Raw genomic sequence first — 144,179 nt, 5'->3', positions numbered from 1 at the left:
GACAAATTCTCATGAAACAAACTTTGTTGGAAAGCTGTTGGCACACAGATTCCACAAATAATAAAGGTTTTCACTGTAATTCAATATTTATGACCTTTAACTATGATTTGATTTTTCTCCACAAACTGTGTTCAGGGGGAACCAACTGCTTGTTAAGGTTTATTTGTATACTATTTTGGGGGCAAAGGTTCTCAAATTGGTAAACTGCATATTAAAGTACAATAAAATGAAGAATGTACATCAAATATAGAATACTTTAGGATTATGCTTATCAGAAATTATTAAATAATATCCCTCCTCATCTAAACCACTGATAATTTTACTGCTATTATACTATCTATGGATCCTATAGTAAATTTCCTTTTACACACAATTATCAGTCCAATGAGGAATTCCTGGTCTCATATTTCCATTGAATATACACCGAACCCTCTTCTGTCTGGTTTCATTTCCAACAACGCTCATTTCTTATTTTTTATTCGAGTTCCAGTTCTTAGGTAGCAAAAAGAATGTGCATAAGCAAGAGGTATCAGCTGGTATTGGAGAGCCCCAAAGTTTGCACAAGTACAAAAAATACTGGGAAAGGGAGGAGACCCCAAAACAGCTCACTGAAGACTTAGCATGCTCAGAAGCCACTGCATAATTACTGAGTATAGTGGGAAAGTGGGAAACTGAATGGGAGGGTGGATGGAATGGATTATCCTGAGTAGGAGCACTCCAGAGTACAACATTTTGTTGTAGGTACCACTTGCATTATACAATTTGAAAATCCTTGCTTGTATAACCAGCTGAATGCACAGTATCATGTCTACAGAGCTTTCTCTGTTGTGGCACCCTGACTGTTGGAGGCTTGACTGGTGCCAACGCTGATTTTATTCCAGTGCCAAGTGAAAACATGCCTCTTTAACAAAGCCTTTAATGGTTAAATTCACTAAGATGGCACATTGTTTTAACTGTTTTAATTGTTTTACAGCATTTAAATTATATATTGTTTTATCTTGGTTCACGGTTTAATTTGTTTTTAGCTATGTATATTTATTTATTTATTTATTTATTTATTTATTTATTTATTTAGAATATTTATATACCGCTCCTCATTGAAAAAAATTCTATGTTTTATACTCTTTGCTTTTATCTGTATGCTACCGTGAGATCTTAATGATATAGGGTGGGGTATAAATGTTTTAAATAAATAATGGATTGAGTTAGAGAAAGGCATACTGTGGCTCCAATTGGTTCCAGCACTAAAGAAGAATGTAATGTGCTTGTTGTGAGTGCAGGTGAGTTACTTGTGATGGAGAGTGTGCCCATCACATTGTTGGTACAGGTGCAGGGCATTCCTTTCATTCCTATGCTCTCTGGCAACAATGACCAGGACAGCACAGGCGTGCACAGCTCATTTCATCTGAGTGTGCCCCTTAAAGGTCCTGATTGGAGTGGAGGATGGGAAAGCACACTTTCTCACCCTTCACCACTGCTCCAAACAGGGCCTTAACGTCCCAATTGGTGCAGTGGCGGGGAGAGAAAGTGTGCTTCCCTCTCCTCCACTCCCGATTAGAACAGTGGAGTGGGCAGGAAAGCTCATTTTCCAGGGCCACTAGAAGGTGCATAGTTCCCCCAGGGCTGCCAATGGTGCTTTTCCATCCTCCTTAAAAGCAGTGGGTGCAGGAAAGCAGAGACAGTCCCAGGAAATTAGGGTGTGCCTGGGCACACCCAGAACATCCTGTCTGCGTGCCTATGTAAGACAGCCTTTCTTAAGTTGCAGCTGATGTGCCAACTGAGCCCTCTTGTAGAGAATCAACATCTTGGTACATTTAAGTTTTTCTAATTTTAATCTCAAGGATTAACTCCTCCAATGTGCTGTGCAAGGAGCTGCTCCTGGAAATGCTTAAGATAAACCCTGCAATTCATATTTTCATGGGTGTTAAGAAGAACTGACATAAACTTACTCCTCCAGACTCATAGCAAGGTTCTGGTGCTACTTTAGACCTTTTAGAGTCTTTCACTGCCTTGGTCCGCTATAGATGGGTTTATGTCTCTTTATGATCAAATATTTCCATATTATATTAAACCTGTTGTTCCAGTTGTTTCATTCCTGGACGCCTCAGGATATCTCTTGAATATTTCTGCCTTTGTACAATGGTGGCACTGTACCTCCACTATCAGAATTATTTGTATTAGGTCTGCATGGACTGAGATGCAGATGCTGTACATACGTATTGTGATATTTGAGAGACTCTCTTTCTCCACTACCCCATATACTTAAGACAGCTCAGTTTATTCAACTGAATTCAGCAAATCCGTCGCCAGATGCAATCAGCAGTGTGATCTTATGCATGTCCGGTCAGAATAACCTGCACTGTGTTCAGAGGGACTTATTCCCACTGAAGTGTTTCAAGGACTGAAGCGTAATAATATCAAGTATTTAAAACACACACACATTTGATTGTACAAACATAGTAAAATTAATAATAAATTTAAATATCACTGTGTTATCTTAATAAACATAAAGTTGTTGTTGCCCAAACTTTATGAAGACGCTTGTTATGGTCCAACACACCTTTATTTAATATAGAAAGTCATATCTTGTAATTAGAAATACACTTAAAATCTCTAAGTATGGTAGTAAAAAATACACAATTTCTACTTAAGAAAAGATCAATAATGTGTGTTTGTGTGGGACTCACAAAATTCAGATTCAAATGCACTAGAAGCAGGTAATGGCTTAGCCAAAAAGTAAAAAAGTAAATACTACAGTGAGATAGATAGATAGATAGATAGATAGATAGATATAGTTATAGTTATATAATGTTCAGATGTCCCTCTGTGGGCTTCAGATTTTGCAAGCACCGACTTGTGTATTAAAAAAGGAAGAAAGAAATGTAGCTGCTTGTTTAAACACTAGACATACTGAAGATTGTGCTTTCTCCAGAGAAGGAATCTGAAAAACATAGTTGAGAAATTGAATAGGACCTGCTTGGGAGGAAAAGCACTAACAGACTAAAATGCCACCTATTAAATTTTGCATGTAATTGGAGAAAATTTCCCAATCTTAATTGGGATATATTTTCTTTTAGTAAAGTGGTGTAATGTACCATTTTAAGGATAATGTCCCATCTTTTCTCTAAAGCTTCCAGCATAGGCTGACCATATTTTGGAAACCAAAAAGGAGGACAATATGGCTGCCCTCAGGGAGGCATGCCCACCTCAACATGCCCACCTCAAGGGGGGGCATCTTGAGATGTCCATCCCCCAAGGGGTCATGGCCTTCGTCATATGTCTAATGCTGGAAGCATTGTTTGTAGGTGAAAACTCAGGAGGTCTATTTCCAACAAAGTGACACTTTGGCTTGGTTCAGATGATACTCTGGGCTTTGTGGTTTGCTTAACCATGTTTAGCTGTGGTTAATGCTAACCACATGCGGAATGCTTGCAGACAACACTTTTAAACCTTTTCTGGTTAAGTTTTCCTTAACCAATGTGGTTAGTGGAGCACCTGATTCCTCCAACTGATCCCCCCTATATCCCAGCAGCCCTAGCGCTAGGAGCCTTGGCAGTTACAGCCATCATTGTAGAGCAGGCACCAATGAAATCAGCAATTACATGCATGCATCACCCCATGAAGGGCCTTGCTAGATGGCAGGTTAGCCCGGTGCTCACCCCGGGCTCGCCCCTGTGTATCCAGAAGTGAAACCTCCCTGGCCCCGGGCTAACTGACACTGCTTTTGGCCCGGTATTTCCCGCAGTCTTGGGCTCAGCCCGAGACCGCAGTTGTGTAGACCATTCCGCCACTTTTCCCGGCTACCGCATTTACAAGCAAGTAGCTGGGCAAAGCGGCGGATGGGCCGCAGCGCTCCCACCACCACTGAGTCCCCTGGCCTGTGTTGGCCTCCGCCGCCAAGTCCCCTGACCTGCGATCCCGCCCCCCAATGTCCCCTGGCCTGCGATCCCGCTCCCCAATGTCCCCTGGCCTGCGATCCCGCCGCTGCCACGTCCCTGGCATGTGATGCCCAACACTGCCATGTCCCCCGGCCGGGCATCACAGGCCGGGGACATGGCAGCATTGGGCATCACAGGCCGGGGACTCAGCAGCGCCGGGCATCACAGGCCAGGGACTCGGCGGCGGAGGCCAACACAGGCCGGGGACTTGGTGGCGGCAGAATCGCAGGCCAGGGGACATGGGGGGTTGGGAAACGGAGGCTGGGGAGATTGGGGTGCATGAGAAATGGAGGCCAGGGGACATGCGGGGGTGGGAAATGGAGGCTGGGGACATGGGGGTGGGAAACAGAGGACATCGGGAGATCGGGGGATTGGAGGCAAGGGGAGATTAGGGGAGGAAATCGGGGGAAGGGGGAGCAGGGGACCCATTTTTTTTTTTAAAAAAAGCCACCTACCTTTTCCGGTGCTGTGCTCCTGCGCACGAGGGCCCTTTAAACTTAAACTTAAAAAGAATTGGATGCAACGGGTCATTCCAGCAGCCCGTCGCGTCTTACATGTAGATAGAATCCTCCTCCAACACGGATTCCCCAGTAGGTCTAGCAAGGCCCTTAGGGAGCCGTTCCTTTGCTCTCTGCATCGCCCTGCCTGCTTTACCTCTACAGTCACCACATGGGAAGGCAGAAGCTTTGTGGGATGGCTGCGCCACCACAGGAATAAAAACCTGAGGGGTTTAATGGCACTTCAATGAGTTAGGAGAATTGAATGTTTCGTATGGGGACATTGCAAGTGGGTATTTAAAAAGCTCAACTGTAAGCACGCTCTGGTTAGAAGAGCAAAAATCGCTCCAAAAATCTAATGCGAAACACAAAATGGCAGTCGTAGCAAGCGTATCAATTGGCAGTCCAGAGCAGCCATAGAGCCTGCTGGCTAGAGCAGCCCTGCCTAGTAGTTAGTCCATTCTGTACTGGAAGCTCTATGCCTTAACCTCTTAACCATGACCCCTTAACTCCAGACACATGTCAGATGACACTTTTAGCCATGGTTAGTGCCGCTAACCACGTTGTACAATAATTAGGGAAAGTGTGTGTCAGATGACACTGTTAACCATGGTTAAGCATTCTGTTAACAATTTTGTGGTTAAGCAGCAAGGTTTAGCATTTCATCTAAACAGAGTCCCTGGCCCGGTTCAGATGACACTTTGGGCTTTGTGATTAACGTAACCATGGCCAGCTGTGGTTACGCCAACCACATGCAAAATGTGTGCAGACAACACCGTTAACCCTTCTGTGGTTAAGTTTTCCTTAACCACAAAGTGGTTAGTGCAGCACCTGAGTCCTCCAATTCTTTTGCCCCGTATCCCAGCATCCTGTGCAGAAGGAGCCCATGCAGTAGCAGATGCCACTGTATGAGCTGCATTCTACATCGGGAATGGATGTAGAATTCTACTTTAAAAAAAAAGTAGTTATAATTGTGCTCGAGTGCTCCTGAGGTCCTTTGCGTTTTTTAAAAAATTCAAAATGGTGGCCTTGATATGCTCCATCCTCCACATAGGGCTTCTGCAGCCTTAGCAGTTGTGGAGAATAGGGAATTTCAACAGGTGCCCTTTGTATGCATGTAGCACCTAGTGAAAGTCCCTTTTCATGACAACAGTTAAAGCTGCAGGAGTCCTGCCTAGTGTGACAAGATGCAAAAGAGGCCAGGGTTCCTGCATCTTTAACTGCTGAAATTCTCTCTTCAATACTACTGTTAAAGATACAGGGCCCTGTTCTCCTTTTCACATGGTCATATTACATTAAAGCAGCAGATTTAGAGATCTTGAATGGGGGACATACTAAACCAAAGGACACTGAATGGCCATTGAAATGCATTGGTTCATTCCGAAAGGCCACAGGAAATCATTGTAGAAATTCAGGGATCATCTACAAATCAAAATACCTAAAGGGGATAAACATGTATATTTCATAGAAAACCACACAGAATCAAAATATAAACTAACAAAGTGCTTTTGGGAAACAATTCTTTTTTATTATTATTATTGAAAATATACAAGAGATACAATGATAACAATCAACAAAACAACAACATGAGAAACAAAAAGAGAAAGAAAAAAGAAAAAAAAAACCAAAAAATCGGGGAAAGGAAAAAAGAAAACAATATTCCACTATAATTCAGACAACATATGGAGATTTAATATAGAATATGGTCATAAGTTAAAGTAAAAGACTCTGAGGTATATTACAAAAGAGGTGTGTGCACGGACCCCCCGATCCGCTTCTCTTCCAGATCCGCAATTTGCGGATCGGGCCGCTTCTCTCCACCCTGCTCCACCTATAGTCTGCTCCGCTCCGCTGCAGAGCTCCGGATCCGGATCGGAGCTCTGCTTTTCCCCCCCCATAGGCTTGCATTGAAATCCAAAAAACCCCAAGTTTAGCACCATGACACCTCATGGACATATACACATGCATGCGAAGCCTCAAGCTAATCCAAGAGTCGCCAGATTTTTGGGGAATTTATGAAAATCGAACACCCCATTTTCAGACATGGACTGTTCTCTGACATTTTGACAGATATTTTTTTTTGAATTTGGCACCCTCACAGATGCCATCTAGATCCACATTCATGCCAAGTTTCAAGCAAATCCCACCATCCCCTGATTTTTGGCGGGGCTTTAACCTCTAACGCACCACCCATAACCCCAATTCACACCCCTTTAGTTATCTCTGTCAATTTTCATGTTAGAAACCTCAAACATGGCACCATGATAGATTATCCATGGATACACATGCATGCCAAGACTCAAGCCAATCACATCATCCCCAGATTTTTGGGGAATTTATGAAAATCGGGCACCCCATTTTCAGACATGGACTGTTCTCTGACATTTTGACAGATAAAAAAATTGGAAGTGGGCACCCTCACAGATGCCATCTAGATCTACATTCATGCCAAGTTTCAAGCAAATCCCACCATCCCCTGATTTTTGGCGGGGCTTTAACCTCTAACACACCACCAATAACCCCAATTCACACCCCTTTCGATATCTCCGTAAATTTTCACGTTAGAAACCTCAAGCTCGGCGCTGTGGTAGATTATCCATGGGTACACACGCATGTCAAGAGTCAAGCCAATCCCATCATCCCCTGATTTTTTGGGAATTTATTAAATCAGACACCCCATTTTCAGACATGGACTGTTCTCCGACATTTTGAAAGATTTTTTTTTGAAGTGGGTAACCTCACAGATGCCATCTAGATCCACATTCATGCCAAGTTTCAAGCAAATCCCACCATCCCCTGATTTTTGGCGGGGCTTTAACCTCTAACGCACCACCCATAACCCCAATTCACACCCCTTTCGTTATCTCTGTCAATTTTCACGTTAGAAACCTCAAACATGGCACCATGATAGATTATCCATGGATACACATGCATGCCAAGATTCAAGCCAATCCCATCATCCCCTGATTTTTGGGGAATTTATGAAAATTGGACACCCCATTTTCAGACATGGACTGTTCTCCGACATTTTGACAGATAAAAAAATTGGAAGTGGGCACCCTCACAGATGCCATCTAGATCCACATTCATGCCAAGTTTCAAGCAAATCCCACCATCCCCTGATTTTTGGCGGGGCTTTAACCTCTAATGCACAACCCATAACCCCAATTCACACCCCTTTTGATATCTCCGTCAATTTTCATGTTAGAAACCTCAAACTCAGCACCATGATAGATTATCCATGGATACACATGCATGCCAAGAATCAAGCTAATCCCATCATTTCCTGATTTTTGGGGAATTTATGAAAATCGGGCACCCCATTTTCAGACATGGACTGTTCTCTGACATTTTGACAGATAATTTTTTTTAAAGTGGGCACCCTCACAGATGCCATCTAGATCCACATTCATGCCAAGACTCAAGCCAATCCAAGCATCCCCTGATTTTTGGGGAATTTTTGAAAATCGGACACCCCAGTATCTCAGGGATTTAAAGCTGCAGACAGCTCAATGGGGCCATTTCAAAGGAAATCCCAGCTTGCCATGAATTGGGGAGTAGAGATAAACCTATATGAATCTTCTTCCACACTTGAAAGATTGATTTGGAACTTCAAAAAGTCTAAGTAAGCACAGGAAGGACTTATCCCCTGAGACAAAGCAAGACACACACAAATCATCCCTGTGAGGTGGGCAGGGGAGGAGGGAGGGAAGGCAGGCAGGCACCAGACATTTCTGGGGGCATTAGGAAGTGAGCCAAGGATAGTTTCAAAGCCAGTAATGCAAACCATCCCTTTGAGGTGGGAGCAGCACAGAGGGATGCCTTTTCTTTTGCATCCCATAACCAGCTGCCTTTTTCGTGTTCCTTATGGAACTGTCGCTCTGTTGCTTCTAAGGCCCCTGTCATTCAGGATTTGTTTATCTCTAGGTCCCTTCACCTCCTTGCTCTTACTGAAACATGGCTTCCTGCCCATGATTCCGCCATCTCGGCTGCCCTCTCTCTTGGAGGACTTTCTTTCTCTCACTCGAGTCGCCCAGAGGGTCGGGGTGGTGGTGTGGGTCTTTTATTATCTAGTTGGTGCCAGTTCCAGCCTCTTTCCATTCCACCATCACACTGTTTCTCCTCCTTTGAGGCACATGTGGTGAGGCTCTTCGCTCCATTGCGACTGCGGGTTGCAGTTCTGTACCGCCCCCCAGGCTCATCCTCAAAATTTCTCTCTGATTTTGATTCGTGACTGTCCTTTTTCCTCTCTGATAACTGTCCTACTCTTATCTTGGGTGACTTCAATATCCATGTGGATGACCCTCAAGACGCTGCAGCTCTACGATTTCGCTCCTTATCTTCCTCTTATGATCTTAAGCTTTGGTCTGAAGTACCCACACATTCCCTTGGACACTGCCTGGATCTTATTCTCACTTGGAATTGCTCTGTTTTGGACTTTTCTACTGCTGACTTATCTTTATCAGATCATCATCTAGTTTCTTTCAATATTACTCACAATCCTCCTCCTTCACGTCCCGCTTCTTGCTCTTGTCGTGACTTGCATTCTATCAACTATGAGGCTTTCTCTCAGTCTCTAGCCTCCTCTCTTCCTTCTGTCTTTTCAGCTGTCTCCTTGGACTCAGCTGTCTCCTCCTTTAATTCCTCCTTATCTTCAACTCTTGATAATCTTGCTCCATCTACAACTCGGATAGCTCGCCCCTCTCAACCCCAACCGTGGCTCACCTCTTTCCTCCGCTACCTTCGCTCTTGTTCCTGGGCAGCTGAACGCCTTTGGCGTAAGACCAGGGACTGGGCGGACTTTGTCCATTACAAATTTGTACTCTCCTCTTTCTCTTCTGCCATTTCACTGGCCAAACAGCAGTACTATTCAACGCTGATCCAGTCAAATGCTAGGCATCCTCAGCGGCTCTTTGCGTCCTTCAATTCTCTCCTGAAGCCTAATCCACCATCTCTCCCCGCCTCTGTGACTGCTAATAATTTTGCCTCTTTTTTCAATGCTAAAATCCAAACTATTCGCTCTGATCTGGCCAGCTCTGCTCCTCTTCCAGTTCCTGTTCCTCATCTGTCAGTTCCTCCTGCAAATTTCTCTGCGTTTCCTTCCGTCTCAGCTGATGAACTGTCTACAATACTACACTCCTCGAAGCCTTCCACTTGCTCCCGTGATCCGATTGCCTCGCGCGTCTTTATAAATCTTATTCCCGCTATCCTCCCTTCCTTGCTTCATATTATTAATTTTTCTCTGTCCTCTGGTTCATTTCCTTCTGCTTTTAAACATGCTACAGTCTCTCCCATTCTCAAGAAACCTACTCTTGATAGGCTATCTCTGTCTAACTACCGACCTGTTTCTTTGTTGCCTTTTGTTTCAAAGATCCTGGAGCGTGTGGTCTACTCTCGCTGTCTTGACTTTCTTACTAGTAACTCTGCTCTGGATCCTTTTCAATCTGGATTCCGTCCTTTGCATTCCACTGAAACAGCCCTTACTAAGATCACCAATGATCTTCTTACTGCCAAGTCTAAAGGCCTTTATTCCATTCTTATTCTCCTTGATCTAACTGCAGCCTTTGACACGGTTGATCATGATCTTCTCTTAGATTCCCTTCATGACCTTGGACTTCGTGGCTCTGTCTATAACTGGTTTGCCTCCTATCTAGCGGGTCGCTCTTTCAGCGTGTTGGCTAATGGCAGCTCGTCTTCCTCTTTTCCCCTTTCAGTAAGGGTTCCGCAAGGCTCGGTGCTTGGCCCGTTGCTGTTTCCTTTATACATGTTGCCCTTGGGTAAGCTTATTCAATCTCATGGCCTCCAATATCATCTGTATGGCGATGATACACAATTATATCTTTCATCTCCGGAACTTTCTCCTGATGTTCACGATCATATCTCGGCATGTCTCTCAGATATCTCATCCTGGCTGCTTCATCGTCATCTGAAACTTTATATGGCAAAGACTGAATTCCTTGTTTCTCCTCCTAAACCTTCTCCTCATCTTTCATTCTCTCTCACTGTCAATGATGTTACGCTTACTCCGGTCAAGGAAGCTCGTAGTCTTGGCTTCATATTTGACTCATCGCTCTCCTTTATTCCTCATATTGAGGCAGTAGCTAAATCCTGTCGTTTTTTCCTGTATAATATTGCCAGGATTCGATCATTTCTGTCTATCTCTTCTGCCAAGACGCTTGTTCATGCACTGGTTATTTCTCGGTTGGACTACTGCAACCTTCTTCTCTCTGGCCTTCCTTCTTCTCACATCAGTCCATTGGTTTCTGTCCACCACTCTGCCGCTAAGATCATCTTCCTGGCTCGCCACTCTGACCATGTTACTCCACTTCTGAAATCTCTTCATTGGCTCCCAATTCACTTCAGAATCCAATATAAACTTCTCCTGTCGACCTTCAAAGCTTTTCACGGTCTAGCTCCTTCCTATCTCTCCTCTCTCATCTCACACTATTGCCCCGCTTGTGCTCTTCGCTCCTCTGATGCCATGTTTCTCGCCTGCCCAAGGGTCTCTACTTCCCTTGCTCGGCTTCGTCCATTTTCCTCTGCTGCCCCTTACGCCTGGAACGCTCTTCCAGAACATCTGAGATCCACAAGTTCAATCGCAGCTTTTAAAGCTCAGCTAAAAACTTTTATTTTTCCTAAAGCTTTTAAAACTTGATGTTGTTTGGACTTTACACTGTTAGTTTTACCCTACCCTGTGCCTGTTTACCCTACCCAGTGCTTGTTTGCATTCTCTTCCCCTCCTTATTGCTTTACTATGATTTTATTAGATTGTTAGCCTATGTGGCAGGGTCTTGCGATTTACTGTTTTACTCTGTACAGCACCATGTACATTGATAGTGCTATATAAATAAATATTAATAATAATAATAATAATAATAATAATAATAATAATAATAATAATAAATAATAATAATAGGAGGCTAGGAGGATAAGAGTAAAGCTTTGTGATCCTTGCTTCAGAGTTGATTGATTGCACTGTGATCACAGCCATTACTAAACAACAACAACAACAACAACAATAGTAACGTTAATAATAGCAGTACTAATTAATATTAATAGAAATAATAATAACAACAACAACAACAATAAGGAGTTGAACCACAATGAAAGCCTGCCTGACTTCACTGAAGAGGAAAAGCCAGGAGAGCTTGGGCTATGGGGTGTAAATATAAAAAGGAATAAATAAATAATAAATAAACAAAGGAGGGGTAGCAGTGTTGCTGAATAAACAACAGGAAGATTTTTTTTTTAAAAAAGACAATATCTGTCTTTTACCAGTAAGAGGGAAGTGGACGTGCCCAGGGGGAGGGGGAACTGTTCCAATTTGACTGGCCCTGTCTAGGGACCAGTCTTTAAGAAGCAAACTAACACTTCAACTCATGATAGGCATTAGCTTGTTTCTCCACTGGTTAACCTTTGGAGGGCTCTGATGACCCTCCAAGAGCAGGAGTGTGTGCACTGGGCACATCCACATGCCCTAGGGGACCTCATCCCCTTGCACCACATCTATTCAGTTGTTCACCAAGGTTAGGGTGGGTAGCAGTGCTGTGTTTCCTATCTGTTATTTATTTGCTTAGTATTTGAGAACTACAAGTTCAATCGCAGCTTTTAAAGCTCAGCTAAAAACTTTTCTTTTTTCTAAAGCTTTTAAAACTTGATTTTGTTCTGACTTTTATACTGTTCGTTTTACTCTCCCCTGTGCCTGTTTGGTTCATTCTCTTCCCCTTCTTATTGTTTTATTATGATTTTATTAGAATGTAAGCCTATGCGGCAGGGTTTTGCTATTTTATTGTTTTACTCTGTACAGCACCATGTACATTGATGGTGCTATATAAATAATAATAATAATAATAATAATAATAATAATAATAATAATAATAAATGATTCCAGGTTGTGTTTGTGCATTTGGTGGGGCTACTGTTTTAAAAAACACTGGGAAAAGTCTGTTCAGACTAAGAAAGAGAAGTTTCCCAGTATCCCAAGTTACTAGTATCCCGTTTTGCCTATCCCCCTCCTCCAACTTTGGGATCATGTGATCATGACTCTGCCTCTCAGCACTTCAAAAAGGTACCTCTCCCAGTTTTTTTACATATATTTTTCCAAAAATTATAGCAAGTGAACCGCACCATGCAGAGAGCTGAGAGTAGGCTCAAAATGACCCCCAGCCACGACTCTCTAAGCACAAGAAGTTTCAGAAAGATAGCTTTAAAAACAACACAGTTATCCCCTATTCTTTTCTGCAATGCAATCCTATGGGCGAAATTTTCCAAAATGGCGATCAGAGCGCTCCGCAAAAAGAGAAGAGCTCCGCCTCTGGGCAAGACGGAGGAGGCCAATTCGCTTCTGATTCTCCGATTCTAATTGGAGCGGAGCACACCTCTATTACAAATACAAATGTAACCATAGACATTACATTAAAAGGAATGATTATGTTTTATGTAGACCAAATATTCCTAAAAGCTTTCGGAACTGGATGTGTATTACTATCTTTATTCATATATGTAATAGAATCATAGAATCATAGAATCATAGAATAGCAGAGTTGGAAGGGGCCTACAAGGCCATCGAGTCCAACCCCCTGCTCAGTGCAGGAATCCACCTTAAAGCATCCCCGACAGATGCTTGTCCAGCTGCCACCATTTGGTTGCAAATGTATCTGATTTTTTGTCCTTTTGCTATACATAGCTTTTGAGTTAATTTTTCTATTAGTGCTATTTCCCATACCTTATTATACCATTTAGTTATTGAGATTCCTTGTAGATCCTTCCAATATCTGGCTATAAGCACTCATGCTGTTATTAGAAGGTATCCCACCAATTTCTTTTATAATAGGTCTTTATGCTGTCCATGGAATTAAGTTTAAAAGTGCCTGTTCTGGAGATTTAATTATAGTTGTTCCTATTATTTTTGAAATTTCCAGAAAGACTTGGTCCCAAAAAACTGAGACCTTTTTACAGTCCCACCACATATGTGTGGAAGACCCCACCATATAACATCCCCGCCAACATTTAGAAGAACTGTTCTTATACATGTATGAAATCCTCAGAGGGGTGAGATACCATTTTTGAGCTATTTTTATTTATGTTTCTCGAAACATGGCTGATGTGGACTTACAGGGAAATTGCATCCAAAGAGAAGACCATTCTTCCTCTTTGATTTCAATGTTCCAGTCTCTTTCCCATACTTTTTTCAGATTATTCATAAAGCCTGTATCTAAAATAATATTGATAAAATAATATAAATCAAGGAGATTAATCCCTTTTCTGTATCTGTAGAGCTTACTATCAACCTTTCAAACTGCGTAAGGGGTCTGATTCCTTGTTTCCTATCTGTGTTTTTGAGCTCAGGATGAATATGGATCGGAGTCAGGGGTGATATTCCTGGAATCAATTGTTCTTTACGACATTTCCAGATCCTAAAAATTTCGAGCATGCTTGAATTTTGGTTCATTAAGCTTTTTTAAAGTTCCTTTTTAACAAATGGAATGTGACGGATCATGCTCCAGTAACACTACAATTTAAATTTAAATTTAAAAACAAATCATTTCCAGAATGGAAATTTCATCCGTATCTACTAACCAAACCAAAATCTAGGGAGCAGATCAGAGAAGGGATACGGAATTATTTTCTTGATAATTCATCAGATGAAATTAAGGAGGAAGTTAGATGGGAAGCTATGAAGGCTGTGATTCAAGGAATTTGTATTAAAGAAATGAGTTATATCAGAAAACAGAAGAGAATGCAAGAACAAATACCTGAACAGGAAATAGAGAAATTAACTGCAGATTATCGAATTTCAGGTTCACAAAAAATCAGGAGGGAGATGGAGAAAGCCCGAACAGAACTGAATGTACTCAACATAGATAAAACAATGATTAGCATGCTTCATATGAAACAAAAATATTATGAATTTGATGGGAAGGGGTCTAAATTACTAGCCAACAGGGTAAAGAGAAGATGGCACAAAAATATAATTAGAAATCTATGTATGGATTCAGGAAAAAGAACATTTGATGAAGCAGAAATGGAAGAGATTTTAGCCAGATATTATGAATACTTATACAGAGATAAACAGCTAGATAAGGAGAAAATGATGGAATACCAAAGAACTGCTGGCATCTCCCCTATTTCAGAGGAACACAGAACATTACTAGAACAACCAATCTCAATACAAGAAATTGAATTAGCTCTAAAAAAGACAAAACCAAACAAATCTCCTGGACTTGATGGTTATGCAACTGAATTTTACAAATCGTACAAAGACCTGTTGTTGCCTCATATAAATAAACCAATGAAATTCTGGATGGGTCCGGATTGCAACCCACATGGACACAGTCCAAAATTGTTCTTCTTTTGAAACCAAATAAAGATCCTTTTCTTCCAGACTCCTATCACCCTATTTTGCTCCTAAATGTTGACTATAAACTATTTACAACCATTTTGGCAGTGAGATTAAACATTAGGGGTGTGCACGGACCCCCCGCTCCGCTTCACTTGCAGATCCGCCATTTTTCGGAGCGGGTCGCTCCGCCCCGCCCCCGCTCCGCCCACTTCCGCTCCGCTCCGCTCGGAGCTCCGGATCCGGATCCGGAGCTCCGTTTTTGCCCCCCCATAGGGTTGCATTGAAAGCTAAAAAAGTAAACAACTTTTTTTCCGTTGAAGTTAGAAACCTCACGTTTGGCACCATGACACCTCATGGGCGTATACACACACACGCCAAGTTTCAAGGCAATCCCATCATCCCCTGATTTTTGGCGAATTTTTGAAAATCGGGCACCCCACACACAACATCCCTGCGAGGTGGGCAGGGGAGGAGGGAGGGAAGGCAGGCAGGCATGCAGCTGGCATTTCTGGGGGCATAAGGAAGGGAGCCAAGGATAAGCCAGTAATGCATATAAAATGGAATAAATCAATCAATAAACAAAGGAGGGGTGGAATTAAAAGCAGCAGTGTTGCTCAATAAACAGCAAGAAGAATTAAAAAAAAAAGGCTATATCTGTCTTTTACCAGCAATAGGGGGACGTGCCCGGGGGAGGGGGAAGTAGCTGCCAGTTCAAGACAGCCACCAACAGCTCTGAGAAGAAGTAAAACGCTCACTTCAACTCATAACAGGCATTGCTCCACCACTGAAAAGTGACCATTCACTTCAACTCATGATAGGCATTGCTCCACCGTTTTACTCTCTTTGGAAGGCTCTATGGCCTTCCAGTGCAGGAGAGAGTGGGGGCACGTCCACGATGAGATGCCCTAGGGGAGCTCATCCCCTTGCACCACATCGATTCAGTTGTTCACCAAGGTTAGGGTGGGGAGCAGTGCTGTGTTTTCTATCTCTTATTCTTGGCTTAGTATATGATTTCAGGTTGTGTTTGTGCATTTGGTGGGGCTACTGTGTTAAAAAACACGGGGAAAAGCCCGTTCAGATGAAGAAAGAGAAGTTTCCCAGAATCCCAAGTTACCTGTTTTGCCTATGCCCTCCTCCAACTTTGGGATCATCATGACCGGGAGCTGACTCTGCCCCTCAGCCCTTTGAAAAAGGTATTTTTCCCGCCGATTTTTAAAAAACTTCTAGCCCGCGACCCGTACGATGCAGAAAGTTGAGAGTGGTCTCAAAATGACCCCCATCCACGACTCTCTGTGCACAAGAATTTTCAGAACGATAGCTTAAACCCCCCCCCAGTTATCCCCGATTCTTTCCCTCAATGCAATCCTATGGGCGAAAAGCCGAAACGCCGTTTGAGCCCCGCGGTTGACCCGATTTTTAAAAAAATATTGCACGTGAACCACAGCACGCAGAAAGTTGAGAGTGGTCTCAAAATGACCCCCATCCACGACTCTCTGTGCACAAGAATTTTCAGAACGATAGCTTAACCCCCCCCCCAGTTATCCCCGATTCTTTCCCTCAATGCAATCCTATGGGCGAAAAGCCGAAACACCGTTTGAGCCCCGCGGTTGACCCGATTTTTAAAAAATTATTGCACGTGAACCACAGCACGCAGAGAGGTGAGAGTGGTCTCAAAATGACCCCCATCCACGACTCTCTGTGCACAAGAATTTCCAGAACGATAGCTTCAAAAACAATGTAGTTATGCGCGATTATTTGCCGCAATGCAATCCTATGGCGAAATGTTTTCAAGATGGCGACCGGAGCGCTCCGACTGAACTCGGAGCTCCGAAAAATGGTCGCTTCTCTTCGCCTTGCTTCTAGGGGGTCCGCGGTCCGCTCCTACTCCGCCTCTGGGTAAGGCGGAGCAGGCCAATCCGCTACTGCTTCTACGCTCCTAATCGGAGCGGAGCACATCCCTATTAAACATGATTATTGGAATGATAATCCACCCAGAGCAGTTTGGCTTTATGCCAAAAAGGTACATAGCAGATCCTGTCAGACGATTATTTAGCGTTATTAACTATTGCAAAATACATAAATCCCCTTTAGCTATCATTGCTTTAGACCTATATAAAGCTTTCGATAACGTGAATTGGACCTTTTTATTAAATTCCTCTCTTTATCATAAATTTGGGCCTAAATTTTCAATGATATTAAACACAATTTATGCCCCAACAACAACTAAAATTTAAATTAATAACTCCCTTTCCCGAACTAATAATCTATATTCTAGAACAAAGCAAGGTGGTCCCCTCTCTCCTTTACTTTTCACATTAGTAATAGAATTCTTAGCGAATAAACTACGGCAACATCCCAATATTATAGGAATACAAATTAAAGAACAGTACCATCTATTAAGCATGTATGCTGATGACACAATTCTAATGCTTAGTGATCCATCTCAGGCCATCCCATATTTACTTGCAGAATTGCAGTCTTTTCAAGAAGTAGCAGGACTAAAAGTGAACTACAATAAATCTGATTTATTATGTTTCAATTAGGGGTGTGCTCCGCTCCGATTAGAATCAGAGAATCAGAAGCGAATTGGCCTGCTCCGCCTTGCCCAGAGGCAGAGTTGAAGCAGACCACGGACCCTTAGAAGCAAGGCGAAGAGAAGCGCCCATAGTCGGAGTGCTTCTCTTTCCACGGAGCGCTCCGATTGCCATTTTGAAAAATTTCACCCATAGGATTGCATTGCGGAAAAGAATAGGGGATAACTGTGTTGTTTTTTAAGCTATCTTTCTGAAACTTCTTGTGCTTAGAGAGTCATGGCTGGGGGTCATTTTGAGCCTTCTCTCAGCTCTCTGCATGGTGCGGTTCGCTTGCTATAATTTTTTGGAAAAATTGGGTAAAAAAACTGGGACAGCGGGTAAAACGGCAGTTTTTTCTGGGTTGTTTTGTTTTTTTGTAGTGACTCCCAATCCTGATGAGAATTGATCACCTCATGAAGCATCCTCCAATCCCAGCGTTGGAGGGGGGGACTAAGGCAGAGCCACCCTGAGAGCTTTCAGCTTTCAGCGTCTTTGTGGGTTGTCGTTTGTGGGGAGAGGAGTTAGTTAGGTGCTGCTGCTGTGTTTGTTGGAGGAGATAGATTAGGATTTAGTGTGTCTGACTTTGTTTGCTTCTTTCTTACTTTTTGCTTAGTTTGCTCTGTATTTTTCCCTTACTTTGATTTAATATAAACTTTATTTTTAAATTTTGGAGTGTTTGTTTGTTTGGTTCCCCCCCTTCCCCCTCTTAAAGCCTGACTGTGTTTCATTTTCCTTCTTTCTTCTATATACAAAAAAATAAAAAAAATAAAAAAAATATTCTCTATTTCTTCTCTCTCTCTCTCTCTCTCCCTCTCCCTCTCTCTGTTTGTGTGTATGTGTGTGTGTGTTACTTGGACTGTGTGTGTGACTGTGTTATTGTGTGAGTGTGCTGTGTGCACTGCTTGTGAAGTGCAAAACAGCCACAGATTGAGCATTTCAAATCCTGTTTGGGCAAACAAATCCTGTTTGTTTCCTGACTTGGAGCTGAGCAGAAGCAGGGAAGAGCAGCTGGCCCAGATCAAGTAGAAGCTACAAAAGTAAGCCAGTTCCCAGAGAGAGAGCAAACAGAGAGAGAGCTAACACGAAGAGCAAACAGGAGTTTGACAGAGGGAGTTCAGCAGGGGAGGCCAAGGGGGAGGCCTCTAAGAAAAAAAGAGGGGGGGAAACAAAGAAAAACATAAAGAGAAACCCATCCACCCACAACCCCCCCAAAAAAACCAACCAAAAAATCTTATTTTCCCTTAAGACATACTTATATAGTTTTGTACCTTCAGAGAGGACAGGACAAAGTAAAGGCAATTTCACTTTAAACAGAAAGGAATAAACAAAGCAGAAATAGACAATATGGATGGAAAGGAGCCCCTCGAAGTGGTGACCTGCAAAGGGTATGCAATGTTCGTGTTTCTGCCTGAGCTCAACATGGTGTACACCTGCAACAAGTGCAAGCTGGTGTCACTTTTGGAAGAAAAAGTGAGAGGACTTGAGCGGCGAGTGTCCACCCTCCAAAAGAATAAGAGAAGATGAGGAGTTCTTAGACCGAATGGTGGAACTGCAAAAGCAACAAGAAGCACACGAGATTGAAGAGCAACAGCCAGCTGAAGCAGAAGTGGAGTATGCTGATGGGAGGAAAGCCAATGAAGAGGAAACTCTCTGGAAAAGAGTGACAGTTAGGAGCAGAAGAACTATTATTATTATTATTATTATTATTATTTATTTATTTATTTATTTATATAGCACCATCTGCACCAGTGGAACCATTAGAGCAAAGCAACCGCTTTCAGTTTCTGGAGGATGGGTCTGAAGGACAGTTTGCAGAGGAAGAAGTACAGGAGACACCATGCAACAATGAACAAGAGGCAGAAGGTAGGTCAACCAAGAAGAAGAGAAGAGTAGTTGTTGTGGGAAACTCCCTGCTGCGTGGGATTGACACCCAAGTATGTCGTGAAGACCCATGGACTCGCCAGGTGTGCTGTCTCCCTGGAGCACAGATTAGAGATGTGACCCCTTTCTTCTCATCCATGTGGGAACAAATGATGTCGCCAAGCAGAGCTACGAAGAAATCATTTCAGACTTTGAAGTTCTGGGAAAGAAACTGAAGAACTTTGGGGCCCAGGTAGTTTTCTCATCCATCCTCCCGGTTCTTGGAAGAGGATTAGAAAGGGAAAGAAAAATACTCCGGATGAACGACTGGCTATGAAGGTGGTGCCGATGTGAGAATTTTGGATTCTGAGACCACGGGCTACGCTACTTGGAACATGGACTGCTGGCAAGGGATGGGTTGCACCTCACAAGGGCTGGAAAGAATGTGTTCGGCCACAGCATGAAGAACTTCATCAGGAGGGCTTTCAACTGAATCTTACGGGGGTGGGAGACGTAAACCTCGAGGCAACAATGGATGAAGGCCAAGGCACTACAGTACAGAGAACAGCTCCAATAGTGTCCCAAAATAGTGTCCGCAACAATGTAGGAACAAAGCCAGACTATAAAACACATGGTCTTCGATGTCTATATACTAATGCCCAGAGCATGGGAAACAAACAGAATGAACTTGAACTCTTATTACATGAAGGCAAATACGACTTGATAGGTATAACTGAAACTTGGTTGGATGACTCCCATGACTGGAATATAGCAATTGAAGGATATAACTTGTTCAAAAAGAACAGAAGAAATAGAAAGGGAGGTGGAGTTGCACTATATGTTAAAAATACCTATCCCTGCACAGAAATACAGGCGGATCAGACAGGGAGCCCCATCGAGAGCATCTGGATTAAAATAAATGGGGCAAGGAATAAAAAGAACATGATAATTGGAGTCTACTACCAACCACCCAATCAAGGAGAAGACAAGGATGAAACTTTTGAGAAACAAATTGCCAGTGTTTCAAGGAAGTGTGATGTAGTAGTGATGGGGGACTTCAATTACCCTGATATCTGTTGGGAGACCAATACTGGCAAAAGTGGCCCTTCCAAGAAATTCCTGACATGTGTGGGTGATAACTTTCTCCTACAGAAAGTGGAAGAAGGAACTAGAGGATCGGCAATCCTTGACTTGATATTGACCAATAGAGATGACATAGTGGATAAAGTGGCAGTTACGGGAACTCTGGGGGAAAGTGACCACATCATACTTGAATTCTTGATTATGAAGGAGACAAAAGTTGAGTGTAGCCATACATGTACTCTGGATTTTAGGAAAGCTGATTTTAATAAACTCAGAACTATGATAAGTAAGGTCCCATAGCAAATGAGCCTAATGAGAAAAGGAGTGCAGGATGGGTGGGAGTATTTAAAAAAGGAAATTTTAAAGGCACAGTTACAAATAATTCCAACAAGGAGAAAAGATAGAAGACAACAGAGGATACCAATGTGGCTCCACAAAAAGCTTAGAGACGACCTGAAAACAAAAAGGGATACATATAGGAAGTGGAAGGAAGGTCAAGCTACCAAAGAAGAGTACAGACAAGTGGCGCAGAAGTGCCAAAATGGCGTCAGGAAGGCTAAAGCTGTGAATGAGCTGAGATTAGCGAGGGATGCTAAAAGCAATAAAAAGGCTTTCTTCAGATACGTGAGTAGTAAAAGACAGAGGAAAGAAATGGTGGTTCAACTGCTTAATGAGGATGGCAAATTGATAACAGATGACAAAGAAAAGGCTGAAGAGCTCAATTCCTACTTTACCTCAGTCTTCTCCTAAAAGCAGGTCTATGACCCCCCCTGGACTGGTTAGGCCTCATCTAGAGTATTGCGTCCAGTTCTGGGCTCCACAATTCAAGAAGGATGCAGACAAGCTGGAGCATGTTCAGAGGAGGGCAACCAGGATGATCAGGGGTCTGGAAACAAAGCCCTATGAAGAGAGACTGAAAGAACTGGGCATGTTTAGCCTGGAGAAGAGAAGATTGAGGGGAGACATGATAGCACTCTTCAAATATTGGGAAAGGTTGTCACACAGAGGAGGGCCAGGATCTCTTCTCGATCCTCCCAGAGTGCAGGACACGGAATAACGGGCTCAAGTTAAAGGAAGCCAGATTCCAGCTGGACATCAGGAAAAACTTCCTGACTGTTAGAGCAGTGCAATAATGGAATCAGTTTCCTAGGGAGGTTGTGGGCAGAACAGTCCATGTCTGAAAATGGGGTGTCCGATTTTCATAAATTCCCCAAACATCAGAGGATGATGGGATTGGCTTGAGTCTTGGCAAGCATTTGTATCCATGGATGATCTATTATGTTGCTGAGTTTGAGGTTTCTAACGTAAAAATTGATGTAGTTCTAGCATGGGACTTTATTTGGGGTGAGTTAAAAGGTTTAAGCCCCGCCAAAAATCAGGGGATGATGGGATTTGCTTGAAACTTGGCATGAATGTGCATCTAGATGGCATCTGTGAGTGTGCCTACTTCAAATTTTTTTATCTGTCAAAATGTCAGAGAACAATCCATGTCTGAAAATGGGGTTTCCGATTTTCATAAATTCCCCAAAAATCAGGGGATGGTGGGATTTGCTTGAAACTTGGCATGAATGTGGATCTCAATGGCATCTGTAAGGGTGCCCACTTCAAAAAAATTATCTGTCAAAATGTCGGAGAACAGTCCATATCTGAAAATGGGGTGTCCGACTTTCAAAAATTACCCAAAAAGCAGGGGACACTTGTATTGGCTTGAGGCTTGGCATGCATGTGTATACATCCATGAGGTGTCATGGTGCTGAACTTGAGGTTTCTAACTTTAACAGAAAAAAAGTTGTATACTTTTTTGGATTTCAATGCAAGCCTATGGGGGAAAAGCAGAGCTCCGATCCGGATCCGGAGCTCCGCAGTGGAGCGGAGCGGACTATAGGCAGAGCCGGGCGGAGCGAAATGGCCTGATCCGCAAATTGTGGATCTGGAAGAGAAGCGGATCAGGGAGTCTGTGCACACCCCTAGTTTCAATATCTCTCCCAATACTCATTTGAGTATATCTAAACAATCAAAAATACCATTGGTACATTCCTCTTTTAGATACCTTGGTGTGCATATACCTAGAAATATAAACAAGCTCTATAAGGTTAATTATGGGATGCTGTGGGAGAAAAATATTGTCGATATAAAAAGATGGGAGCGTTTAAATTTATCTCTCTCAAGCCGCATCTCAGTAGTTAGAATGATGATCCTCCCTATACTTACATATCTTTTTTATGTTCTCCCTTTGGAAATACCAATTGGATGTTTTAAAAAATTGCAAGCCAGGATTGAAAAAATTATCTTCAAAAGTAAGAAACATCGGTCGTCAAAGACATTTCGATATAGACCTATGACAGAGTTGTGGAGTATCCCACAACTACGACTGTACTATGAAGTTTAATAGCATCGACACTTGTTGACATTTATGGCTGATAATCAAAATAACTATAGGTCAAATATTGAAGCGGCTTTATTAAACCGGGAAACAATTCTTATGACCCCCCTAACACAGTGTTTCTAGGGATCATTTCCAAACACAAAAAGAAAACAGAATATAATAAAGAGAAGGTGAGTACAGCTTCATACAATGCTTTACAGTAGGGGTGTGCACGGACCCCCCGCTCCGCTTCACTTGCAGATCCACCATTTTCTGGATCGGGCCGCTCCACCCCGCCCCGCTCCGCCCACTTCCGCTCCACTCCGCCCGGAGCTCCGGATCCAGATCTGGAGCTCCGTTTCCCCCCCCCCATAGGCTTGCATTGAAAGCTAAAAAATTATACAACTTTTTTTTTGTTCAAGTTAGAAACCTCATGTTTGGCACCATGACACCTCATGGGGATATACACACGCACGCCAAGTTTCAAAGCAATCCCATCATCCCCTGATTTTTGGCGAATTTTTGAAAATCGGGCACCCCACACACAACATCCCTGCGAGGTGGGCAGGGGAGGAGGGAGGGAAGGCAGGCAGGCATGCAGCTGGCATTTCTGGGGGCATAAGGAAGTGAGCCAAGGATAAGCCAGTAATGCATATAAAATGGAATCAATCAATCAATAAACAAAGGAGGGGTGGAATTAAAAGCAGCAGTGTTGCTCAATAAACAGCAAGAAGAATTTTTTTAAAAAGGCTATATCTGTCTTTTACCAGCAATAGGGGGACGTGCCCAGGGGAGGGGGAAGTAGCTGCCAGTTCAAGACACTGACAGCCACCAACAGCTCTGAGAAGAAGTAAAACGCTCACTTCGACTCATAACAGGCATTGCTCCACCACTGAAAAGTGACCATTCACTTCAACTCATGATAGGCATTGCTCCACCGTTTTACTCTCTTTGGAAGGCTCTAATGGCCTTCCAGTGCAGGAGAGAGTGGGGGCACGTCCACGATGAGACGCCCTAGGGGAGCTCATCCCCTTGCACCACATCGATTCAGTTGTTCACCAAGGTTAGGGTGGGGAGCAGTGCTGTGTTTCTATCTCTTATTCTTGGCTTAGTATATGATTTCAGGTTGTGTTTGTGCATTTGGTGGGGCTACTGTGTTAAAAAACACGGGGAAAAGCCCGTTCAGATGAAGAAAGAGAAGTTTCCCAGAATCCCAAGTTACCTGTTTTGCCTATGCCCTCCTCCAACTTTGGGATCATCATGACCGGGAGCTGACTCTGCCCCTCAGCCCTTTGAAAAAGGTATTTTTCCCGCCGATTTTTTAAAAACGTCTAGCCCGCGACCCGTACGATGCAGAAAGTTGAGAGTGGTCTCAAAATGACCCCCATCCACGACTCTCTGTGCACAAGAATTTTCAGAATGATAGCTTAAACCCCCCCCCCCAGTTATCCCTGATTCTTTCCCTCAATGCAATCCTATGGGCGAAAAGCCGAAAACGCAGTTTGAGCTGCGCGGTTGACCCGATTTTCACAAAAACATAGCACGCGACCCAGACAACGCAGAGAGGTGAGAGTGGTCTCAAAATGACCCCCATCCACGACTCTCTGTGCACAAGAATTTTCAGAATGATAGCTTCAAAAACAACGTAGTTATGCGCGATTATTTGCCGCAATGCAATCCTATGGCGAAATGTTTTCAAGATGGTGACCGGAGCGCTCCGCCTGAACTCGGAGCTCCGAAAAATGGGCGCTTCTCTTCGCCTTGCTTCTAGGGGGTCCGCGGTCCGCTCCTACTCCGCCTCTGGGTAAGGCGGAGCAGGCCAATCCGCTACTGCTTCTACGCTCCTAATCGGAGCGGAGCACATCCCTACTTTATAGGCACCAGTTTTAAAAGACCCAGATATGTGGAGAGGGGTTTGCCAAAAACTGCCCAAGATTATTTCCATGTTTACATGTGCCCCCCTCTAGCACCCACTCCTTACAAGAGGCCTGGATTTCAAAATGGCCATAGGAATACATGGGAATGATGCCACAAGCCCCTCAAGAAACAGAGGAAGCTGAAAATGCTTGAGGGGGTTCAAATTAGCACCCCAAGCATCCTAAGAGTCTGTGCTTGAAACATGTTGCACCAAACTGCCGCCCTTCTTGTGCACAACCATAATTTATTAGATTGTAAGCCTGAGGGCAGGGACTGTCTTTTTTCCTAAGTGTAAGCCGCTCTGAGAGCCTTTTTTAGCTGAGGAGCGGGGTATAAGTATGATAAATAAATAAATAAATAAATAAATAAATAAATAAATAAATAAATATTAGGTATCCTTCAGAATGGCCATAGGAAAGAATTAGGCTGTGACAGGCAGACCCACAGAAAAGAGGGGGATCCCCCAAACTACTCATGGAGGTTCAAATTTGCACCCTAAGCATCTTAAGACTGTGTGCTGGATGAAAGCACCTTCAGACTGGCCCCTTCTTGCACACAGCCATACTATTAGGTGTCCTTCCAAACGGCCATACGAAAGCATTGGGCTGTGACAGGCAGCCCCACAAAAAAGAGGGGGAGACCCAATAGTGCTGGTGGAAGCTTGAGATAAGTTCCTAAGCAGCCTAAGAATCTCTTCTGGAGGCATGCTCCATTGGAATGGCCCCACATTGCGCACGGCCACATTAGGTTCCTCCAACTATCAAAATGATAAAGTACTAAAGATTTTGGTGTCGTTGAAGAAGCCACTGGGGCTTTCATAGTGGGGCAGGGGCAATCCAAAGGTGCTCTCTTCTGCTCTTATCCTAGGCAGGTGCACGGCAGGCAAGGGGAGAGACTAAACAAAATAGGTTGGTTATACATATGGAAGGGTGGAAGAGGGAATATCCCAGGAGGATGAAGCAGGAATCTGAGAGAGAAAGTGGGATGGGGCCATAGCTCAATGCAGCAGAGCTCATGCTTCATGTGCAGAAGGTCCAAAGTTCAGGCCCTGGCTGCTCCAGGTTGGGCAAGGAAAGATTCCATCCTGAAAGCCAGGAGATTGCTGCCAGTCAGTGTCAACAATACTGGGCTAGATGGATCAATGGTCTAAGTCAGTATAAGGCAGCCTCCAATGTTCCTATATTCCTAAAGGAAAACTGGGAGAGAGAAGGCAGAGAGGAGAGGTGCTGCACATGGCCAGAAGCTGCAGAGGTGAGGATGCAAGGAAGGCTGGTGTTCATGTAGTAACTTGAAATAATCTGATTTGTTTGATTGCCACATTTTTGTTCTCTATTTTGACCCAAATGGCAGATAGCGAAGAAATATGGAAATATTTGCTGCTTGTGGCTAGGACATCAGCCTGTGATATTTGTGTCTGGACTCCAAGCTGTGAAAGAAGTGCTGATCAACCATAAAGAAGAATTCTCTGACCGACCACTGTCTAATTTCGGAAAAGCTGTAGGAAGAGGAAGGGGTAAGTTGGGAAGCGTAAGAACTTGTATTGCTCCTATTTTCTAGAGAAAATCCTATGAAAGTTTCAGTCGAGATATCGTTAGCAGGTGAAATCAGGAAATAGCAGTTAAACGGTATTTACCAGCTGTTAAGAGGATTGCGACATACACGGTACAATAGAGCATTACCTTCACTCAGAAGACAACAAATTAGACCTGAAATAGTTGTGATGAAAGTTCTCAAGGGCAAGTCTTGCTGGTTTGAAAGTTATACCTGGAAAAGCCACTGTCAGCAGGTGGAGGGACCATTTGGCAGGAGGGATGTCTTGGGCTCCTGACGAGGTCCTGGGGCATTCTTCTCCTCCTCCTCCCAACCTGGCTACCACGGCAGCAGTGGGGGGAGGAGAGTGCCTGCACACATAAGCAACTTGGGGATTATGGAAGTAACTGTGTGCATGTTGGCAGTTCGGTTAGGGGATGGACGTGTTTCCTGGGCACTTGCTGGGTTGTTCCTCAGCTCTCATGGGATGGCATTGAGGATGGCTCAGCTGGTGCCCACCACAACCAGACAGACGTGGCTCAATGTATCCCTAGTTGGAAGAGAGATCAAGGAAGCAGAGCTCAGAACTGGGAAAAGAAAGAAGTGTCCCAGTTTGAGAGGATCTTGCTGGCAGAAAGTCTTCAGGCCAGAGATGGTGTCTCAGGAGAGCAGGAAGGTGTGAGATTATGGTGGAGCTTCAAGCAGGCAACATAACCCAGCACCAGAAGGATTTATGCAGAGGTCTGACCAGAGGAGATTTCAAGGAAAGGAATCACCTTAGAAGACAGAAGAAGCAGGAAGAGGAAGACTGTTGTACAGCCTTGATTTCTGGCTGTGTGGAATTTAGGGGTGTGCTCTGCTCTGATTAGAATCGGAGAATCAGAAGCGAATTGGCCTGCTCCGCCTTCCCCAGAGGCAGAGTAGAAGCGGACCGTGGACGCTTAGAAGCATGGCAAAGAGAAGCAGCCATAGGAGAAGCGCTTCTCTTTTCGTGCAGCGCTCCGCCCGCCATTTTGGATCATTTCGCCCATAGGATTGCATTGCGGAAAAGAATAGGGGATAACTGTGTTATTTTTTAAGCTATCTTTCTGAAACTTCTTGTGCTTAGAGAGTCTTGGCTGGGGGTCATTTTGAACCTACTATCAGCTCTCTGTGTGGTGCGGTTCGCTTGCTATAATTTTTTTTAAAACATGTGTAAAAAAACCCGGGAAAGGGTAAAAGCGGCTTTTTTTGTGGGTTTTTTTAGCGATGACAGGCACATTCAACTCCCAATCCTGATGAGAATTGATGACCTCATGAAGCATCCTCCAATCCCAGCGTTGGAGGGGGGACTAAGGCAGAGCCACCCTGAGAGCTTTCTCCTTCAGTCTCTTTGTGGGTTGGCGTTCGTGGAGAGAGGAGTTAGTTTATAGGTGCTGCTGCTGTGTTTGGAGTTGGAGGAGATTAGTTTAGGATTTAGCTTGGGTTGTGTGTGTGTTTGTTTGCTTGTTTCAAGCAAATCCCATCATCCCCTGATTTTTGGCGGGGCTTTAACCTCAAATGCATTACCCGTAACCGCAATTCACACCCCTTTTGATATCTCCATCAATGTTCATGTTAGAAACCTCAAACTTGGATCCATGATAGCTTATCCATGGGTACACATGCATGCCAAGACTCATGCCAATCCAAGCCTCCCCTGATTTTTGGGAAATTTTTGAAAATCGGACACCCCATTTTCAAACATGGGATTTGCTCTGACATTTTGACAGATAAAAAAAATGAACTGTGCACCCTTGCAGATGCCATATAGATCCACAATCATGGCAAGTTTCAAGCAAATTCCATCATCTCCTGATTTTTGGCGGGGCTTAAACCTTTTAACTCTCCCCAAATCAAGTCCCATGCTAGAACTATGTCAATTTTCATGTTAGAAACCTCAAGTTCGGCACCATGACACCTCATGGACGTATTCACACGCATGCCAAGACTGAAGCCAATCCAAGCCTCCCCTGATTTTTGGGGAATTTTTGAAAATCGGACACCCCAGTATCTCAGGGATTTAAAGCTGCAGACAGCTCAATAGGACCATTTCAAAGGAAATCCCAACATGCCATGAATTGGGGAGTAGATAAACCTATATGAATCTTCTTCCACTCTTGAAAAATTGATTTGGTACTTCAAAAAGTCTAAGTGAGAGCAGGAAGGACTTATCCCCTGAGTCAAAGCAACACACACACAAACCATCCCTGCGAGGCGGTCACAGAGGAGGAGGACAGGCAGGCAGATGTAGTATGGGGGAGTCAGATGCCCCACTACAGCAGCACCCCAGGGGGAAGGCACGCAGGCAGGCAGGCAGCTGACATTTCTGGGGGCACAAGGAAGTGATGCAAGGATGGCTTGTTTCTTTCTAAGCCAGCAGTAACACATTGCAAAGTGCAAACCATCCCTGTGAGGCGGTCACAGAGGAGGAGGAGGACAGGCGGGCAGAGAGCCAGGCAGAGATATGCCATAGATCTAGTATGGGGGAGTCAGTCCTGGCTGATGCCCCACCACGGACTTGCCTGTTTGATTTTCACAGCAGGAGAGGCGGCCTGCTTACTGGTGCCAGCCTGAGCCTTCCCTTGACCACCACTGCTTTCAGCACGCCCAGCCACAGACGTGTGCCTGCTACCTCTTTTCATGATGATAATAATATAATATAATACTAATACTAATAATAATATGTATAATAATATAATACTAATGCTAATACTACTACTAATATGTATTTAGGGAAATGGGACAGGTGTGTGTGCTTTGCCCAAACAGGATTTGAATTTGAAATGCTCGAACTGGCTGTTTTGCACTTCACAAGCAGTGCACTCAGCACACTCACACAATAACACAGTTACACACACTGTCCAAGTAACACACACACACACACACACACACAGAGAGAGAGAGAGAGAGAGAGAGAGAGAAGAAACAGAGAATATTTTTTTTTGGTATTTTTTGTATTTTTTTTTATATAGAAGAAAGAAGGAAGATGAAACACAGTCAGGCTTTAAGAGGGGGAAGGGGGGGAACCAAAAAAACAAACAAACACTCCAAAATTTTAAAATAAAGTTTATATTAAATCAAAGTAAGGGAAAAACACAGAGCAAACTAAGCAAACAGTCAGAAACAAGCAAACACACACACACACATCTCATGCTAAATCCTAATCTAATCTCCTCCAACTCCAAACACAGCTTGTCCCATTTCAATGGAGCAGATTCATGATGACATGATCCCAAAGTTGGAGGAGGGGATAGGCAAAACGGGATACTGTTTAAGTGATTGCATGTAAACTGGTCTGGAGAGGAATGAGCAAATATGAATGCTCAAAGCGAGAACCCAACACAGGGAGCAAGGTGTACATCCTGAAAGACCATGTGCTATTTTCCTCTGCCGTCCCCATCCTTTTTTCTTGTGTGTTGTGTCTTTTTATGTTTTTAAGCCTGCGGGTAGGGACCGTCTTAGTAACTTGGGATACTGGGAAACTTCTCTTTCTTAGTCTGAACGGACTTTTCCCAGTGTTTTTTAAAATTGTATCCACACCAAATGCACAAACACAACCTGGAATCATATACTAAGCAAATAAATAACAGATAGGAAACACACTGCTGCCCACCCTAACCTTGGTGAACAACTGAATAGATGTGGTGCAAGGAGATGAGGTCCCCTAGGGCATGTGGACGTGCCCAGTGCACTCCTTGGAGGGTCATCAGAGCCCACCAAAGAGTAACCAGTGGAGAAGCTAATGCCTGTTATGAGTTGAAGTAACAGGTAGCTTTTTAATTACCCCGTACCCTGGGCACGTCCACTTCCCTCTTACTGGTAAAAGACAGACATAGCCTTTTTAAAAAAAATCTTCTTGTTGTTTATTCAGCAGCACTGCTGCTTTTAATTCCACCCCTCCTTTATTTATTTATTTATTTATTTATTTATTTATTTATTCCATTTTACACCCTATTGCCCAAGCTCTCCTGGCTTTTCCTCTTCAGTGAAGTCAGGCAGGCTTTCATTGTGGTTCAACAGTACTGCTATTATTAACGTTATTATTTTGTTGTTGTTTAATAATGGGTGTGATCACAATGCAGTCAATCAACTCTGAAGCAAGGATCACAAAGCTTTACTCTTATCCTCCTAGCCTCCTAGTTATGGGATGCAAAAGAAAAGGCATCTCCCTGTGCTGCTGCTGCCTCACAGGGATGGTTTGCATTACTGGCATCCTTAGCTCACTTCCTTGTGCCCCCAGAAATGTCTGCTCCATGCCTGCCTTCTCGCCTCCGCCTGTGTGCTGTTGTTTTGGGGTATCTGCCGAGACTGACATCCCCATAGATCTATGGCATATCTTTGCCTGCCTCTCTGCCCGCCTGTCCTCCTCCTCTGTGCCCGCCTCGCAGGGATGGGTTTTGTGTGTCTTGCTTTGTCTCAGGGGCCAAGTCCTTCCTGCACTCACTTAGACTTTTTGAAGTTCCAAATCAATTTTTCAATTGTGGAAGAAGATTCATATAGGTTTATCTACTCCCCAATTCATGGCGTGTTGGGATTTCCTTTGACATGGCCCCATTGAGCTGTCTGCAGCTTTAAATCCCTGAGATACTGAGGTGTCCGATTTTCAAAATTTCCCCCCAAATCAAGGAAGGCTTGGATTGGCTTGAATCTTGGCATGCGTATGTATACATGGATAAGCTATCATGGTGCTGAACTTGAGGTTTCTAAGGTGAAAATTGATGTAGTTCTATCATGGGACTTGATTTGGGGTGAGTTAAAAGGTTAAATCCCCGCCAAAAATCAGGGGATGATGGGATTTGCTTGAAACTTGGCATGAATGTGGATCTAGATGGCATCTGTGAGAGTGTCCACTTCAAAAAAAATTCTGTCAAAATGTCAGAGCAAATCCCATGTTTGAAAATGGGGTGTCTGATTTTCAAAAATTCCCCAAAAATCAGGGGAGACTTGGATTGGCTTGAACTATCATGGTGCCAAGTTTGAGGCTTCTAACATGAAAATTGATGAAGATATCGAAAGGGGTGTGAATTGGGGTTACAGGTGATGCATTAGAGGTTAAAGCTCTGCCCAAAATCAGGGGATAATGGGATTTGCTTGAAACTTGCCATAATTGTGGAATTAGATGGCATCTGTGAGGGTGCCTCCTTCCAAGTTTTTATCTGTCAAATTGTCGGAGAACAGTCCATGTCTGAAAACGGGGTGTCCGATTTTCAAAAATTCCTCCAAAATCAGGGGAGGCATGGATTGGCTTGAGTCTTGACATGCATGTGTATACGTGCATAAGGTGTCATGGTGCCAAATTTGAGGTTTCTAACTTTAACAGAAAAAAAGTTGTAGACTTTTTTGGATTTCAATGCAAGCCTATGGGGGGAAAAAGCGGAACTCTGATCCGGATCCGGAGCTCCGCAGCGGAGCGGAGCGGACCACAGGCGGAGCAGGGTGGAGCGAAGTGGCCCGATCTGCAAATTGTGGATCTGGAAGAGAAGCGGATCGGGGGGTCCGTGCACACCCCTAGTGGAATTGGCTAGGGTGGACCTTAGGGGAGAAACCTGAGCACAAATTAGGCTGGGGAACACTCTCTTACATATTATAAAAAGTAACCAAACATATTTTAAACAATCTCAGCCTATTACTCATAAAGTGACATATAACCCCTTAATTTTTAAAATGTCTCTCTAGTTGTAAGTATCAATCGCCATAGGAACTGGGAAGCTGAATTTCTATAAGCAAAAGAGTTTTAGCATTAGTTGAATATAATTATAGCACGATTTCCTTACATTGAGATTTACTTTGGAGCTTTATTAAAACTGTGGCAGGGAGTTCCATAGATCCAAGTCTCAAAGTTTTGGAATGGATACCCAAGTTGTTCTGCTGCAGAAGCAGGCAGTGTTGTCAGTGGTATCAGTAACTGTACTGGATTGATTCTGCCTCAGCAATACAGTTCCTAGGTGCTAAAAGATTTAGTCGCCTTTGGACGCACAGGCATGATCTCCAGCAGATGTTGACTTTTCTAGGCTGGCAACCTCATGATTTTAACATGCATTTTGTGAGTAACAATTTCTCATTGGTTCTTGATGGCTTCAGGTATTATACTTTCAAACGGCCACACCTGGAAGCAGCAGAGAAGGTTTGCTCTAGTGACTCTGCGGAAGCTGGGGCTAGGGAATAAAGGCATGGAGTACCAAATACAAGAGGAGGTCCAGCAGCTGGTGGAGACTTTTGCACGTGCAAAGGGTATGTATGCTAGGAAATGATGTTGAAATGTGTCCCAATGTGCAGAAATCTTTTTGTGCTCTGTATGCAATTTCATTGATGTTATTTGAATTGTAATGCAAAAATAAGGGCTGTGCACTCCCTACCCGAACCACTTCAGAACCCGATCCAGATTGGGACCGAACTGGTTCGGGTCAAACTGGACCTCCCCCGATCCACTTTGGAACCAGATCCAGAGTGAGATCCGGAGGTCCAGATCGATATTCAGACCCCATCTTGCTCCCCTTCCCTACTTACTTGCCTCCGTGGTGGATGGCAGAGGCAGGTAAGTGGGGAAGGGGGGACAAAATGGGGGCCGAATAAGCCCGCCTCCATCCTTACCTAGGTCCATCGTCCATCATCTGTCCATGCGGCAGCTTCAACTGTGGCCTAGGCCTCAGGCCGGAAACAGGCCATGGCCTGTTACCGAACTGAAGTCTGGGCTGCAGTTGAAGCCACCGCCTGGACTGCGACGGACCCAGGTAAGCCCCCCTCTCCTCTTCCCCACTTACCAGGCTCTGATGCCATCGCCACATGGACCGCGGTGGCAGTGGACAGGGGAGCCAGGTAAGCTCCCTTTCCCCACTTACCTGTCTCCGGAGCTTCGGACCATTCTGAATCGCTTCGAACTGTTCCAAACCGCTTTGAGCCGATCCAGACCTCCCCCAATCCACTCCGGAACTGGGCTTCTGAGATCCGGATCCTCTTTGGATCCGGGTATCCATAACGGAGCGGAGCACACCCCTAGCAAAAATACCTTGCCAAAAAACCCTATTGTGAACCGCCCAGAGAGCTTCGGCTATTGGGCGGTATAGAAATGAAATAAATAAATAAATATTGACTCCTATGTACCACCATGAAATCCCACTCTGAGTATTAATAGGAGATGTTGGATTAATATCAATGTTTCCATTTTCAGGGCAGCCACTTGACCCTTGCTTTCCCATCACCAATGCAGTCTCCAACGTGATTTGTGCTGTGACATTTGGACACCGGTTTTCTGTTAAAGATGAAAAATTCCAGAAACTGGTTGAAGCCATTTATCTTACCATGAAATTTCCAGGCTCCATCTCTTATCTTGTGAGTAGGCTTTTTTTTTCTTACTGACTCAGACAGGTCTCTCTTTGATCCCTGTTGAAAATAACATTTTGCCAAAATGCACATGGCATGGAGGGGTGTCGTGCATTTTTGGCAAGGGTGAATTTGCACTAATGCAAATTGGTGCAAATTCTGGAAACGGGGGTGGGGGAGATTCCATGAAGAAACTGACGATGGAATGAAAGGCACTTAAGGATCCGTGAAAGACAGACATAATGGATTTTACAGAATCTGTGCATCCCCTAGTTTGTAATCTGCTTCATAGAATTCACTCTTCATCACAAAAGTTAAGGCTGCAGGAGCTATACTAGAGTGACCAGATACAAAAGAGAGCAGGGCTCCTGCAGCTTTAACTGTTGTGAGGAAGAAGAATTTCACCAGGTGCTGCATATTTACAAGTGACACCTGCTAAAATTCCCCTTTCAATACAACAGTTAAACAGACAAGAGCCCTGTCCTCCTTTTCACACGGGGAGCTTATGTAATATTGGAGGGGTGATCTAAACTGATTCAACCTTCATTATGGCTATGTTGAACCACTAATCCCTGGTTTGCCTGTGGCATCCCATTCTGTGGAAGGTCAGCTGGGATAGGATGGAGGGAAACCAGTTCAAATGGGGGGAGCATCTCACCTTCGTGGCAGCATCAGTGGACTGCATTGGAGTTATGTAAGCTTCATCTCACCAGGACTCAGATGATGTCAACTATGTCCTGCTGTGATTGTGGTCCTCCCCCCCCCCCCCCATAGTGGAATATTTTGCTGCGGTGAAAGTCTGGTTTTTCCAGGCATGCGAAAACACATCGCTCAAATTTCAAATTGTATTTTCATCCATCATGTTTTCAAGGGGCGGTATTGCTGATGAAGGAGAGGGCTGTGCAAATTCAAATCCTTTCCTCCTCCTGCTTATGAACTCCCCGCTCCCTCCTGGCAGTGAAACAGGAGCAGCTAAACCCCCCAAGTTGAACAAGCAAAAAGCAGCAGCAGCAAATCAATCAGCCAGTACAGCGAAGAAAGAAAGGAAGTGGGGAGAGACTCTTTAGATCTGTTTGTGTTTTTAACCATTTTCCACTGCAAAGGAACACATTGTTCCATAGGTCCATAAGAGCACTCTTCAAAGCAAGAAAAGGCTGTTCAGTTTCGCCCAAATGTCTGGTTAGTTTCAAGCAAAGTCCTTTGGCTGCTTCCGAATCAGTGTGTGTGTATGTTTGTGTCCTTTTCCATTCTACTTTGCCCCGTTCCCCTACCCCCTCCTTGCTCTCCATGAGGGTGGGGCTCCTCCCAACATCACAGACACAGGCTGTGTGACTCTTCCCTTGTTGATTCCTCTCCCTAAAAACATGTGTTGCTCTTGTTCTTATTTGAACGGGAGTTGGTGGGGGAAGGACACAGATCGTACTTCCATTCCTTTGAGCATGTGGAGCTGAGTGGGAGATGGCAGGAGACACAAACAGGGGGAAGCAGAGATGGAAACGTTCTCCATGGGGGGTTATCTTGCATCTCCCCACCTTTTTCTTTTCTTTTTTTAAAAATGGGGTGGGGTCCAGTTTTTATTGGGAGCCCCCACATGGGAAAGGATGGCTTAATCCTCTCACTAACTGTGATTTCACTCTCAGTTTGTATGTCACTGGAGGTCCTGGCACTGCGTTTGAAGTCTCTTCCTCCATACACTGGGAGTTGAGATGGCCACTTCCTACCTCGCTTCGCTCCCCCATCCCCCCTGTGTTTTCCCCCCTTTTTAAAGTTGCAAAAATTTAGACTGCAAACTGAGGGACTCTAATTTGGAAATGCATTCTGTTGAACTCAATGCGATTTATTTACTGAGGCCCTTGCTAGACTTGGGTTTGGCCTGTTGCGAACCCCGGCCTGGCCCCTGTGCATCCAGATGATGCACAGGGGATCCTGGGCTCAGGCAGCGGTAACCCTCCCTTGCTCAGGGATAACAGGCACTGGCTGTGGCCCGGTAATTCCCGTGGTCTTGGGCTGAGCCTGAGTCCATGGGTGTGTAGCCCATTCCACCACTTTTCCTGGCTACCACATTTACTTGCGAGTAGCCAGGAGGAGGAGTTGTCCCCACTTCAAACAATCAATAAATGGTAGGAGGAGGTACAAAGAAGACCTGGGGTGTGGGAATAAGATGTGTGAGTGAACCTCAACGGATCTGTGCAAAGCGCTACAGCAGAGGGGTACGTTTACAAGTTTTCATATTCTATAAAAGCACTATATGAGCATTATATAACTGAAATGGGATAATTTGAGCATAAACCAGAACAAAAGTGTACGTGGGATGAACCTCATCTTCTCTGACAACTAAAAGAGAAAAAAGGGAGTGACCCTGTTCAGATGACATGCTAAACCGTGGTGGTAAAGCATTCTGACCTAAACATTATGGCTTAACGTTTCTTAAGAGACATGACTTAGCGTGTCCTGTGAACTATTCTTAACACTGGTGGCTATGTAACTACAGGTCAAGCACCTTCACTATACCTTTGCTGCAAAAGTGTTAGCTGCTAAGGTAAGCAGCCCCCTCCCCTATACATATCAGTGAACCCTTTCACTTCTCTACCCCAGAATCTAGTGATTGTGGATTTCAGAAGAACATTCTAATTCCAGATTTTCAATAAATGAGAATACAATTGATGTCAGGCTTCAAGAATATTCTAGAGAATGATACTGAAGTGCTAATCCAAATGGGTTGGCTTGTTTTACCCAGCCTCCTCCTTGATGATGTCAGGATTTTGCTTATTTTCCCTCTAGTTATATGAAATGTTTCCATGGATCTCTAAGCATCTTCCTGGACCTCAGAAAAGGGCACTGACTGCCTTTCAGTTTGTGCTTTCATTTGCAAGGGAGGAGATAGAGAAGCACAAGGAGCAACAGTCCTTTCATGAGCCACAGGATTTCATTGATTTCTATGTTCTTCAGATGGAGAAAGTAAGTCTATGCTGTACTTGAAAACTACTCTTCCAAGTTCTCTTTATGTTTCCTCCTTTGAATATGACTCGTGTAAAGTATTGTTCCATTTCCTGCTCTGGCTGGATAGGAATATCTCATGAGTCACCAGTAATTTCTTCTATGCCTCAGATAATCTTTTCATTCAGTTGCCCTCCCGAAAGTCACCCATTTCAAAATCAGGTACTAGCTTGAGTTATATTCCAAACATCAGTGCATCTACTGAAATATCTATGAAAAAAAGAAAAGCAGATATTGTCATAACTCCAAAGATAATAGGGTTGCTGTTGCTGAGTGGAAACCTTTGCTCCAAGACTTTGCTTCTATACTAAAAACAACAACAACTACTCTGGATTAGGGCCCATTCCACACAAAAATACACACTGAGAAAACTAAAAAGATATTTTTAACCCTCCTGATTGTCCAAAATGATTTCTTGATTATATTTTAATTCCACGTTACTCTATGAAGCTTACGTACATGCTCATAGTTTCCACTTATTCATTTTTATTTTTATTTATGAATTATTATTATTATTATTATTTGTACCCCAATGTAATTCAAACAGTATAGAACAATAAGTAACTTCCACTGCTAAAAAATTATTAAATCATTAAAAATATATGCTAGTATAAAAAATGCAATAAAACAAATAAAACTTTGTGCAGCTTTAGGGAAATACTAGGGGTGTGCACGGACCCCCCCCGATCTGCTTCTCTTCTAGATCCACAACTTCCGGATCGTGTCTGCTCCGCTCCACTCCGCTCCACCTATAGTCCGCTCCGGTTCACTGCAAAGCTCCAGATCCGGATCAGAGCTCCGCTTTCCCCCCCCCCATAGGCTTGCATTGAAATCCAAAAAAGCCTACAACTTTTTTTCTGTTAACATTAGAAACCTCAAATTCAGCACCATGACACCTCATGGTATACACATGCATTCCAAGCCCCAAGCCAATCCAAGCCTCCCCTGATTTGGGGGCAATTTTTGAAAATCGGATACCCCATTTTCAGACATGGGGTTTTCTCCAACATTTTGACAGATAATAACTTGGAAGCAGGCACATCCACATTCATGGCAAGTTTCAAGCAAATTCCATCATCCCCTGATTTTTGGGGGGGCTTTAACCTCTAACGCAGCACCCCTAACCCCAATTCACACACACCTTTCTATATCTCCATCAATTTTCACATTAGAAACCTCAAGTTAGGCATCATGACACCTCATGCACGTATACACATGCATGCCAAGACTCAAGCCAATCCAAGCCTCCCCTGATTTTTGGGGAATTTTTGAAAATCGGACACCCCAGTATCTCAGGGATTTAAAGCTGCAGACAGCTCAATGGGGCCATTTCAAAGGAAATCCCAACATGCCATGAATTGGGGAGTAGATAACCCTAAATATGAATCTTCTTCCACACTTGAAAAATTGATTTGGAACTTCAAAAAGTCTAAGTGAGCGCAGGAAGGACTTGTCCCCTGAGACAAAGCAAGAAACACATAAACCATCCCTGCGAGGCAGTCACAGAGGAGGAGGACAGGCGGGCAGAGAGGCAGGCAGAGATATGCCATAGATCTAGTATGGGGGAGTCAGTCACGGCAGATGCTCCACCACAGCAGCACCCCAGGGGGGAAGGCACACAGGCAGGCAGGCAGGCAGACAGGCAGACAGCAGGCATTTCTGGGGGCACAAGGAAGTGAGGCAAGGATTGTTTGTTTCAAAGCCAGCAGTAAGTCATGCATTGCAAACCATCCCTGCGAGGCGGTCATAGAGGAGGAGGACAGGCGGGCAGAGAGGCAGGCAGAGAGATGCCATAGATCTAGTATGGGGGAGTCAGTCCCGGCAGATACCCACCACTGCAGCACCCAGGGGGGAAGGCAGGCAGGCAGGCAGGCAGGCAGCAGACATTTCTGGGGGCACAAGGAAGTGAGCCAAGGATTGTTTCAAAGCCAGTAATGCAAACCTCTGCCAGTCCTCTTCTGTGACCGCCTCACAGGGATGGTTTGTGTATGTCTTGCTTTGTTTCAGGGGACAAGTCCTTCCTGTGCTCACTTAGACTTTTTGAAGTTTCAAATCAATTTTTCAAGTGTGGAAGAAGATTCATATTTAGGGTTATCTACTCCCCAATTCATGGCATGTTGGGATTTCCTTTGAAATGCCCCCATTGAGTTGTCTACAGCTTTAAATCACTGAGATTTAAAAATCTCCCCAAAAATCAGGGGAGGCTTGGTTTTGCTTGAGGCTTGGCATGCATGTGTATACGTGCATGAGGTGTCATGGTGCCTATTTTGACATTTCTAATGTGAAAATTGACTGAGATATCGAAAGGGGTGTGAATTGGGGTTAGGGGTGATGCCTTAGAGGTTAAAGAGACTAAGGAAGAGAAGTTTCCCAGTAGTATCTCGTTTTGCCTATCCCCCCCTCCAACTTTGGGATTGGAGGATGCTTCATCAGGTGATCATGACTGGGAGTTGAATCTGCCTCTCAGTACTTCAAAAAGGTACCTCTCCCTCATTTTTTACCCTATTATTTAGAAAATTATAGCAAGCAAACCGCACCACGCTGAGTGCTGGGAGTAGGCTCAAAATGACCCCCAGCCACGACTCTCTAAGCACACAAAATGTCAGAAAGCTAGCTTTAAAAACAACACAGTTATCCGCTAGTCTTTTCCTCAATTCAATCCTATGGGCGAAATTATCCAAAATGGCGGGCGGATCACTCCGCAAAAAGAGCGCTTCGCCTACGCCCGCTTCTCTTTGCCATGCTTCTCAGGACCCCAGTTCGCTTCTACTCTGCCTCTGGGCAAGGCGGATCAGGCCAATTAGCTTCTGATTCTCCGCTCTGAGGAGAAGCAGAGCACATCCCTAGGAAATACAGCCTCAAATGCTTTGATAAAAAGCAACTTTTTAACTTAGTGCTGAACACCACAACAGAGAAGGCGCTCTCCAATATCCCACCATGACGGATGCCTAACGCTGCTGGGAAGCAGAGGAAGGCTCCTCCAATGGATCTCAAATCTCCAGCAGGGATGATCCTGGGGTTCGCCCTGTGATAAAGCCCGGTCTAGCTAAGGCCATAGAGTGACTCACTGCCTCATTCATACTCACTGCCTCAAACAGACAAATCATGCAGCAGAAGATGCTGTCTGCACATAAGTCAGTACATGAATCTCGAAACACTCAAGTATGAGACATAATAGGCTGCTAGGACAACAAGGATGGCACAGAAAGTAAGGAAGTGTTGAGGAACAGCCTATAATTCATTCTAAATTCAATTTTACTTTTTCCCATTTTCAACATTAGAGCAAGAATGACCCCAACTCTACCTATGATGAAGAGAACCTGGCTCAGTGCATTCACGACTTCTTTATCACGGGAACAGAGACAACCTCCACTTCTCTGAAATGGGCACTTCTCTTCCTGACAAATCGTCCAGATATCCAAGGTGAGAAAGATCTACCTTATGGGATCGAGGGACACCCTTGATCCCAATCATGTCATTCTTTTAAGATTTCTTATCTTTCAAATGATGTGCTAAGATGAGGAAGCTTGTAAACGGCTGGGATTGTTTAGCTTGGGGAAAAAGGATGTTAAGGGGAGGCATGATAGAGGTGTACAAAATTATGCATGGTCTGGAGAATGTAGTCAGGGAGATATTTTTCTCCCTTTCTTAAAATACCAGAACCCAATGGGGTCATCCCATGAAGCTGATTGGTGGGAGATTCAGGACAAATGAAAAGAAGCACTTTTTTTTAGGGGTGTGCATGGACCCCCCGCTCCGCTTCACTTGCAGATCAGCCATATTCAGAGCGGGCCGCTTCGCCCCACACCTGCTCTGCCCATTTCCGCTCTGCTCCGCTCGGAGCTCCGGATCCGGATCAGAGCTCCGTTTTTTCCCCCATAGGGTTGCATTGAAAGCTAAAAAAGTAAACAACTTTTTTTCTGTTCAAGTTAGAAACCTCATATTTGGCACCATGACACCTCATGGGGGTATACACACGCATGCCAAGTTTCAAGCCAATCCCATCATCCCCTAATTTTTGGCGAATTTTTGAAAATTGGGCACCCCATTCAGACCCCTTTCCATAGCTCTGTCAATTTGCACGTTAGAAACCTCAAACTCACCACCATGATAGCTTATCCATGTGTCCACATGGACACCAAGTTTCAAGGCAATCCCATCATCCCCTGATTTTTGGGAAATTTTTGAAAATCGGACACCCCATTCAGACCCCTTTCCATAGCTCCGTCAATTTGCACGTTAGAAAACTCAAACTCGGCACCATGATAGCTTATCCATGTGTCCACATGCATGCCAAGTTTCAAGGCAATCCCATTATCCCCTGATTTTGGGGGAATTTTTGAAAATCGGGCACCCCATTCACACCCCTTTCCATAGCTCCGTCAATTTGCAGGTTAGAAACCTCAAACTTGGCACCATGATAGCTTATTCATGTGTTCACATGGACGCCAAGTTTCAAGGCAATCCCATCATCCCCTGATTTTGGGGGAATTTTTGAAAATCGGGCACCCCATTCACACCCCTTTCCATAGCTCCGTCAATTTGCACGTTAGAAACCTCAAACTCACCACCATGACAGCTTATCCAGGGATACACATACGCCGCCTGCCGAGACTCAAGGCAGTCCCATCATCCCCTGTTTTTTGGCGGGGCTTAAACCTGCAGACCTCTCAATGGGGCCATTTCAAAGGAAATCCCAACATGCCATGAATTGGGGAGTAGAGATCAACCTATATGAATCTTCTTCCACACTTGAAAAATGGATTTGGAACTTCCAAAACTCCAAGTGAGAGCAGGAAGGACTTCTCCCCTGAGTCAAAGCCAGACACACACAACATCCCTGCAAGGCGGGCAGGGGAGGAGAGAGGGAAGGCAGCAGACATTTCTGGGGGCATAAGGAAGTGAGCCAAGGATAATCCAGTAATGCATATAAAATGGAATAAATAAATAAATAAATAAACGAAGGAAGGGTGGAATTAAAAGCAGCAGTGTTGCTGAATTAACAACAAGAAGGACTTAAAAAAAGGCTATATCTGTCTTTTACCAGTAATAGGGGGACGTGCCCGGGGGAGAGGGAAGCAGCTGCCAGTTCAACTCAAGACAGCCATTGCTTCACCAAGAGCTCTGAGGTAAACGCTCACTTCAACTCATAATAGGCATCGCTCCACCACTAAGAAGTAAACGCTCACTTCGACTCATGATAGGCATTGCTCCACCGGGTTACTCTCTTTGGAAGGCTCTGATGGCCTTCCAGTACAGGAGAGAGTGGGGGCACGTCCACGATGAGATGCCCTAGGGGAGCTCATCCCCTTGCACCACATCTTTTCAGTTGTTCCCCAAAGTTAGGGTGGGTAGCAGTGCTTTCTTATTCTTGGCTTAGTATATGATTTCAGGTTGTGTTTGTGCATTTGGTGGGGCTACTGTGTTAAAAAACACTGGGAAAAGTCCGTTCAGATTAAGAAAGAGAAGTTTCCCAGAATCCCAAGTTACCCGTTTTGCCTATGCCCTCCTCTAACTTTGGGATCATGTGATCATGACCGGGAGCTGACTCTGCCCCTCAGCCCTTTGAAAAAGGTATTTTTCCCGCCGATTTTTTTAAAAATTCTAGCGCGCGGCCCGCACCACACAGAGAGGTGAGAGTAGTCTCAAATTGACCCCCATCCATGACTCTCTGTGCACAAGAATTTCCAGAACAATAGCTTAAAAATCAACCCAGTTATCCCCGATTCTTTCCCGCAATGCAATCCTATGGGCGAAAAGCCGAAAACTGCCGTTTGAGCCGCGCTGTCCCTGTTTGTTGACCCGATTTTTTAAAAAATATAGCACACAACCCACACGACGCAGAGAGGTGAGAGTAGTCTCAAAATGACCCCCATCCACGACTCTCTGTGCACAAGAATTTCCAGAACGATAGCTTCAAAAACAACACAGTTATGCGCGATTATTTCCCGCAATGCAATCCTATGGTGAAATGTTTTCAAGATGGCGACCGGAGCGCTCCGCCTGAACTAGGAGCTCCGAAAAATGGTCACTTCTCTTCACCTTGCTTCTAGGGGTCCGCGGACCATTTCTACTCCGCCTCGGGGTAAGGCGGAGCAGGCCAATCCGCTACTGCTTCTCCGCTCCTAATCGGAGCGGAACACATGCCTACTTTTTTTCACACAGCACATCGTTAAATTATGGAATTCATGACCACAAGATGTAGTGATGGCCACCAATTTGGGTGGCTTTGAAAGGGGGTAGGATAAATTCCTGGAGGAGACAGCTACTAGCCCTGATGGATAAGTGCAACCTCCAGTATCCAAGGCAGTAACAATTTGTGCACCAGTTGCTGGCGAATATGGGTGGGAGGGTGCTGTTACAAAATGTCCTGCTTTGTTCATCCCCTTTTTTAAAAAATTTTTTTTATTGATTTTCTATAACTACATAATAAGCATACTTCTAAACAATGCAAACAATACATAATAATAGCCCCATAATACATAATACATAATACATAATAATACATACTAAGCAAATTAATAAGCATACATTCTTTTCACTTAATTCTGCTTGATCTAATCATTGATAAATATCATATTGCCTTCTCCAAGGCCAGATGCAATGTTTATTCTATTGAATTACTTCAGGGCAGATATGCTGGTATCCCTTATCAGGAATGACGGTGCCCCTGTAGGAATACGGAAGTGGAGACGATGGAGCATATCCTTCTGTCCTGTAGCTTTTATAATCAGGCCCGCCATCTTATGATTACCCCATTGTTGAGCAAACTGTCCAGAACTTCAGGCAAATTTTATGTTAAGTTTCTGTTGGAAGATAAGTCTTCAAGTGTAACTTTGGCTGTTGCTAAATTTCTTACAGTGGCAGCCAAGATTAGAGCCTTTTGTGTATTAGACTAAAGTTGATAATCACTCTAATTGTATGATTTCATGTCTGATTCTTGTGTTTGGTTGTTTGTTGTTTGTTTGTTTTCTTTTTACGGATCTATAGATCGCAATAAAGAAAGTAAGTAAGATTAATATTAACATTAACATTAAAGTGCACCCCCAACCCAGAGATCTTATTCTGATTTCCAAAATCTCGTTGATTCTTCTGGGGGTGTTATCCCTCTCCCCCTTAATAATACAAAGTCCAAAAACTGTTTCCATATTACTACAAAATCATTCGTTTTTGTTATTCCTCTTCTAACTCTGATGTTACATGTTACTTTATAATTAATAGCAATATCCCATATTTCTTTATACCAATCTTCTATATGATAATCCCCTTGAACCGTCCAGTTCCTGGATATCATTAATCTTGTAGCTGTTAACAAATTTGTTATCAATTCTTTTGTCTCTTGATTACATTTCAATTCACCATACACTGACAACAATGCCATGATTGGTGTCTCCTCCATCTCCATTCCTATAATTTCTTTTATCTCATTGAACACCATTTTCCATAATTTTTGTACAAATATATCCCCTTCCAACTCAGTTGCCCTATTTGTTCCTTCAAATCGATTTCCCATACCAACTTACCTATTATTTATTTATTTATTACATTTCTATACCGCCTAATAGCTGGAGCTACCTATGCTTTCTGTCCCTCCCTTTTCCACTAATATTCTATATATTTCACTCATTAAGTCTTTGATTGGTTTATTTTCTCTTTTCTAATTTTCTTTTTTTAAAATCAACTCCTCAAACTTAGTAATTCCTCTACACTCTGTTACCTTTTAACCATTTCTTCGTCCACTGTTCTAATTGAATACAATTAAACCACGATATATTTTTCTCTTTTAATCTCTCCTTTATTTCTTCCCTAGTTTTCATCTTTTCTATCCAGTCTCTTAACTTCAGTACCTTTCCTTCTTTTAAACATTTCCCCAACCCTTTTAAAAAAAAATTCTGGAAAGTTCCTCATTATTATCACTGGTGTTATTGGGGATATGTTCAGGACTAAATTAGGGGTATGCACGGACCCCCCGCTCCGCTTCACTTGCAGATCCGCCATTTTCGGAGCGGGCCGCTTTGCCCCACCCCCGCTCCACCCACTTCCGCTCCGCTCCGCTCGGAGCTCCGGATCCGGATCGGAGCTCCGTTTTTCCCCCCATAGGGTTGCATTGAAAGCTAAAAAATTATACAACGTTTTTTCTGTTCAAGTTAGAAACCTCAAACTCGGCACCATGAAAGCTTATCCACGTGTCCACACGCACGCCAAGTTTCAAGCAAATCTCATCATCCCCTGATTTTTGGCAAATTTTTGAAAATTGGGCACCCCATTCAGACCCCTTGGGATAGCTCCGTCAATTTGCACATTAGAAACCTCAAACTCAGCACCAGGACAGTTTATCCATGTGTCCACATGGACGCCCAGACTCAAGGCAGTCCCATCATCCCCTGATTTTTGGCGCAGCTCTAACCTCTAACACACCACCCATAACCCTAATTCACACCCCTTTCGATAGCTCCGTCAATTTGCATGTTAGAAACCTCAAACTCAGCACCATGATACCTTATCCATGTGTCCATGTATAAGAATATAATAATATGTTTAAGAATATTACTAAATGTAAGGAAATGGGACAAGAAGTGTGTGTATGCTTTCCCCAAAATGCTCAATCTGTGGCTGTTGCACTACACAAAAGCAGTGCACGCAATCAGGCTTTAAGAGAGGGGAGGGGGAAACGAACCAACCAAACAAACACACACTCCAAAATTTAAAAATAAAGTTTATATTAAATCAAAGTAAGGGAAAAACACAGAGCAAAATAAGCAAAAAGTCAGAAAGAAGCAAACAAACACACGCGCCAAGCTAAAATCCTAATCTATCTCCAAAGTACACAGCAGCAGCTAACGAACGCTAAACCCACAAGACGCTGAGAGCTCAAAGATCTCAGGATGACTCTGCCTTAGTCCCCCCCCTCGAATGCTGGGATTGGAGGATGCTTCATGAGGAGATCAATTCTCATCAGGATTGGGAGTTGAATGAGCCTGTCATCGCTTCAAAAAAAAAAAACCCGAACCGTTTGTTGACCCGATTTTTAAAAAATTCTAGCACGCGACCCGCATGACATAGAGAGGTGAGAGTAGTCTCAAAATGACCCCCATCCACGACTCTCAGTGCACAAGAATTTTCAGAACGATAGCTTAAAAAACAACCCAGTTATCCCCGATTCTTTCCCGCAATGCAATCCTATGGGCGAAAAGCCGAAAACCGCCGTTTGAGCCGCGCTGTCCCTGTTTGTTGACCCGATTTTTAAAAAATATAGCACGCGACCCGCACGACGCAGAGAGGTGAGAGTAGTCTCAAAATGACCCCCATCCACGACTCTCTGTGCACAAGAATTTCCAGAACGATAGCTTCAAAAACAACACAGTTATCCGCGATTATGTCCCGCAATGCAATCCTATGGCGAAATGTTTTCAAGATGGCGATCGGAGCGCTCCGCCTGAACTAGGAGCTCTGAAAAACGGCCGCTTCTCTTCGCCTTGCTTCTAGGGGTCCGCGGTCCGCTTCTACTCCACCTCTGGGTAAGGCGGAGCAGGCCAATCCGCTACTGCTTCTCCGCTCCTAATCGGAGCGGAGCACATGCTTAGACTAAATCCTTTTTATATATTTACCAGATTTCCCAGTGATTTTTAAAAAGGGTGTTCTCCATTTCTTCCACCCATTTTTTTGGAATGATCTCTAAAAATATATATTTTCTAATTTCCATTCCGTATCATCTCCCTTTCTATCTTCTAACCAGCTTAAATCTCCTATTCCTATCATACTTTCTACCACATGCCTCAACCTATTAGCTACATAGTATAACTTTAAGTTTGGGAGCCCTAGCCCTCCTGTTTTCTGCATTACATAAAAACTTTTTTTTATTAAGTCTCGCCTTTCTGTCTCCATTACAAAAATTATTTACTATAAATTGAAAACTTTTTATTTCTTTTTCTGTTATCTTTATTGGCATCATTCTAAATATAAAATTTATTTTTGGTAAGATCCTCATTTTTATAAGTGCTATTCTTCCAAACCTTGATAAATTTATCTTTTTATATTTCTCTAATTTGCTCCTGACTTCCTGTTTCAAACTGTTTAAATTTTCCTTTTCCATATCCTCTAAATTCCTAGTAATCCTACTTCCTAAATACTTAATTATTTTTTTAACTTACGTTTTTCTCTTTTCTATCCCACTCTCTTCTTTTTTACTATAATTAAACAGCATCACCTCTGACTTCATCCAATTTATTTTTAATCCTGTCACCTCCCCAAATTCACTCAGATGATGTTTTATTCTATTCATTTTCTTCATTGGATTCCTAATTGTTAATACCGTATCATCTGCAAACATTTTTATTTTAATTTCCTCCTCCCTTCCTATCCCTTCAATGGCTTCACCTTCTATAATCACATTCGCCAATAATTTCATAATTAGTACAAATAAAACCGGTGAAAGTTGGCAACCTTGTCGTGTCCCTCGGGCTAGTTGTATTTTTTCTGTCACACTGTCATTTTCCACTACTGAAGCTAAATTACACAAGTACAATTGATCTATTAACCCTTTAAATCTTTCCCCAAATCCCATCATTTCTAATACTATCTTTAAGAATGTAAGGCTATGTGGCAGGGTTTTGCTATCTCACTATTTTACTCTGTACAGCACCATGTACACTGATGGTGCTATATAAATAAATAAAAACATAAATAATAATAATAATAATAATAATAATAATAATAATAATAATAATAATAATAATAATATGCTGGCCAGCCCACACAGTCAAAGGCTTTAAATATATCTAAAGCTATTATTCTGGCCCTCAGCTTTCCCTTTTTTATCTCCTGCATTAAGTTTAAAAGCCTTCCCACCAAGTTATGCATTTGTCTTCCTGTTACGTAACCACGCTGATCTTTTCCAACATAGTTACATACAAATGTGTTCATTCATTTTGGCATTATAGCTGTTAAGATTTCTGCATCTTGATTAATTAAAGAAATAGTTCTATATGAATCTGGAACTGTCAAATCCTAATCTGGTTTTGGAATTAATATAATTATTGACTGTTCCCAAGTTGGTGGAATCTTATCTTCTTCTATTATTCCATTATATTAGAGGTGTGCTCCGCTCCGATTAGAATTGGAGAATCAGAAGCGAATTGGCCTGCTCCACCTTGTGCAGAGGCGGAGTAGAAGTGGACCGTGGACCCTTAGAAACAAGGCAAAAAGAAGCGCCCATAGGAGAAGCGCTTCTACTTCCACGGAGCACTCCAATCGCCGTTTTGAAAAATTTCGCCCATAGGATTGCATTGTGGAAAAGAATAGGGGATAACTGTGTTCTTTTTAAAGCTATCATTCTGAAACTTCTTGTGCGTAGAGAGTCATGGCTGGGGGTCATTTTGAGCCTACTCTCAGCTCTCTGCATGGTGCGGTTTGCTTGCTATAATTTTTGGAAAAATCGGATAAAAAAGTGGAAGAGGTACCTTTTTGAAGTGCTGAGAGGCAGAGCCAACTCCCAGTCATGATCACATGATCCCAAAGTTGGAGTTGGGGATAGGCAAAATGGGACTTGAGATACTGGGAAACTTCTCTTTCTTAGTCTGTGAACGAACTTTTCCCAGTGTTTTTTAAAACTATAGCCCCACCAAATGCACAAACACAATCTGAAACCATATGCTAAGCAAATAAATAACAGATAGGAAACACAGCACTGCTACCCACCCTAACCTTGGTGAACAACTGAATAGATGTGGTGCAAGGGGATGAGATCCCCTAGGGCATGTGGACGTGCCCAGTGCACACACTCCTGTCCTTGGAGGGTCATCAGAGCCCTCCAAAGTGTAACCCAGTGGAGAGAGACTGAAGCTAATGCCTGTCATGAGTTGAAGTGGCAGGTCGCTTCTTAAAGACTGGTCCCTAGACAGGGCCAGTCAAATTGGCATAATTAATTCCCCCTCCCCCTGGGCACGTCCACTTCCCTCTCACTGGTAAAAGACAGATATAGCCTTTTAAAAAAAATTCTTCTTGTTGTTTATTCAGCAACACTGCTGCTTTTAATTCCACCCATCCTTTGTTTGTTTATTTATTTATTTATTTATTCCATTTTATATTTACACCCCATAGCCCAAGCTCTCCTGGCTTTTCCTCTTCAGTGAAATCAGACAGGCTTTCATTGTGGTTCAACTCCTTATTGTTGTTGTTGTTGTTGTTGTTGTTATTGCTATTAATATTAATTAGTACTGCTATTATTAACATTATTATTTTGTTGTTGTTTAATAATGGGTGTGATCACAGTGCAGTCAATCAACTCTGAAGCAAGGATCAGAAAGCTATACTCTTATCCTCCTAGCCTCCTAGTTATGGGATGCAAAAGAAAAGGCATCTCTCTGTGCTGCTCACACCTCACAGGGACAGTTTGCATTACTGGCTTTGAAACTATCCTTGGCTCACTTCCTTGTGCCCCCAGAAATGTCTGCTGCCTGCCTGCCTTCCCTCCCTCCTCCCCTGCCCACCTCACAGGGATGGTTTGTGTATGTCTTGCTTTGACTCAGAGGATAAGTCCTTCCTGCGCTCACTTAGACTTTTGGGAGTTCCAAATCATTTTTTTAAGTGTGGAAGAAGATTCATATAGGTTTATCTACTCCCCAATTCATGGCATGTTGGGATTTCCTTTGAAATGCCCCCTGTCTGTAGCTTTAAATCCCTGAGATACTGGGGTGTCCGATTTTCAAAAATTCCCCCAAAATCAGGGGAGGATTGGATTGGCTTGAGTCTTGGCATGAATGTGTATCCATGGATAATCTATCATGGTGCCGAGTTTGAGGTTTCTAACATGAAAATTGACGTAGTTCTAGCATGGGACTTGATTTGGGGTGAGTTAAAAGGTTTAAGCCCCGCCAAAAATCAGGGGATGGTGGGATTTGCTTGAAACTTGGCATGAATGTGTATACTTGGATAAGCTATCATGGTGCCAAGTTTGAGGTTTCTAACATGATAATTGATGGAGATATCGAAAGGGGTGTGAATTGGGGTTATGGGTGGTGCGTTAGAGGTTAAAGCCCCGCCAAAAATCAGGGGATGATGGGATTTGCTTGAAACTTGGCATGATTGTGGATCTAGATGGCATCTGTGAGGGTGCCCACTTCAATTTTTTTTATCTGTCAAATTGTCAGAGAACAGTCCATGTCTGAAAATGGGGTGTCCAATTTTCAAAAATTCCCCAAAAATCAGGGGATGATGGGATTGGCTTGAGTCCTGGCATGCATGTGTATACGTGCATGAGGTGTCATGGTGCCAAACTTGAGGTTTCTAACTTTAACAGAAAAAATATACTTTATACTTTATAAATATACTTTATACTTTATACTTTTTTGGATTTCAATGCAAGCCTATGGGGGGGGGGAAGCGGAGCTCCGATCCAGATCCGGAGCTCCGCAGCGGAGCGGAGCGGACTATATGCGGAGCGGGGCGGAGCTAAGCAGCCCGATCCACTAATTGCAGATCTGGAAGAGAAGTGGATCGGGGGGTCCGTGCACACCCCTACATTATATAGTTTCATTAATTTCAACACTAATATCTTTTTGAATTTTTTATAATACTCCGATCCCAATCCATCTGTACCAGGGGATTTCCCCCCTTTTAATTTATCTATTACCTCTTTTATTTCTCTTCCTGTGATAAACTGTTCTATTAAATCTCTATCCTCCCCCTTCAATTTTGTCTTTATATGCTTTTCTATATAGCTTCTAATTCTTGTCATCGCTGTGTCTAATTCCTGATATAAATCCTGGCAGAATTTTTGAAAAATCTTTATTTTCTCTCTCATCACATTACATGGCTTCCCCATTTTGTCCTTAACTATCCCTATTAAATTCTTTGCCTTCCTTGTCTGTGTAGCCTTGGCCAGAGCCTTAGAATTCCTGTTACTGTTCTCAGAAAACTCCCTTTTTAAATAAACCAGATTCCTCTAAACTTCCTTTAGGTTTATGTTTTCTAATTCCTTCTTTTTCACTTGTAATTTTATTAATGTCTGTTTATCTCTACATTGCAAATACTCCCCTTCCAACTTTATAATTTCTTCCTCCAATTTTTTCTGTTTCTCCTCTTGTTGTCTCCTTAATTTACAAGTTTCTCTAATACAGATCCCCCTAGCTACCACCTTCATTGTATCCCGCAGCACTGATAGGGGACATTCCCCATTATCGTTAATTTCCCATAGCTCCTGTAACTCTTTCCCCATTTTCTCCACTATCTTTTCATATTTTAATATTCTAGTATTTAACTTCCATCTATTAGCTTCTCTGTAGTCTCTCCTCACTTTGAAATCCATGTTTACTAATGCGTGGTCTGTTACCTTGTTTACCCTACCTCCGTATTACACACTTTTAGTGCTAACCCTTTTGAGACAGAAATATAGTCTATCCTTGAAAAGCTGTGATGAACTGATGAGTAAAAGGTATATTTTTCCTTGCCCCCCCTTATTGTCAAGTCCTTTTTCTTTATCAATTTATTTAAACTTGTGGTATTATTCCTTCTTTCTCGAGCGGTGGGGTTTGACTTGTCAGAAATGTTTTCCATCACCATACTGAAACCTCCAGCAACTATTACATGCCCTTTTTTATTTCTTCCATTTCCCTAAATACTTCCTTATAGAAATCACTTTGCTTCTCATTAGGGGCATAAACATTAACTAAAGTAAAATAGTCCCCCGCCATTTACCCCTGTAACATAACATATCTCCCTTTTCCATCTCTTTTACTCTTTAATACATTAAATCCACATTTCTTCAAAATAATTATAGCTACACCATTTTTCTTTGAAGACCCAAATGACTCTTCATACAACACTGCCCATCTTAACCTTAACTCATTCAGTCCATCTTTAGTTTGGAGTGTTTCCTGCAAAAAGATAAAATCTGCCCTAACTTTGTTTATCAACTGTTCTATTCTCTTTCTCTTTACAACTGCCCCTAGCCCCTTCATATTGAGTGTTGAGATACGTACTTTCTTATCCATAATGTATTTGTTTTCCTCTTTGTAGATCCCTTGTGCACACCCATGTAAACATTTTGACTAACTTTAACTTAAACCAACTTAAAAAGGATTTTATTCCCTCCCCTCCCCTCCCTGATTCCCTTCCCTCCCCCTCCCCCTCTTCTTCTCCCCCTTTGATCCACCCCGGTCATGGTTAATTCCAATCTTCAAGGGGGGGGGAGATAGAACCCACAGTCCCAATGCAGCAAGCCCTCCAACTCTAAATCTATTAATCTTTATCCCCTTTCCCTCTCACTCCATGGATTACTAAACCTGTTTACTCCTGGCTTGGACCAGCATTTCTCCATCTTCTCTTTCCGGCTGGGTTGGTATCTCCTCTTCCATGCCCAATTCCCACAGCTTGGCCATTCCTTGCTCCACCGACATTATTCTGTTGTCTCCCTTTATAAGAAAATTTCAGAAACACTGGGTATCCCCAAGAATATGCAAGCCCCTCCCTCTTAAGCATTGCTATTATTGGTCTGACACTTCTCCTTCATTCGATGGTTTGTGGGCACAAATCATTGTAGATTTGGACTGGTGTTTCTTGATACAGCAACATTGTCATCTATCTGATTCACTTCATAAACTCCTCCTTTTTAAAGTAGTTTGCAAATCTAACCAAAATATCACGCGGCATCGCTCTGGCTCTTCCTCCAGCCACCCGGTGTATTCTTTCCAGATCAAGTGCAGCCCAATCTAGATCGGCAGCCTGCTCCTGAAACCATCCCATAATAATAGCTCTCAAATTCTCGCCCTGCAATTCAGGAAAATTTCTTAAGCGCAAATTTGGCCTTCTAGATCAGTCACAATTCATGATGTTCGAAACTCATATTTTGTTGCTTCAACTGTTATTGATTCACATCCACTTGCTTCTTTAATTGCTGCACTTGTGCCTTCGTTTGCTCCAGTTCCTTCTTCATCTCCAGCAATGATTTATTCACTCCTGTCAACACTTCCTTCGCTATCAAATCATTTGCTGCTTTATTTTTTCCCTCCATCTTTTGGATTAAAACTTCATTATTTCTTTCTATCATTTCTGCAAACTTGGCCAGCATGACTCCTGGCGCTATCTTTGGCTCTGTGCCATCAACCTTGTCTGAATGATTATTACCACTTTTCTGCGCCATTTTGCCGGCCATATTCTCCCCTTCTTCCTTAGCTTGTAAATCTGTTTCAGAAGCATCTTCCACAGCTTCTTCTTTAATTAATCTAGCCACTGATTTATCAGAAGGGTGAGTTTTAGTTCTGGTCCAAACTGGTTTTTTTTTTTAGTCTTGTTCTTTTTTGGCATTTAAATTTCGATGCTTTAGATTACTGCTAACCGCTCTCTCAGTCACCCTCCTCCTTCCCCTCTCCACCAACTTCTTTCCAGAGTGGGTTAATTTATATCCTCTCTCCATGTTTGTCCTCAGTTTTTATTTATGAGGCTTTCAGATAAGGATATAACACTCTCAATTAAATCTGTCAGCGTCTCATTCAGAGCAAAGTTATTTCTTCTTCTAGTTCCCTCCGTTCGATCCCCCCCTTCTCAGCCAAAGCCAAATTGAAACTAATTCACATCTTCTTTCTCGGCTTCGCTGAGAAGAGTTTTTTAAAAGTTTCCAATTCACGGAGGATTCTTAATACTGCTAATAACTTTTACTCAGTTTGCCATGCTTATCATATGGAGATAAGTGCGTTTCTAGGCTTTGGCACCCGTAGCTTAGAAGAACTTTACTGCATCTTTCAGCTGCTAGGCTCCACCCCCTGCTTTGTTCATCCCTGATCGACAGTTGGTTGGTCAGTGTGTGAAAAGCTGGCCTAGATGGACCCTTGGTCTGATCCAGCACGGCACTTCTTATGTTCTTAAAAATCTCATTTAGCTTTAATTCTGATTGTGACCCCTAAATCTGAGGTTTGTGTGTGTGGATAGCTCAATGCGACCGAGCACATGCTTTGCATGAAGTTCCCAGGTTGAATACCTGGCTTCTTCAGGTAGAGTGAGGAAAGAATCCTGCCTGAAATCCATGGAGAGGTGCTTCCAGTCAGTGGCCATGCTAGACAAGGCCTATATCCCAGGATTGTCCCGGGATCATCCCTGTGCATCCAAATGACACACAGGGGATCCTGGGAGCAGGCCGGGATGACTCCTTCATTTGTCTGAGATAATCCTTAGGTCTAGCTAAAGCCAGTGTCAAGAATACTGGGCTAGATGGACCTACAGCCTGCAGAATAAGGCAACCTCCTATGTCCCTAGAACCTTTCTTAATGAAATGGAACAGACCTATACGTATATGAGATTACGAATGATCATTAAGAGGCCAGAACCAGTATGGCCTATCATACTGCACAAAATACGAAAACACTGGCTCAATAAAACTGTTTATAAAGAGTGATAAACTAAGAATTTGCAATTGTAACAACTCTTACAGGTTTAACAACCTTGAAATGTAGTGCAGTAGATTTCATAAAAATGGAACTCAACTTTAGTTCAGACATACATTTGGGGACCTAGTTCTTATTATATTTACAATATATTTCTATAGTGATAGCACTGGTGTTTCAACCTACCTTAGGTCAGGAGAGGTCCTGCCTTAGGAAACATAGCACTCTGGGCAAGGGGTGCCTTTGGTGCCCCTCCCTCCACCCCCGTGGTCACCTTTGCAGGCTACCCAGAAGGCTGATTGAGCCTGTTGCAAGTGCGATGTTGGTGCCTCCTCAGCTCTGCTTGGGGCCACCCTGAGCTCGGCTCCCTGGGGGATCCCCCAGGTTCAAGCTGTGCAGCTCAGTTCAGCAAAGTAGTGGTTAGTGTGTCTGAATGAGAAACCAAGCTTCAGAATTGTTTCTTAACTGTGTGTTTTAATAATGATTTTTAATACCTTGGCATGTAAACCACTTAGTGATTTTGTTATATGAAGCAGTATATTAGAATTGTTAATGAATAAAATATCCCCACACAACCATGAAACTTACTCGGACGTCCTTGGGTCAGTCTGTATTTATCAACCTAACCTTCCTCACAAGTTATGTAATGGGGGTGGTAAGGAGAAATGTATGTTTTTTGGTGTCTTTAGAGGAAAAAGTGGGATAAAAGTGTTTCAGCTGTTGGGGTGCTTAGAAATGTAATAAAGAAATAAATAAACAAATAAATAATACACTAATTTTAGTATGTGATTCACTAAGAGAATTAAATGGAATGATTTAATGTAGAATAAATATTTGTCAATGACTTTTGAAGCTTTATGAAATAAAAAGTGATATGCAATCTAAAGCTTCCATTTTCATTTTTTTCTCAGATAAAGTCTACAAGGAGATAGCAGATGTTTTTGGTTCATCACGTTCAATCTGCTACGAAGATAGAAAGGAACTGCCCTACACTAACACTGTGATTCATGAGATGATGCGTTCAAAATATATCTTATTATATGGGGCACCAAGACAATGTACAAAGGATGTAAAAGTGAACGGTTATCTCATTCCCAAGGTACAGAATACAGTGAATGCTCATAGTCACAATCCTGTATCTCAGGATTGTGGAGCTTCAGAAACATTGAACTTCTTTCTTATGGGTTCAAAAATACAAATCTGAAAGTTTTCAAAGATATAGCTGTAAATATCCAGCCTTTATTATGGAAAGGAAGTCTGAGATCTAGGGCCGAACTCCCACCCCCACTTCCTACCCCCCACATCTTCCCTTGCACTGATTGCAACTAGGAAAGGGGTATTCTGGTTATTTCAAGGAGGAGGGGAAATGATTTGAAGAACAGCAGTGGCTACTCCTGACAGCTTAAGTCCACCCTTTCCCTTTTAAAACCTGCTTCTGCAGGAAATTGCAGGTATGCAGGTCAGCTTCCCCATCTCTTAACCCCACCTGCTGGCATCATCCCAGGGGAATGTTGAGGTGGGAAAATATTTGGAAATTTGGAGATGTTGCCCTTAATTCTTTTGAACCACCCAGAGAGTTTTGAGTAGGGATGTGCTCCGCTTCTCCTTGAACCGGAGAAGCAGGAGCGGAGCGGGGGGCTTCGCCTACCCTTAAGGCGGAGGCGAAGAGGATTGGGGGGCCCGTGGAGCAATGCGGAGCAGATCGAGGTGAAGGCGGATCCTTCGCCTCGATCCGGAGCTCCGCCAAAAAGGTAAGTGGGGTTTACTTGGCCCTGCCGCAATGGCGGTAGGGCCAGGTAACCCCCCTTCCCTATACTCCCTTACCTGCATCCGTTCGCAGTCCCGCAGCTGCTTCAACTGAGCCCAAGTTGCGGCCTAGTCTTCCTGGTTGAGGCCTCGGGCTCAGTTGAAGTAGCCGTGGGACCGTGGATGGACGCAGGTAAGGGAGAGGAGGGAGGGGGATTTATCTGGCTCTGCCGCCACCGCCGCCCTTGCGGCGATGGCGGCAGAGTCAGGTAAGGGACCAAGGGGGAGAGGGGTCTTACCTGAGTCCATCCACCGTCCCGTAGCTGCTTCAATTGAGCCCGAGGACTCAACCAGGAAGACTAGGCTGTAACTGCGGCCTAGTCTTCCTGGTTGAGGCCTCAGGCTTAGTTGAAGCAGTTGCGGGACCGCGGATGGACGCAGGTAAGGGAGAGGAGGGAGTGGGGTTTACCTGGCCCTGCTGCTGCCGCCGCCGCCCGTGCAGAGCCAGGTAAGGGACCAAGGGGGAGCGGGGTCTTACCTGAGTCCGTCGCGGCCCATCCCAGCTTCACTATAGCCCGCGGCTCAACCAGGAAGTGTAGGCCACAATCGGGGCCTACAGTTCCTGGTTGAGCCGCGGGCTCTAGTGAAGATGGGATGGGCCGCGACGGACACAGGTAAGTAGGAGGAGGGAGGGGGGCCTTACCTGATGCCACTCCCCGTGACTGCAGAGCTCCGATTCGGAGCCGGAGCTCCACCGCAGAGCGGAGTGGCCCCTAGGTGGATCAAGGTAGGGAGGAGCTGGCCTGATCTGCAATTTGTGGATTCACCGCGAAGAGGATCAGGGGGTCCGTGCACACCCCTAGCTTCGAGTATGGGGTGGTATAGAAATGTAATGACTGAAATGAATGAATGCTCTGAGTCAATTCTCTTATTGGGTGTTGCGGGGGAGATGTTGACTCCCTATTGGCTACATAGGAAGCTTTTAAAAAGGAAAAGGTTCGAATGATTGAAGGTGTGGCCACTAGAAAACACTCCCTTGAAATGTTTTTATTCCTTTTGCCCAAGTACTATGTAGAATAGCACCATATTTTTACAGAATATGTCTGTTGCTGGGCATTCTGCTACTTTTAGGAGATGTCAGACCAATGCAGCACGGCTGACTCAGCTAGTTTTGTGAGCTGAGCCATGCAGATTCCCTGAATTCTGGGTGCTCATTATGTGCATTATTATTATTATTATTGATCTTTTAGATTTTTATTATTTTTATTTATTTATTTATTATTTGCATTTTTATACCGCCCAATAGCCAAAGCTTACTGGGTGGTTCACAAAAACTAAAACCATTCAAAGCATAAAACAAACAGTATAAAAACATGATATAAAATACACATTAAAAACTGATTAAAAACATACCATACATTATTAAAACATCTTTAACACATCTTCAAAATATCCTTAAAACATTCTAAAATTTCACTGGATAGTCTTGCCGGAATAGATCGGTCTTTATCGCTTTTTTAAATTCTAAAAGACTGTCAAGTTGATGAATCTCCTCCGGCAGGCCATTCTATAGTCTGGGAGCAGCAGATGAGAAGGTCCTCAGGGTAACAGTTTATTTATTTAAATAGTTATATCCCACCCTATATCAATAAGAACCCAGGGCGGCGTACAGATAAAGGCATACAGTATAAAAACAATAAATATACACAGCTAAAACAAATTAAACCATAAACCAAGTTAAAACAATATATAATTTAAAATCAGTAAAACAAAACAGTTGTTAATCAAGTTTTTGCTAGCTGAAGTAGATTCTTCCCAGAGGACCTGAGTGTGCTAGGCGGATTGTACAGGAGAAGGCGACCCCGCAGGTAGCCTGGACCCAAACCATGTAAGGCTTTAAAGGTAATAACCAACACTTTATACTTCGCCCAGAAACTAATCGGCAGCCAGTAAAGAGAATTTAAAACTGGTGTAATGTGGCCACCTCTAGGTGTACCAGTGACCAGTGTGGCTGCCACATTTTGGACTAATTGAAGTTTCAGGACTAGGCACAAAGGTAGCCCCCCTACAAATGGGGGTCACAAATTGTGCTAGTTGGCAGGATTTGTGCAAACTATGTCCAAACTGTGCATAATTGGCACAAAATGCAGCTGAAATGTGTGCAGTTGTGCAAATGTGTTGCTGCCATGCCTGGCAAAGCCTGGGCGTGGGGAGACTAATTGCGGGTGAGGGTGGTATGACAAGCCGTGGAGGCCAGCCATTGGCTTCCTCCATTGTCAGGTGGCGCAAGCACTGGGAGGGGACTTGAGGGCTATATAAGCCAGGTGGCCCCTCCCAGGTGCCTCTTTGCTGTGCGGCTCCCTCCCTCCCTTCCCTGTAAACAGTGTGGGTTCACTGGTCAGCTTCTCAGAGGCCAAGTAGGAATTTTTTGCTCATAATCTAACTTGGTTATGAGTTTTTTTCCCCATCTACTTCACACTGTAAGACCGGCAGGGTGTATAAATAGGTTGATTTGGCTTCTGTTTCGTCACATTTGTTGGGTAGGAAGATAGGAGTGGGCATTGGGTGCGAGGTGTAAGTTGGTGAGCTTTCACAGGCACCCTTGTGGCAATCGGTAATCCCGAGGGCCAACCACTAGGAGCCCAGCAGCAGCAGCTGGCGGGATAAGGGTTACCGTTGAGGCCAACCCTCCTCAAACCACTCAGAGCCCTGCAGGAAAGCCCACCTGGTGGTGAATGAACAAGCGCCACTAGATGGACAGTGATCGCCTCATCCGATCGTTGAGCTCTTCTATCCAACTGGATTCCTCCAACAACATGAGCACTTCCGATACCCAGTCTGACGTGAGTCCTCAAGTGATTAGTACTGGGAAAGTGGGGGACAATCCTGAAAGGTACTGTTCTGCCTTCATTCTTTGTCTAACATTCCTTTCTCGCAGGGGGCATTCATTTTTCCAGATCTGCGCTCTGTTCTTTCCGATCCAAAGGTGTGGAAAACTCCTGAAGTGTTCAACCCAAACCATTTTTTGGACAAGGATGGAAATTTTGTAGATAGAGAAGAATTTTTACCATTTGGTGCAGGTAAATGCAGAAATCCAGACCTGCATAATAATAATAATAATAATAATAATAATAATAATAATAATAATAATTCTTACCCGCCTCTCCATTTTGATCGAGGCAGGGAACAACAATAAATGTTAAAATACAAGTTTTTGTGTAATTGTGATTCACAGATTTCTGGGTTAGATGCAAGAGATGCCAACTGGCTTCCTTTCAGGCAACGCTGAAACAATCCCAGTTCTTTTCATAAGATATAATTCAGTTTAGCGCAAAACCACAGTCTGAACTTGTTCCTCAAAAATTTCAGCACTGAAAGAGCCTGAGGTTTTTTCATTTTCAAAGTACAAAGCTATATCTGCTCCATTTAGGCTGTGGTTTTCTACAAAGAGCACGTCCTTTACTTCTGAAGTGCATTTTTAGTGTTGGACTTTGGGCAATGATTGTTTAGTAATAGATTCTAAACATTCCCATTTAACATGTAGAATTGTTCAGCGTTCTGTATTAGTGGAATAGCTGAAAGCTATCAGGTTTCTTCTTTTTCTATGAGAGAATAGAAACAACCTCCCTGGTACTTTCACCTCTGAATGCCAGAAGCTCATAAAACTTTTCTACATGAGGCATTTTTTCTGCATTTGTCATTCCCTACTCACAGTTGGTTTCAGGTTCTCTAGATGATGATTTGCCTTCCAGTTTAATTTCTGTATCTAACCAGAACTTTAAGTGATGTTTAATTTATTGCAGGGAAAATGCAGCAATGAATTGGGAAAGGGGATGGGTTTAAATAGTTAAAAGAGGGACATTGGGAATGTTTATTATTTTGTTTGATGCTACTATATAAAAGACAAATGTGCCCAGCTGCTATATATAGGGATTTTGGTTAGTCTTGGCATTTAATTGTGAAAGCGAAAGGAAGTGCCATTTCTTCTTAAGTATTTCTGCTATTGGGCAATGCCTGACTGCCAGCTAGAGGTTATGTAACATAAAAGCATAAAAGAAAACACTACTCAGAGGGTGCTCAGATTTTAATTCTACAATGACACCCAAAGTGGCTGTAGCAAATTAACAGTGGATACAGCCGCATGTAGAAAAGTCTTACACTCTTTCTCAGTTCCATTCCATCTGTTCCCCATTGTTTAATTTAAGATGCTCTATGCATTTCTCTGTCCTAAAGCATTTCTGCTAATTTTGCTTGCTTTGAAACTGTATTCAAGCAGGGTCAGCTACTGGTGGAGCCTGGGTCAAAGCCATTCCTGTCTTGGGGATGCCAACCAATAGAATAAAAGGGAGTTATAGAGGGGGAGGTGTTGGAGCGGCAGTTCCTCATGGGTTACTTTGAGGTGTGAGGTGGGGAAGAGGTTAACAACACATTCCTTTCTCAGATGCACATCTCATTCCAGGCTGGGATAAATGATCTGGAGAAGAGATTCATCAACTTAACTGTCTTTCTGAGTTTAGGAAAGCCATAAAGTCTGATCTCTTCTGGCAGGCCTACTCAGATGATGTCCAATTGTTATTTTAATATTGTACCAGTTTTATATGTTTTCAAGCAGTCTTTTGCATTTCATGGTATTTCTGTATTTAACATTGTTCCCCACCTCGATCTAGAGAGAGAGAGGCCAGGTAATAAATAAATAAATAAATACATACATACATACTTCTTCATCATCATTAAAAGAGTGTTACTCATTGGTTGTCCTTCCTTTACTTTCTCCACAGGGGTTCGGGTATGTTTGGCGGAGCAGCTGGCAAGAATTGAGATCTTCATCTTCTTGACCAGCCTGCTGAGGGCCTTCAGGTTCCAGCTGCCAGAAGGAGTGGAAAAACTCAGTCCAGAACCTGTAATAGGGTTCACATTCCAACCCCATCCTTTTAAAATCTGTGCTGTTCCCCGTTGTTGCTCATTGTAATCTTATGCTGGAATTGTTGAGCCCGCGGGCATTCCCACCAGAGGTGATAATATGTGCCTCTGGTGGACCCCCCCTTCCAGCATTCAGACTTCTCATCTGAGGTGATATGAGCCATTTGCACTGGGGTTCGATGCAGCATGTTCAAAGATGTTTCCTTAATGGCTGCTGAGACTGATTTGTATTTACTAATTATCACAAATTTCTCGCTCTTTACTTTTCTGTTAAGAAACCCCAACCTCGACTTTGCTGTTCATGGATACTTGCTAAATTCTTTCTGTGTATGATTGGAGTGAGCTGGCTGGGCTAATCAATGCATCCCCCATCTCTCCAGGCCATAGTAGCGGCTTGGTCAAGGCAAACAGAATTGTCAGCGCTCACTTGCCGGCTGACCCAGAATTTGGCTTCAACTATGATTGCAGCTACCTGGGGACCAGCAGAAAGGGCTTTCATGGAGCAGAGAGCCACTGAACGACCCTAAGTTGCAGGAGGCAGAAGAAGAGCTAAAGAACGAGAGAGCAAGGGGAGGAGGATGTGTAGATTGTGAGGAGAGGGAGAGGTTGAGGAGATGTACTCACAAATATTCCAGCCAACGTGTCTTGACAAGACTATACTTAACTCTTAATCCATGCTTCAGAGAATCCAAAAGAAACTGAATTCATAAAAACTTTACCCAGTTGTCATGTCCATTCAAGTCATTCAGCAATTGTGGCCTGGCTCAAAGAATGGGCCCATCATGAACATTACACAAGGGATGCAACTGGTGAGCCAATAAAATATACTTCTTTCAACTTACTTGTTTATCTATTATTTCTGCACCTCCCAGTAGAATAGAGTGGGTTAGACTTTCCCTTACCTGAGGCAATACTGATAATTATGAAACTAGGCATTTCTTATTCTGTGCCTTTCAAAGATGGGGGAGGGGACCCTTTTCATCAAATACATTCTTGGGTACCATTTATTTTCTCCATTTCTACTGCAGCCTACATGCACACCTAAATTTGCTCTTCTCTTTACAATCTTTGCCTTTGCACAAGGATCAAGTATTCCTACTCTCTGCTTTCCATTCTTTAACCAGTTACTGATCTATAAGAAGACCTCTCCTTTTATTCTATGACTGCTAAGTTTCTTCAGGAGTCTTTGGTGAGGGACTTTATCAAAAGCCTTTTGGAAGTTCACTCCTGTCTACATGTTTGTTGACACTCTTAAAGAATTCTAGTAGATTAATGAGATAGGACTTGCCTTTGCGGAAGCTGTGTGGATTCTTCCTCAGCAGGACCTGCCCTTCTATATGCTTACTAATTTCTTTAATAATGTTTTCAACCCATTTACCTGGAAGAGGTGTCAAGCTATCAGGCCTGTAATTTCCCCTATCCCCTCTGGATCCCTTTTTGAAAATTGGTGTTACATTGGCCATCTTCCAGTCCTCTGGTACAGAGGCTGAGCTTAGGGACATGTTGCATATTTTTGTGAGGAGGTCCAGAATTGCTTGAGTTCTTTGAGAACTCTAGGATGGATACCACTCTTGTCTTGAGTCAAACTATTGGCCTAGAGCTGTCACCTCTGACTGCCAGCAGACTCTTTCTCAGATCATTACCTGTGGTCCCTGCCCTTTAATTGGAGATGCTGGCCTACAGTTCTTGAATCTTTCAGCATGCTAAAGTTTTATAACTCTCTCATTCTGTCACCCTTCCAAAGCAATGTGCCATTTCAAACCTTCATGAATTGTGAAGCACTACAAAGCTGCTGAGGATTTTAAAAACAAACCAGCAGCAGAAGTGAATGCAGAAGTCTTCCTGAAGAAGTTAGGAGTGGAAGCCCAGAACAATCAGACACCCCCAGGCTTTTCTCCCTCTCTTTCTTTGTGAATCTGTGACATAGCCCACTATTGCTAGGCTGGCCAGTTGCCAATAGCAGCCAAGGTTGTGTTTAATGATCCACTATGAGCTATTGACTTTGCAGAGCCTGGGGCAGTGGAGTAGAAAGCAGCCCTGATCGTTTCCATGTCTAAAGACTTCCACTAGTTTTGCCTGCTTTGAAACTGTTTACAGTCAGAGTCATCTGCTGCTGAATCCTTGAGCAAAAGCCACTCCTCCTGAGGGGTGCCATCCAACAGGGTAAAAGTGAGGTATGGAGATGGCAGTTGTAGCAGTTTGTGGGAGGGGGGCAGGGCATACCAACGCTTGTTCCTTTATATATGCTCTGGAGAACAGGTTATTAACTCACTTACTACCTTTCCCTTATTTCCTATTCAGGGGCTTGGGTTTGTTTGGGGAGCAGCTGGTGAGCGTCAAGCTCTTAATCTTCTTGACCAGCCTGCTGAGGGCCTTCAGGTTCCAGCTGCCAGAAGGAGTGAAGGAACTCAATCAAGAACCAATAGCTGGATTGACAACACATCCCCATCTTTATAAAATCTGTGTTGTCCCCCGCTGTAGCTCATTGTAAAAAATATACAAATAGTTATGTGAAATTATTATGTAGAATTATTATACAAATAATTTTAGTGCTGTAATTATTTCCCTCATTTCTTACCACTTAATCTGATGCTCTGCTTTGAATTGCTGAGTCCATTCTGTCCTCGTACTTCTCCACTCTATGGCCCAATCTACACAGAGGCGTAGATCTACACTGTGAAACAACTTAAGAGCAGGAGGGAAGCCAGCAGAAGTGTGTGTGTGTGTGTGTGTGTGTGTGTGTGTTATTCACAGATACACATCTCCACAGGTACACATTAGCAAACATGATTAAACACTTGTCGTTTTTCCTGACAGTACTGAAGGCAACCCTGCCTCTCCTCAGAGTAGTACTGCAAATTCAGGATATGCTGAACTTGAAACGCAGGGAAGCCGCAGTAAAAGGAAAATCCATCACAAAAGGAATGTGAGTAAATATGGTTTTTATACCCCCCAAACCCAAGACTAATACAAATGGGAGGTAATGTCATGTGTCATGCCTGTATAATGAGGTGCAATAGCACCACAGTAAATTCTCCATATAGATGAGGCCCTCTAAGAACTTGAAACAGTTAATCAGGCTGGGACAGTCAGGAAACACAACCAGTTTGTGAAGCAAGCAAAAGGTTTTATTGAGGAGAATTGGGGTAGGAGGAATAGCAATGAATAAAACAATACAAGAAAAGCAAGCTCAAGTATTTCACAGGGAGTCTTCCACCCTCTCTGGGCAGAAAACGTAGTTACAAACACTCACAGAGTTACAGGCAAACCCTCTGAGGGCAGAAACATTTAGAGTTGTGCAAGTTCCCAGTTGTGTCTCTTGGATTATGCAATCTCTGCAGCTGAGCCTTGGGACACGGTGCTATTGGATCCCGCCTGCCAAGCGGCAGGTGGGATTCATGCCAAGGGAGCACTTCGCTTGCCTCTCAAGGGATATATAACCCAGTATAAAATCATGCAGTATGACAAACGGCCTACTTTGCCCTGGACTGATGAATTCCACCCACAAAATTCACCCAAATACATATACTCACGAACAGATAACTTCTTTTTGGCCAAGGAAGAAGTTACAGCTGAAAGGTTGGATGGAGCTTCAGTCCTTGGGTGCACCCAAGATTATCCAAAATGCCACAACCTCCCTGAACAAAGGGAGCCCAGGGTTTTTATACACGCTGTGTGAAATCATGTTTAATACCAGCACAAGTTGCTTGTTTACTGCATGATTGACAGCCCCTCTGTCAGCCTTACCGTGACTCACAAGTTTGCCCTCAGAGCCATAAATGTGTTGTTTTGGGAACTTCTGTCTTGCTTCTCTTCAGACCCATCTCTTGCTACATGTGAGGAATTGGGACATCTGGTGTACATCCAACTCCCTCCTTCTGCTGTTCCTGGCACCTAGGTCACCTGCATTTTTTACACCTTCCTCCCATTGTAGCCACGGGGATTCACATAGAGTTGCTGTCTCTGTGTCATTCCCCCTCCTTCTCTTGAAAAGATCCATGGTCGGTTTTTATGGTTTGGGGAAACACTGGGACATTCAAACTGTTTACATTTGCATTGCACCTGTGGACATCCTGGCATACATTTCTCCATTTCATTTCACATTGGTTACCTTCTAGAAAAGGTTTGTAAGTTTACCCTGGCACCTGTGTTTACATCAAGGAGAGGAAGAGCATGGGCAGAAGTTCCCCTCGCAGGGCCATAAATCTGGTAACTGTATTGATCAGAAGGGGAAAGAGAAATGGGGGTGGAAAGGCAAGTTGAGAGGGAGATAGGGAGAGAGAGAAAGTCACCTTTATTAATAGTAAAGAAAAATTTTCAAGAAAAGAAGAATTTTCAGAGCCTAAGCAGCACATAGGAAAACACACATTTTTTTCCAATTTGGGGTCAAGCCCAACCTGAAGTCAAGGTTGACAAAGGCAGCACAGAAGCTGAAGGAACGTGAGGAGACAGAAGACTAAACAGAGGAAGGAAAGCAGAGGAAATTCAGAGAAAAGGAGAAAGCTGAGACTGCATATGACGCTAGACAACAAATGGAACAGGGAACGAAAGCGGGGATATGGACTAGGGGTGTGATCCGCTCCGATTAGGAGCGTAGAGGCAGTAGCGGATTGGCCTGCTCCGCCTTACCCAGAGGCGGAGTAGGAGCGGACCGCGGACCCCTAGAAGCAAGGCGAAGAGAAGCGGCCATTTTTCGGAGCTCCGAGTTCAGGCGGAGCGCTCCGGTCGCCATCTTGAAAACATTTCGCCATAGGATTGCATTGCGGCAAATAATCGCGCATAACTAGGTTGTTTTTGAAGCTATCGTTCTGGACATTCTTGTGCTCAGAGAGTCGTGGATGGGGGTCATTTTGAGACCACTCTCACCTCTCTGCGTTGTCCGGGTCGCGTGCTATATTTTTTTGAAAATCGGGTCAACCGCGCGGCTCAAACGGCGTTTTCGGCTTTTCGCCCATAGGATTGCATTGAGGGAAAGAATCGGGGATAACTGGGGGGGGGGTTAAGCTATCGTTCTGAAAATTCTTGTGCACAGAGAGTCGTGGATGGGGGTCATTTTGAGACTACTCTCAACTTTCTGCGTCCTGTGGTTCTTGTGCAATATTTTTTTTAAAATCGGGGTTTGGGGTTTTTTGTTTTTTTTTGGAAGCGATGACAGGCACATTCAACTCCCAATCCTGATGAGAATTGATCTCCTCAGAAAGCATCATCCTCCAATCCCAGCGTTGGAGGGGGGACTAAGGCAGACCCACCCTGAGAACTTTCTGTTTTGTGTCTCTTTGTGGGTTGGCGTTCGTGGAGGGAACACTTAGTTAGTTAGTGCTCCTGCTTTGGACTTTGGAGATAGATTAGGATAGATTTAGTTTGGCGCGTGTGTGTGTGTTTGTTTGCTTCTTTCTGACTTATAGCTTAGTTTGCCCTGTGTTTTTCCCTTACTTTGATTTAATATAAACTTTATTTTTAAATTTTGGAGTGTGTGTTTGGTGGGTTGGGTTGGTTGCCCCCCCTTCCCTCTATTAAAGCCTGACTGTTCTGCTTTTGTGAAAGCTTTCTTTTGAAAGCATACACACACTTCTTGTCCCATTTCCCTACATTTATTAGTAATATTCTTAAACATATTGTTATATTCTTTTACATATTCTTAGTACTATAGTATATATATTAGTATATTCTCATACATATTATTATTAGTAGTATTAATATTTTATTCTTCTTATACATATTAGTAGTTGGTTGGTCCCCCCTCCCCTCTCTTAAATCCTGATTGTGTTTCCTTCTATCTATATACAAATAAATACCAAAAAAATATAATTCTCTTTTTCTTCTCTGTGTAACTTGGACTGCGAGTGTGCTGTGTGTGCACTGCTTTTGTGAAGTCCCACTTCTTGTCCCATTTCCCTACATTTAAACATATTATATTCTTCTTATACATATAGTACCTTATACATATTAGTAGTAGTATTAATATTTTATTAGTCATCATGAGAAGAGGGAGCAGGCGTGCTGAAAGCAGCAAGGCTCAGGCTGGCACCCGTAAGCAGGCAGGTGGCAAGAGGCAGGTGGCAGCAAGAGGCAGGTGGCAGCAGTGCCATTAGAGGAGGAGGAGGAGTATCTCCTTTATTATCCTTTGAGCCCATGAGCCAGCTGATGGACCTAGACGAGTTCCTCAGCACAGTGGAGGGGGAGGAGGAGGAGGCGGTGGTCCTCCAGGATGTGGGGGCTGAGGAGGAGCAGCAGCAGGCTGAGGCTCTCTCCCCAGTCTCATCTCACCCCTCTTCTGCTGCCACCCCTGTTTCTGTGGCAACACCAGAGAGCTCAGGCGGGCAATTGGTGGTGTCACCACGGAAACGAAAGACAAGCATCGTGTGGGACCACTTTGAGTTGGGAGCGGATCCCTGCTTTGCTGTCTGTCGCCACTGCAAACTCAGCCTAAGCAGGGGTTCATCTACAGGGCATTATGGAACCAGCAGCATGAAGATGCATCTTCAGAGGAAGCACCAGTCGGTCTTGCTGGGGAAAGAGGCGGGCAAGGCGACTGGTTCCAGGGGAAAGCCGAAGGCTGCTGCTGGCACTGCCACTCTAAGCTCTCCATCTCCCATCCCCACAAGGGTTAGGCAGGCAACCCTACAGGACATGAGGTGGGGGAAGTATGGACCCACAAGATGGCGTTTTCCAACGCCCACCCAGGGTGCTACTGTGGTGGGGCATCTGCCGGGACTGACTCCTCCCCAATACTAGATCTATGACATGTCACTCTGCCTGCCTCTCTGCCCACCTGGTGCCTGGGAGATGGGCTTTGCGGTTCGAGCCCAGCACCCTCCGGCACGCTTGCTCCCAGTCCTCTTCCTCTGTGCCCCTCAATGCGTAACTGCTGGCTTAGAAAGAAACAACCAGCCATCTTTGCCTCACTTGCTCCTTGCGCCCGCTTACGGGTTGGTTTGCTATGCGTTAGTGCTCAAGTCATCCTTGCGGCACTACAATGCATGTTGCCTGCCTGCCTGCCTGCCTGCCTGCCTGCCTGCCTGCTTTCCCTCCCTTCTCCCCTTCCCGCCTTGCAGGGATGGTGTATGTGTCTTGCTTTGACTCAGGGGAGAAGTCCTTCCTGTGCTCACTTAGACTTTATCAAGTTCAATAATCCCTTTTTCAAATGTGCCAGAAGATTTAGGGTTATCTCGTGGCATGTTGGGATTTCCTTGGAACTGGCCCCATTGAGCTGTCTGCAATTGCAACTTTAAATCCCTGACATACTGGAGTGCCCGATTTTCAAAAGTTCCCCTAACATCAGGGGATGATGGGATTGCCTTGAAACTTGGTGTCCATGGGGACACATGGGTAAGCTGTCATGGGACCAAAGGATAGGTTTCTGACGTGCAAATTGACGTAGTTGTAGAATGGGACTTGATTTGGGGTGAGTTAAAAAGTTTAAGCCACGCCAAAAATCAGGGGATTATGGGATTGCCTTGAGTCTGGGCGTCCATGTGGACACATGGATAAGCTATCATGGTGCCAAGTTTGAGGTTTCTAACATGCAAATTGACGGAGCTATCCCAAGGGGTGTGAATGGGGTGACCGATTTTCATAAATTCCCCAAAAATCAGGGGATGATGGGATTGCCTTGAAACTTGGCATCCATGTGGACACTTGGATAAGCTATCATGGTGCCAAGTTTGAAGTTTCTAACATGCAAATTGACTTAGTTGTAGAATGGGACAATTTGGGGTGAGTTAAGCCACGCCAAAAATCAGGGGATGATGGGATTGCCTTGATTCTGGGCGTCCATGTGGACACATGGATAAGCTTTCATGGTGCCGAGTTTGAGGTTTCTAACATGCAAATTGACGGAGCTATCCCAAGGGGTCTGAATGGGGTGCCCGATTTTCAAAAATTCCCCAAAAATCAGGGGATGATGGGATTGCTTTGAAACTTGGCGTGCGTGTGTATACCCCCATGAGGTGTCATGGTGCCAAACATGAGGTTTCTAACTTGAACAGAAAAAAAGTTGTATACTTTTTTAGCTTTCAATGCAACCCTATGGGGGGCAAAAACGGAGCTCCGGATCCGGATCCGGAGCTCCGAGCGGAGCGGAGTGGAGCGGAAGTGGGCGGAGCGGGGGCGGGGCGGAGCGGCCCGATCCGAAAAATGGCGGATCTGCAAGTGAAGCGGAGCGGGGGGTCTGTGCACACCCCTAATATGGACCATCACTGTGAAGACTTAGCAATTGTTCCTGGGATATCATATTAGGGAAGTGACTTTTATTGAAAAGGGGGAGCAACAGTGAGCACCAGCAAAGAGTAAGTAGGGAATGCACATTTAACCCAAAATAAGTATTACTGAAATAAGTGTGGCTTAAACACAAGTAAGTGTATATCAGACTGTAACCATAGTAAATGAGCAGATCGCTTCATTTCCCCCTTTACTGCCTGGCTTCTAATGGCTCAGGTCTGAGGGTGGCTGGTTCCTCCTCCTCCTTTTACCTTCAGCCTCTGGGGCTGTATCCTCTGCAGTTGCTGCTGCTATTACACATGCTGCTGCCTCTGCTGTGCCTGCCTCAGCTTTAAGAACCCTCATGGATGCTGTACTGGGGGATGCTGCTAGCATTGGCTCCTTCCTTGCCCCCCTCTCACTGGTGAAATCCCAGTTTGCCAGTAAGTCACCGCTTGCTGAAAAATCTCAGCCCAGCCCTGTCCACATCTGGCTTCTTACTAATTCATGCAATCTTCTACTGCAGATGGATCAGGTGAAAAGGTGAAATAGAGCTGTGTGTCAATCAGAAGATCTACAATAACCCAAAACCTGCTGTGAGCATGTAGATATTTATCAACTAGGCAGACAAAAATGAACCTTGTGGACCATGATAGAAGATTGTTCCTTGTGGAATATGATACAAGATATGGCTGCAAGAATGGTAAATGCTATTTTTGGCTGCATTAATAGAAGTATAGGTTCCAAATCATGTGAGATACTGGTTCCTCTCTATTCGGCCCTAGTTAGGCCTCATCTAGAGTATTGCGTCCAGTTCTGGGCTCCATAATTCAAGAAGGACACAGACAAGCTGGAGTGTGTCCAGAGGAGGGCAACCAGGATGATCAGGGTCTAGAAACAAAGCCCTATTAAGAGAGACTGAAAGAACTGGGCTGTTTAGCCTGGAGAAGAGAAGATTGAGGGGAGACATGATAGCACTCTTCAAATACTTAAAAGGTTGTCACACAGAGGAGGGCCAGGATCTCTTCTTGATCCTCCCAGAATGCAGGACATGAAATAAGGAAGCCAGATTCCAGCTGGACATCAGGAAAAACTTCCTGACTGTTAGAGCAGTACAACAATGGAATCAATTACCTAGGGAGGTTGTGGGCTCTCCCACACTAGAGGCATTGAAGAGGCAGCTGGACAACCATCTGTCAGGGATGCTTTAGGGTGGATTCCTTCATTGAGCAGGGGGCTGGACTCGATGGCCTTGTAGGCCCCTTCCAACTTTGCTATTCTATGATTCTAAGAAGTCTTAAGAGGCAGGGACAATATACTCCCAGAAACACATTCTGCCACCTACTCATCAGAAGGGAACTCCTGAGATGGGTAACTTTGAGGGTGGACTATAAACAATTGAGTAACAAACACACCAACCCAGTCATTTAGGAGTCACAAATCTTCAGTCTAAACAGGCAGTCCAGAAGGATATCTTATTGGATAGTATTGAAGACCACTGGGAGGCCCAGAGAATTAGCATGGCTTCATTATGCCATCCCAAAATGCCTATAGCTGACTCACTACTACACTCCTGACTGCCGCAACCAAATAAGTTAGATCAAACTTAGAATTTGATCTATGGCTTGCATGTTGAGATGGATGAAATTTTGGCCGTTGCTAGACGAGGGTTTAGCCCAGTGCGAGGCTCGGGCTTCCTGCTATGCATGCAGATGATGCACAGGGTATCCCGGGGTCAGGCCAGGCTAAACCCTCCCTTGACCCAGGGTAACTGGATCCACTTTTGGGCCGGTTTTCCCCGCGGTCCGGCCTTAGGTTGGGCTGAGGCCAGAACCGTGGGTGTGTGGACCGTTCCACCGCTTTTCCTGGCTACCGCACTTACGTGCAAATAGCCGGGAAAGGCAGCGGATGGGCCACAGCGCTCCTGCCCCCGCGTCACCTGATTCCCCCACCTCCCCTGGCCTTTGATCCCCCCTCTCACCCCCTCTCCCCACCTGATATTTGCCCCCAATGTCCCCAGCCGCTGTGTGCCGCCGCCACCGATGAGGACGATGTCCCCAGCCAACATTTCCTGCTGTCATCATGTCCTCCAGCCTGCAGGCATCACAGGCTGGGGGACAGACAGCAGGAAACTCCGGCTGGGGACATTGTTCTTATCGGCGGAGGCGGCACACAGCGGCTGGGGACATCGGCAGCAAATAGCAGGTGGGGACATGGGGGGGAGAGGGGGGGATCGAAGGCCAGGGGGAGGGGGGGCTTTTTTTAAAAAAAAAAACCTTACCTGGCCGTTGGTGTGCTCCTGTGCATACAACCGCTTTAATGCGGGGGGAAATGGAGCACGCGACAGGGCTTCCCTCGGCCCCGTCACACCTCAGGATTCGGTGGTAGGTCTAGCAAGGCCCTTGATGACATAAATATAGCTTCCCTGAAATGGGCAAGATAAGCTCCATGCCAGGGCAAAGTAGTAATTATAGTTGTGATTACTACACTTCCTCTGAACATAATGAGCTAAGAAGGACACGTGTTATGACCTGCAAATCAGTCAGGATTTGGCAGGATAGAAATATACGTCAGGCAGGCACAATGCAAAATACAAGAAGCATGTTCTGATTCGTGTGATTGCGCTCTGTGTCCTCTGGGAATCAAAGGAGGTTATTGTAATCATTTGTAATTTTACGCAGTGTTCTTAATTAGAGTTCCACCATGTAGTAAGGTGTGCTACATCAATGTCACAAGACTCAGTTTATAGTTCACATTCACATAGCGCACATGTTGATTTCCTATTGGTCAAAATACTTTGTTGTTACTTATTAGTTTCTAAGGATGAGATCAGAAACCAATTATGCTTAGTATAATTTATTCTCTCTCTCTCTCTCTCTCTCTTTTTCTCTCTCTCTCCTGTTCTCTGTTTTAAACCACTACAGTTGTTTTGCTCTGGCTCCATGTACATATAGCAATCAATCAATCTATTGCCACCACCATCTCAATTCCAGTCCCTTCGAAAATTAATCAAGAAGCAGCTGCCAATATTTATGCACCTGGGATAAGTTAATGAACAGGTGATTGTTAATTTTTCTTTAAAAAAAGTGGAGTAGTTTCTTCAAAATGGAAAATGGGATTTCTAGTATGACATTGGACTCCATCATTCATAATACCTGAAATGAGCAAATGAGCATTTCTTCCCTGCCTCAATCCAATCAGAAAGGTGGGTAAGAAATAAATTATTATTATTATTATTATTATTATTATTATTATTATTATTATTATTATTATTTAATTCTTTACTGTTTGTTGTTTGTTTTGAGCCCCAGGGACAATCTTTAGGCACATCATCATCATCGTCGTCGTCATCATCATCATCATCATCATCATATATTTATTTATTACCCACCTCTCCCTCTGGATCAAGGCAGGGAACAACATTAAAAACAATTTAGTACATAAAACTAGTTAAAAGAGCATATAAAACCAATACAATATTAAAATAACAATCACAACATATCAAAATTCTTATGCTTAAAATTCATCTGTGTAGGCCTGCCAGAAGAGACTAGTCTTTATGGCTGTCTTAAACTCAGAAGAAGTATTAAGGCAATGATTCTCCTCCAGCAGGCCATTCCATAGTCTGGGGGCAGCAGAAGAAAAGGTCCTCTAGGTAACAGTTGTCAGCCAAGTTGTGGCTGACTGGAGTAAACCTTTCCCAGAGGACCTGAGTGAGCAGGGTGGATTGTATGGGAGAAGGCGATCCCATAGGTAACCTGGACCCAAACCATGTAGAGCTTTAAAGGTATTAACCAACATTTTATACTTTGTCTGGAAACTAATTAGCAGCCAGAGAAGTGATTTTAAAGTTGGTGTAATAGGGTCACCCCTAGATGTACCGGTGACCAACCTGGCTGCCATATTTTGAACTAGTTGAAGTTTCCAGACTAGACACAAAGGTAGCCCTATGAACAGTGCATTGCAGAAGTTGATCCTCCAAGTTACCAGTTCATGCACTACCGTTTTTAGGTCTTCTAACTCAAGGAAGAGGCGCAGCTGGCGTATCAGCTGAAGCACATAATAGGCACTCCTGGATGTCACATCTATCTGGGCTGTCATTTGGAGCAACGGATCCAGAAGCACCCCCAAGCTGAGAATGCAGTCTTTCAGGGGGAGTGTAATTTCATCTAGAACTGGTTCACACACCTCCAAACCCAGGTTAGGGCCCTTGACAGTAAGCACCTCCATCCTGTCTCAACTGGGGTGGGTGCAAATCTGTGTTGTGTCAGTGATACGATGCAGCCGCAGATTTGCAGCCTCTGCAGGGCTTTCCCACAAAGCTGCACAGAACAAAAGGCATGGACTTACCCCAACTTTTTCAGTGGGAGTGAGGTCACCCTGGCTCTTCTGCCATCTGACGTCGCTCCATGGCCCATCCACGGAGCAGTCCTGGCTGAAGTTGACTGCTGATTGGTTGCTAGAAAACAGGAAACGGGTGGGTGGGTGGAGCTCCAATACCCAGATGACTGCCAGAGACCCCAGACACCCTACTTGGCATCAGGATTACCTGATGCGACCCTGGATAAGTGGAAGCGCAGGGTTTGTGGGTAAGGTGGCACCAACTTGGTACCTTGAAGACAGTCTCCCACAATTGTGCCTCGTTCATGGGCAGCAGATCATTATCCACTTTCAAGGAGGCAGAGGACCCTTCTCTTTAAACCAATATTAAAAACGCATGAATAGCAAAATGGCAACATTTGCATGGAGGAAAAAGTCTTAAACCAAAATAAATATTTTAAAACAATGGATTTACATTTCATAGCCCTGATTCATAGAAGGTTAGGCATGCCTAAATTGAAATGAAATCCTTGGGAGTTGCAACTGCCCTTCCCCAGAACTGGGGCCATAAAATGTTGCAGGATGTCAGAGCACAAAATTATTATTACAGGAAACACCGAAATTAAAGTAATCTCCTAATTCGCTTCCCTCTGTAATGGAAATTTCTAAACACCTGTAAGAACTTTGAAAATAAAAATGAGTGAGGTTTGCTCTCTTTCTTGTAATGGAGATTTCCAAAAGGGTTCTTGAGGAAAACCATCTATGAATCCATACATATATGTGCAAATTAGGGGTGTGCACGGACCCCCCGATCTGCTTCTCTCCCAGATCCGCAATTTGCGGATTGGGCCACTTCAATCTGCCCCCGCTCCGCCTATAGTCCGCTCCGCTGAGCTGCGGAGCTCCAAATCCGGATCGGAGCTCCGCTTTTCCCCCCATAGGCTTGCATTGAAATCCAAAAAACCCTACATCTTTTTTTCTGTTAAAGTTAGAAATCTCAAGTTTGGCACCTTGACACCTCATGGACTAATACAAATGCATGTCAAGACTCAAGCAAATCCAAGCATCTCCTGATTTTCGGGGAATTTTTGAAAATCGGACACCCCATTTTCAGACATGGACTGTTCTCCGACATTTTGACAGATAAAAACTTGGAAGCAGGCACTCTCACAGCTGCCATCTAGATCCACATTTATGGCAAGTTTCAAGCAAATCCCATTATCCCCTGATTTTTGGCGGGGCTTTGACCTCTTACACGTCACCCATAACCCCAATTCACACCCCTTTCGATATCTCTGTCAATTTTCACGTTAGAAACCTCAAACTTGGAACCATGATAGCTTATCCATGTATACACATGCATACCAAGACTCAAGCAAATCCAAGCCTCCCCTGATTTTTGGGGAATTTATGAAAATCAGACACCCAATTTTCAAACATGGGATTTGCTCTGACATTTTGACAGATAAATTTTTTTGAAGTGGGCACCCTCACAGATGCCATCTATAGCCACAATCATGGCAAGTTTCAAGCAAATCCCATCATCCCTTGATTTTTGGCGGTGTTTTAACCTTTTAACTCACCCCAAATTAAGTCCCATACTAAAACTATGTCAATTTTCAACTTAGAAACCTCAATTTTGGCACCATGACACCTCATGGACATATACATATGCATGCCAAGACTCAAGCCAATCTAATTCTCCCCTGATTTTTGGGGAATTTTTGAAAATCGGACACCCCAGTATCTCAGGGATTTAAAGCTGCAGACAGCTCAATGGGGCCATTTCAAAGGAAATCCCAACATGCCATGAATTGGGGAGTAGATAAACCTATATGAATCTTCTTCCACACTTGAAAAATTGATTTGGAACTTCAAAAAGTCTAAGTGAGCGCAGGAAGGACTTATCCCCTGAGTCAAAGCAAGACACACACAAACCATCCCTGCGAGGCAGTCACGGAGGAGGAGGACAGGTGGGCAGATCTAGTATGGGGGAGTCAGTCCCGGCAGATGCCCCACCACAGCAGCACCCCAGGGGGAAGGCACACAGGCAGGCAGGCAGCTGACATTTCCACCCCAAAAGGTAAAAATGTAAATACTACTGTGAGATAGGTAGATAGATAGATAGATAGAAATAGTTATAGTTATATAATGTTCTGATGTCCCTCTGTGGGCTTTAGATTTTGCAATAGGGGTGTGCACGGACCCCCAGCACCGCTTCACTTCCAGATCCGCCATTTTCGGATCGGGCTGCTTTGCCCCGCTCCCGCTCCGCCCATTTCCGCTCTGCTCCGCTCGGAGCTCCGGATCCGGATCGGAGCTCCGTTTTCCCCCCCCATAGGGTTGCATTGAAAGCTAAAAAAGTAAACAACTTTTTTTCTGTTCAAGTTAGAAATCTCAAGTTTGGCACCATGACACCTCATGGACGTATACACACGCACGCCAAGTTTCAAGGCAATCCCATCATCCCCTGATTTTTTGGGAATTTATGAAAATCCAACACCCATTCACACCCCTTTCCATAGCTCCGTCAATTTGCACGTTAAAAAAACCCCTCAAACTCACCACCATGAAAGCTTATCCAGGGATACATACGCACGCCGAGACTCAAGGCAGTCCCATCACCCCCTGTTTTTTGGCGGGGCTTAAACCTGCAAAATTTGGAACTTCCAAAATTCCAAGTGAGTGCAGGAAGGACTTCTCCCCTGAGTCAAAGCCACACACACACAACATCCCTGCGAGGTGGGCAGGGGAGGAGGGAGGGAAGGTAGGCAGGTAGGCAGCAGACATTTCTGGGGGCATAAGGAAGTGAGCCAAGGATAAGCCAGTAATGCATATAAAATGGAATAAATAAATAAATAAACAAAGGAGGGGTGGAATTAAAAGCAGCAGTGTTGCTGAATAAACAACAAGAAGAACTTTTTAAAAAAGGCTATATCTGTCTTTTACCAGTAATAGGGGGACGTGCCCGGGGGAGGGGGAAGCAGCTGTCAGTTCAACTCATGAAAGCCATTGCTTCACCACGAGAGCTCTGAGGAGTAGAACTCTCACTTCAACTCATGATAGGCATTGCTCCACCACTAAGAGAAGTAGAACGCTCACTTCGAGTCATGATAGGCATTGCTCCACCGGGTTACTCTCTTTGGAAGGCTCTGATGGCCTTCCAAGTACAGGAGAGAGTGAGGGCACGTCCACAATGAGATGCCCTAGGGGAGCTCATCCCCTTGCACCACATCTTTTCAGTTGTTCCCCAAAATTAGGGTGGGTAGCAGTGCTGTGTTTCTATCTCTTATTATTGGCTTAGTATATGATTTCACAGGTTGTGTTTGTGCATTTTGTGGGGCTACTGTTTTAAAAAAAACACTTGGAAAAGTCCGTTCAGACTAAGAAAGAGAAGTTCCCAGAATCCCAAGTTACCCATTTTGCCTATCCCCTCCTCCAACTTTGGGATCATGTGATCATGACCGGGAGCTGACTCTGCCCCTCAGCCCTTTGAAAAAGGTATTTTTCCCGCCGATTTTTTAAAAAAATTCTAGCGCACGACCCGCACCACGCAGAGAGCTGAGAGTAGTCTCAAAATGACCCCCATCCAAGACTCTCTGAGCACAAGAATTTTCAGAACGATAGCTTAAAAACCAACCCAGTTATCTGCGATTCTTTCCCTCAATGCAATCCTATGGGCGAAAACCGCCGTTTGACCCGCTCTGTCCATTTGTTTACCCGATTTTTTAAAAATTCTAGCACGTGACCCGCACGACGCAGAGAGGTGAGAGTATTCTCAAAATGACCCCCATCCATGACTCTCTGAGCACAAGAATTTTCAGAATGATAGCTTCAAAAACAACCCAGTAGTTATTCGCGATTGTTTTCCGCAATGCAATCCTATGGGCGAAATGTTTCAAGATGGCGACCGGAGTGGTCTGCCTGAAAGAGGAGCTCCGAAAAATGGCCGCTTCTCTTCGCCTTGCTTCTAGGGGTCTGCAGTCCGCTTCTGCTCCGCCTCTGGGCAAGGCGGAGCAGGCCAATTCGCTACTGCTTCTACGCTCCTAATCGGAGCGGAGCACATGCCTAGTTTTGACCTTGACTTAAACATGTCTGCATTTGCTAAAGCAATACAAGATTGAGAGTCACAGAACACTGTAATTGGCATTTCAAATTGGATTTTGAAATCCTTTAGTAATTGCACAAACCACGTGACTTCTCCACACAACTCAGATAACGCTCCATATTCTGCCTTGCAGGAAGATATGGACACATCAGCCTGTTTTCTGGATTTCCAGGAGATTAATGCTTTGCCAAACATTAACATGCTCCCTGATGTTGACTTTTGGTCTTCCAGGCAGCCTGCCCAGTCTGAGTCAACATAGCCTAGAAACTTTTTATCTGGTTCAGCAGACAACTTTAGACAGTAATTTAAGATTCCTTTGAGATACCTTAACATCCTTTTTGTTGCTTGCCAAGCTGGGATTGTTGGCTTTGCAACGAACCTGCTCAAAATAGCCACAGCGGCAGCAAGATCTGGCCTGGACCAAGAAACTCAGGGCCGTGTTAGACCAGGCGTTAGCACAGTGTGAGGCCCGGTTTCCCTCCTGTGCATCCAGATGCACAGGAATCCGGGGTCAGGCCGTGCTGAAAACTGCCTTAAGCCGACATAAGCAAATTCGCAGGCCAGGGCTGCGGAACGTCTAGCAGGGTCACTTATTCACGAGTAGACAGGAAAAGTCACGGACTGGGCACAGTGCTCATACGAGCGCTGTGCCCATCGGGCCGGGGGGATCCCAAAGGGGGGAGAGAGGGGTGGGGGGAAGGCCAGACCCGGCAGGAGAGAGAGGGGGAGAAGGCTGGGCATCGGGGATGGTGGATGGGGGCAAGGGACAGAGAGCCGGGCATCGGGGATGGTGGACGGGGGCAAGGGACGGAGTGCCTGGCATTGGGGATGGGGGCGAGGGACATAGAGCCGGGCATCGGGGACAGGGCGAGGGATGGAGAGCCGGGGACAGGGGATGGGAGTGAGGGACGAAGAGCCAGGGATGGGGGATGGGGGTAGGACGGCTGAGCGGGCAGGGGGGCATCAGGAATTGTGGGGGGGATAAGGGGCAGGGGGAGCAGGGGGTTATTTTTTTAAAAAAACCACTTACCTTGTCCGGCGGCTCTCTGGCGCACATGGTCCCTTTAACTCAAAAAAATGGACTATGCTATGGGGCTTCCCATTGCCCCTTCATGTCGTAGGTCTAGAAGCTGCCGACGGTGCACACTAGCTCTACCGTACCGTCGCCCCTCCTCCCTGCCGGCTTACCCGGCAGGTCTAGCAAGGCCCCAAGTAAAGTAAAGTGCCCACCACTAAATGATACAGATTTGGATCACTAAGGGCCTTGCTTGTTCCGTAGTTGAGGAAGGGTGAAACCGGATTTTCCCGTTCAGGTGTGACGCCTCCTGGTCCACGCCTTGTGTGGATTATCCCGGTATTGGAGAGGGCTGGTTGCGGGAGTTTGCTCCGGTTGTGCTGCTGGCGGCTCGAGCACGGGTTGCGCAGCCACACCGGGCTGATTTCCATGGGTTTTTTTGCCCGCCGCACGATTTGCGCAAGTGCAAAAGAGTGCAATCCGTGTAGATCGCCAGCGCCGCTGCCAGCGGCGACAGCGGCTGCAGTGGCTGAAGTGGCGCTGCTGCTACTGCTGCTGCTGCTGCTGCTGTATGCCACCCCCCTCAGGCTGGGCACAGGGGAGCCAGTTGGCATTGGGGGATGCCCCACAGGGGGCGTGGCCAGTGGTGCCACGACAATGGGAACGAGTGGCATTGTTGAGCGGCAACATTGATGCTGTCACTTCCTGATGCGGGTCGTGGCAGGTGTACTGTGACCCGAGATCAGTCGTCTACATGGGCACTCTGCACCTACATATCCCATCACACCTCTGAGTGTCGCTGGCGATGTGCCCTCCCCCCATCCCATGGAGCCAACCCACCTCTGGGCGTAGGCATGGCAGCAGCCCAGAAACACCAGCGGAAGTGCATTGTCTGCAAGCAGCATATCAGGGAAGGAGAGGTGCCTGTGTGTGTGCGCATCTGTGCGGGAAGCGATTGCCAAGGGAGGGGAGCTATGGAGATTTGCCCTGAGGTACCCATTGGCGCCCTTCTCATGGGCATAGCCATGGTGGAGTATCAGCGGTTCCGTGTGGCAGTGGCTGCCAGACAGTGGCAGTGAGAGGAAGAAATAGAGAGGTGGGTACACCGCCGCGCCAAGCTATGGGCTGCCCTCTGCCGAACGAGGCTAGCCATGGTGGCTGCGTATGGAGATTATGTGCACCGCACAAGTCACTTCCGCCGCTTCTGGGTCTGGCAGATGAGCAAGGACTGGTGGGAGAACTTTGTCCTGAAGGAGTGGGACGATGAGCAATGGCTGAGCCACTTCCACATGAGCAGGGGCACATTTTTTGAAATCGTAGAGGAGTTGTGGCCGCATCTGCAGAGGAGGCTCACTGTCATGCGGAGACCTATCCCAGTGGTGAAATGGCTAGCCATCACCATATGGAGGCTGGCTACCCCCTGCGTCTACAGGACCACAGTAGAGCAGTTCGGGGTAGGCTGCTCTACGGCAGCAAAAATAGTCCTGCTTTGCCATGGAGATGAGCCTCCTAGGACGTACAGTCAAGATTGGGAATGTGGCAGAGGTGAGTGGGGGGTGGGGGTGGGGGGGATGCGCTTGGAACAGGCGCTAACTTTTGCGGACGTCCGCAAATCCGGAAACAATGCATGTGTCAGTAATATGCCCTCTGTGTTTTCTGTCCTGCAGATCATGAACGGTTTTGGGGTGCTGGGGTTCCCTCATTGTGTGGGGGCGGTAGATGGAACCCACATTTCTATCCAATGCCCGATACGGCAAGCCTCAGAATACATAAACAGGAAGGACGAGTACTCCATGATTCTGCAGGGGACCTGCGACCACATCAATGCGGAAATAGGATGGAGCGGCAAGAACCATAATGCCTACATCTTTGCCAACTCAGCCCTCTGTGAGATGATGGATGCAGGTCTGTTCGTGCCTACCCATCCCACCATCAGATTGCAGGGGCAGCAGATCCCACCCCTCTTTGTGGCGGATGGCGCTTACCCTTTGCACGAGTGGCTGATGAAACCCTATGGTGGGGCAGTCACTCCACAGCAAGCCCACTTCAATCGCTGTCTTAGGTGAGCACGCCTTGTGGTGGAGCAGGCATTTGGGCGCCTCAAGGGGACGTGGCGGAGCATAGGCGTGCGCCTGGAGCTGGCGGAAGAAAACATCCCCTTGGTCATCAATGCTTGTGTCTTCCTGCACAACATCTGCGAAACCAAGGGGGATGCCATGCTCATGGAGGCAGCTCAATGCTGTTGAGCTGGCTACTCTGGGCAAGCCCTACATCAATGAGGCGAATCTGCACACCCAGGAAGGGCAGAGGGTGCGGGATGCCGTCAAAGACTTCCTGTGGGCTAACCACCACTGACAGCCTGTCTCCTCAAACTGGACAGTGCTTGTTCCCCTGTGCAGTCCTTCCAGTCCTTTACCCAAGTGTAACGTCCTCTGCACCACATGTATTCAATAAAAACCATTCAAACTGCACCACATCTAATCTTCCTGAGTCTACCCCAAAGGGCAAACCCTGCTCATTGGCATCGGCCATTTATTTGCGCATGTACAGAAGTGTGCAATTCCAAAAAACATCAACAGGGGGCACGAACGTCAGGCCTACCCCGGTCAAGATGGAGCCTCAGAGGGTCGCCTACTGGCAGGAACCCGAGATGGAGATGTTCCTTGAGATCCTCCTGCAGTCTGGGAGGGCAGAGCGCCTCATGAGGAGCTCCAGCCTCCAGACAATTGACATCTTTAGGAGGGCTGCAAGGAGCCTCTCCATCGTGGGCTACTCCCGCACTGCTGAGCAGTGCTGGAGTAAGTTCAAAGGCCTAAAGGCGGCCTTCTTTGAGGCTCTGGAGTGCTACCGGGGTAGCCCTCCCAGGAGAGCAAAGCCCCCCTTCTACCTCCAGCTCCTTGAGTTGTGGGATCGGGCTGGGCGACCCTCGTGGCAGGAGCGGCGCCCAACAAGTAAGTGCACTTTGTTTCGCTCAGCCCCATCCCCCAGCAGTCCAGTCATGCTGAAGTTGCCCTGAACCACCTCGTATAAGCATTGCCCCTCTGTGTGCTGGTACCACTCAGCCTCAGCCCAGTGCCTTTTGCACCTTTTCATTTCACCATCCCAGCCCATGTATTATGCATGTTGGCAGGCAGGTGCAAAGGCCACCCCCCATCCTGGTTCCATGTTGGCACTGGTCCCTAGAGCTGCTTACCACGCCCATCCAATGTGGTTCCCAATGTGGCATCACATTGCACAATGGATTTTCTGCCCAGTGTTGCCCACTAACTGATGCATTCCTGCCTATTACCTTCACAAGGCTTCTGCGTGCGCATCTCCGTGCAGTGGTGCAGGAGGAGCCTGTGGCAGCAGAGGAGGAGCACCCAGCAGAGGAGGGCAGTGGGGAGGGAGCCCCCCCTCCAGAGGTGGCCACCCCAAAGCAACCTGCCTGCAGCCCACCCACCACACCACCTGGTAAGTCCACACCCCTTCCACAAGCAGGGGTTGGTGCAGGTGCCAGGCACCTTCTGCTTGGGGGGTGGGGGTAGAGACCACATGCATTGGAGAGGGAGTGGTGGCCATCAGTATGGTGGCATCCAAATGAGCAGGTATGTGGCCTGCTCCCCACCAGGTTGTGCACCATTCCACCTGCCCATCCAGTCCCACACTACCATTCTGCTTGTGCGCTCCCCACTCACATTCCTCCCCTCCTCAACACCCCTTCTTTTCTGTGACAAGTGATGGAGCTGCTGTGCCCCCCCCAGTGGTCACTCCGGACCTTGTGCGGGCTATAAACTGCATGGAGGGGACAATGCGGAGAACTAGTAAGTACTGATGCCAGTGTTTGATGTGCTCATGGGGTGCTGCTGCAGCACACGTGACTAATGCCATCTTTCCTTTTGCAGTGCATTCCTTGGAATGGAGGGTTACCCGCCTGGAGCAGGATGTCCAGGACCTCAAGAGATCCTGCAGGCAGGACGCTCACGATCGGTTGCGAATCTCTGCAAGGCGAGAGGCAGGTGACAGGGTGGCCTTGGGGTTTGCCACCCCTGGATCTGTGTGGAGAAGATGGGGAATTCAGCCACATGCTGCAGCAGTGAGCAGGGGAGGTGAGGATCAGATGGAGTGTCAAGTGCCATACAGAGACACCACCACATTGGGCCAGCACAGTGCTGCACATCCAGCCGTCCACTTGCAGAAGAGGGCACAGCTGCTGAAGTGCCACTTCCTGCCTGGCAGTGAAAGGGTGGGGTTGTGGGGCTACAACTGCCCTTAGCAACTAAGCAGCTGGCAGTGTTGCTGGTGGGTGCCTAACTCTCAACATTGCATTCCACTGCCAGACACTTCAGTCCTGTTATCTGTGAGAGCCGTTCCCACGGCCGAGGAATGCAGACTCCCACAGCATCGACCTTGGTGTGTCTGCCTCCCTGGGAAATGCAGCCTTTTTCTCAACCAGTTCCACCCCGCCCCCTCCTGTTGGTGTGATTGAGTGAAGGTAGAGTTCAATCACACCCACCCACCACGCTAACTGCACCTTTCCCCATTCAGGGCATCCAGCACAGGGCACCTCCCAGGGTGCAGTGTAGATGCTTGCCTATCTACATGTGCCCACACACCTGTGTGTTAGTGCTGGCGTGTCCCCAGCATGTGTGAGTGGTTGCAGGAGCACACATGCGCACCTCAGGAGTCCGGTGTACTCACCAGGAGCACTTGCTGCATCTGTGCTGTCCCTGGAGCCAGCTTCAGTGGATTCTGGGGGGTTTGTCAAGGCAAAGTCAGGGCTATGTCACCAAGCACACTGACACAGCAGCTATGACTGGTGCACAGCCGTTTGCCAGCCCACCCTCCGCAAAGGAGCAATGGCCATGGTGTGGGGATGCTGTATGCAGCACCCAGTCAGTTGTGGAGGGCACACACTCACTGTTCAGTGCAGTCTGCCTGCTGGTGCCCTCACCTGCTTTGCTGGCGGAGTCTGCAGCTGTGTTGCTTGATTGTTCATCATCTGGTGGCATGTAGGAGAAAGCATTGGAGGTAGGGGGAAGGGCAGCTACCAGTCACCAGAGGTGCATGGGTCACAAATGCAGCCCTTCCAGCCCCCCTTGATCCAGGCAGTTTGCATGGAGAAGGCAGGATTCCCACTAGCATGGGATGCTGTGCTTCAGCCCCCACCTCCTGCCCCCTGCCAGCAAGCCTGTGGGGTGCCTCTGTAGTCCCATTGCCATAGTTGGCTGGGACGTGTAGGGGTGGGGTGGGGGAGGCAGATGGGCACACTCACCAGCTGATGTGTCTTCTTCCACATCCTTGCTGAGCGAGCTGGCTTCGCTGGCATCCTCAAACATGTCCTGGGAGCCCACAGGAAGAGAGGGTGGTGGCTGAGTGGCTTGGGGAGTTACGTGTTTGGACTGTGTTCGAGTAATTTTCAGACTGCCTGCCATGCATTTGGGGTGCACCGTGCTATCCCCACGGAGAATTTTATGTAATTTATCATAGTAGGGGCTAGGGGTGTGCATGGACCCCCCGCTCTGCCCCACGGGCCGATCTGAAAATTTTGGATTGGCTCGCTCCGCTCCGTGCCGCTCCGCCCATACTCCGCTCCTCTTCGCCGTGGAGCTCCGGCTCCGAATCGGAGCTCCACAGTGGAGGGGAGTGGTGCCAGGTAAGGCCGGGAGAGGAGGGCGGGGGGGGGGTTACCGGGCCCTGCCGCCGTCGCTGCACCCAATAAGGGACCAAGGGGGAGGGGGGCCTTACCTGCCTCCGTCCGCGGTCCATCGGCTTCTTCAATTGAGCCCACGGTTCAACCAGGAATTGAACCGCGGGCTCAATTGAAGAAGCCGAGGGACCGCGGATGGAGGCAGGTAAGGGAGAGGAGGGCGGGGGGTTACCGGGCCCTGCTGCTGTCGCCACCCTTGTGGCAACGGCGGCAGAGCCCGGTAAGGGACCAAGAGGGAGGGGGCCTTACCTGCCTCCGTCCGCGGTCCGTCGGCTTCTTCAATTGAGCCCGCGGTTCAGCGAGGAAGTCTGGGCCGCAAGTGAAGCCTAGACTTCGTGGTTGAACCGCGGGCTCAATTGAAGAAGCCGACGGACCACGGATGGAGGCAGGTAAGGGAGAGGAGGGGGGTTTACTGGGCCCTGCCACTGTCGCTGCATGGGCGACAGCGACAGCGGCAGGGCCCGGTAAACCTCACTTACCTTTCCGGCGGAGCTCCAGATCGAGGCGAAGGATCCGCCTTCACATCGATCCTCTTCGCCACGCTCCGCCGGCCCCCCAATCCTCTTCGCCTCCGCCTTAAGGGGAGGCGAAGCACCCCGCTCCGCTTCTAATTCGCCGGTCCAATTAGAAGCGGAGCACATCCCTAGTAGGGGCACGTGGTGGCATTGCTGCCTGACCTCTCATTATGGTTCCTCACACGCCGGTAGTCTGTCTGCATGCCCTTGGATTTAGTGCGGCACTCTTCTGCGGTTCGTGTATGGCATCTGTTGCCCATCTCCTGTGCCACTTGTTGGAACACATTAAAGTTGCAGTGGCTAGCCCTCAGCTGCTCTTGAATCCTCTGCTCTCCCCAAATGTCCAGCAGATCTAGAATCTCCTGGTGCCGCCAAGTCATTCTCCTCCCTTTCGGACCCATGCCTGATACCTACACAGGGGCCAAACAGAGAGAACGGGGCTCGTCAGTTTCCGCACCACCGGAGGTGCAAAACCGGCATCAGCAGCCTTCCCCCGTCACTCCACCCGCTAGCAAATGCGTTCAGAAGGACAGGGGAGTGTATTGACACAGTTTAAAGGGCCTCCAGGGCAGGTGCCCCCCCCAGGCTGATGCTTCCTTGACCTTCGGCCTGCTGCCATGTTGCCATTGGAAGATGACCACCCACCCTCGCTTGTTGCCCCCTTACAGCCAGCTGCCACGTACCCACACCAATAAGCACACAGCCCTTCATGCCTCTACCGCCGCCCCCCCCGCTGGCCTTTACATCTTCCGCGCAGCGTAAACCACTGGCATTAGGACGGTCCCTGTTGCTGCCCACCACGAGGAGTCACCAACTTCCCATTACTGTTGGATGCCCACCTTCCCAAAAAGTGACCCACACAGAGGTACCGAGTTGCATATACCCCACCTATCCCTCAGACCCCCCAACAGCTCACCAGCCACTTTTCCGGTCCTCCGTTGGTGCGCAAAGTGTAACTGTTGGATTAAAAAAAAGCCGCCGTGCTGCGCCGCTGCCACAGCAGCACACGGGGGGCAAATGGCGGAGGCGGCTTGGCCAAAGGCGCTGACCACTCCCCTTAACACGCCTTTTCCTGACCAGTGCTGACTATGCCGGAAAACGCGCTGACCTCATGTCCTCCCACACCTCCGCCTCCCGAATCCAAATTAGCGCACGCCAGCAGGAAAAGGCGCGCTTAAAGTCGATTGAGAAAACACGGTAAAACAGAGGTTTCACCACAGGATGACCACGGATCCTGGTGAACGTCATCTGGATCTGTCAAGACGACTACAGTATGTAACGCGTGCTACAGCCCTGTCTAGCAGCGCCCTTAGTCAGGATGCAGCAAAGACCAATAAGGCAAGGATTCCTTGTAAGTTTTAAAAGTAAATCCTTTACTGACAGATATAGAATTTAGTTATGGCAATACAAGTTACAAGTTACAAATACTCACACATGGTCATAGTAATACTGCACACATCAAACTGGGGTAAGATGTGGAATGAGGAAGAGTAATAATAATGGATACAAACACAGTTTATTTTATAGGCAGTCCTGTACAAAATGATGCAACCACTAATTGAACAATCTTAGAAAATGACTCCATACAATAATCCAATAATTCAATAAGTGTCCACCTGCAAAGTTGACCTTTAAGTGATTATGTTCTGCTGACTCCTCACTTCCTCCAGGTTTTGCAGGACATTGTAGAAATAAAGGAAAAGATAAAAACCATAGTTCATTCTAGGACTCAACAGAAAGATGTGGCAACATCTCAAAGGAAGGCAAAATGCCTTCAGGGAAAGCAGTGTCAACATACCCAGACATCTTAGTAACAGTCAAAGACAAAGAGAAGGCAGGAGAACGATGGAGATACAAGCACTTCTGATTGCTCTGCTGGTGGCTCTTCTGATTTTGGTCTATCTGAGACAACTCTGGTCACGCAGACACTACCCTCCTGGGCCTCTTTCCCTTCCTGTCATTGGAGGCCTGTGGCGAGTTGGAATTAGACTTCATGAAGATACTCTCATTAAGGTACTTCTTTCCAAATAATTTATAAATACCTCATTAAGCTGAATAAGAGATTGAGTGAAGAGAATTTTGAATTCTTTCCTTTCTGTGATGACTATGAACAAAAGAGATCTGATAATAAAATATTGTGGAACAAATGTGATATGAAAAAGTATTTTAATATTATTTTTCATTGTATATAAATAATTCAAAGTCAGGAGTTGGTTAGCCATTTTTCACTATCTTCCTGCTGACTAATTTTCATGAAACAAACTTTGCTGGAAAGCTGTTGGCACACAGATTCCACAAATAACAAAGATTTTTAGTGTAATTCAATATTTATGTCATAGAAACATAGAATAGTTGAGTTGGAAGGGGCCTATCAGGCCATCGAGTCCAACCCCCTGCTCAATGCAGGAATCCACCCTAAAGCACACCTGACAGATGGTTGTCCAGCTGCCTCTTGAATGTCATTTAACTGTGATGTGATTTTTCTCCACAAACTGCTTTAAGAGGGAACCAACTGCTTGTTAAGGTTTATTTGTATACTATATTTTGGGCCAAAGGTTCTCAAAATGGTAAACAGCATATTAATGTACAATAAAATGAAGAACACATGAGAAATACAGAAGACCTCAGGATTATGCTTATCAGAAACTATTTAATAATATCCCTTGTCATATAAAACACTGATAATTTTATGTTTTACAAGTATTGTAATGGGGAGCTGGAGATTTTGCCCTTTTAAAATGTGTTGTTCTAGTACTCTACTGCGGAACTCTTAATTTTTGAAAATGTGATTTTGTATTTTATATTCTTGTATTTTTGTTTATATTTCTTATTTCATTTTAAATTATCTATTTTTATTCCATTTACGTACAGCCCATCTTTTTACTTGTATTTTATTTTTCTAACTATGTTAAATTGTGATGTCTTATCACTTTTAGCAATAAAGATTTCATTCATTGTCATATAAACCACTGATAATTTTACTGGTATTATGTAGGGGTGTGCACGGACCCCCCGCTCCGCTTCACTTGCAGATCCGCCATTTTCCGGATCGGGCCGCTCCGCCCCGCCCCCGCTCCACCCACTTCCGCTCCGCTCCGCTCGGAGCTCTGGATCCGGATCGGAGCTCCGTTTTTCCCCCCCATAGGCTTGCATTGAAAGATAAAAAATTATACAACTTTTTTTCTGTTCAAGTTAGAAACCTCACATTTGGCACCATGACACCGCATGGGGGTATACACACGCATGCCAAGTTTCAAAGCAATCCCATCATCCCCTGTTTTTTGGGGAATTTTTGAAAATCGGGCACCCCATTCACACCCCTTTCCATAGCTCCGTCAATTTGCACGTTAGAAACCTCAAACACGCCACCATGAAAGCTTATCCAGGGATACATACGCACGCCGAGACTCAAGGCAGTCCCATCATCCCCTGATTTTGGGGGAATTTATGAAAATCCAACACCCCTTTCCATAGCTCCGTCAATTTTGCACATTAAAAAAAAACCTCAAACTCACCACCATGACAGCTTATCCAGGGATACATACGCATGCCGAGACTCAAGGCAGTCCCATCATCCCCTGTTTTTGGCGGGGCTTAAACCTGCAAAATTTGGAACTTCCAAAACTCCAAGTGAGTGCAGGAAGGACTTCTCCCCTGAGTCAAAGCCACACACACACAACATCCCTGCGAGGTGGGCAGGGGAGGAGGGAGGGAAGGCAGGCAGGCATGCAGCTGGCATTTCTGGGGGCATAAGGAAGTGAGCCAAGGATAAGCCAGTAATGCATATAAAATGGAATAAATAAACAAATAAATAAACAAAGGAGGGGTGGAATTAAAAGCAGCAGTGTTGCTCAATAAACAGCAAGAAGATTTTTTAAAAAAAGGCTATATCTGTCTTTTACCAGCAATAGGGGGACGTGCCCGGGGGAGGGGGAAGCAGCTGCCAGTTCAACTCAAGACAGCCACCAACAGCTCTGAGATTAAGAAGTAAACGCTCACTTCAACTCATAACAGGCATCGCTCCACCACTAAGAAGTAAACGCTCACTTCGACTCATAATAGGCATTGCTCCACCGTTTTACTCTCTTTGGAAGGCTCTAATGGCCTTCCAGTGCAGGAGGGAGTGGGGGCACGTCCACAATGAGATGCCCTAGGGGAGCTCATCCCCTTGCACCACATCTTTTCAGTTGTTCCCCAAAGTTAGGGTGGGGAGCAGTGCTGTGTTTCTATCTCTTATTCTTGGCTTAGTATATGATTTCAGGTTGTGTTTGTGCATTTGGTGGGGCTACTGTGTTAAAAAACACTGGGAAAAGTCCGTTCAGATGAAGAAAGAGAAGTTTCCCAGAATCCCAAGTTACCCGTTTTGCCTATGCCCTCCTCTAACTTTGGGATCATGTGATCATGACCGGGAGCTGACTCTGCCCCTCAGCCCTTTGAAAAAGGTATTTTTCCCGCCGATTTTTAAAAAAATTCTAGCGCGCGACCTGCACGACGCAGAGAGGTGAGAGTAGTCTCAAAATGACCCCCATCCACGACTCTCTGTTCACAAGAATTTTCAGAATGATAGCTTAAAAACCAACCCAGTTATGCCCGAGTCTTTCCTGCAATGCAATCCTATGGGCGAAAAGCCAAAAACGCCGTTTGAGCCGCACGGTTGACCCAATTTTCAAACAAATATAGCACGCGACCCCCATGACGCAGAGAGGTGAGAGTGGTCTCAAAATGACCCCCATCCACGACTCTCTGAGCACAAGAATTTCCAGAACAATAGCTTCAAAAGGAATGTAGTTATCCGCGATTATTTGCCGCAATGCAATCCTATGGCGAAATGTTTTCAAGATGGCGATCGGAGCGCTCCGCGGAAACTGGAGCGCTCCGAAAATGGCCGCTTCTCTTCGCCTTGCTTCTAGGGGTCCGCGGTCCGCTCCTACTCCGCCTCTGGGTAAGGCGGAGCAGGCCAATCCGCTACTGCTTCTACGCTCCTAATCAGAGCGGATCACACCCCTAGTATTATGCTATCTATGGATCCTGTAGTAAATTTAACCATACACAGAATTATCAGTCCAAAGAGGAATTCCAGGTCTCATGACTCCACTGAATATACACCATACCCTCTTCTGTCCGGTTTCATTTCCAACAATGCTAATTTGTTATCTTTTCATTAAATGTCATCTCGATTCCTTTCATTCCTATGCTCTCTGGCAACAATGACCGGGGAAGCATAGGCGTACGCAGCTCATTTCATTAAGGTGTGCACCGTAAAGGACCTGATTGGAGTGGAGGAGAAAGAACACTTTCTTGCCCTCCATCACTGCTCCAATTGGAGCCTTAAGGTCCCAATTGGTGCAGTCTGTATGTGGGGGGAAAGTGTGCTTTCCATCCTCCACTCCTGATTAGAACAGTGGGGTGGGCAGGAAAGCTCATTTTCCAGGGCCACTGGAAAGTGCGTAGTTCCCCCAGGGATGCCAATGGTGCTTTCCCATCCTCCTTAAAAGCAGTAGGGCTGGGGGGCGGAGCTTGGCAGCCATGGAGGCGGCGGGTTTCTTTTGTGGCTCTAATCGGCTCTGCCGGAAAAAGCAATTATCTCCTTTTTAATGGGCATGAATCTTTGAGCAATTGATGGAAAAGGACTATGAATGCTGCCGGTGTTGGAAAAAGCTGAAAAGATAAGGTGAGACAGAACGGAATGTTTTTATAAGCATCGGCTGGGAAAACGAAACTAAACTAGGCTGGCCTGCCGGGCTGGCCTGCCTGCTGCTGTGATGCAGTTTGTGCAGAGAGAGTTTGTTTTTGTTAGATGCTGACCTGATTTATAGCGATTCTCACCTCTTATCTTCTATTTCAAAGTGGAAAAGACTGAAATACTGGCTTTATAAAGTGGAAGTTGTTTGTTGTAGTTATCGTCGGCTGGCGAGAAGGGGGTGTGTGCGGTGGTGGAAGAAAAGCAGCGTTCGGTGAGGGGGCGAAGTGAGACATTGATAGACTGTGTATGATTAGTTCTGGTCCCCTCTAGTGAATGCTGTTGTGAATCTGATATATCCCCCCCCTTGGGAAGAAGGAAGAGTGTTTAACACACAGAAGATAAGCTAGTAAAAACTGCCAAGAAAGTGAGCTGGACTCTAAGATTTATGCCCTGTCCAGAAGTGTCCCATGTCCAACATTAAAAGGAGAATTAGGAAGGAGTGGAAAAGGTTAAATACACAAAAAAAGAAACCATCCAATCATAACCTCTCCTACTTGGAAAATCCAGTCCCTGAAGCAGAACAGGAGGAAGATACAGGCCCAGTTTTCTTAGATACAGTACCAAAAAAAGAAAAAAACATGGCTGAAGGGGGAGAAGCAATTGGCAGTCAGCCACCCTCTTTAGTGGAAATTAAAGCTGTGATAGCGGAGAATAATACGGTTATTTTTTTAAAAATGGACCAGCAAATGGATGTTTTTAGACAACAAATGCGTGTCCTGGCTGATAAGACAGCTGATAACTCAAAAAAGATCAAAGATTTGGAGGCAAAAGCTGATTTGAACCAGAAGAAGCAAGAGGCTTTTGAAAAATCAACAAATATTCAATTTAAAGATTATGAATTAAGATTGATAGCCTTGGAGGATCAATCTTGTCGATCGTCTATTCAAATAAAACAGCTGAAGCAGATACAAGGAGAAGATCTAAGAGAAATCATTCTGAATTGGTTCAAGGAGCTGATGCCTGACTTACCAATAGATGGATCAGATTTAGATCAAGTTCACCGTGTGGGGGGGCAAAACTACAAAGGGACTAGAGACATTTTGGTGAAATTTGGTAACTACTACAAAAAAGAGCAAGTTATGAAAGAATTGAGATCCATGGTCCAGTTGCAGTACAAAGGCAAAGCAGTGCAAATTTATAATGATCTTTCTCAACACACACTAAATTGGAGACGCAGTATTAAACCAATAACTGAAACACTAATGAAGAACAAAATCACTTATTCGTGGGGTTATCCTGTTTTTCTAAGATTTACATATGGGAGGGGGGAACACAGAGTAACCTCACTGGATCAAGGTAAAGAGTTGCTGAAGAGGCTGGGTCTGTATGGGGAAGCAAGTGGGACTGGAGTGGGGAGGGAATGAGGCTGGGACATCTGGGGAGTAATAGAACTGTTAATTATGTTTTGAGATAATTGCAGATAGAAATGCCAAACATAGAAACTTGCCGGCCAGGCGCAGCACTGCCTCCCCCCTCCCTTTAAAGTAGATGGCTGGAGTACTAGACTCACGGGGATGTGGGGGGATCAGAGTGGGGGGGTGGGGAGGGGGGAAGGTAGGAGGGAAGGGGCTGGGGTAAGAGGGTGGGGGTTTGTTGTATGGAGTTTGTGTTTTTATGTAAGTAAATTTGAGTTGCAGAGCACAAGGGATCGGAAGAGACTTCAAAAGGGTGAATATGGATAAAAGATAAAAGTATCAACACTCAATGTTAAAGGTTTGGGGGCAGTCGTGAAAAGGAGGAGAATAGAACAAATGTTTAATAAAGAAGGATCGGATATTATAATGGTCCAAGAAACACACCAAGGCTCCGAGAATTCGAATATGATAAAATTAAAGTGGTTAGCCTATTATGAAAAGTCACTAGGGACAACAACAAAAATTGGAGTGGCCACTTTGATCTCAAAAAAAAGTGGGTTTATATTAGAAGAAACAAAAAAGGATGATAATGGTAGATATCTTATGTTAAAAGGTAAAACTGAAGGAAAGGTATATACGTTAATTAATGTGTATGCCCCAAATGAGAGACATAGAGAGTTTTTTATAAAGTTATTTAAAGAAATAGAAGAATTCAAGGAGGGGTATGTCATATTAGCTGGGGACTTTAATATGGTTATGGACAATAAATGGGACAGGTCAAATCCCACTAATGTTGAAAAGAGGAATAATATAACTATATTGAATAAACTAGTAAAAGAAAATTATTATACAGATTCGTGGCGTTTACTTAATGGGATTAAGCCTGGATTCTCATACTTCTCCCCAGTTCATCATACATACTCCAGGATAGATTATATATTTGTCTCAAAAGATTTTGCAACGAAGATTTGTAAAATGGAAATGGGGTAATAAAAGTAACTGATCATGCCTTGTTAAGTTTAGAATTTACAGTCAAGAAGAATTATAAAGAGGCATATAGATGGAAGTTGAATACAAAAATATTGAAATATAATAAAGTGGTAGAGAAAATTCAGAAGGAACTGTCGGAGTCATGGGAAATTAATGAAAAGGGAGGAACAGATGGGTCAGTCATTTGGGACACCATGAAGGCTGTAGTAAGAGGAATCTGTATTAGAGAGACGTGTAGCTTAAAAAGACAACAACGTGCAGAGCAGGAAAAGTTAGAGATAAAAATTAGAAATTTGGAGGAAGAATATTGGCGAGGTAAAGATAAATATAAATTAGTAGAAATACAAGCTAAGAAGAAACAATTAGAAAATTTAAATATAGAGGAGGTTCAAAAGAATTTAATTTACATGAAAAGGGAATATTTCGAAAACAGTAATAAGAATTCTAGGTTGCTTGCCAGACTCACACAAAAAGAAAAAGGGAGGAATGGGATAGAAGCATTGAAGGATAATCGAGGGAATTATTGTCATATAATGAAAGATAAAATAAAAATTTTCCAGGAATTTTATCAGGAACTATATAAGGGTAAAGAAACTCAACAAGAAAAGGTGGAGGAGTATATTGGAAGGTTTATAAAGAATGGAATAAAACCAGAATATAACGAGTTAATGGAGAAGGTAATAACTCAAAGAGAAGTTGAAGATGTCATTGATAATTTAAAAGTTGGTAAATCACCGGGAGCAGATGGTTTAGGACCAGAATATTATAAGGTCTTCAAAGAATTTTTAGTTCCAAAGCTACTGGAACTTTATAATAGGATATTATTAGGAGAGAAGATACCTGAATCATGGGAACACTCATTGATAATTCTGATCCCAAAACCAGATAAAGACTTGACTAGTCCTGATTCTTACAGACCTATCTCATTAATAAATCAGGATGCCAAATTTTTCTCATCTATTATGGCTAAACGGTTAAATAAATTTATATCAGAATATATAGGAGAAGATCAATGTGGGTTTGTGGCAGGAAGGCAGATGCATAATCTAGTGGGAAGAGTTTTAAATGTAATAAATGTAATAAAAAAATCAAATATCAAGGCAGGAATTATGGCATTGGATATTTTTAAGGCCTTTGATTGTGTGAGCTGGCAGGCATTAAAGATTATTGTAGATAAATTGGGATTTGGAAATAAATTTAAAAACATAATAGAACAGTTATATTCCCAAAATACAGCTGTAGTGGTGGTAAATGATGGACTCACTGAAAAGATACGACTAGCCAGAGGAACAAGACAAGGATGTCCGCTCTCGCCGGTCCTGTTTGTAATGGTTATGGAAGTATTGGTGAAGGCACTAAGGGAGGATGAAGAGTTAGAAGGAATTGGAGAGGTAAGGGAAATAAAGTTAAACATGTTTGCAGATGATACTTTATTGACCATTAAGAACCCAATAAGAAAATTAGAAAGAATTAAATATCAGTTGAGGGAATTTGAAGAAATTACAGGGTTAAGAATAAATTGGTCTAAATCAGAGATGATGTTGTTTAACTATACTAAGAAGGAAGAAAAGGATTGGGAACATAAGGGAATAGAAATGAAAGTTAAGGAGGAGATTAAATATTTGGGAATTAAAATTACAAAAAATTTAGAGAATTTTGAAAAGGAAAATTTAACGAGGTTAAAGAAAGAGGTATTAGAGAAATTGGAGAAATATAAAAGATTAAATTTATCTTGGTTTGGAAGAATAGCTTTAATAAAAATGAAGATATTAGCTAAAATTAATTTTGTGCTTAGGATGTTACCAATAAAAATATCAGAAACTGAGATAAAAAGTTGGCAAAATATTATTAATAAATATTGTAACGGAGAAAAGAGAGCAAGAGTGAATAAAAATAATTGGTACCTAAGCCAAAAAAAGGGTGGATTGGGTCTCCCAAATATAAAATTATACTACGTAGCAAATAGATTAAGACATATTGTAGAAGCAATTATAGGAGTAGGAGATTTATATTGGATGGAAGAAAAAATTATAAGTAACGTAGAGATGAACTTGGACAATGTTTTTTTTAAAGATGGAGGGAGAAAGTGGGTTGGAAGTATAGATAATCCACTCCTGAGGACTCAATGGGAAATTTGGAGTAAATTTAAAGGGAAGCTGCTTCCGAGCAACTCTCCCTTAGCACCGATAATAATGTTAAAGAATTTCCCAGAGGATCTGAAGGGTAGATTATGTAAAATATTAAAAGAGAAAAGCAAAATGAAACTAAAGGATTGGTTAAGAGATATAAAAACAAGAGAGGATATGGAAAAATTGTTAAAGGAGAAAAAATTATCTTGGTTAGAATATGGGCAATTAGAACAATGGAATAAAAAGTGGATTAAAGATAATAGAGTTTGTAGAAAGATGACGAAGTTTGAAGAGTTAATAGTAAATAAGGAAAAAGGGAAAGGAGGTAGTATAGTGTTAAAAGGGTTAATGAGTGAAATATATAAATTATTGTTAGAAAAGGAGTTTAGAGAGAACCCAGAGAAAATGGTATGGGAGTCAGATTTGAAGGTACAAATAGGGCGACAGAGATGGGAGGGACTATGGAAACAAAGAGTGTTGAGAAGTTTATCAGTGAGAATAAAGGAGAACTATTTTAAAATTTTATGGAGGTGGTACCTAACCCCGATTAGATTGAATAAGATAAATGATCAGCATTCAGCAAATTGTTGGAGAGGTTGTGGGGAAAAAGGAACGTATTTACATATGTGGTGGCAATGCAAATATGTACAAAGATTATGGAAGATGGTGTTTTCAGAAATTGAAGAAATAGTGGGAATGAAAATAGAACAAACACCAAAGATTGCATTGCTGTCACTATTTGAAGATATAAAGTGTGGAAAAGAAACTATAGAGCTGATATCGAGTTTGCTGGTTGCAGCACGATTGATGGTAGCTAGGAACTGGAAGATTCAAGGGGAATATTCTATTGAAGAATGGTACAAAGAAGTATGGGATATAGCCATTAATGATAAACTGACATGTAATATTAAGTGGAGAAAAGGCATAACTAAAATAAATGAGTTTGAAGGAATCTGGAAACAGTTCCTAATATTTGTGTTTACTAAGGGAAGTGGGAAACCGCCAGCAGAAGAAACGATCAGATTTTGGACTCAGGAATAGATCCCGAGGTGGGGGGTGCACTTTTATGTTAAGAATGATTATGTTGTAGTATGATAATGTATAGGTAATATTTCTTCAACATATATGTACTCAACATTTTATGGAGGTGGTACCTAACCCCGATTAGATTGAATAAGATAAATGATCAGCATTCAGCAAATTGTTGGAGAGGTTGTGGAGAAAAAGGAACGTATTTACATATGTGGTGGCAATGCAAATATGTACAAAGATTATGGAAGATGGTGTTTTCAGAAATTGAAGAAATAGTGGGAATGAAAATAGAACAAACACCAAAGATTGCATTGCTGTCACTATTTGAAGATATAAAGTGTGGAAAAGAAACTATAGAGCTGATATCGAGTTTGCTGGTTGCAGCACGATTGATGGTAGCTAGGAACTGGAAGATTCAAGGGGAATATTCTATTGAAGAATGGTACAAAGAAGTATGGGATATAGCCATTAATGATAAACTGACATGTAATATTAAGTGGAGAAAAGGCATAACTAAAATAAATGAGTTTGAAGGAATCTGGAAACAGTTCCTAATATTTGTGTTTACTAAGGGAAGTGGGAAACCGCCAGCAGAAGAAACGATCAGATTTTGGACTCAGGAATAGATCCCGAGGTGGGGGGTGCACTTTTATGTTAAGAATGATTATGTTGTAGTATGATAATGTATAGGTAATATTTCTTCAACATATATGTACTCAACATTTATTCAATATGTATGTAGCAGTTGTTTGATGTTTCTTTTTTTTTTACTGTTATTATTATTGTAATGTTGTATGTATGTTTATATAGTGTAGAAAACAAATAAAAATTATTTAAAAAAAAAAAAGCAGTAGGGCTGGGTGTGGGAAAGCTGAGACAGCCCCAGGAAATTAGGCTGTGCCTGGGCACACCCAGAACACACTGTGCAAGACAGCCTTTCGTAAGTTGCAGCTGATGTGCCAGCTGAGCCCTCTTGTAGAGAGTCAACGCCTTGCTACATTTATGTTTTCCTAATTTTAACCTCAAGCAGTGGCAGCTCCAGGAGAGCGGAGGGGGGCAAGCGCCCCCCCCAACAAGGAGCTTGCCACCCCAGATGCCACCCCAGTTTTTGGACTCCTGTTATAATTGTCTGCACTCTGGGATGGCCAAGAAGTCAGCGGCCGTGGGGACAAGGGTTTGATCCAGTTCCAGAGCCAGTTCTATGGCTGCTTGGTCAGCTCACTGCTGGGTGATTGCTTGGGCGGAGGCTTTGAGGCCTCGTTGTCATGGTGATTATTATCTGGAAGAAGGAGCTTGCTGTTTTAGAAAAAGGTGGGGCAGGGTGGGAAGGTTAGGAAGGAGTGACTGCTCAAGCGTGAAGAGGAGAGCGAGCACGTGCCGGGCAGGCCAGGCTAAGCAGCTTCAGCGAGTAGACAATGCCAACACCTTGCTTGCTCCTTTTCCTGAGGGAGCAAGATCCAACTGAAGAGAAAATAGGAAGCAAGAGGAAGAAGGAACAAGGATGGGATAAGGAGCAACTGGCCCAGGTTGCTGCCTCTGCTTTCCCCGTGGCCACCAACTGTGGCCCTTTTAAATTAAGGCCGTTGCTAGATGGGGCTGCAACGCACGTTACATACCATCGTCATCTTTATAGATCCACATGATGTTCACCAGGATTCGTGTTCATCCTGTGGTGAAACCTCTGTTTTCCCGTGTTTTATGAAACGGCTTTAAGCGCGGCTTTTTCTGTCAGCGCGCGCTAATTTGGATACGGGAGGTGGAGGTGTGGAACGAAATGAGGTCAGCGCAGTTTCTGGCGAGGTCAGTACTGGTCAGGAAAAGGTGTGCTAAGGGGAATGGCCGGCGGCTTCGGCCAAACTTCCTCTGCCATTTGCGCCCCGTGCGCAGCTGTGGCAGTAGCGCAGCGCGGCGGCTTTTTTTTAACCAAACGGGTCCGCTTTGCGCACGAAACGAGGACCGGAAAACTGTCTGGCGAGCTGTTGGGTGTGTGTGTGGTGAATGTGTGGGATATGTGCAGCTCGGTACCTCTGTGTGGGTCACTTTTTGGGAAGGTGGGCATCCAATTCTAATGGGAAGTTGGTGACCTGTCGCGGGGGGGGGGCAGCCACAGGTACCATTTAGGCTGCACGGATAATGTAAAGGCAAGCGGGGAATGATGGGCACAGTAGAGGCACTTCAGCTGCTGCTGCCGCCGATCTACGCGGATTGCGCTCTTTCGCACTTGCGCAAATCGTGTGGTGGGCAAAAAACAAACAAACCCAGAAATCAGGCTGGTGTGGCTGCACAGCCCATGCTTGACCTGTCAGCACCACAACCGGAGCAAACTCCCACAACCACCCCCCTACAACACCAGGATAATCCACACAAGTTGTGGACCATGAGGTGTCACACCTAAACAGGAAAATCCAGTTTCACCCCTCCTCAAACTACGGAACACCTGGTAGGTCTAGTAAGGCCCTTAGTCAGTATAAGGCAGCCTCCAATGTTCTTATAATTCTAAAGAAAACTGGGACTGATAATGCAGAGAGGAGAGGTGCTACACATGGCCAGAAGCTGCAGAGGTGAGGATGCAAGGAATGCTGGTGTTCATGTATTAACTTAATCTGATTTGTTGCCACATTTCTGTTTTCTATTTTGACTCAAATGGCAGATAGCAAAGCAATATGGAAATATTTACACTCTGTGGCTAGGACATCAGCCTGTGATAGTTGTGTCTGGATTCCAAGCTGTGAAAGAAGTGCTGATCAACCACACAGAAGCATTCTCTGAGCGACCACCGACTCCTTTCCTAAAAGCTATAGGAAGAGAAAGGGGTAAGTTGGGAAGAGTAAGAACTTGTATTGTTATCTTTTTCTGAAGAAAACCCTATGAAAGTTTCAGTCAACTGGAGATATCATTAGCAGGTGAAATCAGGAAATAGCAATTCAACTGTATTTACCAGCTGTTAAGAGGACTGCAACATACGCGGTACAAAGGAGACATGAGGAGGGCCAGGATCTCTTCTCGATCCTCCCAGAGTGCAGGACACGGAATAATGGGCTCAAGTTAAAGGAAGTCAGATTCTGGCTGGACATCAGGAAAAAATTCCTGACTGTTATAGCAGTATGACAATGGAATCAGTTACCTAGGGAGGTTGTGGGCTGTCCCACACGAGAGGCCTTCAAGAGGCAGCTGGACAACCATCTGTCAGGTATGCTTTAAGGTGAATTCCTGCACTGAGCAGGGGGTTGGACTCAATGGCCTTATAGGCCCCCTTCCAACTCTGCTATACTATGATTCTATGAAATAATGGTGATGAAGGTTCTCAAGGGCAAGTCTTGCTGGTTTGAAAGGTATACCTGGAAAAGCCACTGTCAGCAGGTGGAGAGACCATTTGGCAGGAGTGATGGCTTGGGCACCTGGGACATCCTTCTCTTCCTCCTCCTTCCCTGCTAGCACCACTGCCACTGCAATAGCATGGATGGGAATAGGAAAACTAAGTGCACTTCTGCTGCTCCCAGCCTGGCTAACACTGCAGTAGGGATGTGAGGAGGAGAGTGCTTTCCACTGGCAGCTGTCCCATCTCCTAATTGAGCTGACAATATAGGCATAAGGTGCCTCGGTTACTTCTGCAATAGCCAACTTGCTCAAATGATCACCTTAAGGCAGTGATATATGCAATGTTAAAGGGATAAAGGGTGCCTTTATGCTTTTAATGCTGCATACATAAGCAACTTGGAGATTACAGAAGAAACTGTGTGCATATTGACAGTTCGGTTAGGGGATGGACATGTTTCCTGGGTACTAGCCAGGTTGTTCCACAGCTCATGCGAGCAGGCATTATGGATGGCTCCGCTGGTGTCCACCACAACCAGACAGATGTGGGAAGAAGGCTCAAGGAAGAGGAGCTCAGAACTGGGAAAAGACAGAAGCCTTCTAGTTTGCTAGCAGAAAGTCTTCAGGCCAGAGATGGTGTCTCAGGAGAGCAGGAGGGTGTGAGATTATTAGGGGTGTGCTCCTCACTGTTATGGATCCCTGGATTCAAAGTGGAGCAGGTCAATGCGGACCTCCGAAGCCCAGTTCCAGAGTGGATCGGGGGAGCTCCAAATCAACACGAAGCAGTTCAGAATGGTCCGAAGTGATTCGGAGTGGTCCAAAGCTTTGGACCATGGTAAGTGGGGAGGGGAGCTTACGTGGCTCCCCCGTCCGCCACCAGCTGATACCCGGGATCGCCCCTGTGCATCCAGATGATGCACAGGGGATCCCAGGCTCAGGCAGGGGTCAACCCTTCCTTGCTCCGGGGTAACGGGCACCATTTTTGGCCCAGTATTTCCCACGATCTCGGGCTGAGCCCGAGCGTGTAGACTGTTCCACCACTTTCCCCAGCTACCGCAATTACTCGCGAGTAGCTGGGAAAAGTGACAGATGGGGTGCAGCGCTCCTCAGAAGCACTGCGGCCATCAGGGCTAGGGTGGGAGGAGCTGGGAAAGCCATTATTTTTTAAAAAAAGAACCACTTACCTGAGCGCACGAGCGTTCGTGTGCATGGCCCTTTTAAGATGAAAAAAATGGCGGACACGACGGGATCCTTTCTTGACATTGTCGCGCACTACATCGAGAGCTCTCGCCTCCTCACCACCGGATTATCAGGTGTTTTATGTTAATATATTACATTGCATTGTTTCAGTCAAGAGGATAGTTGCGATTTAATATGTTCTTACGATCTTATGTTGTTCCTATTCATCTTTATAGCTCAAGTCGTCAGAACAGACACATTTCTCTTCTTATGCTAGTTACTCCAAGGGAAGAAAGGCCGATAAGCATATTGCAATGGCAGGGTGGGTGGGTTATAATCTTATTGCGTGTGGTGATGGCAGCGGAGGCAGGTAAGTGGGGAGGGGGCTTACTTGGCTCCGTCACAGTCAGGGCAGCAGCTTCAACTGTGGCCCAGGCTTTAGGCTGAAAACAAGCCACAGCCTGTTTCTGGCCTGAGGCCTGGGCCACAGTTGAAGCTGCTGCCTACCGCAGAGGCAAGTAAATGTGGAAGGGGGGCAAAATGGGGTCCGAATATCAATCCATACCTCCGGATCTCACTCTGGATAAGGTTCTGGAGTGGATCGAGGAAGTTCAGATTGACCTGAACTGGTTTGGGCCTGATCAGGAAGGTGCAGATCAGGTTCCAAAGCGGTTTGGGTAGGGGGTGCACAGCCCTAGAGATTATGGTGATGCTTCAAGCAGGCAACATAACTCAGCAGCAGAAGGCTTTATGCAGAGGTCTGACCAGAGGTTTCAAGGAAAGGAATCACCTTAGAAGACAGAAGAAGAAGGAAGAGGAAGATTTGATTTCTGGCTGTGTGGGATTGGGTATGGTGGAGTTTAAGGGAGAAACCTGAGCGCTCATTAGGAGTGGGAAGACTCTCTTACATATTATAAAAAGTAACCAAGCATATCTTAAAGAATCTCAGCCGATTATTCAAAAGGTGACATATACCCCTGTGTAAATCATTCCTTTAATTTGTATAATAATTTCCTTAATTTTTAAATGTCTTTCTAGTCATTTGTATCAATCACATGCCTTCACCATAGAATCTGGAAAGCTGAATTTCTATAAGCAAAAGAGTTTTAGCATTATTTGAACTTTTTATAAGCACCATTCCCTTACAGTGAGATTTACTTTGGGACTTTATTAAAACTGTGGCAGGGAGTTCCATAGATTCAAGTCTCAAAGTTTTGGAATGAATATGCAAGGTGTTCTGCTGCAGAAGCAGGCAGTGTTGTCAGTGGTATCTGACAACTGTACTGGATGGAATCTGCCTCAGCAATACAGTTCTTAGGTGCTAAAAGAATGGGCCGCCTTTGGCATGATCTCCAGCAGATGTTGACTTTTCTAGGCTGGCAACCTCACGATCTTACTATAGTAAGGGAGGCAGTGGTGGTGAAAATGTAAACAAAAGGAACCCAAAAGGCGACCACTGTAGAAACAAAATAAACACAATGAATTAAATCGTCATTCAAAAATTATACACACTTATTTATACCAGAATAACTATTTACAATCCAGTACTAATACAAGTCTACAACAATCAACTATCACATCAGTGTAGCATTTCGTTACATATCAATATAGCATTAAATTGTACTTAACAATAATTTCAAACCAGATTTAAACAGTCATTGCATGGAAATCCGACCCATAGACATTCGTGTGAATGGTATTCATCCAGTTACAGAATTCCTGTCTTGTGTGTTCATCCTTGTAAATAAGAAAAATATCATCAATAAAGCATTTATGGAAAAATACCAGAAGATGGTCTCACCTTGAAAAACGTAATAAAGAGAGGTTGTGTGAACTTTCCACTGCCTGTTGGCGTTAAGTTGTCTGAATAAAGCAATTCGCGGTGTTCTTATCTTGTGAACCTGCCAAAAGAATAAGAAGTAAATGAGAGTTCTTACTGTGGAGTAACTCTAATCAAATGTGTTTACTTTGGAATTGTTATTTTTTACAGAGTACGAAGACTGACGTTTTATTTATTATTTATTTATTTATTACATTTTTATACCGCCCAATAGCCGAAGCTCTCTGTTTTGAAGAAGATACTTCAAAACAAGGAATAACATGAACCTTGTTGACTAAATTTGGTCTTAATATACTGTTTATGTGATTAGATTATAGTGTTTGATGTCTATGGGTCGGATTTCCATGCAATGACTGTTTAAATCTGGGTTGAAATGATTGTTTATTACAATTGAATGCTATACTGATATGTAATGAAATGCAACACTGATGCGATAGTTGATTGTTGTAGACTTGTATTAGTACTGGATTGTAAATAGTTATTCTAGTATAAATAAGTGTGTATAATTTTTGAATGATGATTTAACCTCACGATCTTAACATGCATTGTGTGAGTAACAATGGCCTTAGCTAGACCTAGCGGTCTAGCGGGATGGAGGGGGTGAAGATCTCACAATTTTTTCATCGCAAGATCTCCCCCTCAATTCACACACAGCGCGTGACGACCTCAGATGGAGAGGTGTCACGCCCGCCATTTTTTTGGTTTTCTTAAAGAGGCCGCAGTGCACGAGTGCTCGTGCACAAAAGGTAAGTGGTTTGTTGTTGTTGTTGTTGTTTTAAAAATATTTCCCCCTCTCCCCTCCCCCCCACCACCCATGGGTGCAATGTTCCTGAGGAGCTCTGCGCTCCATGCATGGGTCCTGGGTCCTCACGGAGCCAGGACAAACTTTGGCGCCCGGCCACATGTTCCGCAGTCTTGGGCTCAGCCAAGACCATGGAAAAACCAGGCCTAAAGGGGAAGGCGAGGTCCCTAGGCAAGGGGAGGGATCATCTCTCCATGACCCTGGGATCCCCTGTACATCATGTGGATGCATAGGGATGATCCCGGGGATTGCCCCAGGATAAAGCCCCGTCTAACTATGTCCATAGTCTCATTAATTCTTGATGGCTTCAGGTCTTATATTTTCAAATGGTCACACCTGGAAGCAGCAGAGACGGTTTGCTGTAGTGACCATGCGGAAGCTGGGACTGGGGAAGAAAGGCATGGAGCACCAAATACAAAAAGAGGCCCAGCAGCTTGTGGAGACTTTTGCACGTGCAAATGGTATGTAATGCCAGGAAATGATGCCGACATGTGTCCCATGTCGTTTCTTTATACTGGAATGTAATTTCATCCACGCTACTTGATTTGTTTTTTAAAAATTAACTTTTTTATTGTTGCGCAAACATACATGACATTAAAGCATTGCATTAAGATATTACATCGAGGAAAAGGTAAAAAAGGAAAGGAAAAAAATATACACACAAAGGTTAAGTTGTATTTTCGGCTCTCTCTATATCCCAAATGTGAATTATATTCTCTCCTTGTTTGATACATTCAACACAATAATCAAATTCTTTTCTTTCTTCTAAGTTAAGTATATCTCATACACTGAATCCACAGACAAACACATCATTTTTCTCTGTTTCTTGCAAAAATTCTATCAGAGGTTTCCATTCGGATATGAATGTGGCTGTTGATTTATCTCTCATTATCGTTCTAATTTTTGCCATCTCTGCCAACTCCAATATTTTCAATATGCATTTTTCCATTGTTGGTGTTGCTTCATTTTTCCACTTCTGTGCATACAGTAGTCTCGCTGCCATTGTCATATATATATATATATATATATATATATATATATATATATTTCCCCCCCTCTCTTTCACTTGGTTGTCCATTAGTCCCAATGGAAAAGGCTTCTGGTTTCATTTGTATATTGGTCTTTAATATTTTTTTAATTGAAGAATATATTTGTGTCCAGAAAGCCTTAGCTTTTTTACAAGTCCAGAGATGATTTACCAGAGATGATTATAAAGGTCCTTCTTCCTCACATTTCCAACGTTTGCCCGCAGCTCTCTTACATATTTTAGCCAGCTTTGTAGGTGACATATGCCATCTATACATCATCTTATAAAAAAATTCTTTTTGTCTTGAACATAATGTAAATTTCAAACCCTTCCCTTACATTTACTCCCACTGTTCCATTAAAATGTGATATCCAAAGTTTTGAGCCCATTTTATCATACACTCTGCTCATCCTCTGTCTCATATTTTAATAAACATTTATATTTTTTTGAGATAACATGTTCATCATTCGTATACAATGCCATTTCAAATTCTGATTTTGATTGCTCAAACCCAACATTTTTTTTGTCCATTTTAAACCTTTCCATAATATGAACCTATGAAAACCATTACATATATGACCTTCTTTCAACAACTCCTCCCTTGGTTTTAATTTAAATCCATCTTGTGACATTTCTAATACATCATTGTATGTTAACAATTTATGCATAGATGGCAATACCCTCCTATGAATAGCCTGCTGGGCAGACACCCAAAGTGGTATTTTCTGACCAAACCTTGGTTTATATTTATACCATACTCTTAGGACAGCACGTCTGACATAATATTCCTTAAATACTACATAAACTTTAACTTTATCATACCACAAATAACCATACCATGTTGTAAACCGCCCAGAGAGCTTCGGCTGTGGGGCGGTATATAAATGTAATTAAATAAATGTAATTAAATAAATAAATACCATCCATATCTCAATTCATGCCTTTGCAATTCCAACAGTCTCCTATTTTTCAACAACATCCAATCTTTCATCCACATTAAGCAGCAGGCAGAGAAATACACTTTTAGGTCTGGCAAACCCAGCCCTCCTCTTTCTTTTGAATCCTGCAATATTTTCATTTTAACTTTTGGTTTGTTTGTTTGTTTGTTTTGCTTGCCATATAAGCATAAGGGCTATGCACAGACCCCCGATCCGCTCCGGATCCCGATCTACAACTACTGGATTGGGTCCACTCCACCCCACGTCAATCCACCTATGGTCCGCTCCACTCCACTGCAGAGCTCCGGATCTGAATCAGAGCACTGCATTTACTCCCCCCATAGACTTGCATTGAAATTCAAATGCTTATAACTTTTTTACTGTTAATGTTACAAATCTCAAAATTGGCACCATGAGAGCTTATCCATGTATCCACATTCATGCCAAGCTCCAAGCAAATCCAAGCATGCCCTGATTTTTAATGATTTTTTCATTTTAAGCATCACCCCAAACCCCAATTCACACCCCTTTTGAGAACTCCATCATTTTTCATGTAACAAACCTCAAAATAAGCACCATGAGAGCTTATCCATGTATCCACATTCATGCCCAGTTGGAAGAATATCCAAGCCTCCAGCGATTTTTGGGGAATTAATGAAAATCATACACCCCATTTTCAGAAATGCTAATAGCTCCGACATCTTTCCATACCTGCCCATAAGGATCCATTGCAAAGCGCTTGCCCATAGCAATCTATAGGAATGATGATTTGGGGGAATAAAGATTTTTTTTCTATATAAGGATCTTTATCTCAGGTGAAACACTTCAAAAATATACACATACACCAAGAAAACTTAAACAGGGTGAGCGCACAATGCAGCTGCCTTTTATCACAAGGAAGGATACCCTGAGTCAAAGCAAGACATGCACAAACCGTCCCTGTGGTGTGGGCACAGAGGAGGGCAGGCAGCATTCCCCTATAACACTGGGAGCAAGCATGCCAGAGGCTTGTGGAGTTGAACCACAAAGCCCATCATCTGGCACATCTCTCAGGCACCAGGAGGGCAGAGAGGCAGGCAGAGATGTATGACTATGCCATAGATTTGTAAACTGCCCAGAGAGCTTTGGCTATTGGGCGGTATAGAAATGCAATAAATAAATAAATAAATAAATCTATGGGGAAGTAAGTCCCAGCAGATACCCCACAACAACAGCACCCAGGCAGAGGCGGGAAGGCATGCATGCAGCAGACATTTCTGTGGCACAAGTAAGTGAGCCAAGGATTGCTTCAAACCATCCCTGTGAGGCGGGAACAGCACAGAGAGATGCCTTTTCTTTTGCATCCCATAACTAGGGGACTAGGAGGATAAGAGTAAAGCTTTGTGATCCTTGCTTCAGAGTTGATTGACTGCACTGTGATCACAGCCATTAAAAAGGTTAATAATAGCAGTACTAATTAATACTAATAGTAATAACAACAACAACAACAACAACAACAGCAATAAGGAGTTGAACCACAATGAAAGCCTGCCTGAATTCACTGAAGAGGGAAAGCTAGGAGAGCTTGGGCTATGGGGTGTATAAATATAAAATGTAATAAATAAATAAATAAATAAATAAATAAATAAATAAAGGAGGGGTGGAATTAAAAGCAGCAGTGTTGCTGAATCACAACAACAACAAGAATTTTTTTTTTAAAAAAAAGCTATGTCTGTCTTTTACCAGTAAGAGGAAAGTGGACGTGCCCAGGGGGAGGGGGAACTCTGCACATATGACAGTCTTTAAGAAGCTAACTTGCACTTCAACTCATGACAGGCATAGCTTCTCCACTGGTTAAACTTTGGAGGGTCCTGATCACCCTCCAAGGGCAGGAGTGTGCCCTGGGCACGTCCACATGCCCCAGGGGACCTCATCCCCTTGCACCTCATCAATTCAGTTATTCACCAAGGTTAGGGTGGGTAGCAGTGCTGTGTTTCCTATCAGTTATTTATTTGCTTAGTATATGATTTCAGGTTGTGTTAGTGCATTTGGTGGGGATGCTGTTCCAAAAATCACCTGGAAAAGTCCGTTCAGAGACTAAGAAATAAAGGTTTCCCAGTATCCCAAGTTACTAAGTATCCCATTTTGCCTATCCCCCCTCCAACTTTGGGATTGGAGGATGCTTCATCAGGCGATCATGATTGGGAGTTGAATCTGCCTCTTAGCACTTCAAAAAAAGGTACCTCTCCTGCTTTTCTTACCCTATTTTTTAAAAAATTATAGCACACAAACCACAGCACACAAAGTGCTGAAAATAGGCACAAAATGACCCCCACTGACAACTCTCTAAGCACAACGAGTTTCAAATAGGTAGCTTGAAAAACAAAAAAGTTATCCACTAATATTTTCTGCAATGCAATCCTATGGGGGAAATTATCCAAAATGGCGGGCGGAGCACTCCGTGAAAAGAGAAGCGCTCTGCTTATGGTCACTTCTCTTTGCCTTGCTTCTCCAGCCCCCGATCCGCTTCTCCTCCACCTGTAGCGGAGGTGGATCACCCCGCTTCGCTGTTGCTTCTCCGACCCGAAGAGAAGCGGATCACAGTCCTAATATCTCTCTGCCACTGTCTAAATGGTGAATCCGATGTTACAATAGGTATTGTTTGGAACAAAAATAACATTATTGGCAAGACATTCATTTTAATTGTTGCAATTCTCCCCCCCTCCAAAAAAAGACAGTTGAACCTTTCCCCATCTTGATAAATCTTTTTTGACTACATTCCAAACCTAAACATAGTTATCATGAAATAGCATACAGTTCATATTGTTAAAAAAAATCCCAAGTATTTTACCTTCTTTTCAATTTGAAATCCTGTATTTTCTATCAGTTTTAATTGTTCTTGGGGTTCATATTCTTTGTTAGCGTCTTTGTCTTTTGTGTGCTGGTCTCGGACTGTAATAAAGTGATTGATTCTTTGTCTTTTGTTTATTTACTTTGAAACCTGCTACTGCCCCAAATTCTTTCAGTTTTCTCATCAAGATCTTAATACCCTTTAAAGGGCCTTCCAGAGTAAACACCAAATCATCCGCAAATGCCCTCCATTTGTATGACTCTTTTTAAAATCTTTATTCCTCCAATTCATTCATCTTGTCTTATATCTCGATTCAGCAGTTCTAACACCAAGATAAACAATAACGGTGACAGTGGACAACCCTGTCTCGTCCCCCTTTGTATTTCACATGGTTTGGACTCATTTCCATTAATAATTATTTGCACTTTCTGAGACGTGTAAATAGATTTCACCCATTTATAAAGTTTACTCCAAAGTCCAATTCTTCTAGAATTCTATATAAAAAACTCCAATTAAGATTATCAAATGCTTTCTCTGCATCCAGGAAAATCCAAGCAGCCTGTTTTTCTGGATGTTTTTCCAAATATTCCACAACATTAAAACCATTCTTACATTGCCTCTCAACTGCCACTTGGGTAAAAAAAAAAAAACTTTGATCCTCATGTATAAATTCTTGTAAGACTTTCTTGAGTCTTTCTGCCGAAATTGCTGTAAATAACTTATAATCATTATTTAGTAGTGATATTGGTCTATAATTCTTTGTCAAAGTGAGGTCCTGTCCCTCCTTTGATATAAGCGTTTTATAAGCCATCTTCCAAGTATCAGGTATCTCCCCTCTGCTCAAAATAGAGTTCATTGTAGCTAGGGTGACCATATGACCCGGATTTGTCCGGATATGGCCGGATTTTTGCTGCAAACCGGCAGATCCGGGAGGGGGAGGGGAAATCAGGATTTTTTACAAAGAGCAGCTCTAATGGGAATTAACAAAAATGCTTATAACTCCGTCATTTTTTAAGATAAAGACATGAAACTTGGCACAATGGTAGCTCTTAGGAAGGGCTTTAGTCATACCAAATTTGAAACAGATCTGTTCATCCACTGATTTTTTAGGAATTTTTTAAAAATTAAGGTTTTAAAATTATTATTTTTTAAATCGTCATTTTTAAAGATAAAGAGATGAAACTTTGCACCATGAAAGGACTTAGGTAGAGCTTTAGCCACACCAAATTTGAAACAGATCTGTTCATCCACTGATTTTTTAGGAATTTTTTAAAAATTAAGGTTTTAAAATTATTATTTTTAAATCGTCATTTTTAAAGATAAAGAGATGAAACTTTGCACCACGAAAGGACTTAGGTAGAGCTTTAGCCACACCAAATTTGAAACAGATCTGTTCATCCACTGATTTTTTAGGAATTTTTTAAAAATTAAGGTTTTAAAATTATTATTTTTAAATCGTCATTTTTAAAGATAAAGAGATGAAACTTTGCACCATGAAAGGACTTAGGTAGAGCTTTAGCCACACCAAATTTGAAACAGATCCGTTCATCCATTGATTTTTTAGGAATTTTTTAAAAATTGAGGTTTTAAAATTATTATTTTTTAAATTGTCATTTTTAAAGATAAAGAGATGAAACTTTGCACCACGAAAGGACTTAGGTAGAGCTTTAGCCACACCAAATTTGAAACAGATCTGTTCATCCATTGATTTTTTAGGAATTTTTTAAAAATTGAGATTTTAAAATTATTATTTTTAAAATCGTCATTTTTAAAGATAAAGCAATGAAACTTTGTACCATGATAGGATTTAGGTAGAGCTTTAGCCACACCAAATTTGAAAGAGATCCGTTCATCCATTGATTTTTTTAGGATTTTTTTTAAAATGAGGTTTTAAAATTATTATTTTTTAAACTGTCGTTTTTAAAGATAAAGAGCTGAAAGTTGGCACCATGATAGCTTTTAGGTAGAGCTTTATCCATACCAAATTTGAAACAGATCTGGGGCCAGTAGCAAACCCTGTTAACAACAACAGCAGCTTGCAATGAGTGAAGATACAGTCAGAAAAAATATTTGAGGGAAGGGGAGAATGTAACACTTTTTATACTGTTGTTTTTATACTGTTTTTATGTTTTTTAAATTTTTGTATACTTTTAATGTTTACTATTTTTAATTGTTGTAAACCGCCCAGAGAGCTTCGGCTGTGGGGCGGTATATAAATGTAATAAAATAAATAAATAAATAAATAAATAAATAAATAAATAAATAAATAAAATAACACAAAGAGAATATCAAAAGCTTCAAAGTACAGCAAAACCTACAAAAGTAGGAGTGAGTGAAGTTAATTTCAGATACATTGAATCTCTCACTTGTTCTTTATTTCAGTGATTTTAACATTAAGATGTTATGAAGAAGAGATTTGTCTTAAATGTGTGCTGTAAAATCAGACATGTAAAATCAGACTATGTTCGGGTGGGCACGCCCCCTTGGTGCTGGACACGCCCCCTTGGGGGCGACCATGTTGTCCTCCTTTTTGTTTTCCAAAATATGGTCACCCTATTGTAGACTGTAATGGTTGTAAATGTTCATCCTCAAATGACTTATACTATAAACTTGATAGTCCATCTGGTCCTGGGAATTTCTCAAACTTAATCTTTCTTATCGCCACTACCATCTCAGCTATTGTTATAGGTCCATTCATCATTTGTTTTTGTTCCTTTTTAATTTTCAGTCATTTTTGTTTTTCGATGTATTTCTCCATTAAATCTGCTGATATCTCCTGTCCTTTGTACATGTTCAAATAATATTGATGAAAAACTCTTTGTATTGCTTTATCATCTGTTAATTCTATTCTGCTCTCTTTTGTTTTTAATATTGTTTTCTTTTCTCTTTCTTTTCTCAATTTATAAGCCAGCCATTTTCGTGGCTTGTTTGCTGATTCAAAACTTCTTTGCTTCACATAATTTATTCCCCCCCTCTATACCCCATATTGTTAATATTGATAGTTGTTGTTGAAGCATTTTAATTTGTTGAAGAATGCTTGCCTTTCAAGGCATTTTCTTTAGGTCTTCTTCTCTTTTTTTGATCTCATTCAAAATGCTTTGTATTTTCTCTTCCCTTTTCCTCTTAAGTTGGCTATTTTGTTGATCAAAATGTCCTCTCACGTAAGCCTTACTTGCGTCCCAGACCATTCAAAGATCTATTCCCTTATTCAAATTCAATTCAAAATATTCTTCCAGTTTTCTTTTACTGCTATCCACCATACTTTTATCTTGCAGTAAGGTTTTGTTTAATCTCTATCTAAATGTTTTACCTTTTCTCCTATACACCATAGTTAAAAGAAAGATTTAGGTAAGATTTCTATTTTGCTGACTTTTGTAAAACAAACCTCTAATTGTCAAAATCATGTCTATTCTTGAGAAGGACTTGTGCCTTTCTGAAAAATAGGTATCCTCATTTGAGTTGCCATTTCTGTGTCTCCATGCATCTACTAACCTCAGATAGTTGATCAGGTCAAAAAAGCTTTTAGGGAGTTTACCTTGATGATTTTGGATCTTTTCCACTGATGTCCTATCTATTTGTGGTAAAATACTCCATTCCAGTTCCCCTTCAGAAACCAATTTTCATAGGATATATAAGAAAGACTGGTAATCAATTTCTTGTAGAATTCTGCTTTATGGTCTCTGGAGACATAGACCCCTAACACCAACATTGGCACTCCATTTAGAATAATTTTAACTCCTACATATCTTTATTGTTCATCTGTCAATATTAATTCTGTGTTTAGATATGATTTAATATATAAGACAACTCCGTTTTTCTTTTTTCCACTTGCTTCAATAAATTCTTCACCTTTTTTATCAATTAGATGTTTAACATCCTTTTTTCTAATGTGAGTCTCTTGTAAGCAAATAATATCTTGCTTTAGTTTTTTTAAGTAATTAAAAAAAATCTTCCTCTTTTGGGGAGCGTTTGCTCCATTAATGTTCCAAGTTAAGAATTTATAATCCATCCTTTCCTTTATTTAAAAAAAAAAAAAAGAGAAAGGGAGACAATCTCATTCTGTACTTGTAGTACCCCTGGTGCTTAGGTCCTCTTCCAATTTTGATTGTTGCTCCTCCCATTCTTTTTTGTGAGTTTCAACAAAGTGTCTTGCCTTCTGAACAGAATTCAGCTTATATCTGCAATCTTTAAAAGTAAAAACAATCCCTTCTGGGAGCTCCCATTGTAAGTTGATCTTTTTCTGTTTCAATATAGTCATCAGCAATGCGTAGTCTTTCCTCCAGCATAAAATTCTCACCAGTATCTCCTTCAGTACAATTATTTCTTTGCCCTCCATCTTCATTTTACTTCGGTAGTGCTTCTTGAGGATCTGATCCCTTGTTGTTGTTTTTACAAAGTAAACAATAATGTCCCTTGGAACCCCTCTAATTTGTGCATTTGAGGAATTTATTCTGTAAACCCAGTGCACTTCCACCTCCATCTTATCCTCCTTAATATCCATAAATGTTGACAAGCTTTTAATCACTTCAATTCTAAGATCACTTTCGGGGTTTGGGATGGAATCAGGGACAGATCTTAAGCGTAAACAATTTTCTTTGTCCTTTAGTTCCCTGAGGACCAGATGATCTTGTTCTCTCTCCAATTCTGCGCTAATAAATTCTGCTTTGCTTTCCAATAAATCCACTCTATCTGCAACTGCCTGGGTTTCCCCATCACTTGTTTCAAAGCATCACCCATCTTCTTAATTTCTTGCATCAGTTCCTCCTTCGTTGCCCTGATCTCTTCCTTGGTTTCTTTAAGTTACTCCTCCATATGCTGTTCCATCTTGGCTCTTATCTCATCCATCTTCTTACTTGGGAGGTCAATGATTTTCTGTGATTGATCAGGTGGAACCATCTTTCTTGTATTTTCTTATGTCATAAATCAGTAGAAAGTCTTCTGCTCCCAGCAACTTTCTTAGTATATCTAGCAGGTGTCTCAAGAGATCAAGTTCTACTTCTAGTTACCCCTTCTGCATCAGACATGAGATTTTAACCAGGAGACAGTCTGTTGCCATGGTGATTATCTTTTGTTTACATTTCAAAAATTCCATCTGGCTCAAAGCCCAGCAGAAAAGCAGAAGGGAAACACAAGAGAGCAAAAAACTTACAGACAGTTGAATTTCCAACAGAAGAGACAAAATTTGAACAAAAGCAGCTATCTCGGTTAAAGAAACCTCTTCTCCTGCTCGTACTTGACAGAGAAAGCATTTCATATAATCTTTAGTTCTGTCTGAGATCCCTTTCCTAGTCCCCTCCTTCTTGAAATTTAATTATAGTTCCAAAAGATCTAGTTAATTAATAGGTTCCATATTCACACTTCTGATAAGGGGACAGCTGAAAATCAGTTGCAAGCTATAGTCCAACCTAGTTTAGCAATAAGAATTGTCAGCTCTTATTTCCTGGCATACAGGATCCGAAAACAGCTATCAGAGAAAGTTGAAAACTCCATTATCTCCTCCTCTAGCAGATCTTCTGTCATTTTGGCAGCATAACCTGCATCAAAAGGTTTCAGATTTCTTTTGGCATCTCTAGACAAATTCCCCTTATTTTCTGGGGAATTTCCCACCACTGGAGTTCCCTTCCAATGGTGTTTAAAGTAGGGGTGTGCACGGACCCCCCGCTCCGCTTCACTTGCAGATCCGTGATTTTCGGAGCGGGCCACTTCGCCCCGCCCCCACTCCACCCACTTCCGCTCCGCTCCGCTCGGAGCTCCGGATCCGGATCAGACCTCCGTTTTTTCCCCCCATAGGCTTGCATTGAAAGCTAAAAAATTATACAACTTTTTTTCTGTTCAAGTTAGAAACCTCATGTTTGGCACCATGACACCTCATGGGGGTATACACATGCACACCAAGTTTCAAGGCAATCCCATCATCCCCTGATTTTTGGGGAATTTTTGAAAATCGGGCACCCCATTCACACCCCTTTCCATAGCTCCGTCAATTTGCACGTTAGAAACCTCAAACTCAACACCATGAAAGCTTATCCATGTGTCCCAATGGACGCCAAGTTTCAAGGCAATCCCATCATCCCCCGATTTTTGGGGAATTTATGAAAATCCAACACCCCTTTCCATAGCTCCGTCAATTTTGCACATTAAAAAAACCCCTCAGACTCACCACCATGACAGCTTATCCAGGGATACGCACGCCGAGACTCAAGGCAGTCCCATCATCCCCTGTTTTTTGGCGGGGCTTAAACCTGCAAAATTTGGAACTTCCAAAACTCCAAGTGAGCTCAGGAAGGACTTCTCCCCTGAGTCAAAGACACACACACACAACATCCCTGCGAGGTGGGCAGGGGAAGAGGGAGGGAAGGCAGGCAGGCAGGCATGCAGCTGGCATTTCTGGGGGCATAAGGAAGTGAGCCAAGGATAAGCCAGTAATGCATATAAAATGGAATAAATAAACAAATAAACAAAGGAGGGGTGGAATTAAAAGCAGCAGTGTTGCTGAATAAACAGCAAGAAGAACTTTTTTAAAAAGGTTATATCTGTCTTTTACCAGCAAAAGGAGGACGTGCCCGGGGGAGGGGGAAGCAGCTGCCAGTTCAGCTCAAGAAAGCCATTGCTTCACCAACAGCTCTGAGCTTGAGAAGTAAACGCTCACTTCAACTCATAACAGGCATCGCTCCACCACTAAGAAGTAAACGCTCACTTCGACTCATGATAGGCATTGCTCCACCGTTTTACTCTCTTTGGAAGGCTCTAATGGCCTTCCAGTGCAGGAGAGAGTGGGGGCACGTCCATGATGAGATGCCCTAGGGGAGCTCATCCCCTTACACCACATCTTTTCAGTTGTTCCCCAAAGTTAGGGTGGGTAGCAGTGCTGTGTTTCTATCTCTTATTCTTGGCTTAGTATATGATTTCAGGTTGTGTTTGTGCATTTGGTGGGGCTACTGTGTTAAAAAACACTGGGAAAAGTCCGTTCAGATGAAGAAAGAGAAGTTTCCCAGAATCCCAAGTTACCCGTTTTGCCTATGCCCTCCTCCAACTTTGGGATCATGTGCTCATGACCGGGAGCTGACTCTTCCCCTCAGCCCTTTGAAAAAGGTATTTTTCCTGCCGATTTTTCCAAAAATTCTAGCGCGCGACCCGCACCACGCAGAGAGGTGAGAGTAGTCTCAAAATGACCCCCATCCACGACTCTCTGTGCACAAGAATGTTCAAAACGATAGCTTAAAAATCAACCCAGTTATCCCCGATTGTTTTCTGCAATGCAATCCTTTATTTTATTTTATTATTTTTTTTAATTTTAATTTTTTTTAAATATTTTTTTTATTTTCTACAATACTTAAACATACACATTACATTCACATAAAAAAACCAGCAACAACAACATACTACATAATGTTCAATTTTGAATACAAAATATCTTATCTTAATAACATAATCAAATAAAACCTACAAGTGCACCCCCCACCCGGGATCTCATTCCTGATTCCAGAATCTCATACTTTCTTCTGCTGGTGGTTTCCCACTTCCCTTAGAAAACACAAACACTAGGAACTGTTTCCAAATTCCTTCAAAATCATTAGATTTAGCTATACCTCTTCTCCATTTAATATTACTTGTTAATTTATCATTAATAGCTATATCCCATACTTCTTTATACCATTCTTCAATAAAATATTCCCCTTGAATCTTCCAGTTCCTAGCTACAATTAATCTTGCTGCAATCAACAAATTCGTTATCAGTTCCTTAATTTCCTTTTTACATTTAAAATCTTCTTCAAATAGTGATAGCAATGCAACTTTTGGTGTTCTTTCTATCTTCATTTCCACAATTTCTTCAATCTCCAAAAACACCATCTTCCACAATTTCTGAACATAATTACATTCCCACCACATAGGCACAGGGTAGGGTAAAACTAGCAGTATAAAGTCCGCACAACATCAAGTTTTAAAAGCTTTAGGAAAAAGAAAAGTTTTTAGTTGAGCTTTAAAATCTGCGATTGAACTTAATAGGAGATGTTGGATTAATCTTAATATACCTTCAATCTCAGGGCAGCCACTTGACCCTTCCTTGCCCATCTTGAATGCAGTCTCCAACGTGATTTGTGCTGTGACATTTGGACACCGGTTTTCTCTTGAAGATGAAAAATTCCAGAAACTGATTGAAGCCATTGATGTTGGTGTAAAATTTATAGGCAGCATCATTTATATTGTGAGTAGGCTTTTTCTTTCTTATTGACTCAGACAGGTCTGTCTTTGATCCCTGTCAAAAATACATATTTTGCCAAAATACACATGGCATGGAGGAGTGTTGTGCATGTTTGCAAGGGTGAATTTGCACTAATGCAAACTGATGCAACTTCCGGAAATGGTGGTGGTGGTGAATGATTTCATCAAGAATGACAATGGAATGAAAGGCACTTAAGAATCCATGAAACAGACATAATAGATTTTACAGAATCTGTGCACCCCCTAGTTTCTAATCTGCTTCATAGAATTCCCTCTTCATCACAACAGTTAAGGCTGCAGGAGCTATACTAGAGTGACCAGATACAAAAGAGAGCAATGCTCCTGCAGCTTTAACTTTTGTAAGGAGGAAGGAATTTCACCAGGTGCTGCATACCTACAAATGACACCTGCTGAAATTCCCTTTTCAATACAACAAAGAGACAAGAGCCCTGTCCTCCTTTTCACATGGGGAGCCCATGTAATATTGGAGGTTGGACTAAACTGTTTCAGCCTTCATTATGGGTACATAGAACCACTCCTCCCTGGTTTGTCTGTGGCATCCCGTTCTGCAGAGGGTCAGCTGGGGTAGAAGGGAGGGAAATCAGTTCAAATGGGGGGAGCATCTCACCTTCATGGCAGCATCAATGGTTGGTTTTGTCTGCATTGTAGTTATCTTTTCTGGCAAACAAAAAGAGAAAAAAGAGGGTTAAGCATTCTGCCCTAAACATTATGGCTTAACATTTCTTAAGAGACATGACTTAGCGTGTCCTGTGAACTATTCTTAACACTGGTGGCTATGTAACTACAGCTCAAGCACCTTCACTATACCTTTGCTGCAAAAGGGTTAGCTGCTAAGGTAAGCAGCCCCCTCCCCTATACATATCAGTGAACCCTTTCACTTCTCCACCCCAGAATCTAGTGATTGTGGGTTTCAGAAGAAGATGCTAAATCCAGCTTTTCAATAAATGAGAATACAATTAATGTCAGGCTTCAAGAATATTCCAGAGGATGATACTGAAGTGCTAATCCAAAGGGGTTGGCTTGTGTTACCGAGCCTCCTCCTTGATGATGTCAGGATTTTGCTTATTTTCCCTCTAGTTGTATGAAATATTCCCATGGATCATGATCCATCTTCCAGGACCTCACAAAAAGGTGTTCGCCGCCTTTGAGTTGGTGCTTTCATGTATAAGGGAGGAGACAGAGAAGCACAAGGAGCAACCATCCTTTCATGAGCCACAGGATTTCATTGATTTTTATCTTCTTCTGATTGAGAAAGTAAGTCTATACTGTACTTGAAAACTACTCATCCAAGTTCTCTTTATATTTCCTCCTTTGAACACGACTCATGTAAAGTATTGTTCCATTTCCTACTATGGCTGGATAGCAATAACTCATGAGTCACCAGTAATTTCTTCTATGCCTCAGATAATCTTTTCATTCAGTTGCCCTCCCGAAAGTCACCCATTTTAAAATCAGGTACTACCTTGGGTTATAATCCAAACATCAGTGCATCCACTGAAATATATATATAAAAAGAAAAGCAGATATTGTCATCACTCCAAAGATAATAGAGTTGCTATTGCCATTACCGATCCCCATAGTTGCTATTACTATGGGGATCCGTAATGGAGCGGAGCACAGCCCTACAAGGAACACAAAACACTCAACTATAAGACATTATTTGCTGCTAGGATAATAAGGGTGGCACAGAAGGCAAGGAATTGTTGAGGGACAGCCAATAATTCATTCTAAATTCAATTTTACCTTTCACCACTTTCAACATCAGAGCAGGAATGACCCCAACTCTACCTATGATGAAGAGAACCTGGCTCACTGCATTCATGACTTCTTTATCGCGGGAACAGAGACAACCACCACTTCTCTGAGATGGGCACTTCTCCTCCTGACCAATCATCCAGATATCCAAGGTCAGAGAGCTCTGCCCCATGGGAATTAGGGACACTCCTGATCCCAATCATGTCATCCTTTTAAGATTTCTTACCTTTCAAATTATGTGCTGAGATGAAGAAGCTTGTAAACAGCTGGGATTGTTTAGCTTGGGGGGAAAGGATGTTAAGGGGAGGCATGATAGAGGTGTATAGAATTATGCATGGTCTGAGAATGTGGTCAGGGAGACATTTTTCCCCCTTTCTCAAAATACCAGAACCCAATGGGGTCATCCCATGAAGCTGATTGGTGGGAGATTCAGGACAAATGAAAGGAAGCACTTTTTCACACAGCACAAAGTTAAATTATGGAATTCATGACCACAAGATGTAGTGATGGCCACCAATTTGGGTGGCTTTAAAAGGGGGCAGGATAAATTCCTGGAGGAGAAGGCTATGTGCAATCTCTAGTATTTGAGGCAGTAAGCCTGTGTGTACCAGCTGCTAGTGAACATGGGTGGGAGGCTGCTGTTGCACCATTTCCTGATTTGTTGGTCCCTGATCAACAGCTGGTTGGCCAGTGTGTGAACAGCTGGACTAGATGGACCCTCAGTCTGATCCAGCATGGCACTTCTTATGTTCTTAGAAATCACATTTAGCTTTAATCCTGTTTGTGCCTCCTAAATCCAGGGTGGGTGGGTTAGCTCAATGTGACAGAGCACATGCTTTGCATGAAGTTCCCAGGTTCAATCCCTGAGTTCTACATGTGGGGTGAAGACAGAATCTGCCTGAAATCTGCTTCCAGTCATGGTCAACAAAACTGGGCTGGATGGACCCATGGCCTGACTTAGTATAAGTCAAAAAGAAGGAAGGGAAAAAACACTATGCGAATCCAATGAAAAGAAATTGATAACAGTTGAGCGGGTGTGTTAAACGTAAGAACGTCTACAGCAGGGAAAGAATGAAAAAACTGTTGCATCTAGCTGTTTTAGCTTACTTTATTTGGACTTGTGGTTCACGGACGTTATTTTGTTACAGAAGCTCCTGAGGAAGGATCGGGAGATCCGAAACACCGAGCTTTTTATTAGGGATGTGCTCCTCTCTGATTAGAAGCGGAGAATCAGAAGCGAATTGGCCTGCTCCGCCTTGCCCAGAGGTGGAGTAGAAGTGGACCGGTGATCCGTAGAAGCACGGCGAAGAGAAGCGCCCATATGCGGAGCGCTTCTCTTTTCGTAGAGCAATCCGATCGCCACTTTGAAAAATTTCGCCCATAGGATTGCATTGCAGAAAAGAATAGGGGATAACTGTGTTGTTTTTAAAGCTATCTTTCTGAAACTTCTTGTGCTTAGAGAGTCGTGGCTGGGGGTCATTTTGAGCCTACTCTCAGCTCTCTGCGTGCTGCAGTTCGCTTGCTAGAATTTTTGGAAAAATCAGGTAAAACAGCGGGAAAAAATGTACCTTTTTCAAAGGGCTGAGGGGCAAAGTCAACTCCCGGTCATGATCACATGATCCCAAAGTTGGAGGAGGGGATAGGCAAAACGGGTAACTTGGGATTCTGGGAAACTTCTCTTTCTACTTTGAATGGAGTTTTCCCAGTGTTTTTTAAAACAGTAGCTCCACCAAATGCACAAACACAACCTGAAATCATATACTAACAGAGAGGAAACACAGCACAGCTACCCACCCTAACTTTGGGGAACCACTGAATAGATGTGGTGCAAGGGGATGAGCTCCCCTAGGGCATGTGGATGTGCTCAGTGCACTCTCCTGACCCTGGAGGATCATCAGAGTCCTCCAAAGGTAAATCACTGGAGAGAATGCCTATCATGAGTTGAAGTGATCATTTGCTTCTTAAAGACTGATACCTAGACAGGACCAGTCAAATTGGCAGATGATTCCCCCTCCTCTTGGGCACGTCCACTCCCCTCTTACTGGTAAAAGACAGATATAGCCTTTTTTAAAAAAAATCTTCTTGTTGTTTATTCAGCAACACTGCTGCATTTAATTCCACCCCTCCTTTTTATTTATTTATTTATTTATTCCATTTTATATGCATTACTGGCTTTGAAACTATCCTTGGATCATTTCCTTTCCCCCCCAGAAATGTCTGCTGCCTGCCTGCCTTCCCTCCCTCCTCCCCTGCCCACCTCACAGGGATGGTTTTTGTGTGTCTTGCTTTGACTCAGGGGAGAAGTCCTTCCTGTGCTCAAGTTCCAAATCAATTTTTCAAGTGTGGAAGAAGATTCATATTTAGGTTTATCTCTCCTCCCCAATTCATGGCATGTTGGGATCTCCTTTGAAATGGGCCCATTGAGCTGTCTGCAGCTTTAAATCCCTGAGATACTGGGGTGTCCGACTTTCATAAATTCCCCAAAAATCTGGGGATGATGGGATTGGCTTGAAACTTGGCATCCATGTGGACACATGGATAAGCTCTCATGGGACCGAAGGTGAGGTTTCTGACATGCAAATTGACGTAGTTGTAGCATGGGACTTGATTTGGGGTGAGTTAAAAGGTTAGAGCCCCGGCAAAAATCAGGGGATGATGGGATTGGCTTGAGGCTTGCCATGAATGTGGCTCTAGATGGCATCTGGGGGAGTGCCCTCTTCAATTTTTTTTATCTGTCAAAATGCTGGAGAACAGCCCATGTATGCAAATGGGGTGTCCAATTTTCATAAATTCCCCAAAAATCCGGGGATGATGAGATTGGCTTGAAACTTCGCATACATGTGGACACATGGGTAAGCTGTCATGGGACCAAAGGTGAGGTTTTTGACATGCAAATTGACGGAGCTATCGAAAGGGGTGTGAATGGGGTGCCTGATTTTCAAAAATTACCCAAAAATCAGTGGATGATGGGATTGGCTTGAAACTTGGCATCCATGTGGACACATGGATAAGCTATCATGGTAGCAATTTTGAGGTTTCTAACATGCAAATTGACGGAGCTATCAAAAGGGGTGTGAATTGGGGTTATGGGTGGTGAGTTAAAAGGTTAGAGCCCTGCCAAAAATCAGGGGATGATGGGATTGCCTTGAGTCTTAGCATGCATGTGTATCCATGGATAAGCTATCATGGTGCTGAGTTTGAGGTTTCTAACATGCAAATTGACGGAGCTATCGAAAGGGGTGTGAATGGGGTGCCCGATTTTCAAAAATTCTCCATAAATCAGGGGATGATGGGATTGGCTTGAAACTTGGCGTGCGTGTGTATACATCCATGAGGTGTCATGGTGCCAAATTTATGTTTCTAACTTTAACAGAAAAAAATTGTATACTTTTTTAACTTTCAATGCAAGCCTACGAGGAGAAAAAATGGAGCTCCGATCCAGATACGGAGCTCTGCAGTGGCGCGGAGCGGACATAGGCGGAGCGGGGGCAGAGCGAAGCGGCCCGATCCACAAATCGTGAATCTGGAAGTGAAGCGGAGCGGGGGGTCCATGCACACCCCTACTTTTTATACATTAAGTTCTTTTACAACAATACAATTTTTAAAGATTGAAAACATATGTAGCAAAAAATAGAACCCTTTTTCTATTTTCCAACATTAGAGACTCTCTTCTTTTTCATCTGACTCAGTATAAGGCAGCTTCCTATGTTCTTAGAACCTTTCTTGTTGAAATGGAACTGACCTATGCATATATGAGATTCTGAATGAACTTTAAGAGGGCAGAACCAGTATGGCCTACCAACTATTAGCACAAAATATGAAAACACTGCCTCAATAAAACTGTTTAAAAATAGTGATAAACTAAGAACTGGCAATTGTAACAACTCTGACAGGTGTAACAACATGTAGTGCAATAGACTTCATAAAAATGGAACTCAACTTTAGTTCAAACATACATTTGGGAACCTAGTCCTTATTGTATTTACAATATATTTCTATAGTGTGTCAGAATGAGCAACCCAGCTTCATAATTGTTTATTAACTGTGTGTTTTAATAGTGATTTTCAATACCTTGGCATGTAAACCACTTAGAGATTTTGTTATATCAAGCAGTATGCAAGTATTGTTAATAAATCAATAAAATATCCCCACATAGCCATGAAACTCACTGGGATGACCTTGGGTCAGTCTGTATTTATAAACCTAACATACCTCACTGGTTATGTAATAGGGTGTGGAGGAACCCGAAAGGGCAGGTTCCCTTGGTTCACTGAGTTGAGGTCAAAAACTCTCAAGACACAATTTCTCTCATCTTGGAAAAGTATTATTATGAGCAGCCTGCAGTGCTGCAAGGTGGCAAACCCTAGAGGATCTGAAGGACTGCCCACTAGTTGTAGGCAACACTAAGATACTTATAGGGTAACTTCCTCAGAAGCAACAACAGAACTCCCTCATATAATGAACCAATCATAATACAGTTTTGCAATACAGTAACCAATGATAGACAAGGCATTTATGCATGTGCAAAATGCAGATAATTCTAAGACTAGAAAAGCAACACATAGATGGGTATTGCAATCCTGGAACATCTGTTCCTTTGTGATTACTATTCTTCCTGTCCTTGCTGGGATGCTCACACTCTGACTAATGTGTCAACACTTCTTGTTGGTTGAGCAAGTGTTGCTCAATATATTTTCAGCTACAGTTTGCATCACCGACCCTCCCATGCTCTGCTCCATAGAACTTAATTTCTAATAGAAAGGGCTTACATCAAAACAGGGTGGGCACAGACAAAACAGCCCATTCACACATTTCCTCGACAAGGGGTGGTAAGGAGATATGTATGTTTTTTAATGTCCTTAGAGGAAAGAGTGGGAGAAAAGTGTATTAAGCTGAGTGCTTTATTTGTTGGGGAGCATAGAAATGTAATAAATAAATAAATAAATAAATAAATAAATAAATAAATAATGCACTAATTTTAGTTTGTGATTCATTAAGATAATTAAATGGAATGATTTCATGTAGAATAAATAGTTGACAATGACATTTGAGGCTTTATGAAATAAAAGTGATATCCCAACTAAAGCTTCCATTTTCATTATTTTTCTCAGATAAAGTCCACAAAGAGATAGAAGATGTTTTTGCTTCATCATGCTCAATCTGCTACCAAGATATAAAGAAACTGCCTTACACTAATGCTGTGATTCACGAGATGCAGCGTTCAAAATATACCTTATTATTTGGGGGAACAAGACAATGTACAAAGGATGTGAAAGTGAATGGTTATCTCATTCCCAAGGTACAGAATACAGTGAATGCCCATAGTCACAATCCTGTATCTCAGGAGCAAGGAGTTTCCCAGAGGAACGTAGGCATGTGGAAATATTAGAGCATTTGGAGCTGTTGCCCTCAATGTCTGTGACCCACCCGAGAGCTTTGAGTATGGGGTGGCATAGAAGTGTAATGACTGAAATGAATGAATGCTCTGATGAAATTCTCTTAATGGGCCTTGCAGGGGAGATGTTGACTTCCCATTGGATACATAGGAAGCTTTTAAACAGAAAAAAAGGGTTGAATGATTGAAGGTGAGGCCACCAGAAAACACTCCACTGAAAAGTTTTAATTCCTTTTGCCCACCAACTATGTAGAATAGCACCATGTTTTTTTAGAGAATATGTCTGTTGCTGAGAATTCTGCTCCTTTTTGGAGACGCCAGACCACTGTAGCACAGTCGACTCAGCTTGTTTTGTGAGCTGAGCCATGCGAATTCCCTGAATTCTGGGTACTTATTATGTGCATCTTTCTTTTTTTTTGACCTTAGAAATTTCTACAAATGGGGGCAACAAATTGTGCTAATTTGCAGGATTTGTGCAAACTATGTCCAAAATGTACATAATTGGCACAAAATGTAGCTGAAATGTGTGTATTTGTGAAAATTAGTCATAACGTTTGCAAATTATGCAAATGTGCACAAATTGTAGCTGTAATTGATGCAAATTCAGGAACACTGAACATCCACTATCTGTCCCAATTCACTTCAAACCAAGTCAGGTCAGCTAGCAGAACACAGAACAAAGTCAGTGTGTGTGAACTGAGGAAATCTCGTTGAGCTCCGCTATGCAACTGGATTCCTCCAACATCATCAGCACTTCAGATAACCCTTCCAGAGTGAGTCTTCCAGTGCTTAGTACTAGGAAAGAGGGGAATAATTCTGAGAGGTACTGTTCTGTCTTCATTCTCTGTCTAACATTTCTTTCTTGCAGGGGACATGTATTTTTCCAAATCTGCGCTCTATTCTTCTTGATCCGGAGCTGTGGAAGACTCCTGAAGAGTTCAACCCAAATCATTTTTTGGATAAGGATGGGAATTTTGTAGCTAGAGAAGAATTTCTGGCCTTTGGTGCAGGTAAATGGAGAAATCCAGACCTGCTTGTGATTCATAGACATATTTTCTGAGTTAGATGCAAGAGATGCCAACTGCCTTCCTTTTAGGCAAGGCTGAAACAATCCTAGTTCTTTTTATAAGATATAATTCAGTTTGGCCAGAAACCAGAGTCTGAACTTGTTCTTCAAAAATGTCAGCACAAGAGTCTGAAGATTTTTCATTTTTGAAAGTACAAAGCTATATCTGCTCCGTTTAGGCTGTGGTTTTCTACAAAGAGCAGGTCCCTTACTTCTGAGTAGATATGCATAGAAGTGCACTGTTAGTGTTGGACTTTGGGCAATGATTGTTTAGTAACAGACAATGAATTGCATTCCCATTTAACTTGTAGAATTGTTCTGTATTAGTGGAATAGCTGAAAGATACCAGCTTTCTTCTTTTTCCGTGAGAGAATAGACAGCACTTACATTGTCAAAACACCGCCCCGGTTGTCATTCCCTACTCATTGCTGGTTTCAGGTAGAGCTGTGCATGGACCCCCTGAATCGCTTTGTGGCCCAATCCACAACTTTCGGATCGGGCCGATATGCTTTGGGTCAATCCGACCCTCCCCTGCTCTGCTCCATGGAGCGAGATCCAGAGAGGCAGATCAACATTTTGCCCCCTTCCCTACTTTCTTGCATCTGCTTGGACTGTGGCGGTGGAGCCAGGTAAGTCCCCCTCCCCCCCACTTACCTGCCTCCATTGCGTTCCAGTGCAGGCTTCAACTGAGGCCCAGGCCTCAAAACCACTGTGCCCCCTTAACTGGCTCCGCCACCATTGTTGCAAGGACTGTGGCAGCGGTGGTTGCACCAGGTGAGCCCCTCCCCCGTTACCTGTGTTCGGAGCTCCGGATGGAGGTGAACCGCTTCGCCTCGATCTGCAGCAAACCTGACCTGATCCAGATCTGCCTTTGGTGGAGGCGGATCGGGTTGGTCTGCTCTGGATTCGCTATCTGAATCGGTGTGGAGCACAGCCCTAGTGTCAGGTTCTCTAGATGATGATTTGCCTTCCAGTTTAATTTCTGTATCTAACCAGCACTTTAAGTGATGTTTTATTTATTGCAGAGGAAATGCAGCATTGAATTGGGAAAGGAGATGGGTTTTAATAGTTGAAAGAGGAACATTGGGAATGTATTATTTTGTTTGATGCTACTGTATAAAAGACAAATGTAGTGAACTGTTGAAGCTTTCCCACCACTTTCTTTCCAGTTCACTGTTTCAGCCATAAGGGGCCAAGCCAGATCTCTTGCTTTTAAAAGATAAATGTACCCAACTGCTATATATAGGGATTTTGGTTAGACTTGGCATTTAATTGTAAAAGTGAAAGGAAGTGTCATTTCTTCTTATGTATTTCTGCTATTGAGCAATGCCTGAATGCCAGCTAGAAGTTATGTTGCATAAAAGCACAAAAGAAAACACTACTCAGAGGGTGCTCAGATTTCAATTCTACAATGAAACCCAAAGTGGATGTAGCAAATTTAAAGTGGGTTAACAGCCGCATGTAGAAAAGCCTTACACTTTTTCTCAGTCTCATTCCCTGTGATCCCCATTGTTTAATTTAAGATGCGCTATGCATTTCTCTGTCCCAAAGTATTTCTGGTAATTTTGCCTGCTTTGAAACTGTATTCAAGCAGGGTCAGCTACTGGTGGAGCCTGGGTCAAAGCCAAGCCTGTCTGGGGGATGACAACCAATAGAGTAAAATTCATTTATTTATTCATTATTTATTTATTACATTTTTTATACTGCCCATCAGCTGAAGCTCCCTGGGCAGTGCACAATTAAAGACCCTATAAATTTAAAATGTTAAAAGTTTAAAAGGCAATGTAAAACAAGGTGCATTGAAGGCCAGGGAAAGCCTTCATAAAAAGGTATATCTTCAGGAGACGTTTAAAACATATATTTTTTCCACCTCTCGAATTGCACAGGGGAAGGTCTGCTAGAGGGGGCAGCTGTAGGAGCGGCAGTTCCTCATGGGTTACTTTGGGGTTTGAGGTGGAGAAGAAGCTACCAACACACGTTCCTTTCACAGAAGAATGTGTTGTTCCACACTGGAATAAATGCTCTGGAGAAAAGATTCATCAACTTAACAGTCTTTCTGGGTTTAGGAAAGCCATAAAGACAGATCTCTTCTGGCAGGCCTAGCCAGATGATGTCCGATTGTTATTTTAATGTTGTATCAGTTTGATATGTTTTCAAGCAGTCTTACGCATTTTCTAGTATTTTTGTATTTAATGTTGTTCTCCACCTCGATCCAGAGGAAGAGGCAAGTATTAAAAGAATAAATAAATACATCATCATCATCATCATTAAAAGATTGTTACTTATTTGTAGTCCTTCCTTTGCTTTCTCCACAGGGGCTCGCATATGTTTGGCGGAGCAGCTGGCAAGAATTGAGATCTTCATCTTCTTGACCAGCCTGATAAGGGCATTCAGGTTCCAGCTGCCAGAAGGAGTGGGAAAACTCAGTCCAGATCCTGCAGTGCAATTCATAATCCATCCCCATCCTTATAAAATCTGTGCTGTTCCCCGTTGTTGCTCATTGTAATCTTGTAAAAGTATTTACAATAGTTCACTAATTAATGCAAATTCCTTGTGCCTTACTTTTCTGTTAAGAAACCCCCACCTTGACTTTGCTGTTCATCCACACATGCTAATTTCTTTCTGTGTATGATTGGAGTGAGTTGGCTGGGCTAATCAATGCATCCCCCATCTCTCCTGGCCATAGTAGGGGCTTCGTCAAGGCAAACATAATTGTTAGCAATCACTTTCCAGCAGGCCCATAATTTGGCTTGAACCAAGATTGCAGCTACCTGGGGTAGAGCAGACAGGGCTTTCCTGGAGCAGAGAGCCATTGAACGATCCTAAGTTGCAGGAGGCAGAAGAAGAGCTAGAGAAGGAGAGCAAGGGGAGGAGGATGTGGAGAGTGTGAGGTGAGGGAGAGGGTGAGGAGATGTACTTGCAAATATTCCAGCCAGTGTGTCTTGACAAGACTATACTTACCTCTTAATCCATGCTTCAGAGACTCCAAAAGAAATTGAATTAATAGGAAATTTACCCAGTTGTCATGTCCACAGATGTGGGACACTTGGATATAGGCAACTGGTTCCATGCAAGACTTAGGTGGTAGACATTTATTTTAGTGTGCTTTCTTTGCTGGCAGCCACAAGAAGAGTTGCCTTTGCCTTGCCAGGCTGGTACAAAATGTGTTATGGATTATCTCTACTTATTGCAGGTCATTTAGAAATTCTGGCCTGGCTCAAAGAATGGGCCCATCACCAACATTACACCAGGGATGAAACTGGTGAGCCAATAAAATATACTTCTTTCAACTTACTTGTTTATCTATTATTTCTGAGCCTCCCAGTGGAATAAAGTGAGTTTGATTTTCCCTTACCCAAGGCAAGCTGACAATTATGAAAATAAGCATTTTGTGTTCTGTGCCTTTCAAAGATGGGGAAGGGACCCTTTTCATCAAAGACATTCTTTGGTACCATTTATTTTCTCCATTTCTACTGCAGCCTACATGCACACCTAAATTTGCTCTTCTCTTCACAATCTTTGCCTTTGCACATGTGTTTTGGAATTCAAGCAGATAGGTGTGTGGGCTTCATCTGTGCCCGCCCCGTTTAATGTAATTTCTTTGAGCCTGTTTTCTTTTAATCAAAGAGCTATGCTTTCAGTTTTAACTGAAGATATATTAAGTAAAACACACACTCTGCCACCCAACTGGAAGTGTTGAAATATTAGTCACCGGGTGTGCACCACAATTGGGATAGTTGAAGGGTGTGGTGGCTTATTTTAAAAAGCAAGCTAACCACAAATGAACATAAGAACATAGGAAGTGCCATGCTGGATCAGACCAAGGGTCCATCTAATCCAGCACTCTGTTCACACAGTGGCCAACCAGCCATCAGCCAGGGATGAACAAGCAGGACATGGTGCAACAGCACTCTCCCACCCATGTTCCCCAGCAACTGGTGCACAGAGGCTTATTGCCTCGAATATTGGAGATAGCATACAACCATCTGGGCTAGTAGCCATTGATAGCCTTTGTTGTTTTTCTGTCCTTAGAAACATTGCACTCTGCACATGCATAAAATTCTTGCTTATAATTGGTTGAGAGGTTTACCCCTTACAGTTTTATGATTGGTGTATTGTATAATGAAGTTTTGCCTTGTTTCTAAATATGTTACCCTATGTTAGCCTTTCCTGCAAATAGTGGGTAGTTTCTAGGGATGTGCTCCTCTTCTCCTTGGACTGGAGAAGCATGAGCGGATCAGGGCGCTTCGCCTCCCCTTAAGGCAGAGGCGAAGAGGATCAGGGGAGCCGCAGAGCGTTGCGAAGTGGATCGAGGTGATGATGGATCCTTCGCCTCGATCCGGAGCTCCGCAAAAAAGGTAAGGGGGGTTTACTTGGCCCTGCCACTGTCGCCCATGCGGCGATAGTGGCAGAGCCAGGTAAGGGGGAGGGGTGTCTTACCTGCATCCATCCGCAGTCCCACAGCTGCTTCAACTGAGCTCGAGGACTCAAACAGGAAGCCTAGTCTTCCTGGTTGAGTCCTTGGGCCCAGTTGAAGCAGCCGGGGGACCATGGATGGATGCAGGTAAGGGAGAGGAGGGGGGGTTACCTGGATCTGCCGCCGCCGCCACCCGTGTGGCAACGGTGGCAGAGCCAGGTAAGGGGGCAAGTGGGAGGGTGGTCTTAACTGCATCCGTTCGCGGTCCCGCGGCTGCTTCAACTGAGCCCAAGGACTCAAACAGGAAGACTAGGCCGCAACTGTGGCCTGGTCCTCCTGGTTGAGTCCTCGGGCTCAGTTGAAGCAGCCGCGGGACTGTAGACGGATGCAGGTAAGTGAGAGGAGGGAGGGGGGTCTTACCTGCATCTGTTCCGGTCCATCCCAGATTCACTAGAGCCTGCGGCTCAACCAGATAGTGTAGGCCGCAATCAGGGCCTAAAGTTCCTGGCTGAGCCGCGGGCTCTAGTGAAGCTGGGATGGGCCAGGAAGGACACAGGTAAGGGGGAGGAGGGAGGGAGCCTTACCTGGCACCACTCCCTGCCACTGCAAAGCTCCGATTCGGAGCCGGAGATCCTCAGCGGAGCAGAGCAGCCCCTAGGCGGATCGAGGAGGGGCAGATGGGTCCAATCTGCCATTTGTGGATTGGGCACGAAGAGGATCGGGGGGTGTCTGTCCACACCCCTAGTAGTTTCTCAGATCCTCTATCACCTTGTAGCCCTACTCATAATAAACTTAAAGAGAGAGAAATTGTGTCTTGGAGTCTTTACCCACCACTCAGCAATCCCTTTAAGAGCTGATGCATATTTCCAGAGTTCCTCCACAATTTGGCGATGAGGAGGGATGAGTGGTACACCGGAGAACCCATGATTCATGGAGACGTCATACAGGAAATCCTCCAAATGTGAACAAATAGGTGTGAGTAGGCCCATTTGAAAATTCCTTTCAGATAGGGGTGTGAACGGACCCCCCGCTCTGCCCCTGGGCCGATCCGAAAATTTTGGATCAGCCCGCTCCGCTCTGCGCCGCTCCGCCTATACTCCGCTCCTTTTCGCCGCGGAGTTCCGGATCCGAATAGGAGCTCCGCAGTGCAGGGGAGTGGCACCAGGTAAGGCCGGGAGAGGAGGGCGGGGGGTTTACCGGGCCCTGCCACCATCGCCGCCCATGCGGTGACGGCGGCAGAGCCTGGTAAGGGACCAAGGGAGAGGGGGGCTTTACCTGCCTCCGTCCGCGTGTTAGCATAATTGTCTAATGTTAGCATAACCACCTCCATTTTTAACAGGAAACTGTAAAGTCTCCATTGCACACCAAGCAAAATGTCATGATGCCCTGTATGAGAATGTCTCCTTGTGTGCATCCTTGCATCTGTCTCATCTAATATAAACAAGAGCCCTGGCTCCAGTTTTATTCCAAGTGCTGCTGTGTCAAAGTTAACTTCTGTTACGTACTGTCAGGCCAAAGGTATTGTTTACAGAACTGTTTAGCATAATTAGCTATGCCCCAGTGTTATGTTCTGATTGGTTAATGCTGCTACTGGGCCCTGCCCCTTGAAAGCTCAAATACTGTACTGTATTCCCTATGTCTTTTGTCTGATTGCTCCCTTTGAAGAGACCAGGCCTTGATTACTAATCAATAAAGTGCTTTTGAACCCTCTGTCGCTGGAATGGTGGAGTCGTGCTTAAGGGCTGTTTGGATCTCGTCCTTGGGTGAAAAGAACATTGATCTAACAAATGGTGCCGTGACTCGGATCTACCCCATGTCGGATTCATGCCTGCCAGTGGAACGGAGGCAGTGGAACTTCCTAGATTGAGGAAGTGATCGCCAAGAGATTTCTCTTGCCTCTAGTAGGTTGAATCATGCACTGTGCGGACATGGAGACCGAATTGATGGGACCATTCGAGCCAAGGTTACAAAACCGACTCCACCCCGACAGATGGAAGGGAACAGGCAACAACAATTTGCAATCAGACATGATTAGAAAGGGCGAAGATGGGAGACGGCTATTTGGTGAGTGAAACCTTTAATCCCATGGACCCTGACGGGAAAAGGAGGGAGTTGGGTGTTCACAATTGACCTCAGAAATGGGAAGCTTATAGTCCGTATTGGAAAAGAGTCCCCGAGCCCATTGGTTAAGGTTGTTGTCTTTGGGAAAGCTTTCATTGAAATTGAAAAAGAGATTTTGAAACTGTAACAGTGTAACAATGAGTTTAAAATGTTTGTGACTGTGAACGGATGTCTTTTTAATGTTAGATTGCCCCCTAGTGGATTTTTTGAACTTGATCCAAAGTTAATTTCAGCTGTGTCATTGGAATCAATTTGCAAACGTAGAAATGTAATTGAGTAAATGTACCTCTCAAAGGATCGCCCTTGAGTGTTGGAATGTGAATTACAGAAAAGTTGATGTGTTAAAGTGAAAGAAAAGAATTGTCAGTTTGTGTTTTCCACCCGGCCCAAGTGAAAGAAATTTAATGTTTTTTGTTTCCCTCCTACGGATCCCCTTTCACCTCCTCCTCCCTAGTGTTTATTGCTTCTCCTATGCTTAGCAGCTAGAGATAAGCAGAAAGAATGTTTTCTTTTTCAGCTAAGTAGTACTTTCTGTATTTTGTCTTTCACAAACCTCAGATAATTAGAAAATGTAGAACCCCACTTTCACAGAAGAAATGTCTTCCATAGCTTTGAAGATTCACTGCCTGAGTTAAAAAGCTCAAGTCCTTGTAAGCACAGATAGCGCAGATGTTTTGCCAACCGTTTTGCCAAGATGAGAGAAAGAAAAAGTATGTTGCTGAATGTCAGAGGAGAGATGTCTGAAAAAAAGAGAGAGAGAGAGAAGGATGTGCTAAAGTAGAATGAAAATGAGACTGAGAATGTTGTTTTGAAAAAGATGTGGTAAAGTGTAAAGTATTTGAATAGAAGAGGTGAAAAAGGAAAGTGTTTGAAGGTTAATGTACGTGGCATGGTTTTTTACCAGAAGGAAAAGAGGGTGAAAAAGCCCTGCCTTGAAAAAGTTAGTGAATGGACAATCTTGTGTCCTCTGCTGACGAAAATTGGAAATACTGAATTGCTATATTTTGAATGTTGTGTTCTGAAAAATTGCCCAGTGGCTCTTTTTTGGGGGGGCAGAGATATTCTAACTAAGTTGTAGGCCCAAATTTCCTTTGGCCTAATAGAACATTTGAAATGCTTTTGCCAATGAGACAATGCTGAGCCCTAAATGCAACTACAATTGTAACCTGTTTCCTTGCGTCAGTATCCTTTGAAATTAGAAGCCAGAAGAAGAATACAGCTATTGCTTTTTAAAAATGGACTTGTGAAATGATTAAAGCAATTAAAAACTCCACCTTGCATTACTGTGTTTGCACTACCAGCCTCAGGTGTGCTGCGCCAAAAAGTGGCACAGACCAGTGGAGTACAGTGGAAGAAGCCAACACCTGAACCCCACCTGCCAGTCCAGATATGAGATCAACCTCCTCATGCACCCAAGGCTCGACTCATTGAATCCTGCCACGTTGATACCTGAACTACAAAGAAAGAAAACCTTCCAGAGCTTGAATGCCTTGAAGTTTTGCAACTTGGCACCAAACCTCGCCCAGACCTATATGATGACCTCGAGTTGTTTACTGATGGATCCAGCTACAATTGTACAACAAGCTGCTGAACTCGTAGTATGCACAGAAGCCCTGATGCTTGTTTCAGGCAAAAGACTATGTTTACTGATTCAAAATATCACATGGACAGATTTGGAAAGAAAGAAGATTTGTGAGTGCCAGTGAGCAGCCAGTGACCCATGGAGAATTAACAGTTGATCTGTTAGAAGCCCTGATGTTGCCAAAAGAATTGGCTAATTTGTCTACAAACAAGCTGCCATGATTGGAGCTAGCCCATTTCTCAGTATTTGAATCCGCCTTATGAAAAGACTTGTTACCCCTGATGTGCCAAGAATCATCATGACCACCCTGTTTAAAGACCAGGTGTTTAAAGACCTCACAAGATGGACATTGATCAGCCTCCTCAATGACTGAAAGACTATTTGAGAACCATGATTTTTATTGACTAACTGACTGGTTAAGAAGAAGTTTTTTCCTTGCCTGAAACTAAAGAATCAGATCTAGAAAGCTATTTTACTTCTTAGGTAGTGTAGAACATGGCACTTTTGTCCTAAAAATAGGCTGGCATCCCCATAGAGATTCCAGTCTGGTAGGCAGATAGAGTTAATAGGACCCTAGCAAAAATTAAATTAGAAATTTCCTTGAAATGGGTGGATGTATTTCCAATTGCATTGTTAAAGTCAGAAAAAGGTCTTAAATTGTTTCATTTTGAACTAATGTTTGGCTTTCCCCCTCAGGTTTTAATAGGAGAACAAGAAAAAAAAGAATTAAATAGGAATTGGGGAATGTTTTATTCCGAGAATATGTAATTGCCCTGCAGTTTTCTTTTTCAGCTCCATCATTATGCTGTACCTTTCCAGAGATTGTTCCAGCCTGCCTGCTTAAAAGTAGAACCCTAGAAGTGAAAAAGCCCTTGCTGCTTTGTACTTGTAAGTGAAATTATTAGAGACAGATAAATGGACACATTGTTCTAAAATAAAGCCTCCCCTGGCCCCGCGTGCCAGGAGGACACAGGCAAAGCAACGGCCATCTGCCTTCTGGTGCACCGGAAGCCACCAGCAACACAGGCGAAGAAACCAGCACGGAGCAACCTAAGTACTCAGCCCAACATTTAAAGGACACTAAAGTTAAATTTGATAAGTAAAACTAATAAGCTTACATGTGTGTGAAGATTGTGTAGCTGTAATTTTGATAAGTTCCAAGTATTTCTTTAATTGCCATAGCAAATGTTTTTAAGAAAGGATTTTGCCTATATTTCTGCCTTTTACCACTCATAAGTAACTTAACTTCATTCCACAATTGCCAAATGTTCTTTGCAAACCCTTATCTTCCTGCCTTGCAAAAGCTTGTGATCACCACACAAGCCAAAATATAAGATAATTAAAGGTTCAGAATTGTGTACACATATTATTAGGGGTGTGATCCGCTCCGATTAGGAGCGTAGAAGCAGTAGCGGATTGGCCTGCTCCGCCTTACCCAGAGGCGGAGTAGGAGCGGACCATGGACCCCTAGAAGCAAGGCGAAGAGAAGCGGCCATTTTTCGGAGCTCCTAGTTCAGGCGGAGCGCTCCGGTCGCCATCTTGAAAACATTTCGCCATAGGATTGCATTGCGACAAATAATCGTGGATAACTACGTTCTTTTTGAAGCTATCGTTCTGGAAATTCTTGTGCTCAGAGAATCGTGGATGGGGGTCATTTTGAGACCACTCTCACCTCTCTGCGTCGTGCGGGTCGCGTGCTATTTTTTTTGAAAATCAGGTCAACCGCGCGGCTCAAACGGCGTTTTCGGCTTTTCGCCCATAGGATTGCATTGTGGAAAAGAATCGGGGATAACTGGGGGGGGGGTTTAAGCTATCGTTCTGAAAATTCTTGTGCACAGAGAGTCGTGGATGGGGGTCATTTTGAGACTACTCTCAACTTTCTGCGTCCTGTGGTTCACGTGCAATATTTTTTAAAAAAACGGGGTTTGGGTTTTTTTTTTTTTTTGGAAGCGATGACAGGCACATTCAACTCCCAATCCTGATGAGAATTGATCTCCTCAGAAAGCATCATCCTCCAATCCCAGTGTTGGAGGGGGGACTAAGGCAGACCCACCCTGAGAACTTTCTGTTTTGTGTCTCTTTGTGGGTTGGCGTTCATGGAGGGAACACTTAGTTAGTTAGTGCTCCTGCTTTGGACTTTGGAGATAGATTAGGATAGATTTAGTTTGGCATGTGTGTGTGTGTTTGTTTGCTTCTTTCTGACTTATAGCTTAGTTTGCCCTGTGTTTTTCCCTTACTTTGATTTAATATAAACTTTATTTTTAAATTTTGGAGTGTGTGTTTGGTGGGTTGGGTTGGTTGCCCCCCCCTGACTGTTCTGCTTTTGTGAAAGCTTTCTTTTGAAAGCATACACACATTTCTTGTCCCATTTCCCTACATTTATTAGTAATATTCTTAAACATATTTTAATATATTCTTTTACATAGTCTTAGTAGTATTCTCATACATATTATTAGTAGTATTAATATTTTATTCTTCTTATACATATTAGTAGTAGTGTTTGGTTGGTTCTTTTCCCCCCTCCCCTCTCTTAAATCCTGATTGTGTTTCCTTCTATCTTCTATATACCAAAAAATACCAAAAAATACCAAAAAAAATTTATTCTCTTTTTCTTCTCTGTGTAACTTGGACTGAGTGTGCTGCTTTTGTGAAGTGCAACAGGCAGCCACAGATTGAGCATTTTGGGGAAAGCATACACACACTTCTTGTCCCATTTCCCTACATTTATTAGTAATATTCTTAAACATATTATTATATTCTTTTAGATATTCTTAGTAGTATATATATTAGTATATTCTCATACATATTATTAGTAGTATAATATTTTATTCTTCTTATACAGCATACACACTTCTTGTCCCATTTCCCTACATTTAAACATATTATATTCTTCTTATACATATTCTTAGTAGTACCTTATACATATTATTAGTAGTATTAATATTTTATTAGTCATCATGAAAAGAGGGAGCAGGCGTGCTGAAAGCAGCAAGGCTCAGGCTGGCAGCAGTAAGCAGGCTGCCTCTCCTCTTGTGAAAATCAAACGGGCAACTCCTTGGCTGACTGCTCCAAAACAGAAGCAGGACAAGCAGCAGGCAGAGCCACTCTCTTCTGCAACTTGTGCCCGGCGTTCTCTTTTTGAGGGTGGGAATGGGAAAAGTGCCCCTTTACAAGAGGCAGGTGGCATTAGAGGAGGAGGAGTATCCCCAACACCTTCATTATCCTTTCAGCCCACGAGCCCGCTGATGGACCTAGACGAGGTGGAGGGGGAGGAGGAGGAGGCGGTGGGCCTCCAGGATGTGAGGGCTGAGAAGGAGGAGCAGCAGCAGCAGGCCGAGGCTCTCTCCCCAGTCTCATCCCACACCCCTGTTTCTGTGGCAACACCAGAGTGCTCAGGCGGGCAATTGGTGGTGTCACCACGGAAACGAAAGACAAGCATCGTGTGGGACCACTTTGAGTTGGGAGCGGATCCCTGCTTTGCTGTCTGTCGCCACTGCAAACTCAGCCTAAGCAGGGGTTCATCGACAGGGCATTATGGAAACAGCAGCATGAAGATGCATCTTCAGAGGCAGCACCAGGCGATCTTGCTGGGGAAAGAGGCAGGCAAGGCGACTGGTTCCAGGGGAAAGCCGAAGGCTGCTGCTGGCACTGCCACTCTAAGCTCTCCATCTCCCATCCCCACAAGGGTTAGGCAGGCAACCCTGCAGGACATGGGGTGGGGGAAGTATGGACCCACAAGATGGCATTTTCCAATGCCCACCCAGGGTGCTACTGTGGTGGGGCATCTGCCGGGACTGACTCCTCCCCAATACTAGATCTATGACATGTCACTCTGCCTGCCCCTCTGCTAGCCTGTCCTCCTCGGTGACCGACTTGCTGGGATGGTTTGCGTTTGCAATGCGTGACTAACTGCAATGCTGGCTTAGAAACCAGCCATCACTTCCTTGTGCCCCCAGAAATGCCCGCAGCCTGCCTGCCTGCCTGCCCGCCTGCCCGCCTGCCCGCCTCCCCCGGGGTGCTGCTGTGGTGGGGCATCTGCCAGTACTGACTCCTCGCCTGCTCTGACTGCCTCTCTGCCCGCCTGGTGCCTGGGAGATGGGCTTTGCGGTTCGTGCCCAGCACCCTCCGGCACGCTTGCTCCCAGTCGTCCTCCTCTGTGCCCCTCAAGGCGTAACTGCTGGCTTAGAAAGAAACAACCAGCCATCTTTGCCTCACTTGCTCCTTGCGCCTGCTTACGGGTTGGTTTGCTATGCGTTAGCGCTCAAGCCATCCTTGCGGCACTACAATGCATGCTGCCTGCCTGCCTGCCTGCCTGCCTGCCTGCTTTCCCTCCCTTCTCCCCTTCCCGCCTTGCAGGGATGGTGTATGTGTCTTGCTTTGACTCAGGGGAGAAGTCCTTCCTGCGCTCACTTAGACTTTATCAAGTTCAATAATCCCTTTTTCAAATGTGCAAGAAGATTTAGGGTTATCTCGTGGCATGTTGGGATTTCCTTGGAACTGGCCCCATTGAGCTGTCTGCAATTGCAACTTTAAATCCCTGACATACTGGAGTGCCCGATTTTCAAAAATTCCCCAAAAATCAGGGGATGATGGGATTGCCTTGAAACTTGGTGTCCATGGGGACACATGGGTAAGCTGTCATGGGACCAAGGGATAGGTTTCTAACATGCAAATTGACGTAGTTGCAGAATGGGACAATTTGGGGTGAGTTAAGCCACGCCAAAAATCAGGGGATGATGGGACTGCCTTGAGTCTGGGCGTCCATGTGGACACATGGATAAGCTGCCCTGGTGCCGAGTTTGAGGTTTCTAACATGCAAATTGACGGAGCTATCCCAAGGGGTGTGAATGGGGTGCCCGATTTTCATAAATTCCCCAAAAATCAGGGGATGATGGGATTGCCTTGAAACTTGGTGTCCATGTGGACACATGGATAAGCTATCATGGTGCTGAGTTTGAGGTTTCTAATGTGCAAATTGACGGAGCTATCGAAAGGGGTGTGATGGGTGGTGCGTTAGAGGTTAGAGCCGTGCCAAAATCAGGGGATGATGGGACTGCCTTGAGTCTGGGCGTCCATGTGGACACATGGATTAGCTGCCCTGGTGCCGAGTTTGAGGTTTCTAACATGCAAATTGACAGAGCTATCCCAAGGGGTCTGAATGGGGTGCCCGATTTTCAAAAATTCGCCAAAAATCAGGGGATGATGGGATTGCCTTGAAACTTGGCGTGCATGTGTATACGCCCATGAGGTGTCATGGTGCCAAATGTGAGGTTTCTAACTTGAACCAAAAAAAAGTTGTATACTTTTTTAGCTTTCAATGCAACCCTATTGGGCGGGAAAAACGGAGCTCCGATCCGGATCCGGAGCTTCGAGCGGAGCGGAGCGGAAGTGGGCGGAGCGGGGGCGGGGCGGAGCGGCCCGCTCCAAAAAATGGCGGATCTGCAAGTGAAGCGGAACGGGGGGTCCGTGCACACCCCTACATATTATGATTCTACCCAAGGACTTTTAGAGCCCTACGTTACAGATGAAATGAAAGTTCATTCCACAATTGCCAAATTTTCTTTGCAAACCCTTATCTTCCTGCCTTGCAAAAGCTTGTGATCACCACACAAGCCAAAATATAAGATAATTAAAGGTTCAGAATTGTGTACACATATTATGATTCTACCCAAGGACTTTTAGAGCCCTACGGTACAGATGAAATGAAAGTTCATTCCACAATTGCCAAATGTTCTTTGCAAACCCTTATCTTCCTGCCTTACAAAAGCTTGTGATCACCACACAAGCCAAAATATAAGATAATTAAGGGTTCAGAATTGTGTACACATATTATGATTCTACCCAAGGACTTTTAGAGCCCTACATTACAGATGAAATGAAAGTTAACAAAGAATCATAAAATAGCAGAGTTGGAAGGGGCCTACAAGGCATCGAGTCCACCCCCCTGCTCAATGCAGGAATCCACCCTAAAGCATCCCTGACAGATGGCTGTCCAGCTGCCTCTTGGAGACCTCTAGTGTGGGAGAGCCCACAACCTCCCTAGGTAGCTGATTCCACCGTCGCACTGCTCTAACAGTCAGAAAGTTTTTCCTGATGTCCAGCCGGAATCTAGCTTCCTTTAACTTTAGCCCGTTATTCCATGTCCTGTACTCTGGGAGGATCGAGAAGAGATCCTGGCCCTCCCCTGTGTGACAACCTTTTAAGTATTTGAAGAGTGCTATCATGTCTCCCCTCAATCTTCTCTTCTCCAGGCTAAACATGCCCAGTTCTTTCAGTCTCTCTTCATAGGGCTTTGTTTCTAGACCTCTGATCATCCTGGTTACCCTCCTCTGAACATGCTCCAGCTTGTCTGCGTCCTTCTTGAATTATGGAGCCCAGAACTGGACACAATACTCTAGATGAGACCTAACCAGGGCCGAATAGAGAGGAACCAGTACCTCACGTGATTTGGAAGCTATACTTCTATTAATGCAGCCCAAAATAGCATTTGCCTTTCTTGCAGCCATATTGCACTGTTGGCTCATATTCAGCTTGTGATCTACAACAATTCCAAGATCTTTCTCGTTTGTAGTATTGCTGAGCCAAGTGTCCCCCATCTTGTAACTGTGCATTTGGTTTCTATTCCCTAAATGTAGAACTTGGCATTTATCCCTATTAAATTTCATTCTGTTGTTTTCAGCCCAGCACTCCAGCCTATCAAGATCACTTTGAAGTTTGTTTCTGTCTTCCAGGGTATTAGCTATCCCACCCAATTTTGTGTCATCTGCAAATTTGATCAGCGTTCCCTACACCTCCTCATCCAAATCATTAATAAAAACATTGAAGAGCACTGGGCCCAGGACTGAGCCCTGCGGCACCCCACTCATTGCCTCTCCCCAGTTTGAGAAGGTTCCATTGATAAGTATTCTTTGAGTCCGATTCTGTAGCCAACTGTGGATCCACCTAATAGTTGTTCCATCTAGCCCATTTTTAGCTAGTTTGTTAATCAGAATGTCATGTGGTACTTTGTCAAAAGCTTTGCTGAAGTCAAGATATATGACGTCCACAGCATTCCCACAGTCCACAAGGGAGGTTATCCTATCAAAAATGAGATCAAATTAGTCTGACAGGATTTGTTCCTGACAAATCCATGTTGGCTTCTAGTAATCACTGCATTGATTTCAAGGTGTTTACAGATTGACTTCTTTATAATCTGCTCCAGAATTTTCCCAGGGATGGATGTTAGACTGACTGGTCTGTAGTTCCCAGGTTCCTCCTTTTTGCCCTTTTTGAAGATAGGGACAACGTTAGCCCTCCTCCAGTCGTCCGGCACCTCACCCGTCTTCCATGATTTTGCAAAGATAATAGACAAGGGTTCTGAGAGTTCTTCTGCTAGCTCCTTCATTACTCTTGGACACAGTTCATCGGGCCCTGTAGATTTAAACTCATTCAAGGAAATTAGGTGTTCTTTGACCATTTCTTTATCAATCTCAAACTGCAATCCTGCCCCCCAACTTCTGCTTCACTTTTTCCAGGGGGGTCATAGACCCGCTTTTGGGAGAAGACCGAGGCAAAGTAGGAATTGAGCACTTCAGCCTTTTCTTTGTCATCTGTTATCAATTTGCCTTCCTCATTAAGCAGTTGAACCACCATTTCTTTCCTCTGTCTTTTACTACTCAAGTATCTGAAGAAAGCCTTTTTATTGCTTTTAGCATCCCTCGCTAATCTCAGCTCATTCATAGCTTTAGCCTTCCTGATGCCATTTCGGCACTTCTGCGCCACTTGTCCATAAAACAAGACAACCACCCACTGATTTAGATGGCTATTTAGATGGTTCACTAGTTAGTTATCCCATATGGAGTAGTTAAATGAGGGATTTCTGGCATTGTATTTTGTTCCATTGTAATGATTTGGTTTATCCTTGCTTTTTGTCTTCCCTGTATTTTGTCTTTTGTGAAAAATCTTGTAAAATCTGTAATCCACCAGCAAATGTATTTGCATTGTGAAGCCTTAGTCACAAATGATCTAAAAGAAGCTAGCAAACTTAAGTTTTTTAATTGCTTTAAAAGGGGGGAAATTGTTAGCATAATTGTCTAATGTTAGCATAACCACCTCCATTTTTAACAGGAAACTGTTAATTTGCCTAATTTGCAGAAGGGGGTCTCATTTATTGGTGCGTAGACACCCAGCCAGTGGGTGCCTGGTGTGTTTGGGTAAGCAATTTGGCGGGATCGTGTGAGCCCCTTGGACGCCTTTTGCAGGGCCAGGGCGGCGTGGCCTTACAGCACCCTCCTTTTTGCTGACAGCACATTGCCTGCCTTTATTATTACTTTCATTTTGGTTGGGGAGTCTCTGGGGGTTACCTACCAAGTTTTAGTTATTATTATATTGGGGGGGGGGGAAACCCACACACTTTTCTCCTCTCCCAGTTTGATATGGGTGTGTGCTTGTCCAGGGTTTAGGGAGGGATTGTTTGTTTAACAGCAGGGCCTTCCTGCTCATTTAGTCCTTTCTGTCATATTATTCCCCAGGGATTGTTACCTGGGGTGTGTGTGCTGGGTTTAGTTTGGAGAGAGGTTTGAGCTGGTTTGCACCTAGTGGATCATTATAGTTTTATATTTATTATTATAATAAATACATATTCTCCTTTTCTTCTCTCTTCTCTCTCTCTCGCTGCCCCCCCCCCGGTTTAGCTGCCCAGATATTGCACTGAAACAGGGTGTGTGAAGAAGAATTTCGTACTTGCAGAAATGCCTCCCAAAAAGGGATTGGGTGGTAGCAAACGGAAGGGAAGAGCCATACGCACCCCAGCTAAGTGGCCACCATCACAACCACTTTGTTCATCGGAGGAGGAGGAACCTGATATTAATCAGGTCCTACAGCACATAGTTGCTTTGGAGTAGGATAATGCTAACCTGAAGCAGCAGTTACAAGCAAGTAAAGCCAAGGCCCATAAACCAAACGCTCATGATAAGCAACATAGTAAGCAATCTTCTCCTTCCAGGCAAACCTCAGCTGTTTCCGAGGATGATTCTGACAGAAGGGCACTGTCTCTGCATGTTGGTAAAACACCTGATGGATCAACTTTGCCTGTTGGCTCCCTCGTCTGTGACCATGTAACCGCAGGTGAGCTGTTGCCCAGCTAGTCACCCATCCACCATGTGGTTCATGGCCTCTGTAATCTCTGCCGCTGTGTGGGACTGGTCCATCACTTGCGTATGGACGAGGGCCCAGCAATAGCCCTCTTTGCCAGTTCCTTTAATGCTGGATGCTTCCTGCCCCACGGCTGCCCACAAGTGAGCCGTCAGGGACAGCTAAGCATGTACTCTACCCTCGCTGGACCAAATGTCGGAGGTGAAGTGCACCACCTGTGCCTCTGCCCAACACAGATCAGCCAGCACTAACTCCCTGTAGGAACAGTACAGGGAAGGCACCACCCACCTGCTAAGGATGCTGTGACATGGCAGCTTGTAGTATGGAACCACAAGTACCATCAGCTTCTTGAAGCCAGCATTGTCAATGAGGCTGAATGACTGCTCATTAGGGATGTGCTCTGCTCCAATTAGAATCAGAGAATCAGAAGCAAATTGGCCTGTTCTGCCTTGCCCAGAGGCGGAATAGAAGCGGACCGTGGAGCCTTAGAAACATGGCGAAGAGAAGCAGCCATAGGAGAAGCGCTTCTCTTTTTGCAGAGCGATCCGCCCGCCATTTTGGATAATTTCGCCGATAGGATTGCATTGCGGAAAATAATAGGGGATAACTGTGTTGTTTTTAAAGCTATCTTTCTGAAATTTCTTGTGATTAGAGAGTTGTGGCTGGGGGTCATTTTGAGCCTACTCTCAGCACTCTGTGTGGTGTGGTTCGCTTGCTATAATTTTTTTTTAAAATCGGGTAAAAAAAGTGGGAGAGGTACCTTTTTGAAGTGCTGAGAGGCAGATTCATGATCACATGATCCCAAAGTTGGAGGAGGGGATAGGCAAAACGGGATGCTAGTAACTTGGGATACTGGGAAACTTCTCTTTCTTAGTCTGAACGGACTTTTCCCAGTGTTTTTTAAAACAGTAGCCCCACCAAATGCACAAACACAACCTGAAATCATATACTAAGCAAATAAATAACAGATAGGAAACACAGCACTGCTACCCACCCTAATCTTGGTGAACAACTGAATAGATGTGGTGCAAAGGGATGAGGTCCCCTAGGGCATGTGGATGTGCCCAGTGCACACACACTGTGTCCTGCCCTTGGAGGGTCATCAGAGCCCTCCAAAGAGTAACCAGTGGAGACTAATGCCTATCATGTGTTGAAGTGACAGGTAGCTTCTTAAGACTGGTACCAGTCAAAAATTGGCATATCCCCCTCCCCCTGGGCACGTCCACTTTCCTCTTACTGGTAAAAGACAGACATAACCTTTTTAAAAAAAATTCTTCTTGCTGTTTATTCAGCAACATTGCTGCTTTTAATTCCACCTCTCCTTTGTTTATTTATTTCTTTATTTCATTTTATATTTACACCCCATAGCCCAAGCTCTCCTTGCTTTTCCTCTTCAGTTAAGTCAGGCAGGCTTTCATTGTGGTTCAACTCCTTATTGTTGTTGTTGTTGTTATTATTGCTATTAATATTGATTACTACTGCTATTATTAATGTTACTATTGTTGTTGTTGTTGTTGTTGTTTAATAATGGCTGTGATCACAGTGCAGTCAATCAACTCTGAAGCAAGGATCACAAAGCTTTACTCTTATCCTCCTAGCCTCCTAGTTATGGGATACAAAAGAAAAGGCATCTCTCTGTGCTGCTCCTGCCTCATAGGGATGGTTTGCATTACTGGCTTTGAAACTATCCTTGGCTCACTTCCTTGTGCCCCCAGAAATGTTTGGTGCCTGCCTGCCTTCCCCCCGCGGTGCTGCTGTGGTGGGGCATCTGCCGGGACTGACTCCCCCATACTAGATCTAAAGCATATCTTTGTCTGGCTCTCTGCCTGCCTGTACTCCTCCTCTGTGACTGCCTCGCAGGGTTGGTTTGCAATGCGTTACTGCTGGTTTAGAAAGAAACAAGCCATCCTTTGCTCACTCCTTGCACCCACCACGCAGTGTTGGTTTGCAATGCATTACTGTTGCCTCAGAAAGAAACAAGCCATCCTTGCCGCACTTCCTTGTGCCCCAAGAAATGTCTGCTGCCTGCCTGCCTTCCCTCACTCCTCCCCTGCCCACCTCGCAGGTATGGTTTTTGTGTGTCTTGCTTTGACTCAGGGAAGAAGTCCTTCCTGCGCTCACTTAGACTTTTTGAAGTTCCAAATCAATTTCTCAAGTGTGGAAGAAGGTTCATATAGGTTTATCTACTCCCCAATTCATGGCATGTTGGGATTTCCTTTGAAATGGCCCCAATGAGCTGTCTGCAGCTTAAAATCCCTGAGATACTGGGGTGTCCGATTTTCAAAAATTCCCCCAAAATCAGGGGAGGCTTGGATTGGCTTGAGGCTTGGCCTGCATGTGTATATGTCTGTGAGGTGTCATGGTGCCAACCTTGAGGTTTCTAACATGAAAATTTACATAGTTCTAGTATGGGACTTGATTTGGGGTGAGTTAAAAGGTTAAAGCCCCGCCAAAAATCAGGGGATGATGGGATTTGCTTGAAACTTGCCATGTATGTGGAGCTAGATGGCATCTGTGAGGGTGCCCACTTCAAAAAAATGTATCTGTCAAAATGTCAGAGCAAATCCCATGTTTGTAAATGGGGTGTCTGATTTTCAAAAATTCCCCAAAAATCAGGGGAGGCGTAGATTGGCTTGAGTCTTGGCATGCATGTGTATACATGTATTAGCTATCATGGTGCCGAGTTTGAGGTTTCTAACGTGAAAATTGATGAAAATATCAAAAGGGGTGTGAATTGGGGTTACGGGTGATGCGTTAGAGGTTAAAGCCCCACCAAAAATCAGGGGATGATGGGATGTGCTTGAAACTTGCCATAAATGTGGATATAGATGGCATCTGTGAGGGTGCCTGCTTCCAAGTTTTTATCTGTCAAAATGTCGGATAACAATCCATGTCTGAAAATGCGGTGTCCAATTTTAAAAAAATCCCCCAAAATCAGGGGAGGCTTGGATTGGCTT

At 44.0% G+C, this 144,179-nt stretch overlaps 2 protein-coding genes across 2 annotated transcripts in view; both read left to right on the top strand.

Annotated features, from left to right (window-relative positions):
* The window catches only part of LOC134402411 (cytochrome P450 2J5-like), a 60,908-nt gene extending 375 nt beyond the window's left edge, over positions 1 to 60,533 (top strand). Inside the window, exons 2-9 of the mRNA XM_063131841.1 lie at positions 25,926 to 26,088; positions 32,208 to 32,357; positions 33,295 to 33,455; positions 36,228 to 36,404; positions 39,725 to 39,866; positions 54,730 to 54,917; positions 58,503 to 58,644; positions 60,343 to 60,533. Coding sequence (XP_062987911.1) covers positions 25,926 to 26,088; positions 32,208 to 32,357; positions 33,295 to 33,455; positions 36,228 to 36,404; positions 39,725 to 39,866; positions 54,730 to 54,917; positions 58,503 to 58,644; positions 60,343 to 60,533 — 1,314 coding nt within the window. The remainder of the gene's footprint in view (positions 1 to 25,925; positions 26,089 to 32,207; positions 32,358 to 33,294; positions 33,456 to 36,227; positions 36,405 to 39,724; positions 39,867 to 54,729; positions 54,918 to 58,502; positions 58,645 to 60,342) is intronic.
* Positions 60,534 to 86,175: 25,642 nt separating this feature from the next.
* Positions 86,176 to 126,476, top strand: LOC134402398 (cytochrome P450 2J5-like). The gene is made up of 9 exons (XM_063131826.1): positions 86,176 to 86,343; positions 98,230 to 98,392; positions 103,027 to 103,176; positions 115,556 to 115,716; positions 116,832 to 117,008; positions 117,520 to 117,661; positions 122,621 to 122,808; positions 123,773 to 123,914; positions 126,286 to 126,476. The coding sequence occupies exons 1-9, from the start codon at positions 86,176 to 86,178 to the stop codon at positions 126,474 to 126,476; spliced, it is 1,482 nt and encodes a 493-aa protein (XP_062987896.1).
* Positions 126,477 to 144,179: the final 17,703 nt, after the last annotated feature.

Source organism: Elgaria multicarinata, chromosome 8 (genome assembly GCF_023053635.1).
Source record: "Elgaria multicarinata webbii isolate HBS135686 ecotype San Diego chromosome 8, rElgMul1.1.pri, whole genome shotgun sequence".
NCBI lineage: Eukaryota > Metazoa > Chordata > Lepidosauria > Squamata > Anguidae > Elgaria > Elgaria multicarinata.
The sequence above is the reverse complement of the archived record's forward strand: the minus strand, read 5'-3'. Positions and strand labels throughout refer to the sequence as shown.

Bases quoted from the DNA above. Each gene is read 5' to 3' on its own strand.
- LOC134402398 (XM_063131826.1), top strand. From the start codon at position 86,176: ATGGAGATACAAGCACTTCTGATTGCTCTGCTGGTGGCTCTTCTGATT. The intron at 98,393-103,026 runs GTAAGTTGGGAA...TGATGGCTTCAG, and splicing joins AGCTATAGGAAGAGAAAGGG to GTCTTATATTTTCAAATGGT. The intron at 122,809-123,772 runs GTACAGAATACA...TCTTTCTTGCAG, and splicing joins ATGGTTATCTCATTCCCAAG to GGGACATGTATTTTTCCAAA.